The sequence below is a fragment of the Eutrema salsugineum genome, unplaced genomic scaffold (genome assembly GCF_000478725.1).
Source record: "Eutrema salsugineum unplaced genomic scaffold, Eutsalg1_0 scaffold_3, whole genome shotgun sequence".
NCBI lineage: Eukaryota > Viridiplantae > Streptophyta > Magnoliopsida > Brassicales > Brassicaceae > Eutrema > Eutrema salsugineum.
In genome coordinates, this window is record NW_006256756.1 from 2311640 (window position 1) to 2434663 (window position 123024).

Here is a 123024-nt window from a genome sequence, read left to right on the forward strand (position 1 = left end):
TATGAAGATGAGATAAGCGCCGAAAAATACCAGAAGAATAGGAAGTCAGTGATAACGAAGAAGACGATGACCATGAAAAAGGAAAAGAAAAAAAGAAGAAGAAATAAAATATTAAAACATTGAAGAAGAAGAAGAAAGGGAATAAAACCTGGAAGAGAAGAAAATCAAAAGATGTATAAGAGGAAAAAAGAAAAGATGTAGAGAAGAACAAGAAGACGTGAAAAAGAAAAACCAGCACAATAAAAGTAAAAAAAAAAAGACCTACAAGATAAAGAAGAAAAAAAACAAAAAAACCAAAAAAGAAATAAAGAAGAAAATGATAGAGAAAAAAAAAATTAAGAGATAAAAATAGAAAAAGATGAATAATTTATATTAATCTTATTTTAATTTGTGTTTATTGATTTTATATACTTATTAATATTGATTTTAAAGTTTTTAATGTTAGATAATGATTACTTTCATAGGTCAGCTTTCTTTTAATTTTGTATGTATCAAATTCTTGATCTAATTATTTTTGATTTATGACATAAATTTTTATTTTAATTTTTAATGAAACTTTTCGGTCCGCGCAAGTCACGGACTAAATATAAACATAAAGTTAAATACAAATTTTAAAGAATATTTAAAATATAATCAATACTCGATAGACATAATAAACAACCGTCTTAAAAGTCTTAAAAGTCCACTTATAATAAACAAAGACCCAGTTTTATTTTTTCCGGCAAAAGAATAAGACGACCAAAGAGATGGCCATCAAAAGTCAAAACCCAGCTCCTAAAACTTACATTTTGATGATCCTCGAAGATCATCTTCCTCCTTAAAAACCATCAAAATCTCTGAGAAACCCAACTCAGATTAATGGGTTGTTGCGGCAGTAAAAACCTACCACAATCGGATCTCGTCACTAATCGAGAGCCAGTGACCGTTCTGGGGAAGCCATTGGAAGACATTGAAAAGCATTACAGCCTCGGGAAGGAACTGGGCAAAGGAGGTTTTGGTGTAACCTACGTGTGCGAGGAGATCTCCACCGGAAAATGCTTCGCCTGCAAATCAATACCAAAGAGGACACTAAGCAGCGAGGAACAGAGAGAGGCTGTGAAGAGAGAGATCGAGATAATGAAAGACCTCTCAGGAGTTTCAAACATCGTACAGATCAAGGATTCTTACGAGGATCGAGACTTCGTACACATCGTAATGGAACTGTGTGGTGGTGGTGAGCTGTTCGACAGGATCGATGCTCTGGTCAAGTCCCATAGCTGCTACTCGGAGAAAGATGCTGCTGGGATCTTCACGTCGATTGCGAGTGCTGTGCAGATTTGCCATTCGGTGAATGTGGTTCATCGGGATCTCAAGCCAGAGAACTTCTTGTTCTCGAGTGAGGATGATGAGAATGCTAATAAGCTCAAAGCAATCGATTTTGGCTGTTCTGTTTACATCAAAGAAGGTAAGAGAGAGCCAAAGATTGATCCTTTGAATGAACCCATCATCATAAAGCCTTTGAATGTTTCAAGAATGCTTTAAATTTCTCATTTTGATCACATTGTGAAGTATGACGTCTTTAGTTAGTTTGATTCTTGGATTGGTGTTTTCAACAAATACAGGAACAGAATTGAGGGATAGAGTCGGCAGTATTTACTACATTGCTCCTGAGGTATTACGAGGGGAAAGCTACGGGAAAGAAATCGATATTTGGAGTGCAGGTGTTATATTGTACATCCTACTCAGTGGGAACCCACCATTTGAAACTGGTAATAGCTTAAGCTAACTAAAGTGGTAGAGTTTTTTCTTCTTCTTGGGTGGGGTTTAAGTTTTGTCTGTAATGTGTGTGTTTTCTGATATTGTAGAAGATGAGATTAGGGAAGGCAAGCTTGATTTTGAGAGCCAACCATGGCCTTCTATATCTTTGAGTGCAAAAGACCTTATCAAGAAGATGCTCAACAAAAACCAAAAGAAACGAATCTCTGCTGGAGAGGTTCTTGGTAAGCCTTTTTGTTTGTGATGCTAAAGAAATCAAATTGAAGTTTTTTATTAGAAGGCATGATAGGTAGTGGTTGGATGGTGGTGTGAACTTCTTACAAGAATCCAGATGAGCTTATAGTCCGCTGCTTAGGCCTTAGAATGACACTGTGTGAATCATGAAGTCTTTATCTTGTTGTCTGAAATGCTAGTGTGAGTTTATGGTTGTCTCTAACTTGCAATCGTTGTGGTCTACAGAACATCCTTGGATCAAGACCGAAGCTTCCGATAAGCCTATTGATGGTGTTGTTTTAACCCGTTTGAAGCAATTCCGAGCTATGAACAAGCTTAAGAAGCTAGCTCTTAAGGTAAATGTTATGCCGATCTCTTAACAATAAAAGAAGTACCTAAAAAATAAATAAGAAGTCTATCTTTCTTTATTACCAATTGTGCATCTTCCTTGTTTTCTCTTGCCATGTGTTTGTGTTCTTTAATCAACGGAAACATACATCTCATATTGCCTGAAATTCAGATTGTGATCTCTGTGTTTGGTTTGCAGGTTATCGCAGAGGGTCTATCGGAAGAGGAAATCAAAGATCTTAAAACGACGTTTGAGAAGATGGATACCGACAAAAACGGGTCAATCACTTATGAAGAACTCAAAACTGGTCTGCACAGACTTGGTTCGAAACTCTCTGAAGCTGAAGTGAAGGAACTCATGGAAGCCGTGAGTTATATCATAAACCATCTCTTTTATGTGATGATCTCAAAAAAGAGAGAATCTGAAACACGTAATGATACAATTTTTTTCAGGCTGATGTGGATCGTAATGGAACAATAGACTACATCGAGTTTATCTCAGCGACGATGCATAGACACAGATTGGAGCGAGATGAACATTTGCACAAAGCATTCCTTTACTTTGATAAAGATGGAAGTGGGTAAGTTAATGAAGCAAATCTCTATCAAACATCATTTCTTGTGTCAAAGGAGGAATTGTGAAATAGAATGTAGTAAAAACATCAATGTGAATGTCTTGTTTATATGATAGGCACATAACGAAGGAGGAATTGGAGATAGCCATGAAGGAGCATGGTATGGGAGATGAAGCTTGTGCCAAAGAAATTATATCAGAAGTCGATAAAGATAATGTAAATCGACCTCTCTAATTTCCCGGTTCCTTTATTTCTTCCCCGGTTTAATTATTTAACCGGTTCTGAATCTTGTAATGAATTCTGCGCAGGATGGAAGAATAGACTACGCGGAATTTTGTTCGATGATGAGAAATGGCAACTTGCAGCCACAAGGGAAAAAACTTATACTTTGATTATATAAGCTCTTGTTTTTGTTTCGGTTGAAAGTGGTTTTGTTAAACCCGGGGAAAAATAGCTAAACCGTGTAAACCGAGGTGAGAGTTGTTGATATTGAAAAACTTCTTCTTGTAACCAAACCCATTTATTTGTAATTTTTCTTGAAAAACTCCTTAACCCTTGTGAAGACTTTAAATAGTTTCAAACATTTGATAAAAAGGAAAAATACTTCATTTTTTTTGGTGAGCTTATAGACGCAATAAAGAAAATCAAAAGAAGAACACCACACATGATGACAACAGAACTCATAGCAAGATTATGCTCCCTAAAATGTATGCAATCTTTATGAATTGAGCTGTACCATTCGACTCCACAGTTGTAACAAAAAACATATCCACACCTAAAAAGGTTACATAAGAAGAAGAAATATGAAAACATGCAGAAACATAATCAAATGAATGGATTGTTTGCTTCAAAGAAGAGAGATTACATGCATACCTGCATTTTACGCGGGCACATCCGCTTGAATGTTCAATCATATGTTGGCACTTGGCACATTGACGCCACCCATTAAACTTTGCCAGAGACTTTATAAACTCTGCATCATCATTGCGAGGACGATGCCATTTCTTGAACGCGGTGCACGATAGCTTACTATGCCATGGAACTTTGCAGTGGACACAGAAGGAGCCACTGCATTTAAAGCATGTCCTAAGTCCAGCGTCAGAACATGTAGATAGCTCGGTTTTGGACATTAGATACGAGCATCTTGGGTATGGACAGTAAACCTTTTCTGTAAAAGGAGTTGAGTCCTCTTTAATCCTCTGTTTCCACGCAAGACTCTGCTTTAGAGTCAAAAGCTTGCTACAACTATCAATAGATAGCTGAGACTTGCAGCGATGCTGAGGACAATTCGGTATCGTTCCCTCAAGCAGCTTCACCTCTATATGATGTTTCATACATTCAAAGCAAAATCGATGACTGCATTTGTCAACAGAAAACATGACATCAGAATCAATGTCGTCAAAACATATAACACAAGTCTCTTTCTTAGCTTCCTTGGCTTGATGAGGATACAAACTTCTTCTTGGCTTAATCTCAGCCTCCATGGAGGTCATCTTGTCGTCTAACCCTACTTTTGTTTTGCTAAAACATCTGTTATATACTTAATAAAAATAATGTTATATACTTAATAAAAATAATGAATAAAGAAAATCTGCATTAAGAGAAGATCCTAATCATAATCTATAAAACTCTATAAATTAATATTCGATAAATTAATAAACTCCATTAATTAATAAATTTCTTTGATCCCAAATTTAAATTTTGGTCAAATTAATCTTTTATAAATTAATAATTCGCTAAATTAATAAAATTTGAAAATCCCAACATTATTAATTTATAGAGTTTTTACTGTAATTTTAGCAATAATTGTAATTATTTATTATTATTATTATTATTTTACTAGCGTGAATATTGATCATAATCTATAGGTGGATATCTTTGATAGATTTTCTATTTGCTTTTAGGTGTTTTATTTTCTCATGTTGTTTTGATACTTCGAAATATACAATTTAACATGAGTTAATATCTTTTTGTTATTTGTCTGAAAGTACAACACTTTAATGTTACGTTCGTCTTTAATCGTCAGCATGAGCATTATAAGATGATCTATTCACTTGTCAAAATTGGAGTTGGTTTTAATGGGGAACAGAGGTCCAAAGTGAGTAATTTAAAAAGCTTAAAAATATGACTAAATGTCAAAATTTGCTAAAGTCCCACGTTGGAAAATTTAAGGTGAAATATTTTGAATATAAAAAAGTGGAGAAGTGGAGAGATTGGCTTACCATGAACGTTTGAGTTTGGCAAGATGGGTCTTCGGTCCAGTAACCTAACACTTTGTCTCAAAGTTTTGTTTGTGTAATTACTCACTACATGAATATAAACTTGGGCAAAAAGTAAAGTTGCACTCTTCATTACGACAATTAATTCAGAGATTGTGTCTGTGTCTATAACCATTATGTTAATCCTTTGTATAGGTAGGCATTGAACTTGAAAAAAAAAAAACTTTTTCACACACGTTTATCACCAGTCATCTCCTAAAACTTAATCACTATACCAAAGTCTATCATAGTCTTCGAAGACTAAAGTCCAACTATATATGATTAATGGTGGGAAAAAGTATAATAAATTAAAAGACCAATATTACTTTGAATATCTAAAGACCCACTTTTGGCAAACAAAGAAAGAAGAAGACCAAGTTACTACTATATAGCCACAGAGATAGTCATCAAATTTCAAATCCCAACTCCTATATCTTACATTTTGACGATCTGGATTCTCTTGTCTCGTTAATTCTGTCCAAGTTCCCATAAAACTTCAATAGGATAGAGAATCAATACATATGGTGATGGAACTGTGTGGTGGTAGAAAGCTATCCAATATGATTCATCTTAATGAGTTAATGTTAAGCCCGAGAACTTTCTCTTCTGGAGTGAGGATGGTGATGATCTTGCGCTCAAAGCTATCGATTTCGGGTCCTCGGTTTACGTCAAAGAAGGTGAGCTTAACGTATTAGAGAGCTTATCTGATATCCCGACTTGCCCTCCCTTTAGGAACCAGGCGCAGACCGGCTATATCAATCCTAACTCTCTCCAACCGCTCCTTCAAATGAGTCCAATGCCCTCTCTAGGCACGTGGGTCCAACGTCCTTTCTCTAGGCCCGTTGGCCCAACGCCCTCTCTAGGCCCGTTGACCCACCATTATCCGACGGTCGGGAGTCGTTAGTCCGGAAGGCTCGTAAGAATTGTCTACTGTCCCTGCAATCACCACATGATCTTTCTCCGTGCTTTGTTCTCACTCGCACGGTACCGCAGAGTACTTTCCGGTAGGTCACCCATCCTGAGACTACTCCAGCATCAGCACGCTTAATTTTGGAGTTCTCTCAGCACACTTGACCGGAAAAGATAAGTGCACTTTGTTGACATAGATAGCCAAATCAATTCTTATAAGCCTTTCCGACTACCCGGAAATCGAGATGTTTCAATTCTCCCCGACTTCCAAGGATTTCGTCCCCGAATTCTCCCTTTATCCCCACAGTGCTTGTACCAGGATCGTTCACCCTGTTACGGTGTGAGGCCACATGACGACTCCACACACGAGGTTGGGTGTCATCTCTGATACCACTTGTGATATCCCGACCCGCCCTCCCTTTAGGAATCAGGCGCAGACCGGCGATATCAATCCTAACTCCCCCCAACCGCCCCTCCCAGTGAGCCCCACGTCCTCTCTAGGCACGTGGACCCAACGTCCTCTCTCTAGGCCCGTTGGCCCAACGCCCTCTCTAGGCCCGTTGGCCCACCACTGTCCGACGGTCGGGAGTCGTTAGTCCGGAAGGCTCGTAAGACTTGTCTACTGTCCCTGCAATCACCACATGATCTTTTCCCGTGCTTTGTCCTCACTCGCACGGTACCGCAGAGTACTTCCCGGTAGGTCACCCATCCTGAGACTACTTCAGCATCAGCACGCTTAATTTTGGAGTTCTCTCAGCACACTTGACCGGAAAAGATAAGTGCACTTTATTGACATAGATAGCCAAATCAATTCTTATAAGCCTTTCCGACTACCCGGAAATCGGGATGTTACATTATCAAACTTAACTTGATCTAACCAATGAACTTTATATACAAAGCCGCATAAGTTTAAAACAGAGCAACAAGCTTTCTAACTAACTCTCAACTAACTCTGTCTCTGTTACAGACTCTGTTTTAGTCATTTTTTCTTTAGCTTCAGATTAATTTCTCATATTGCAAAGTATGCCATTTTTTTTAAAGATTTAGTCGTATTTCCAACAATTACAGTAACAGAATTAAAAGGGTAAATTATATTATACCTCATACTCTGTGGAAAACACCCATTTGAGAGTGGTAAAGGCTTAAGCTAACTACAAGCCTTGAATTGTTATTCTTCTTCTTGAGGGGTAGTTTAATATGTAATATTCTATGTTTTCTGATATTGTAGAAAATGAGATTAGGCAAAGAAGATTTGATTTGGAGAGCCAACCATGGCCTTGTATATCTGTGAGTGCCAAAGACCTTTATAAGAAGATGCTCAAAAAAGACCTAAAGAAACGAATCTCTGCTTCAGATGTTCTTGGTCAAGCTTTTAGTATCATCTACACACAATATGTGAATCTTGAAGTCTCAATCATCTTCTCTGTCTGAAATTTTTGTGTGAGTTTTTGGTTGTATCTAACTAGCAAATCCTTTTGTCGTTTTTATAGAACATCCTTGGATCAAATTAGAAGCTCCAATTAAGCCTATTGATGATGTGTTCGTATTGCGTATGAAGCGCTTTGCCGGCTTTGGAGCTATGAACAAGCTTAAGAATGTTTATGTTATTAACATATTGGTGTGTGCTCTGTTCAGGCTGATCTTGATGGTGATGGAAGACGCAATGTAGACGAATTTATCTCAGCGACGATGAAGAGACACATATCGATTAGGGATGAGAATTTGTAAAAAGCATTTCAATACTTTGACAAAAAGGTTGTGGGTAAGTTAAATGAATCAAATCATTTCTTGTATCAAGAAGAATCATACATTTGAAAAAAATGTAGAGGTGAATTGGCTTGTTTATATAACAAGGTACATAACAAACTATGAACAAGAGAGGGCCATGAGGGAGCATGGTATAACCAATGTTTTTAAACCCCATCTGGATCTGCGGTTGGACCAGTATATCTGGTGACCCGCTGGAGAATCCAGTTCGGGATTAATGCTAATATCGCTATATAAAATCCTGTTAAAAACCGGCAAAAATCCGATAAACCCACGACTCGGTTAGTGGTTGAACTGGTGGATGGTGGTTTAAAATAAATTTTGAACAAGTTTAAAAAATGATTTAAAATTTTTTTATATGATGGTATTTTTTTACATACTAATTAATATTCTTTTTTTTTAGTTATATATAATATTGACTAAATTATGTAAGTTTTTTTAAAAAGAATAAGTTGATGAAAATGCCACCGAAAAAAACCGAAGAGAATAGTAATAGAGATAACAAATATTGGTTGAGATGATTTGTTTAGTACTTCACTTTCGTCATTAATAATTTATTTTGTTGTTTACTTTAGATTAACTTTATGATTATCATCGTTTATGTTAAATATCTACATTCCTATTAAATTATTAATCTTCATATTTATTTTTGTTTTTATTTTTAATGTTAATTTGCCACCAATGTTTTGTGAAATTGTGCTAATAATTATCATTTTATTACTTTTTAACTATATTCTCAATATATATATATATATATATATTGTTGTGAAAACTTAGAAACTTTATTAATCACTGGAATGTATATATAGAGTACATAGGGAATCTAGGTTAAGTACAATGCCCTGATGGGCCCAGTGGGCCGGTATAAGAGTCCATATATGATATGTGTTATAACACTCCCCCTTGGACGAGTGAACCGGGCCAGCTACTCAATCGGGATCTCGATAATGCGCTGGGGAATGTTGCCTCATTAAAACCTTACCAGGAAAAACCCAGTGGGACAAAACCATGGTGAAGGAAAAAGAGTACAACACGCATTACTCCCCCTGATTGTAGCATCACTGCAGATCTCTAAGTCTATACATTCCTATCTGTTTGACGAGCTTCCGGTGTGTTGAAGTAGGCAATGATTTGGTGAAGAGGTCAGCTGAATTCTCACTGGATCGGACCTGCTGAACGCTGAGAGTGCCGTCCTTATGCCAGTCTGAGGTTGAGAAGAACTTCGGTAGAATGTGCTTCGTCCGATCTCCTTTGATATATCCTTCCTTGAGCTGAGCTATGCATGCCGCGTTGTCTTCATACATCACCGTGGGCTGTGTGTCTTCATCCATACCACAATCTCTGCGGATGTGCTGAGTCATGGAGCGCAGCCAGACGCATTCCCTACTAGCCTCATGAATGGCTAGGATTTCAGCATGGTTTGATGAAGTGGCAGTGAGTGTCTGCTTCATTGATCTCCAAGAGATGGCTGTTCCTCCATGCGTAAAAACGTAGCCAGTTTGAGACTTGGCAGTGTGCAGATCTGATAGATATCCTGCATCGGTGAAGCCGACTAACCCATCTTTATTTTGGTTAGTATAGAAGAGTCCTAAGTCTTGAGTACCTCGAAGGTATCTTAGGAGATGTTTTATACCGTTCCAGTGCCTCTGAGTTGGAGATGAACTATATCGAGCGAGGAGGTTCACGGCGAAACATATGTCTGGTCTAGTGTGACTAGCCAGGTACATTAACGCTCCTACAGCACTGAGGTATGGCTTTTCAGGACCAAGGATTTCTTCATCATCCTTTTTGGGACCAAGAGGGTCATCACTTAAGCTTCTAACTACCATTGGGCTGGTCAATGGGTGAGCTTGGTCCATATTAAATCGCTTGAGTACCTTTTCGATATAAGCCGATTGATGCACAAGGATTCCTCCTTTGATGTACTCAAGTTGTAATCCCAAACAGTACTTTGTTTTGCCTAGGTCTTTCATTTCGAATTCTGCTTTTAAGCAGTCGACTGTTTGGGAGATCTCACCAGATGTTCCGAGGATGGGGTCATTTTTGTAGCCTTCTTTGATGAGGTAATCGCTGAGGCGGTTGTACCACATACGCCCACTTTGTTTCAGTCCATACAAGGATTTGTTCAGCCTGATGCAGTATTGATCTCGAGATGCATTTTTGTCTTTTAGTTCAATGCCATCTGGGAGTCTCATATATATTTCGTTGTCCAGGGGCCCATAGAGATATGCGGTTACAACATCCATTAACCGCAGATCAAGATTTTCTCTTATGGCCAGACTTATGAGGAATCGGAATGTTGTTGCATCCACCACTGGAGAATAAGTCTCCTCATAATCGATTCCGGGTCTCTGTGAGAATCCTTGTGCTACAAGCCGTGCTTTGTATCGAACGACTTCACCGAGTTCGTTCCTTTTGCGCACAAAGACCCATTTGTGGCCCACTGGCTTGATGTGTGATGGGGTCCGGATGATCGGACCGAACACGTTTCTGAGTTTGAGACTCTTTAACTCCACGTTTATGGCTTCTTTCCATTTTAGCCAATCTGTTCGATGTGTACACTGTGTTATTGACGTGGGTTCTAGATCCTCTTGCGTGAGCGCAACATCAAGTGCTACTTTGTATGCAAAGAGTGCATTTAAGTCGACTTCTTTTCGATTTCATTGTATTCCGGACATATTGTAATTGATGGAGATCTCATTGTTATCTTCTGAACCTGGAGATTCGGCGTCCCGAACTTCCATTGAGGGTTCATTAGATTGAGTCTCAGCCGCGGCTATGTCTGATATTGCAGGAATCCCGGTTTCGGTTATTGCACCTTTCTTTGATTTCCGGGGATTCTTATCTTTGGAACCGAGAGGTCTGCCCCGTTTGAGACGTGGTGCAGACTCTGTAGCAACTTGGGTCTGTCCCGTTGGGACAGCTATTCGTACTGGTGCATTACAAGCTGGGATGTACGATTTGGTTACTTTGGTCGGGTCAGCAAAGGAATCTGGCAATTGATTAGCTAGCTTTTGATAATGAATAATCTTTTGGATCTCTGAATCACATTCTAGAGTCCGAGGATCTTGCCAATTTAATGATGTTTGATTCCATGAAAGATCTTTGACCAGCTTGTTTGTCTCACCACCTAAAGAGGGATATACCGATTCATCGAATTGGCAATCCGCATATCTGGCCTTGAAGAGATCTCCAGTGGTTGGCTCGAGATATCTTATGATGGTGGGAGAGTCAAAACCAACATATATTCCCATCCTTCTTTGAGGTCCCATTTTGGTTCGATGTGGTGGAGCAATGGGTACATATACTGAACACCCAAATGTTTTGAGATGGGAGATGTCTGGCTCATGATCCGAGAGTAGTTGGGATGGGGAATATTTGTGTTCACTAGATGGCCGGATGCGTATGAGTTCAGCAGCATGTAATACTGCATGTCCCCATGCTGAGGCCGGGAGCTTTGATCTCATGAGTAATGGTCGGGCTATCCATTGAATGCGTTTAATGAATGATTCAGCCAATCCATTTTGAGTATGGACATGTGCTACAGGATGTTCCACGGTTACCCCCATGGCCATACAGTAGTCATTAAACGCTTGTGAGGTAAATTCACCAGCATTGTCAAGGCGGATAGTCTTTAGTGGGAAGTCAGGGAAATGGGCCCGCAATTTGATGATTTGGGCCAAGAACCTAGCAAAGTCTTGGTTCCGAGAGGACAAGAGACAAACATATGACCAACGGGTCGATGCGTCTATAAGGACCATGAAGTACCGGAATGGTCCGGAAGATGGATGTATAGGTCCACAGATATCGCCCTGGATTCTTTCTAGGAAATGAAGTGTTTGTTTAGAGATTTTAACTGGTGAAGGCCGAGTGATCAATTTGCCTTGAGAACAAGCTGTGCACATGAGGTGTTGAGGATAAGCTCGGTTTTCTTTGAGGGTATGCCCTTGAGAGTTTTGAATTAGTTTACGCATCATATTTGCACCGGGATGACCGAGCCGGTCGTGCCAAATAGTATAATCAGTAAACCGGGCTTTGAGAGTGGTATTAGCTTCAATCATACTGACTTTAGCATGGTAAAGTCCAGTAGAGAGCGCGGGTATGGTTTCGAGGATTTGTTTATGGCCGTCTACGGTTTTAGTGACTAGGAGGGATTCTTTGTTCCCTTGACCTTGGGTTTCTATGTGGAAACCATTCTGTCTTATATCCTTGAAGCTCAGAAGATTTCTCTTCGAACTAGGAGAATATAGAGCATCTGGTATTTCAAGTTGTGTGCCATTTGATAGCAACACATAGGCATGGCCATATCCTTCGATAAGGTTTGAGGGACCCGCGATGGTGCTAATATTTGCGGTTCGATAGGTTAGGTTTATGAAATAACTTTTGTTTCTTAAGATAGTGTGGCTGGATCCACTATCTACGACTATGGTTTCCATTTGCTGGTGTGCTTTATTATGAATAGAAGATAGAATTCAGTATTGAGGAATTCAGAAAATGTGATAAATCATAAAGTAAAGCAGTGTCTGAGAATAAAGGCAAATGGAAAAAAATGAAACAAATCCCAAAATGAAAAAAAATAAAGAACAAAATCAAATTGTATCAGAGTTTCAGATGATTGAATTAATCGAGGAGATCAGCTGTTTCATAGTCCATGGGGTCGGTCTGCTCGTTTGTGGTGTTCTCATCATCAAGGAGGTCGTCACCTTCCAGGTTAGCAGCATCGACTGGCTGAGTCATGTTGGCTTCAGCAGGAGCTTTTCCGTACTTCTGGTATAGATCGCAGTGGATCTTGGGGGTGCGACATTGCTTTGTTGGGTGGTTGAACATCCCACATCTGGTACAAGCAGAGTGATCGGGGTTGGTGTGGCGGGTCGGCTTGGTGATGCCTCGACCACGACCAGGACCATAACTGAGGTTAGGTCGGTTGCCACGACCATGTCCGCGTCCACGTCTTCCACGTCCATGTCCACGGCCATTACCACGTCCATTACCACGTCCACGGCGGTGATCTGAGGATCTATCGGGTTGAACATGGTAGGACTCTTGACGAGAAGCTGGGACAGGAGCCGATCCCGGGGGCCTCATAGCGCTGTTCCTCATAAGCAGCTGGTTATTCTTCTCAGCGAGGAGAAGACAGGACAACAAGTCTTCGTACAATGTGTGTTTCATTGCACGGTATTGTTGTTGGAGCACAACATTCTCTGTGCTGAATGTGGATAATGTTTTCTCGAGGAGATCATTATCTGTCACATCCTCGCCACAGAGTTTCCGGATGGCAACAATACGAAAGAGTTCGTTGTTGTAATCATCTACGGATTTGTAGTCCTGGAACCGAAGGTTCTTCCAGTCGAAATCTGCCTGAGGCAACTGGACCATTTTCTGATGGTCATATCGCTTTTTCAGCGCTTGCCACAATTCAAGTGGATTCTCAAGAGTGAGATATTGCTGCTTAAGGCTCGGGGCCAGATGATGGCGTATGTGACATATCGCCTGAGACTGTCCCTTACGGGATGCAGTGTTACCGTCGGTAATACACGCATCGAGTTCTTTCGATGCAAGGAACAAGCGCATGTCTAGGGCCCACTCGAGGTAGTTATCCTCGGAGACGTGAAGGGCCTCGAATTCACATTTCTGAATGTTTGACATCTGAAACATGAGATTGATTTTGTTAGGGATTGTTTTGAGAAAATTTTGAATGCTGATGATGAAACTTTCTATTTTGAGAATATTTCTATTTTAGGAAAGTTTCTAAATTTGGAAAGTTTCTAATTTGGGTAATTTTCTAAATGAGGAAAGTTTTTTATATGAGGAAACTTTCTATTAGAGGGAACTTTCTCGGAAATAGTAAATTTTAAAGGGTATGGTTTTAGTTACCCCGAACATAATGTCGGTTTAATAGCTGTGATTTAATCGGTTAAAGCCGAATATAATTTCGGTTAATGAGAACCAGGTTTAGCCGGTTTTAGGCGGTTTAGGAGGAACCCTAGGGGAGCCGAATATGATTAGGGTTTTATCTAGGGTTTTAACGGTTTGGAAAACATATTTTGGATGTGATTTCGAGATCTATAGGATCTGTGGTCGATGGTTTTAATAATTTCACAAGGACAACAAAGAAATCACGTGAAAAGGACTAGGGTTTAAGCATTATGACTTACGATTTTGAAGATTACAAAATCGTGAATCAAGTTTAGGATTTAGGGTTGATTTTCTTAGTTTATTCAATCAAGTGTTTCAAGCAAGAGAATCAACAATCAAATAAGCTGCAACAAGCTTATTAAACATGAAGAAAATCGAATAGGTTTATGCCATAAACATGGCCAAAAACGGTTGTTAAGTTTTTGTAGATTAGGGTTTTATAAAACGAGTTTAAAACCTTTGAACATGCATAAACTTGTAATTTAAACAATCAATCAACAAGTTATCAATCAATCATCAGAGTATCAAACACTTTCAATCAATTAGAGATCGATTTTTTTTTTTTTTTTTTTTTTTTATAGGGTTTTGAAGTGTTTAAACAACAGGTTCTATGGCTTTCAGTTTTAGAAGATACCTTTTCCACCTTTGGATTTCTGACAGGCTAATGAAACTGGGAGCTAATAGACCTCAGTTAGCCGCTACAAATTCCAAGGATTGATCACCAAAACTGGAGAAGCTGCTGGTTGAAGAAGGAAAAACTCGGATCTGGTTTTTTTTTTTTTTTTCGGTTGATCGTCGTGTACTGTAAGTGTGCGTGAGGGCGCGTCCGACGTTGGATCGACAAACGGTTTTCACCAGTAGATTCGTCTCGTCGAGGGCTTCGATTTGATATGTAGATCGTCTTCTGGTTCCTCACGGTTTGGAAGATATGCGTCTTTTAAGTTTCGACTTGCTTTTAGGGTTTTGGTGGTGGCCGGATTTATTAGGGTTTTTCGCTCAGAGAGTCTTATCGTGCTGATAATGTGTTGTGAAAACTTAGAAACTTTATTAATTACTGAAATGTATATATAGAGTACATAGGGAATCTAGGTTAAGTACAATGCCCTGATGGGCCCAGTAGGCCGGTATAAGAGTCCATATATGATATGTGTTATAACATATATATATATATATATATATTACTACTAATTTATTCATCCGCGGTTGAATCGCGGTTTGATTCGGTGACCCGCTGACCTGGAATGCATTCCGATTCACAGTCTAAGTTGGGTTTAAATGCATTGGTATAACAGTTGAAGCTTATGCCAAGATAATTATATTATAAGTCCATATAGATAATGTAAATCGCCCCCTATAATTTCCCGGTTCCTTATTTTTTCCAGTTAAACATTAACCGGTTCTGAATCTTGTAATGGATTCGGCTCAGGATGGAAGAATAAACTATGAGGAATTTTGTGCGATGATGGGAAATAACAAATTGCAGCACAAGGGAAACTGGTTAGAATCCATTGATGTGCTCTTAAGCTCTTGTTTTTGTTTCTTGTCCATATAGTTACTCTTTCTTGTAACTTGTGATTCTTTTGGACCAAAAGTTTTGGTATTTGTTTTTCCTCTAAATCCTGTATGATTTAAGATTGGTTTTAAACATTTGAGAATCTACTAACTTATATCAGTTAGATTTCTTTTTGTTTACTTATTCAAACAGAATATGAATTAATAAAAGAAACACAAAAGACAAAATATGAATTTGGATATTTCAAGACCGTTGATGACACGACAAAAAAAAAAAAAAAAACAGTTTTTTAAAGACCAAATCAACCAAATTTATGATCCAAAGTCAAACAAAAAAAGAAAACTTGACATAAAGAAAAAAACAGAACAAAATATCTATCTCCCAAAAATCTTACACGTTGACGATCTTCTTCTTATTCATCTTCTTCATCTTCTTCATCCCAACGAAAAAAAACCTCTGAAAACTCCCACTCAGATCAATGGGTTCCTCCAGCAGTAAGAACCTAAAACCATCAAAGAAAATGAACATACTTGAAGACCAATCCGAGGACTTCAAGAAGCTTTACACCATCGAAGAGAAAGAGAAACTCGGTGTCGGTGGTGAAGCTAAATTCAGTATAACCCGAAAATGCGTGGAGAAATCTACAGGCAAGATTTACGCTTGCAAATCGATACTCAAGGCGAAGCTAAAGAGCGAAGAAGATGAAAACTCTGTGAAGAGACAGATTCGGATTATGGAGAGTTTATCTGGACAACCCAACATCGTCGAGTTCAAGAATGCTTACGAGGACGACGAAGCCGTACACTTGGTGATGGAGTTTTGTGGCGGAGAGTTATTCGACAAGATCAAAGCTTTGGTCGAAACTCGGAAGTTTTACTCTGAGAAAGATGCTGTCGGAATCATCAAGCCGATTGTGAATGCTGTGCAGATTTGTCATTCCAAGGGTGTGATGCATCGTAATCTCAAGCCTGAGAATTTCTTGCTCTCTAGTAACGATACGCTCAAAGCAATCGATTTTGGGTCTGCCGTGTTCATCAAAGAAGGTGAACTCGAGATGCTATCATATTATTTTTTTTTTTTAAATGGGTTTTGATAGGTTTTGGATCTGAGTATTATGGAAAAATCTTCTTTTGTTTGCTTAGGTCATGAGCAAAATTTGTTGACTTTTGTTCCAATGCAAAAGACTCGTTGTTAGTACCGAGAATCTAGTTTATAATATCTTGGTTTCTGAGTGAGTTTTGATATGTTTTGGATCTGAGTATGATATTTGCACAAATATGAAAAAAAATCTGCCTTTGTTTGCTTCAATCTTGAGCAAATTTTGGTGACTTTTGTTCCAATGCACAAGACTCGCTGTTTGTATCAAAAATCGGGTTTATATTGTCTTCGGTTTTGAGTGAGTTTTGATAGATTTTGGATCTGAGTATGCCTAATTATGAATGTTTGAATGTTTCTCTTTTTATGTTTGGATGGATTCTATAAGTTGTTCTCTGCACAATATGAATGTTTGAATGTTTTGGATGTTTTGAATCTATAAGATTTTCTTGTACAAGTCTCATTAGTATCCAAATTCTGATGGGACTCGGAACTAAGTTTATGTTGTGTTTTTTTGGTCAGATTGTCCACATTGGTTAATTTGATTCCTACATTCATATGACTGATGCATTGTTTGTGTAACCAAACAAATACAGGAGATGTATGCCTGGAGAGAGTCGGGAGTGGTTGTTACGTAGCTCCTGAAGTATTACAAGGGAATTATGGGAAAGAAGCTGACGTTTGGAGTGTAGGGATTATTTTGTACATCCTACTCTGCGGCAAACCTCCCTTTGAGACCAGTAATAACTTAAAAGCTTACTTTGATTTTTTTTCTTGTTTGTGATTTGAAAATGTAATTCATATGCTACTTATGTATATTGTTAGAGACTGAGGAACAGATGGTCAATGAGATTCAGAATAAGGAAATTGATTTTGAAAGCGAACCATGGCCTTCTATAAGTTTACGGGCGAGAGATCTTGTCAAGAAAATGCTTAACAGAAATCCAAAGATGCGAATCTCTGCTGAACAAGTTCTTGGTAAGCCCCTTTTATTTATCTTCTCTAGATTGTTCTAGAGCCAGCACAAAATGTTCTCTCTATCAGTTTGTGTTTCTTCAAAGAAATCAAGTTGAAAATCCCATATTGGAAGAAACTGGAAAATGATAGTTAGTGTTTGTTAGAATTATCCTCAAAAGAGGTTAAAACGGTCAGGCGTTAGAATGACACTGTGAATCTTGAACTCTTGTTCTTGTTCTTGTTCTTGTTCTTGTCTTTAAATGCTTTACTACTATCCATCCATGTTGTTTATAGAAAATGCTTGGATCAAAGACGGAGAAGCTTCGGATAACCCTATTGATGGAGTTGTTTTAACCCGTTTGAAGCAATTTGGAGCTATTAACAAGATCAAGAAGGTAGCTCTAAAGGTAAAGAATATTGATCCCCACAATGCTTTCCTCTTTAAACAGCTTACTAATTTGTGTGCTCTAATCAATGGAAAAACATTTCATATCCTGGCAAATGATCTCTTCTTCCTATATATGCATCGGTTGTGGTTTGCAGGTTATGGCAAAGAATCTATCAGAAGAGGAAATCAACAGTCTTAAAACAATGTTCACTGACATGGATACCGACGAAAGTGGCACAATTAGTCATGAAGAACTCAAAACCGGGCTACAAAGACTTGGCTCTAAACTCTCTGAAACCGAAGTGAATCAACTCATGGAAGCCGTAAGTTTTTAACCACCGTTCTTTGAAACCCGCCATTTCTTGACTAATTACTTTTTGTAACACATGGTGCATAACTTCTCATTCAGGCTGATGTGGATGGTAATGGAACAATAGACATAGACGAGTTTATCTCTGCGATGATGCATAGACCCAAATTGGATCAAGAGGAGCATGTTAAAGAAGCATTCCAATACATTGATACAGACAAGAACGGGTAAGTTTCTTCCATTTTTTTTTCAGAATTCAGACAAATCAATCATCGGTCTATCATACATTGGTGTCAAGAGAGTCAATATTAGAAAATATGTATATATAAACATCAAATCATTGCATGTTCTTCTGAGGAACAATGAGAAAGAATCGTAACAATAGGCACATAACGAGGGAGGAGTTGGAGATAGCAATGAAGGAGCATGGTGTGGGAGATGAAGATAGCATCAACCAAATTCTATCAGAAGTCGATACCGATAATGTAAGTTAGTCCCGGTACATGATCCAACATCAAAGATTAAACCGGTTTTGAAATCTTGTAATGAACCTCTTTTGCAGGATGGAATGATAAATTATGAGGAATTTCGCACAATGATGAATAGTGGCCGCATAAAGCCACTCGAGGAAATTCTTCCGGTCAATTGAATAAATGCTGCTATTGTTCTTGTGTATCACCCAAGTATATCACCCAATATAACGGTTTAAGAAAGAAGTGCTAAACCGAAGTGAACCGTTGTGAGAATACATTTATCTATATGTTGACATTTTATCCTGTTATGTCTTAGCTTTTGGAAAGTATATCCACTTATATCCACTTGTAATTTTCCTTTGACGTGTGCAAGTGTTTATTATGGTTCCAATTTTCACATATTTGATAGTATCTTAATTATTCGCCATAAATAGAAAAAAACTACAAAAATTCATTCAAACCCGAAAATGAAAATGAAAATGAATCAGATTCTTTTCACTCCTTCCTTTTTTCACTCCTTCCTAAAACAAAATAAATGATATCGGTACAAATAACTGGTTAAGTTGGTGAAATCAGTTTCTCATAAAGTGAAAAAAAACCAGATATCAAAATGTGATCTTACAAGTTGCACAATACAATAGGGAGTCTCTTAGCTGATCGTTATTTTTCCCAGAGGCATGTTTAAGTAAATAGTAGCAGAAGACAATGAAAATAAAATAGTTATTTTAAAAATTTTAAATTTTATCTATTCTATTCTAGAAATTTAATGATGAAAATTTGTTAGATTGTACAAATTTTGCATAATATTAAAAAACACATTAATAAAAATAAAATGTTCAATTTATATAATGTAAGTATAAGTGTATACAATAATAAATACAAAAAACAAAAATGTGTCTATAAAAATTAATATTATTATTTAACAAAACAAATAAAGAAGTACAAACAAAAACTTAGCTCTACAACCTAATATTTTATAGTTTTTGTGTTATTCGGTGGCATCATTTAAACATAATTTCACAATATTTGCAGTTGGGATTTGAGACAAAACCCCAATAAAATGATTAAAAATGAAATAAGAGCAAAAAAAAAAGAAAAGAAATACAAAAATCAAACTTAATTACTTTGATAAACGTTAAAAAGATGAACTATAGTGAGATGGGCTATGGTGAGTGTTACAAATCTCAACTATCATAATGTCATCATCGAATCCGATTCAAAGATGGTAGTTAATGCATAATTGGATGAAGAACTTAAAAGAATTATCACACATTCTGAAAATCTCAAAGTGATGTTCGATCCAAGAAAGTAAATCGAGTGGCAGATAGAATTGCAAAGGAAGCTTTTTCTTTTGAGAATCATGTTTCCAAATTGTAATCTAAAGTGCCAAATTGGATAAGTTTTTTTATGTAAAGGAAGAAAAACATGCTTTGTAAGAATCTTTGAATTAACTACAAGGAAACTGTTTATCCTAAATTCCTAATATTGTAATGCTTTAATTCATTTTATTTAATTTTTCTTTTAATCTTCTATGTTATTTAATTTATTCTTATTTTCAATATTTGAGTTGAAGATATTTAATTTATTAAAATTTTCAATATTTGAGTTGAAGATATTTAATTTATTAAAATTTTCAATTTTGAGACGAATATATTTAATTTATTCTAATTTTCCCAAGAGTCGGTAACCAATATTTTTGAGCCTACTAAAAACAAATTAAAAAAAAAAACTAAAGACAAAAATGTATGTATAAATCTTGCAAAGAGAGGTTCCATGTTTTTCTCAAAAATTTGAGGCCTAGGCCACATGTTTCTTATATTACAATGTGAACACGGCTATGTCTGCATCTAACATCGGCGACAAGATGGCGAATCCGAGGAGCGTACCATTTCACCTTCTCTATATGTTCTACTGTAACTTCCCAGCTACGACCTGAACCATGAAAACCCCAACATATAAGCCCGAGTTGTTTCTGTTATTTACCCAATCAAGACACCCAGTTCTTGTTCTTGTCGGGTAAGCTGGTTTACGAATACCAAACAGAACTTCTAAAATCCATTTCACCTTCTCTATATGTTCTATTGTAACTTCTCAGTTATCCTCTGGAATTACCCAAATCAAGAAACCATGACATTCCTTTCAATTTGAAAAGCTGTTGACAAACAAAAAGACATGCAAATAATTGAATTACCTTCGGCTCTGGCGATATCACTTAAAGATTTGGAGACATGCTCGGCCCAACTGCTCACATCTGAGTCCTTGACGTTTCCATGCACATGGAGTATTCCTCCCTCGGGCCTGCAAGTTCCAATACCAAGAACCGAGACATTAGTGAAATCATATCGATCGGCTTCTCTATCTGATGGTATTCAGAAATTTCAAGAAGAGTGGAGCATAAGAAACAGACATCCCCAAATTAGAGGGGGCGGGGCAGCCACAATAGATTTAGGGAATGAAGTTTCAAGAAATCCACAATAATGTCAAAGAAAGAAAACAAGAATTGCTTCTATTGAGTTAGTTCAAGCTTTAATGTTGCAGGTTCTTGTAAATTATGTTAGGGAAAGTAATCCACCTTAATGCCTGAATAGCTGTGACCCAGCTTCCTTCACTACTCGGGATTAGACCAAGACAGACTCTGTCAGCTACTCCCTGAGAATCAAAATATTTGAAACCCAAAATCTATTACTCTAGCGATTTTTTTTTCAGTCCAACACTTTGCATAAGATTGAATAGATAACGATTTGTTCTGGAATATCATCAACCGTACTTTGGGTGCAGTGGTCCGGTTATCCCCTTCAAAAATGATACAACGGTCAGAAACAGAATTTGCTTCAACGTTATGTCGAAGTGCTTCAATAGCATGGGGATTCCATTCACAAGCATATACCAGCTTTGCCTTTGCCCTGCAAACGTATAATAGGAATGAATTGAAGATGCAAGAAATCTAGACTGTATTGGTTTTGTGGTTGTAAAAGTTTATTTTCTCCGCTTTCATTTGTTTGATGGCCTACCTCACAAGGAATGGGAGGACAAAATATCCAATTCCAGCGAACAGGTCTACCACAACTTCATTTTCGCAGGCCATGTTACCCATACGGAGCTTTTCTGAGAGATTACCCCATGAGAACATGCACTTTGTAGCATTAAAAGAGTACAATATCCCATTTTCACGATGATCGACCCATCCATCGTCTCCCACAAGAATTTCCAATGTACTATCCCTTGTACCGTTGGGTTCCACTCGTCCCTGGTAAGCAAAGGTTATTGAGGTGAGACAAAGTGCTTACTACAATTGGGGTGAGACAGAACGCTTACAACAAGTCTACCACTTTAAATATGAATTCATTAGGTGCATCAAACATAAATAGATAAGAAAAGGTTTCCACGAGCCGATGAAGTTGTAAACAAAAGGTTTCCACTTAAATAACTCAGTGTGATGTTCTAAAAGGGCCATACTTGGCGTGCAAGACGGTTGGCACTAAGCGATATAGCAACAGCAGACCAAACTTCCTCACTTATAGAGCTCCAAGCTGGATCTTTAAAAGATGTTACAGGAAGCACAACAATATCTCCAAGCCGTTCCCATCTACCAATAGAGGAAACACACAATTGTTATCATATACAAGTGAAAACAACTATTTAGTCCCCGAACATTACAAAATCAGCATTCTGGAACACTTACCTTTGCGGAAGCTCATCCAGAAGCTCCTCCGATAGGCCTTTCTGTTGAAGTATAGACGTGATAGCTTCTTTCATTTTCGGTAACGGGGACTTTGCAACTTTTTTGGCTTCAACAGCTACATTAGTGAACTTTTTAGCACCAAGTTCCTCCAATAGATTCAAAGCCACCGAACTGGATATTTCCTTTAAAGATAGACCTTTTGTGAGCTGGCCGGTAAGGTAATTATCTTTTGACCCTTCGAAGTCCTTGCCCAAAAGCTGCTTTTCATGGAAAAGTTCAGAGAATTTTTCAGTCACGGGGAAGCAGATATAAAGACCTTTTTCGTGTGAATAAACCTTCCTCTCAAGGTCTAACCATCCGAAATTTTTAAGTATGTCCTTGCCAAACTTTGCATACTTTCTTTCTAACTGTATCACCCAGGGTTGAGACAGAGAAGTTTTAGTCTTGAAATGTGCGTCGTTTTTATCCACTTCTATAGAGGCATCTTCAGATTGGGGAGGAACATGATTTTCAAACATAGTCACTGATTGAAGCAAGTTGATTTTCACTGGTTCGCTAAACTTAGTCCCAAAGGCATAGCAAGCAGCCCCGCCCCCAATTACGATAAGATCATCGCCAAGAACACTGGCTGTACTTCGGACAAATAATTCTTTGTTCATAAATTCCAATCTGACACTCCTCCACAATCGGTGCTTCAGATCTAGCAGAGTCAAATCTTGGCAATTTTGTGAAACAGGACAACCTCCAATTATGCCAATGATATGCTTATACACAAACATCGAGTGGGAAAACCTGGCATGAGGCCATTTTCCAGAAACAACCTCAAGTTTCCAAGAACTGCTTTGGACATCAAAGCTGTATAGGTCATCGAGTACCTTTTCCCCATTGTACCCTCCAAACATGAATAACTGCGACCCATACGCAACCATAGCATGAGAGTGGCGTGCACAAGGCCATTGACCTCGTTGTTCAATTTCTTTCCACTGAAGGTCCATTGTATCCAAAACGTGCAAAGAGGATAATATCTTATCACTGTTAAGCCCACCGAATATGTATACTTTTGAGCCAACAGTGGCTGCTGCATGCCGATGCCTGCTCAATTCAAAGAATTTGCATTTAGAAGGAAAATTGGAGATGACAATAAAGGGATATCAATGCAACAAGCAACATAAACATGTAATAAATCAAAGAAATGAAGCAACATAGGCATTAAACCAAGTGCAAAACAAAAATAGAACTCATAGTTTACAAAATATCACGTTGAGGGCATCTCAGAGAATTTTTGTTAAAATGATACAAAATACACAGTTCGTGAAAGCAATCTTTAAAGACAGTAAAGTTCGTGATTGGCAATAGGTCAAAGACATGTTGAAAAAATAGACATATAAAATTACATTATACCTTGGAGGAAATTCACTTCCACTGCACCTCTGTGAGCTCCATTCACACTTAGATATATCAAGCATCCACACATCATTCAAAATATTCAAGGGATCAGCCCTGCCTCCGATTACAAACATGAGATCGCCAACCATTGAAGCCGTGTGGCCAAGTCGTGGTGATGGAGATCCATTGACTGCGATCAAACTTAAGGTGCCACAAGAAGGGTCAAGCAACATAGACTCGTTTCTTCGAGCATGTCTACCAAAACCGCCAAAACCACCAAACACGATAACTTCTTTTCGGTCTGTTTTACCTATCGTACAAGCTGAATGTCCCCAAAGGTGGAGCTTTTCAACAGGTTCGCCGATAATGGATAATGCTGATAGCGGCATAAGTTCTTGCTGAAGCCCTGCCAATGATTTAAAATTTGGAAAGTTATCCTGCGCAAACCATGTAGGCATAACTCAAATTCTCGACCAAGGTTACACTAAAGCTAGTTAAACGCAACATTTGAGATTGTAACATGTCCAATTCTACTGCAATATTCAAGCTATCACTTAGAGATACACGCAAACTCTATTATAGAAGATAAAACCATGGCTCAAGGAATTACCAGGATGCAAGTCTCCGTTGTTGATACTTGAATCATGATTTCCAACTAGATTCTCGTAATTATCATCGTCTTCCACATCATTCGCATCTGGATTTTTGAAACCATTACTTGTCAGAGCTAGACTAAACCCATCGGTTCGCTTCCTATTAGCATCCATCTTCTCATTGGCAATGTCAACAAGGAACTTCACATACTCTGGTGAAACCATCAGCTTCTCCGTATCACCGAGAGGCACCTCCATCCGAATCGAGCACCGTATGGCTATAATTACCCTTTTGCCATCGCCGCAAGACGTGATTCCCGACTCTCTGAACCCGGCGGAGATAGCAGTCGCGACGAGAAACTGAGCCGAACCCAAATCCTTGCATTCCACTGCAATGATCAGCGGCTCGAATCGGAAGACTAATTCGCTGGGCTGGTCAAGTGGGTCAATCCGAGTTGACTGTGAAGGGAAGAGGAGAGAAATGACCAAGTCCGGATCTGCTGGATCGTGCGTGATGTAGAGCCACGAGCCGCCGCGAGCTTTCTTCTTCGTCGAAGCATTTGATTCCGGTTTGGGCTGTGAAAGGATAGAGATTCGACCTGAGCAGGAACTGGTGGTGAAGTAGGATGGGTGATGATTGATGGTTTCGAGGAGAGGGACGATGGGTTCATCGAGATAGCCTTTTGGGGATTTGTCAGTCACCGATGAACGAATTGATGCTAGCGTCGCAGCTTTCCTCTTCTCGAACTCCATCTCTCTCTCTCTTCCGGTGGAAAAACCCTAGCTAAGGTTTCATAAACCCCTTTAGATCCGGTGACGAAAGTGAGTCGTACGAAACGGTCATAGCCGTCGTCGTTTAGATAGATTTTTTTTTTTTTAGTCGTCGTCGTTTAGATAGATTAATACGACATTACGTAATAAGCTTAATATTGAACACCCTAAAGTCCACTGAAGAATTAAGTACACTGAAGAAGAATTACGTACGCTCAAGACTTTAAAGTTCTCATCCATCAAAGATTTCTTTTGTCGGATATTACCATGCGGTTTAATACCAATCACTTTCTCACAAAAAAAAAAAGATAATAATAGAACGCACAGTCAAGAGTATTCCCTTATGTTTCTAGCTTTTCCCTTATGTTTCTCGCAAAGCTCAAAACATTCCTTATCCACCTCTTGACTAGAGTTTTCAACTTTTCATTGATCTTACTTGCACCATTTAGTTATACTTGCTCAAAGCTCGTTTTTGTCTATTTTAATTGTTTGATTTTCAAATACATAACAATCGGTTAATTTTTACTTGACAACATAATCATTTCTCTTAAGTGAACTATGTGAGATCGAAGCTAGTTCTCTTGATTAGATTTCTCTGAAAAGGCGGAAAAACTTCTTTACAGCTCCCTCTCAAACCACTAAAACAAGTAGAGTAAGTGAACACTAGCACTATCAATAGCGTTTTCAGTACAACAAATCTTCTTCTCCACAACCACTCTTAGTTGTTTTCATTTGTGCTTTCCTTAAAAATTTTAGTGATGAAAGTTTTTAAAATCTCTCGAATCCGGTTTTGGGTTCGAATATTATGATTTAACCCGGTTTGGTTTAAGAATTTAATCTACTCCTTATGACCTATTCAACTCATGGTTTGGGTAGATGGTGCAATTGTCGTGAGTCGTGACCTAACTAGTAACACCAAATGTGTAGTCTGATGAAGGTCTATTGACTTGGTCCAAACCCTTGAGAAATTGATCGTAGTGATAAAACAGTGTTTGGTGACCAATTACAAGATAAAAAATCAAAGCAAACGAATATTTGTCCATGTGTATATTTCAACAAACGGCTCAAAAGCTATGTAACGTACTACTAACTTGTAACGTATTCAATTGCATAAAAGTACAAATATATCTGACTAAACCAAATTAAACCGAAACACACTAATTTCTATCACTTGTTATCAGATATTTCCTCTCATTGGGAGAGACTCAAAACTCCTAAGCATTGGTTGGCTGATAAACAAACTAAGTAGATATGTGCCCACTAAAAAAAAATCAAAGATCTCGGATTATCCACTTATATAACGCCACGTAAACCAAATGGGTCCTACATAGAAGACTTCAAAAACACAAAGGTAAATAACCTTATCTCCAAACCTCATCCATTACCTTCTCTTCCCTCCACTCAATTTCTCTTCATTCCTTTCTTCTTTCTACAATCAAAGAACAGAGATAAGGTTAAAGCCAAAAACTCTGTCTGAACAAACAACAAAAACAAACAAAAAAAAAAAGGAAGAAAAAAGCTTCTCTTCTCTCTCGCCAAGATCAAGAACAATGGCTTGCACTAATCTAACAACAATGTGGGTTTCGTCAAAACCATCTCTTTCTGATTCCTCTTCCTTATCCTTCCGATCTGTTCTCAACCCACTTCCTCTCCCAAATCACAACTCATCTCCATCAAGATCTTCCTCTGTTTCTCCAATCCAATCGTCTCTTCGTGAGCTCAGAGACAGAATCGATTCAGTCAAAAACACTCAGAAGATCACCGAAGCAATGAAGCTCGTCGCTGCAGCAAAAGTCAGGAGAGCACAAGAAGCTGTCGTCAATGGCCGACCATTCTCAGAAACCCTAGTTGAGGTTCTCTACAACATCAACGAACAGCTTCAAACCGATGACATCGATGTGCCCTTAACCAAAGTCAGACCGGTTAAGAAAGTGGCCCTCGTTGTCGTAACCGGAGATCGAGGATTATGCGGGGGATTCAACAATTTCATCATCAAGAAAGCAGAGGCAAGGATCAAAGAGCTTAAAGGCCTTGGTCTTGATTACACAGTGATTAGCGTGGGGAAGAAGGGAAACTCGTATTTCCTCCGTCGTCCGTACATCCCCGTCGACAAATACCTCGAAGCCGGGACTTTACCGACGGCGAAAGAAGCTCAAGCCGTGGCTGATGATGTCTTCTCTCTGTTCATAAGCGAAGAAGTCGATAAAGTCGAGCTCTTGTACACAAAGTTTGTGTCTTTGGTCAAATCAGAACCCGTGATCCACACGTTATTGCCCCTGTCTCCTAAAGGAGAGATCTGTGACATCAACGGCAACTGTGTGGATGCTGCGGAAGACGAATTGTTCAGGTTAACGACGAAAGAAGGGAAACTGACCGTTGAAAGAGAGACTTTCCGGACAGCAACTGCTGATTTCTCTCCGATCTTGCAGTTCGAGCAAGATCCTGTTCAGATTCTTGATGCTTTGTTGCCTCTGTATCTTAACAGTCAGATTCTTAGGGCTTTACAGGAGTCGTTGGCTAGTGAGCTCGCTGCTAGAATGAGTGCAATGAGTAGTGCTTCGGATAATGCTTCGGATCTTAAGAAATCGCTTTCGATGGTGTACAATAGAAAGCGTCAAGCTAAGATTACTGGTGAGATTCTTGAGATTGTTGCTGGAGCTAATGCACAGGCTTGATTTGTTTGGAACCTCTTTGATCATCTTTGATATATGGCAGACTCTCTTTTTTTATTTCGTTTTCGTTCGTATAATGTATAATGATCTAGAACTCGTTATGATCCTTTCTTTATTATCATGGAATTACAAAACATAATGCGGTGCGGATATGTATTTATTTTGGCCTGTCATTGGATAAAGTATAAGAAATCTTCGTTGAAGATTTTAAGATTTCTGGTTGTGAATGAGGAGCTTTTGGAGGATCCTTTGAAGGAATAAGATTTGTTTTTGTACTCAATTAGTTGCATAATCCTATCATATTCATCAATCACATAAGTTCATAAATTTATGGGTGACAAGATTCTAGTTTTTTTTGGGTGTCATGTCATCTATTGTCAAATGATTTTATATGTCATTTTATATTTAATTAGATCAAATAAAGAAAAGGAAACTCAAAAAGAAAATAGATGAGTTCAACAACAAACAATCATCCTAAGATTATATTCCAAAGAAAATGAATAATCTTTATATAACATAAATGGTTAGAATTCATAGCTAACTCTAACTGTAAATTTTTCCTGGCAAAGGTCAACTCCAACTGTTGTACAATTTGTGTTTCCTTTGCGAATGAATCGACTAGCATAATTCATAAATGCATAATGTCCCATGAAGTCATTTAATGTTTTGTAGGTCACCCTCAAAATCTGTATGTGCACCAAACATTACTTGAAAATAATCTTTCAGGTTTATGGATATATATTAAGACAACATTCTTCTTCAGTTCTGTGAAAAGAAAGAGCATGAGCTGAGACACATAGAACTTTTCCAAGGTTTGGCAAATTAACATGCCTTCTCATCGACCTTAATGGAAAACAAAAATTAAACATTAGTATTGTACTATTGTTAGTGTCTATGATACCTGATCTTAAGATTTGTTTTCTTAGTTCAAATCCAACTTTATCTTCTATACACTGTGAGATTCCTAAAATCAACACCATTAGCTCGGATTCACTAGCTCCAATAGCGTTACCATCTTTGCAATTTTTTTAAGGACAAGAGTTCGGCTCCACCTCCTGCAAAGGTTGAGAAAAAGGCAATGAATTTATTGAAAAAATAAAAAAAATATCAACAATATTGATCTACAATCATACTTATGAACATTAATAAAGGTGTTCCCTCCCGGCTTATCCGTCCTGCTAACGCAGACTATCAAGACTCCAACCTGCTAAAAACTCATCGTACTCAATTTCGCAAATTTATCATGCAGAATTTTTTCCAAGGTAAACAACTAAGCTGTTTTTGGATTAGGGCCTAGGGCTGAAGTTATTTGAAACTTCGATCCAATTTTTTTTAGTTTATGAAAAACACTCTTGAATTAAAATAACATCATTTAAGAAGTTCTTTACATCCGAGTAGATTGGAACCATATACATTATGTGAATAGCATAAATCGAGAAGTAGTCTAACATTTTTGAAAAAAATGTTTACACATAAAAAACATCATTCTAGGAGATAAAACAAAAATTAAATAAATGAAAAACATATACATAGGCCTCTCGGATTACATGTGTTTATGAGAATATTATTCTAAGTAAACCCTTTCTACAAAAAAAAAGGCAATATTTTCCTAAGTACAAAGTTCAGGAATATAGTGCCAACCTACAAAATCAGGAGCATGCAGGGTAAGTTCTAGCATGTATATCAGGGGATCAAAAGGGGTTCATGACACAGTTTTTGAGACAAAAGAGTTTAATCTTAAAGAAACAATATCATCCCGACGAACCTAAAGAGACGATATCATCCGAAATGGAGCATTCTGATTAGTCAAAAATTATAATTTTCAAATTAAATAAAAAAAAAATTAAAACCAAAAAAAAAATTATTATATTCTGGTGTACATGCTCTTATTAACTCTCTTTTACCCGGCGTGCCGGGTAAGCCCTTATTAACTCTCTTTTTTCCAATCCAAAGGCTCTCTTTTACTCTGAAAAAAGAACCACGTCTAGCTAAGTTTTTTCTCTCACATTTTGAGACTTAACCATAAGACACATAAACTTATACAAATTCGGCACTTTTTCTTTTTACAAAACTCACAATTTATTTACAAAGTGATTTTTTTTGTTTTTTACAGTTTGGGACCGTTTTGGTAGTGGTATAAACTTTTGAAGGATTTCCAGCAAATTAAAAGACCTAAAAAAATTTTCATTCCCCAAAAAATAAAGGACCTAAAATTTTTGGGGCAGCGAAAATACCACCGTGCATTGAAAGAAAGAAAAGATACTTCGCGAAACCCACGAAGCATTAAGACAGCTAACAAATCGATTGTCTAAATAAAAATTAGTTTTTACCCCACAAAGGCACAAACTACAGGCTTACAGCTAATATTTAGTTACATCAAAGCCCTAGAACTAGAAGTCGGTAGATACTGATACTAATCAAAAAACAGGTTTAAGATAATACTCTTCGATCAACAGTGATTAAATAAAAAAAAGAAATTATCGGATTAGACAAACTACATTAGTCAATAGGATTTACTTTAATGTCTTGTTATTACTTCTTTTTGTGTAAACCGAGTCGTAGTAATATACAACCAAGTTTATAAGCAAATACAGCAACGACACTTGTCATCGAATGCTGATGAATAATGCGTAAATACATGTATTCTACAAAAATTTGATGTCGAATTTTTGCTTAAAAAGTATGCATTTTTAAGTTTATTGTTACAATAATTTTATGCAGAATTTTTGGCAACTAAAAAATGGGCTTATAACAAATCAGTTTGAATTTAATAGGCACTATCACTTTTTAAGTCATGATTTGACAATTTTTTTTGTTGTATTTGCTTATTTGTTCCATTTGCTTCCTATTAATCTATTTATTTCGTCAATTCTATATGTTTTATCCACTCTAAGATGCTTATTACACTTCGTTGTGTGTTTTTTTTTTCAAACTTACCAATAAAAACTGATTATCCCATCATTTAATATTCAAATTATAAAATTGTTGTTTCTTATATTTGCTTTAAATTTTGTAAAGAAATTTGAACAATTATTCTTTTTTTTTTACTAACTCTCTTAACTCCGAGTATTTATGTTTTCAAAAAAATATACTAAAAACAGTTGGTTACCGGCTGTTTCAAGAATTGAACATTACTCTCGCATTATCAATACTTCTCCTATGTTAGTAGTATTTTATCATTGTTTTGTTAGATATGCTTACCTCGCTTCGTCTGCTTATTTTTTTGTGATGTCTGCTCTTTATTAGTCCTATCATATTTGATTTCTCGGTTCTATGATTCTATCTAATATTTATCTCTTCCACATTGTACAACGTTTCTCACACTTCCTTTTTTCTTACAAACCAATTCAAAACTGTTATTCCAACATTCAAAACTTTATACTTAGAATGAGTAGGTCTAAACAGGGTCTTGTTTCCTATATAATAATTGACTAATAGTTGATTGCAAAAATAGATACATGAATATGTGTGACTAATCTTTTTGCTCGTTTACTCGAGTAATTTAAAGTGAAGCTTGTGTTGGTGAGAAGGAGTTCAAACTTTAAAAGAAAGGGATAAGGCCACAAGGGTTGCTGAAACTAATAAGTGTTGTGTACTGTGTGCTTGTGTAAAGTGATCTGTCCACACCAATCACCATTCTACACTCGTAACACTACTCGTTTCTAGTTATATCTCGACTTCAAAATAATTCTAAAGATAGCCATCTATATATGCACACACTGTTTTTGTTATAGCATTTGAAGGTTAATTTGAATATCTAAGATGTTACAAAAAAAAATTGAATATATAAACTGGTTTTTTATGTTATATATAAAATCAAATTTTGGCTGGTAAAATGATGTTTCCGTAGAATAATCTCTACCTATTCTGTCTGATTTACATAAAAAAAACTTAGATAAACTATATCACAATAGTTTATAGTAGTATCGTCGTTATGTTTAAACTTGGTATAATATATGTTGTCGACAATCTTTTTTTTTAATGATTATTGCGATCAAATGCACGAATTGCAGTTGTAACCATATTATGGAAGGAAAAAAACCACATTATGGGTACAACTAAAATGATAATAATTAGAGTTTATGGTTATTATTTATTCCTTTATAATAAGTTATTTACAATTTTTCATTTTGTTTGTTTGTTGTATATGTGTGGTTGGTTTATATACATATATATTTATCATTGTAAACTGTTTCATTATATGTATATACAAAAACATATATCTTTATTTTATCATTTATTTTACTGATCAATAATTTAACACTGCATAAACTCCGTAATTATAATTTTTTTTTCAATAATTGTAATTATAATTATATAGCACTGATTAGACCAAATTAAATTGTTTCAACTATTGTAACTATTCAAAACTAAGGTTAAGAAAAAAACAATTGAAAACTTAAATGATTAATCTGAAATAATATCTTCATTTCTAAACCTTGTTAAGTTGAAAGGAAATTTATATATTATATGTGTATGTATATATATTTTGTCGTTACCTCTGTTTTTATTATAAATAGTATTTTTTTTGGCTCTTAATTTTTTACATGAATTTTTCTTAATTAGTTGACAAAAGAAAAAACAGAGACTTTTTGTCGTGACATTTTTGTACCAGTTTAATGTACCTATGTGTGTATTTCACTATTTCGTTCTGAGGACAAGACATAACTTAGATTCTTGATGCAATGATGCTGTATTGTGAGAGGAAACGTCCAATATGGCTCTAGATTTAGCTATAAAATTAATTTTTAATTTTTATATCCTTCAAACGAATTTTGCTTAAAGCTTTGTAAATATTTTTTATTAATAAATTTAACATTTCGAAAACAAAAAAAAATAATATGTTTTTTTTGATAAAGTAAAATTATCCTTAAGTCGATAGTTAAAGAAACTCATATATATAGTAATATATATACTATATACGACAAAAAAAAAATATATACTATATATGGACGGTACGAGCCGGGTTTGGTCTACTATCAAACCACTGGCGGAGTAATTCTTTAAAATCGTAACGGAGATACAATTCTTGCAAACTGGTAAGAATCGTAGGCAAGAAGAAGCTCGTTCGGTGTATAAGCACATCACATTTCTTTCTTTCCACACATAATACGTCGTTGTTTGAAGACATAACCGAGTTAAAACAATGTCCATCTTACCACATAATATGATATGTATATCAATTGTATGTTATTTCTTGTTTGTTAAATCAATTGTATGTTATTTCCCTAAATTCATAATTCTAATTTGAATTTGTAAATTATGTAAGTACAAACGCAAATGAAAAGAAAAACTTATGCTCATGAAATTTTTGAATACCTATATTCATTAGATAATCGTTGAAGAATATATGTTAAATTACTATAGAAGACCATTAACAATTAATTTAGCTATTTACATGATCATCAACTCGATTACTCGAAGTCAAGCCATAGGGTTGACCCAAAGAAAAATTTCGTGACCTCTCTTATTGTCCGGATAAGTGATTTTTTATTGGGCAGGTCCGCATGTTGTTATTTGACGGTATGTTCGCATATTATTCAAAACACGAATGTCAATAAGAGAACCGGAATTAATAAGTGTAACCAAAAGCAAACCAATAATAGGATAACTAGTGAGAAATTAACCAAAAAAACTAGTGTTCGCAAATCAAGTGGTTAAGTGGTGAACTTTGAAGTCTCTTTGATTCTTAGTATTCCGAGAAATTTTTTACCTTCTCCTTGTGGAAAAATGAAAAATCTGTTACGATTTCTCTCTTCCTGGTCATTCTCGGAAGTTCGTCCTCAGTATTACAACATGAGTTTTCTAAAATCTTTTACGTTAGTGTTTGGACATTGTATTTTCTGGAGTACAAATTCTTAATCTTTCCTAATCTTAAACTTAAGTGAACGAAAAAAATGTTCACCATTATTGAGTGGTCAGTAAATTGTACTTTCTCTGTTCAGAATTATTTGATGTTTTAGAAGGTTTTTTTTGTTCAGAATTATTTGATGTTCTCACTTTTTAAGGCAAAATTTAATGAATTTTTATAGTTTTTGACCTTTTATATTCTGCAGACTATCTTCTTATTGGCTGAATGATATTTAAAGGAATTATAAATAATATTTTTAGTATAAGAAAAATAAAAATTAAATGAATCCTTAAACTTTGTGCAAAAACCTTAAACATCAAATAATTAAATAATTCTGAACAGAGAAAATATTTTTTTTTTGTGTACACTTTTCCAATAGTTTTCATACAGTAAAATAAATCGAAGAATCTAATTATCAAATAGTACTATAGTAGTACGTAAATTTGAATGCAAGAAGTGATCTCTCTCTTTTCTTTTGGATAAGATGGTAAGTAAAACTCTAATCAGGTAACATCATTAAAGGCGCTTTTGAGTTAAATTTAATTTCGTCTTCTTATTTTTGGGATGTATAACATTTATTTTGTCACAACTCTTTTAAAGTTTACCAGAAAAAAGAATTTTTAAAAGTAAATAATTTGACATAAAAGCAAAGTCCTTTCATATAGTACATTTTTTTTGTCTTATTGTATGAATCAGACTCTGTCAATGATTTGGCAGGTCTCAGTAGAAAATAGTACCAAAGGCTACTACTCTTGTAAAGTTGTAATGCAAACTGTTTATTATTATTTTTTAAGAAGCATTTAGAGACTTTTTATTTTCCAAAGAAGTATATAGAGATTAGAGACTAGTAAATATTATTGCAAAAAAAAAAATCAAAATTATTAGACTTTTGGAGTTTTGTGAAACCTCTCTCTCTTTGAGAGGCTCTTGTAATCTTTGAAGCTTCTACATATTACATATACATGACTTATCTTTCTCTTTCATTAGCCAGCAAAGAGAGATGGCTTAATGTTGTTTGTGATTCTCTTCTTTCACATTCTTACATATATTATTACCTGACTCAAAAACTTTAAAAAGCAAGAAAATTTGCGTTAGTAGTAGAAGAATTTCTTTCTTGGCTCTACTTATTATCAAGTGACTTGATCTATATATCTCTTTCTCTTTGTCTCTCCCTCTATATATCTATGGATTCTGGAGCAAGAAGAAGCCAAAATAGTAACAGAAGAGTTCCTTCAATGAGAATAGAAGGGGACGAAGAGTTTCAAGAAGAAGATGTGTGGTCAGTTTTAAGAGAAGGAGAAACTTCAGGTCCTGATATGAGAATACCCAAAAGTTATTTCTCTTCCTCATCTTCTTCTACTTCCTCTTCATCTTCACCATGGAACATTCATAGAAGCAAGGAGGTCTCAGGGGAAAAACAGTCATCTGCACCTATGAATGTTCCTGATTGGTCCAAGGTTTATGGTAACACAAAGAGCAACAGAAGGAGCAGCCATATGCATTCTAATGATGATGGCGACGATGATGATGATGGTTGCATGGTTCCTCCACATGAATGGGTTGCAAGAAAGCTAGCAAGAAGACAGATCTCATCCTTCTCTATGTGTGAAGGAGTTGGAAGAACGCTTAAAGGAAGAGATCTAAGCAAAATGAGAAATGCTGTTTTGACAAAAACTGGATTCTTGGAGTAAGTAGAATAAAATATCTCATCATCATTATCATTACCATCATCCATGTGCATGGAGCATGAATCCCATAACTCTTGTTAAACATTATCATCATGAAAAACTCAACTTTATGGTATCCACATCATCATCATTATCAATGTCATTGTCGTCATCATCATGTGGGGATCACTATACCAAGAGTCTTTTGTTAAGCTTTTTTATTATTATTGTTATTATTTTCAATGTGTTTATTAGAGTAGATAAGTATCATAGTGATGATGATGACTTGTCAGCCCCATGCATTGGGGCCCATTTTATTTTCTTCTGTTGTTATTTTTTGGTTTCTCTATGAAGTTTTTGTGATCTTAAATTAGAGCGTAGCTAGAGAGGGCATATCCATTAGGACCTTTAATTGGAGCCTCTTTGAGTTCTTCACCATTTTTGGTGCAAGTTGTTTGTCTTTTCCTACGAATGTTTTCTATTAAATATGTCTTTTTAGCTAACATTAAGTTGTTTGAGGTATGTGTGTGTGTTTAAGCCAAAAAAAAAAAAAAAAGGTATGTGTGTGTATCTTCTGATAAAATCGTAACATTAAGTGTGTAACTTTTGATAATTTATGTTTCTGACAAATTTACTATCGAATAAATCATTCATTAGGTCCAAATTGAGGACTACACCGTTTTCATGGAATCCTAATATCATGCAAACAGAACCACACTCTAAGAAAATGCTGAGTTTATGATACCCTGGAGACGTTTTCAACCACAACAATCTATCTAAAATTCAAAATGGTTATATACAATAATACAAATAATCAGTTTTATTCTTTCATCAAACTTATACTTTTTAAGGATTGAATGCATGATTTTCTTGTGACGTCTTTGATGAATAATTTGGAATACTCTTTTTTTCATTATATTTTAATAGCGGTGAATGATTTGTAGAACGAAAGCGGTGGACACGTATGGTCGATGAATAGTGAGATGAATAATAATCTAACTAGAAAACATCACGAGATTAGAATAAAAAAAAGACATTTTTATTATAAAATGTTGAAAGTACTAAAGATTTTGTTTAATAGTCGAAACTATTTTTTTTTTAACGTCAGTAGAACCTATATTTGTTTTATAGAAATCTAAAATTCTAAAAACATACGACGGCAAATCACAAATTAACATCAAATACGTAAGAATCAACTAATGTTTGTATATAAAATTTGTGAGAGTAGCACAGATTTTGTCTTACTAGTTGAAACTAATTTTGTTTTAATGTATAGAAGAAACCAACAACCACGCCAAATAACAATTCAAATCATGATTATATTGAAAAAAAAAAAAATCGTGATTATATAAAAGATCCAGAAAGTGCAACAACGTTCCAAACCCATTTAAAGGCCCACAAAAGCCCACGAAACTCATTAAACTTTCAATCCGACGTCGTATGATCTTGCTGACGTAAGATAAGCGACGTAATTTCCTTGTAAGTCAATTAATAAATTTAAGTAAATATAAAAATCCAAGTAAACACCAAAGACAAGTTTCGGTGCCGTGCAGGTAACAATCACTAAACCCTAAATCCATCGTCGATTCCTTTAAATATTCGCTTCCTTCTTTACTTTTTTTGATCCACTTTTTCTTCTTTTTCAATCAAATCCGATTTTGTTTTCTTTTTCGCTCTGATCATCAAACCCTAGTTTCCCACTGATCATAATTGGGTATGTTTAATTTCGCCTCTTGTCTTCTCAATTCGAGTTATCGAATCCTGGGTTTTACCCCGATTTGGTCAAAGTTTTAACTTTTAATTTTCTCTTAATTATCGCAGATATCGATCGAATCACCATGGCGAAGAACTCCTTCAAGCTTTCTAATCCTCTCGGTCAGTTCCTGCAATTTTTGTTTTGGTCGATTTCTTTTAGGTTTTGTTTGATCGATGTCACTCGATAAGCGTATAAAGAACCATTGATCGGATATTGTTGCTTTAGATTGTGTTATGATTCTGATCGTTGTTAATGGAACTCGGTTTTTGATTAGCGTGATGAAGAGTTTGTTGGTTCTGGTTTAACTTCTGCATATGGTTCTGATTCGATCTTTGATATTGGTTTTCTCTGCTTGTGTTTGATCTTCACTCTCATGATGATGACATCAAATCAATTGTCGAATCTTGAAAGATAGATTTAGTTACTTGTTCCTTCCAAATTTCATTGGAGGTTAATTGAATCCAGTGAACCATAAGGATGTTTCTTTGCTTGTCTAATCCATTAACTGTGATTGAATCTTTATGGGTTTTGTTTTGTTTTTTTGTTTTGTATCTCAGAGATGAGACTGGCTGAATCTACTCGTATCAGAGAGAAATACCCAGACAGAGTTCCCGTATGTTTTCTTAATTTTTCCGGATACCTTACAAAATTAATCTGCTTACTGTATTGTTCTAATTAGAAACTGAAATACAGGTGATTGTGGAAAAAGCTGGACAGAGTGATGTCCCTGACATTGACAAGAAGAAGTGAGTAACATGATTCATATCTCTCTTGTTGGAATCCAAATTAGCTTCTTCAGTCTATTTGATGCCTTATGCAATTGTGGTTTTGTTTGGTAATTCTGTTATTGTCTTTGATGACCAAGCACACGTTTAGTCACTAGCTGATTAGTTAGACATTGCAAGGGGATTTTTTTTTGTTTTGTCTTTGTTTTGTTTTGGTATTATAGAGCTTTGAGTTTCGTTTATACTCTAAACTTGTGTGACAAACTCTTGCTTCCGTCGGTCTAAGCTAAACCATTATGGGTTATTAAGCTCGTTTGTAGTTGAGATGAGTTCTAAGTGCAGATAGCATCACATTAGCTTTCTTTTTTTGCTTGTTGGTTTTAATGTTAGAAGTTACATCTAATTATCATGTTTCTCTGATCTTGTTTCTTCTCTTAGGTATCTTGTACCGGCTGATCTTACCGTTGGACAGTTTGTATACGTTGTGCGGAAAAGGATCAAGCTTGCAGCCGAAAAAGCCATCTTTGTATTTGTCAAGAACACATTGCCCCCAACCGGTAAAGGATTTATAAAGTTTTTATAAACTTTTTGAATCGTTAACTTCTATGATTCCTGTTTTGATTTGAATCTTTCTGAATCTATCTTTCTCTCTTTTCTTGTTCTTACAAATAGCGGCATTGATGTCTGCAATCTATGAAGAACACAAAGACGAAGATGGGTTTCTCTACATGACATACAGTGGAGAGAACACATTTGGGTCTGCCTGTTAATTAGCTCTGCTTGGACAGTTCGACCTTCTTGATGATTGTACATTCGTTTTTTTTTTTTTTTCTAGCTTACGCTCTGATTCGTCGACCTTAATAATGTCTTTTTCTGGGTTTCATCTTCTGAGCTCTCTTTTCTCACTAGATTTGAACAAAGGTTCTATCTTCTATTTGATTTGATTTGACTCTGTTTACATTGTTTTGTTTCCTCTCATCTATTTGCCATAAACAAAACTGTATCATATTTTTAAAATTGTATATGAAAAATTAGGCGAAATTGTCTGTCAGTTTTTTATTCCCTATTAAATTTGAGAAACTGTGTTCATACCAGATAACCGATAAAATTACGATCCGCATTTTTTATCTGTAACAGCTTTGTAAACCAAATCCAAAAGAATTTAATTCCGTTTAGGCGTTTACTAATTTTCTTTCAAATGGAATACCTTTTAAAATACTCTTTCTGTTTGAGATGAGCTAATGGGCCCATTTAAAATTAGACTGCTAAAGCCCTAGTTTACTCTTTCTCTTTCTTGTCGATTAAGTATAGATTAACGAGCTAAACCGGTTCAAAGTTAAACCAGAAGAGTAGTAATTGAATGTGAATGTTCGGTTAAGTTAGTTCGTAGTCTTCTTGTAAATGTGTAATTATCACAGTATAAAAGACAAAACACGGTTCCAATTTGTAATAGGTTGAGAGAGGGAAAGAGCTTGAAAAAGCTTGCATCGATTCTCTTTGAACTCGTAGAAATCTGTTTTCTCAATCGATTGCAACTGAGAGACCAGCTTGATGAAGAACTTCTATCGATTCCCTTCAGAATCGTAGAAATCTCTGTATCTCGCTTTGGTTTCTTCAATCGGATTCCAACTTATAGAGAGGCCTTAACACCTGTTTATTTTTATTGATTCATTCTTGGTTTTTAGATTTAAATTGAATTTTATAATTAAAACAACCATACTAAAAGATTTATATTTTATTGTTAAGATACCAAATGGAGTTCTAAACCAATGGAGATGTTTTTAGGTATATCAATTTAGAATACTCTGAAGCCCTAATTATTGGAAATCTCTTTTAGCGGAGTGTAGCTACATTTTCTCTGGATCAAAATTCATGAGTTATATTGGTTGACTTTGATTTATACCTTTCAATTATATTTGCTTTATGAATGTTTAGACATTGGTGCATCTGTTTACTTTCTCACGAGTTCAATATTATGGTTGATTGAGTAAGCCTCTTCGTATCTCTGTTTCGTGATCAATCAGAATTAAGTGATGTGGATCAGCATCTAACACAAGTTGTGAAGCATTTTGAGAGTTTCAAAGTGGCGTTTTCAAAGAAAGGATTATGATGCATGTACTGATTGAAAAAAGCATCTGAATAAGGAACAACGTTGTCTAAAACTCTTACTGTCATTAAGCTTGAAAATCCTGATCAATTTAAGGAAATGTCTATGGACATGGTGTATCTTAGAGCTAACCCTTATGGGCATGTGACACCACCGAAAAATGTGAGTAGAAAAATACAAAGTGATGAGAATACAAAGAATTTCACTGAAGACATAGACACTCTAAAGAAAACAAGTTTGAGCAGAAGCACTTGCTGGAGAGCTTGTGTAGCCTGTCCATCAATCAAAGCCATAATATTAGGGTAAGTAGTCACATGCATGTGTATCCATGTTTTTTATTTATTTTATCTTCATGTCTAATCATGAACTTTTTTTCTGTGTTTTTAAAACTCTGTAGTTTGGATCAAACTTGATGCTAAAGAAGAAACTCAAGAAAGTGAAAAAAATTCAAGTAAAATGAAACATGTTTTATAGATAAAGAAAGACAAATCGGTTTGATATCTTTGAGTAGTCATAATGAATATCTGGACTGGAAGCATGTTGTAAGTAAGGAACTAATGCCCTGGAACAACTTATGTGGTTGTACGTTGTATGTAGTGGTTCACTTGTCCAATAGATTTTCTTATATTTTTTAGTATTAATATTCATCTGTGCAAAGTTTGAGCTAATATTTTGGACATAGTATTATTTCAAAGTCAATTTTAAGTATGTAATTTATACTTTTACATTTTCTAATGCAAGTTAAAAACTCCAAAACTTTAGTTTTCACTTACCTATGATGAGTTTATCTCATGTTGTGTGAGGTCATAAGACCCTACTAGCCAAAAAAAATGGGCCAAACAAGGTTCTTATTATGGATCACACATTTTGTGAAGACTAACTTCGGCATGATGAATAGGTGTTGTGATACTAACTTTTAAGTATATTAGGGATTGACCCCGCGTAGGTTGTATCTATTGTTTATTTTTGTTTATATTAATTTGGTTTGACAAATTTAATAATTTTAAACTGAAAACCTGAAATAGTTATATATTTTTTGTTCAAATAATTTTATGGATCAATGAGATGAAAATAAGAGTTCACTTATTTTTTCAAGTAGCTAAGTCACATATTGTATACTAAATGTAATTATGCATTTTATGCCTCTTTGTTAGCTGCTTATTTTGTAGTTCTTTACATTACAGTTTGTTTTTTTTTTTTTTTTTGTTACCATGTTTTCACACTAAACGACTATGGGTGTTTCTCTCTTCCTCTGTTATTGTAGTTTGCACTCTTTCTTCAAATTGTAGGTTTATCAAATTGTTGTGCCTCTACTAAAAAGAGCAGAACGAATAATACTTGCAGAACAATACATACCATTTCATAATTTATATGCATTGTCATGGGAAATAAAATAATCAATGTTGAATTGTTTCTGAGGACTAAAGATGTATGAGTTTCCAATGTAGACTTTGCACATTACTCACATGAAGAGATGAATCCATCGCCCTGATTTGAGAGCGTCTTACCCCAAGTCTGGTAGGGTCATAGATGCTTAATTTGATGGTCCTTATATTATCGATCATATAAGAAAACAGTCAAGGAGAGTGAAGAAATGAAAAAATCGAAGCAAGTTATGTCAATAGTCATCCAATCAGTTTATGTTTAATTATTATAACCAATGATTAAGATCAATAGGTCGGAATTGGAAGCATCATCAAAATTCCAAGAATTTGAGACAACGGCCATTGTCAACATATTATATATATATATATATATATATATATATTTTTTTTTTTTAGTTAACCTTACTTTTATTATTCATTAAAAGAAACCATTACAAGCCATGACTCTAAATGAGTCATACAGTTTTCAAAAGAAATTACAAGTAGTGAAAAGTTTAGAGTATAACATGTGAACCATATACAATCGAAACCATTGTCAACATATTATATCCATGTGTAAAATCCAAAATCAGAAACTACAGAAGCTTACAAAAAATTAATATGGAATAAAACTCTAAGGATAAGAGAACCATACATTGCTCTAATGGAGTTCATCTTGTATGATATAAAAATCCACTCTTAACTGTAGAGCGAGGTCTATTCAACTATTATCCCGCATGTTTTGATTGATACGACCACTGTCTTAATACGCTCTGTTAAAACAATAAATGACCATACCTTTAATACTCATTTTACCTAGCATATATTGTTCCTTGAAAATATTTTACACTCTTCCCCATGGATCCAGCAAAAACCAATTCATACAATAAATTTGTATCAACCATCTTTCAAATTTGTTGTTTTTCCAAAATTAACTATTATAGTCTGTTTAAAACCCTAAATACCCAAACATTATAGAGAAAAAAGATTTGAAAAGATCTTTATAATTTATTTAATAACCAAGCATGAAATAAAATTTCATCAGAAAATGAAATCTCACAAAATAGCTCCTTATATGGTACATACTTTCCACTCTAGCCTTTGTGTTTGTCCCCTGAGGTGAGACTATAAATACAATCTTCTGAGTGAAATTAGTTACAGTGTGAATACGTAAACGATAATGAGATGAACCATTACTCTTACATTTCATGTTCACAAAACTGTGAAATTAAATATTTGCAAAGATGCAACTAAATTAGCAAGATTTGAAAACACATATTTTGGAGAAGCCTTGAATCTCCACAAATCATCTAAATACTACTGGGAAATGGAAACAGATTGTTAGAATATGAAAAACAAATCAGCGAAATACGCCAGATTTTTGTTGTATATAGAATGATACCAAATATATATATATATATATATATATATACCTCAACTTGTTCTTGGTGGCTTTTCGTAAACAAGGATCCTCTTTCACTAAACCATTTACTATGACAATACTACTGGAGCTTCTTTGGTTCCTTGCTGAAAGTTGAAAACAGATATGAAAGTTTTCTTAGATAGAAACGTCGAAGACTATAATTCTGATTTCCTGTTCGCTCTAATTTTTTTGCTTGATGCTTAAGGAGTTGTCTTTTGTGCAGAAACAGCGAATCTTTGGTTTTTGTTAAAGATAAGCCGAGATTGTGCGGAATGAAAGATTACACACAGAGGGTGGAGTGCTGGTTGCGATTTGAAATGGCTAAAGCGTTATAGTTTGAACTTGGTTGTCGTCGGTGAATTTGGAAATGTGAGGAAGCATAATCGATTCGGTGGAACCATCAACCATTGATGTGGTGATATGTTATGATATGTGGGGCGTAAGGTGAGATTTGGATTCCGCCGCAGACTGGAATCTCCTTTATATAGTGGACATAAGGTGAGAGGATAAAGGGATGATCTGCTCTTTGAAATTCCACATAGTGGGCATTTACTCTAGGAGAATATGGACGGATATGAAGTTTGTTGGAAATGGATTTAAGTTTGAAACTGATTCGTAACGGCTGTAGGTTTTTGATTGAGCTTGAAGTTTGCGTTTGCGGTAAATAATGAAGTAGAAACGATTCAGTTTTTTTTTTTTCTGGGTTTTCCTAAGAATTTTGGTTATGGCGAACGTGAATTGATTTTGTAGGAAGTGGTCGGATGTGTGGGTTGATTTTGTAGTGATCACTAAGAAAGATGGCGAGCAAAAAGCACAGTGTAAGCATTGTAAGGAGTATAAGCATGATTCTCACAAAAATGGTACTAATACTCTAAGAAGGCATAGTAAAAGACGCAGCCTTACACCCAAAAACCCGTTGGTGACATGTTGATAACTGTAAATGCTAAATTATAAGTATGGAAGATTGATCACTTTGTTTTCCGTGAGATAGTAGCTAAGACAATTATTCAACATGATTTGCCGTATGCTTATGTTGAGTACGAAAGAGTAAGAGAAGTTTGGAGATATTTGAATGCTGATTCGTAACAGCTAAGTTAAAGAGGGAAAAGATGTGTATCGGTTTTATGAGAATGAGATGTGCATCGGTTAAGTTTAAAAGTCGCAACACAGCTGTAAAAGATATATATCGGTTTTATGAGAATGAGACAGCTAATTTAAAGAGGGAACTAGCTAGTCTTCATGGACGGATTAGTTTTACAACTGACTTGTGGTCTGCAATCACGCATGAAGGCTACATGTGTATCACGGCACATTACACTGCCGAAACTAGAAACTGAACAACAAAATCCTTGTGCTCTCCCAGCACCACATACATGTATCAATTTAGCAATGAAGCTTCTTGAGTTTTGGCAAGAATGGGAAATTCAGAAAAAGGTTTTTCTCGATCACAGTAGACAACATTATTAGCAAAGATTCAATGCAAGACATTTTGAAATCTCAGCTTGTTCTACGAGATGGTTTGCTGTGTGGGAGAGAATTTTTCCATGTTAGATGTGCAGCTCAACTTAACCTTGTTGTTCAAGATGGGCTGAAAGTTATTGGTGATTCCTTGCATAAAATCAGAGAGAGTATCAAATATGTAACTGCATCCAACTCTTGTGAGATACTATTTGGAAAATGCGTCGAGACTGTGCGCTTAGACAAGAATAAAGGTTTGCTTTTGGATGTGCAAACGAGATGGAATTTGACTTACCAAATACTTGATATGGCTATCGAGTACCAAGCTGCTTTTTCTAACTTTGCAAGGATTGACGGGAAAAATTACAAGTTCTTTCCTTCAGATGAAGAATGGAATCGAACTAAAGAGATTTCTGTTTTTCTGAAGTCGTTTTTTGAGATCACTCGGCTTATGTCAGGTTCGACATATCCAACTTCTAACTTGTACTTTATGCAAGTTTGGACGATTCAAAACTGGTTGACAGTGAATGAATCAAAGCTTAGATGAGATTATCAAAAAAATGATTATACCAATGATGATGATGATAGGAGGCGGATTTTACAAGGTAAGGTAATTTTGTTTGTTTTTTTTAAAATTTTTTTTATCAATTAATATGTAATTTGATTATATTAAATTTTTTTAAAAATTGAGAGAAAATAAAGTAGAAGAGATTAAATAATTAGTAGAAATATTAAGGAGATAATTTTTATCATATAAATAGTAAGAGTATAATAGTTATGTTTTTTTGTCTTATATTTATAATTATATTTTATCTAAAAAAACATATTCATAGAAAAAATATGAATAAAGTGTAGAAATAAATTAACAGTATTTCATTTTCACAATTTTAGTTTATAAAAATCTAATTTATATAATAAAATTAATAAAATTTATTAACAATTAAATTTTTTTAAAAAGTTTATAGTTGTTTAAATCATATTTTCAGTCTACAAAAATATAATATACTAATTATGCAACGTTTATTATAAAAAAGTTATTTAAAATAAAATAATTGTCTGGACTGGTTAATTCCTAGTTCTCTTCATTTACGGATTTTGACACTGTTATGGCTTTTGAATCAGTGTTTTGATCCTGTTGTGGCCGTCTCCGTCTCCGTCGCCGCCGCTCGAACGGCTGTCATCGTTGAATAGCAAGGTAACTTCAAACTATAATCGTTTTAGGAAGCCGATGGTATGACCTAATTTGATTTGCCATCTTTCATGGACCTCCGATTCATTTTAGGGTTTAAAGCTCCTTTTTTCTTCCTTTTTACTGGGTTTTTCAATTAGATCACAAAAGTTCGATGCTTGATTCGTATATAATAATTGTGACCAAATATCCTCATCTCGAACCCCAGAGGAATGTGTATAGGCACAATCTAAATTCACAGGCTTTTGACTAATTGTGAATCCTCGTCAGAAATGAAGAAAGCTCGTTACTTTCTCTCTTAAAATTTGAGTCTTTTTTGTTGTTGCTGTTGGCTTGTTTGGTAAATTGGACTAATGGAGATTCGATTCGTTGTCAGATTTATAACATTTCTTACCATGAAGAAAGGTATGATGCGATGGGGTGATGATGATGATGAAGACTCATCTGAGGAATCATCATCGTCCTCTGCTTCTGACTCAAATGCGGATAATACAGAGATTGGGAAGAAGAAGAAGAGAAAGAGCAAGAAAACAATAGGTAGAAGAAAACTTCATTGTTCTTAGGAGTTTTAACATTGTGAGATATCTCTCATGTAACTTTGTCTTGTTTTGTATCTTCTACGGTTGCAGCGAGGTTTGCTAAGAAAGATAAGAAAGCTTTTGACTATGAGTCTCTGCAAGAGCATGGTTACAAAGCTGTTGGTCTTCCAGATATTACTTTACCTGAGGAGAAAGCGGATTGGTCATGGGCTACGGGAAAGGATAAACAAAGAGTAGAGGAAGTGAAAGAGAGTTATGGAGATCGAGAAGCTACAAGAGCTGCGGTTTCAGGTGGCGAGACGATTGCGAATGCGCAGCTGCGTAGTGATAAGAAGAATCTTTCTTTTTCACAGAAGGAGAAGAAGAAGAGAGATTTGGGTCAAGCGAGTAGAGGGAAGAATTACGTTGAAGAAGAGAAGAGGCAGTTGAGAGAGAGTGGTGTTTACTCTGGTTTTGATTCCTGAAAAGTCTCAACTTTGAGGTAACATCTTTGTACTTGATATGTATGTGAAAAAACAAGAGCTTGTTTTTTACTTATAGCCACTAGTTTAAATGGAGAATCATCAATACTCAGCTTAAATTACTCTGGTTTTGATTCCTTAAAGTCTGATATTTGAGGTAATTCTTTGTATTTGCTGATAAAGAGCTTGTCTTCAGTAATAGCCACAAATTTTATATGGAAAGGCATCAATTGTTAACTCTGCTTCTGATTCCTGAAAATCTCAGCTTTGAGGTAATTCTTAGCATCTGATGATAATATGATATTAAAGCGAAGACACATGATCTTAATTTTGATTATTAACCTACAATCTCAATTTCGAAATATGTTTGATATGAATGCTAAGGAGAAACAGGTGCTTGATTTTACCAATCACCAAAAATAAATTTACATGAAAAAAATGAACACTTTTGAGCATATCTCTATAACTCTGTGACTTAATGCTGTAAAAATCAAAACTTCATCTGTTTTGATAAGATTGCAAAGAAGAAACAGGAGCTTTCTTTCACTAATAACCATAAAGTTACATGAACTTTTTTTTTTTTTTGCAACTTTAAGAATATTACAATACTGCAAATACTCAAGCTTTGTTGCAGAGCTTATCTCCAACTCTATGACCTAAAGCTGTGAAATGATTCTCCAATACCAACTTCACCAATTTCTATCTGTTCTAGCAATCTGGAACGAGATGAAATGGTTCTTATTTGATCTCTCTTTCTCATGAGGAAATGTCGACAGGTTTCGCGGTTTATTTACCGGACAAGATTCAAGAACGAAGCCAAAGAATCAACGTCTCTCTTCTCAGACGGATACTTGATCGGTCTTGAAGAGTTCTTGGGGAAGACGAGTATGGTCGGGAAGCTACCGAGCTGCAATTCCTGCTTAGCAAACTCCTTCTGGTCACCATCTGCTCTGAATTTCGCAACCTTAACCCCACTTCCCGCCAATTTATCCGCCAATTCATCGTACGATGCTTCCATGGCTTGACAAAAGGGACACCACGGAGCATAAAGCACAACGATCCAAGGCTCTTTTCTGTTCTCCAACTTCATCAGATTCTCAATCCCTTGCCTGCTCAAAGTCACAAGACTCTCACTCTTGAAAATATCCTCAACAACAGCAGATTTCGATTCTCCATTTACAACATTCCCTTTAGCTTCATCCTTGATATTCCCTTTGTGAAGTCCACACTCCTTAGCCTTTGCATCTTCCCACCACCATCTCCCTTCTCTCTCGTGCTGTCCCGGTAAAACCGCTCTCGTGCACGGCTCACAACCGATCGAAACATACCCTGCCGCGTGCAATGTGTTGACCGGAACATCCATGGTCATCAAGAAGTTCCAAACATCATTGCCTTCAACATTAGCAACCGGATTCCACTTCACTAAACTACCAGCTCCACCATCCAAGCCTTCGAAAACCGGATCAACCTGAACAATTGGAATCTCAGACCTTGTTCCAGGAGATTGATCTTTCCTCTGACCAGTGATCCAAGCTCTTAAACCCTTGAGCGCACGCCTCAAAGGTCTCACCTTTCGTACACGGCAACACTCTTGGTGACCATCCTCGTAGAAAGAGAACAATCCCTTGTTCCTAACTAAGCCTTGAACCTCAACAGAATCAGGAAACATATACTCAATTCTAATCCCATAGTGTTTCTCTACCGCATCGAAAAACCTATATGTCTCAGGGTTTAATCTCCCTGTATCCAAGCTAAATACTCTGAATGGTCTCCCAGTTAAATGCGCATACTCAATCAGAGCAACATCTTCTGCACCACTGTAAACATAAGAAACAAAAGATCAGTCTATGAACAAAACTTGTCATGTTTTGTCTTATGAATCAATCTTAGATGTATATGATACCTAAATGCGATGGCGATATCGTTCCCGAATTTCTCAAGGGCTTTATCCATAATCTCAAGAGGTGAAGCATTCTCTAGCTTCTTTGCAAGTTCTTCGAAATCCTCAATCTCTACTACTTCTACTTCCTCTGCAGTTTCTGCTACCATTGTTGCTGCAAGAGGAATCATAGAGTCTTTTGTCTTTGGCTCTGCGTTTAAAGGTTTCACAGAAGATCGCTTCCCAGATAGATTCAGAGACATCGGAGTGACATTAACACGATCCAATAACCTCAATGAACCGATTTGCGACACTGTAAGAAGAAAACACGAATTACATCTGATTATAATCGAATCTGATACGCAATACTGAAAACTCGCATTGACCCATCAAACAATTTCTCAGATTTCGGACGAGAAATTGAAGAATCCATAAAAGTGAGACTTAATTTTACCTTTGGGCTCTGAAGAAATTCGTGAGAAGCTCGTGATCCCAGAAGAAGATGAAGAAGAAACTGTTGCTGCCATTGCCATCTTTAACAGAAAGATTTCAAATTGAAAACAGTTTTTGCTCTCTAGGATTTGATCTGTTCGATCGTTTTTTTTTTCTTTTTCTTTTCAAATGCTTTCTGAGAAGCTTTGGCATTAAATAACAAAATCGAAGAGCCAGGTGAATCCAGATTCATTGAACCTGGACACATAGTTTTTTTGTTTTTGGCAGCGCGATGATTATGGTCAAAGTGGATGATGTGGCAGGTTTTAAGTGGATAAATTTTATTTTGTTATCGTCGCTTATTTGCTCCTCACTTGGGCGTGCGGGGTCCAGAGAAATCGTAGTCAATTTTGGCAGAACCAATGAAATTTTTTAACAGAAATAATTTGTTTCTTTTTTTTGTTCACATGTTGAATTAAAAATTAATATAGAAAATAATATTGAGGCGAAACTATTACTAAAACACTAAAAAATTATCTAACAATATTGAAATAAGACTATGACACATGTATAATTTTTACAAATACTTCCATATTACATTACCAATAAAACATCTATATATACAATATTGTCAATTTTTGGTTAAAGATTTTTAAACGATGTATATATTTTTTTTTCTTCTAGTGGCATCGTCACGATATGTACATATTCTTTATGCAAGTATTTTTAAAATTTAGAAACTTTATTACTTTTCTGATCCCATTTCTTAAACTTTTTTTTTATATAGGTATAGACAATGATATGCAAAGACAAAACGTACATGTAGTCGATCGGGGTCACATGTCCTCTATTATTTTTTGTTTATTGAATAAATTTTAAATAAATTATATTTAATATGTTATTTTAATGAATTTATAGAAAAAATGCATCTTATTATTAAAAAATATGTCTTCCACTGAAAATGCTTCCGATAAAAAAAAAGTTTTAGATCCAATGTTCTGAAGTCCCATTTCTTAATTTAAAGTACGTATACTTATCAGCCAAAATTAATTTTATGCATAAGCTCACCAAGTTATAAAATTAGGTGCATCACCTACCTAAACGATATAATGCATGTGGCAAAATTGAGACTAACACATGTCTTTTTACTTGTAATAGCTAATGTCCAATGTATTGTCTAGAAGCTTTAAGAGAGATGTATGGATTGGTTTAACGGTGATAGAATATATATAGTTATGCTAAAATTAGTGGAAGATTATAAAGTTAAGCAATATCTATTAATGATCACACACCATTATCATCTATAAGTAGATAATGGTTCTTCTTTAGGATCATCATTACAAATTTAATTGATAGCCATTTCTATTCTTTCGGCGTCGATTGCTCTTTCTATTTGTAGATCTTTGTAATAGAATGCATATATGATTGGGTTTTTATATTTTTCAAAAGCATTGATCCAAACTAATTTTGCTCGTTAATGGGCCACATGACTCTTTAAGCATTAAGTTGTCAAAATAGTAGTTGAACTCGGTCCATATACAAGTTTAACATCCTTTAATTTTTAATTGAGAAAGTTCGGGTCAAAAGAATCTATATACACCCTTGTACATTTCCAAAACAGTATTAAAGTCATTCCTGTTTCTTTGGTCAATAATCTGACAAGGAAATTAGGAATACATGCGTTACGAAGAATTAAAAATGCAACGATGTTGGAAAAAACGTTATGATGTAAGATGTGTAATAAATTGTGAAAATCATTCCAGCCAAGTGGCAAGGCGTCACCAAAGAGTTCCAGATTCTTTTTTGTCTTCTCGTTTTATAAATGAGAAGCTAAATTCTCTTGGTAAGTCAAAATAATAAAACTATAAAATCTCTGCATTAAAATAAAATATCTTATAAATATTAAACGTTTGAAAGAGCGGATATTTATTGTGTTTCAAATATATGTAAATGTACACTCAGACATATACAATACTGTACTGTTATTAGTTACAATAAATAAAATTTAAGTATTTATCAAATCAATTACAAAAAGCAATTAAGAACTAAAAATTAATACATAATTTTTGCTTTTCTTAACTATTTTTACTGATATATATATATATATGTTTTCTGAATTTATATATATATATATATATATAATTTTGTTTTCTGAATTTAATGAACAAATTGAATATCAGCTAGCACTCTGTATCCAGCTTGCGAGTTGCCAGTAGCATATATCTGTATCATCAATTGCTCGGTATCATTAGAAATAAGTCCGATGATTATGAAATTAAAAATTATTCATAGTAGAAACTGAAAATTATTCAAAGTGCATCGATGTACTGCTAAAACCATATTCCCATCTTATTTATATCAAAACTGAATCATGATTTCTCGTAATCCATTTTAAGGAACATCGTTTTCATCTTACTGATTAAATCAACATCAATTTCTACATTAATTATAAAAAAATACTAAAAGATAGGAATATGGGAGTAGGGATACACGAGAACTAAAAGATAGGAATATGGGAGTAGGGATACACGAGAAAGTGGAGGTATATTGTGTTGAATAAATGAGAACTAAATATGTAATCGAAAGTCGGTATGTATACGAATTACGTGGACAAAGAGGACTTATTTTGTGTTAAATAAATGAGAACTAAATATGTAATCGAAAGTCGGTATGTATACGATAATACGAATTATGATGAAAATAAAGAAAAACAACGGATATAAGATGAAAAAGTCGATATTATTAGATATATCAGTATAACGTCAGCGAACGATACACAATTAATATTAATTGTTTGTTTGCATATTTATAATTCCGAAAACGGAGACTTTTTGTTATGAACGTTTTACGTGTCATCGTAAGAGGATTCAGATACATGCAATATGGTCGCACGTGGTCCACTGAGTTAATATTTCCTAAAAATCACGTAAAATTCTAAAGACCAAGGAATTCACTATTTTGATTAGAATATGTATTTTTTTTTTGGTTAAAAGGTATTCTAATTATAATATGTTACTATTAAACAGAGAAACACAAACAGAGAAACACAAACAGAGAAACACAAACATACACATTTAATTTATCTTCTTTTTCTCTTTGCCAGACGACGTAAGTAGCATTCATCTAAAAGAGACAATATCTATTTACGACGACATTTGTTTATGGACAGAAGAAGAAAGTAAATGACAAAGGGGAATGGAATAAGAATTTTAGTTGACTACAATAAAATATTGGAAATAATTTGAGTCTGTTCGCTAACAAACAGCAACGCTTCTCTCACTAGCGTAAGTTACGCTCGTGCATGGAGACAAAAGAAATAAATGTTTTCTATTTTCTATTTGCCCAGCTTCGTTACCTTCCTTTAATTGAGTTTAATAAAACATGCATAATTTAATATCAATCATTTTGAACGCCTTCCTTACGATTATGTTCGTATGTTTTACAATTAATCAATAAAAAACGTTAGAAAGAATTACCGTACTTAATTTTACCAACAATAAAAAGAATTACTACCTATAACAAAAACTCATAAAAGAAAGATTTACTATTGGTTTGGTGATATTTTTTTGGTTAAGAAGTACTACTGACGCTACAAGAAAACATAGATTTAGCGACTGCACATAACGACTAAAACTGCAGTCGCAAAATGTACCGACTGATTCGCAACTGAATTGCAACCACGATACTACTAAACGCACGATATCGTTTAACAGTCGCTTATTTGTGACCAATATATATAGTCGCTATTTGATCGCTATTTAACGACTACTTTGCGACTGTTTTTACTGGTCGGAGAAAACGAAAACACGTGTCCTACGTAAACAGGTTGGTTTACTTTTTTTGCGACTAATAAAGTGCCGTCGCATGTTAGTCGTATGTTAGTCGCTATGTAGTCGCATATATATATATATCTATATTCAGCACTTGCAACTTTTTCCATTCATTCACATACATTATCAATTGAACATAAGATATTTTTGGAAGTGTTTTTAAGTTAAGAAACTAACATATGTCCATTTTTTAAAAATATGAAATATGTTATGTGCATTCACATAGATATGTGCATTTTTAAAAATAACAAATGTACATTTTAAGTAAGTTACATAAAATCATTTAAAATAACTAAGTTACATACTAAGTTATTTACATAAACTTTTTAAAAATAGTAAGTTACATAGAGTTTATCCAAATAATTTCTAAATAAATAAGTTATGATGTATGAGAAAAAGTATACTTATGCTGGTTTTTAAAAAAAAATTAAGTGACTAATGTTGTGACTGAATTGCGACTGAATATCTTCTATTAGTCCAAAAATTAAGCCGCCAATTAACCCCGCCATAAACCCAAAATCAGGCCCAAAATTTTCACAAGCCCGCTTAACAAAGACAGAAATTTTGCTAAGTGTTCTATGTTTCCCTAATTCCCAAATTTTAGAAACCCTAACTACTCGATTTCTCTCTTCGATTCTCACCCAAAATTCCAATTTCTCTCTTCGATTCTCACCCATATCCTAACTCAAACCTCTGTTCAAACCTCTAAATCGTAAGTCAAGTTTGTGTAACCTCCGATGGCAGGCGGTGGAAGGAAGAAAGGACGAGGGGGAGCTTCGACGTCGAAGAATAGGGCAGCCAAGGGTTCAGCTTCTGAGGTCAGAACTCCATCGCCACTACCGAGCCGGTATGATTTTATTCCGGCATCATCTCCACCACCGATTGTCCCCAATTTCTCACCCTCTTTGGACGTACGTGATTATCCACCTCCGATGGAGCTTTTCCAGGAGTCTCAACCACCACCTCAACAACGAAGGTCAGAGCAGTCTCAACTTCGTTTCTCTGCTTCTCCTCGTCACTCTGCATCACCTCAACCACACTCTCAACCAGGGGCCTCTCCACGATCTCAGCAAGGAGCCTCTCCACACTCTCACCGAGGAGCCTCTCCACAGTCTCAGCAACGAGCCTCTCCACACTCTCAGCAAGGATTCTCGCCACTCTCTTAGCAAGGATTCTCGCCACTCTCTCACGAAGCTCGCAGTGATGGCGAAGAAGCTCCATCGGAGGATGATTCAGAAGGTGAAGACGGTTTTCCCAGTCTCGCAGAAGACCAGCTGCAAATTCTTAATGCTTTGCTCACAAAGCCTGTGAGGGAAGCTTACACCACAGTACTCTCCCCCATAGAGAAGCCGGGTACAACATGGTAAGATTTCTTAATGCTTTGCTTAAGATTTCCTAATGGTACATGTTTGTGCCTTAATGCTTAATGTCTGTTTCTTAATGCTTTGCTTAATGTTAGTGCTTTGCTTGATGTTTGTGTCTTAATGCTTTGTTTGTCTCCATTTTGTTTAATGTTTGTAGGTTTGGTCGTGACAAGTCTGCACTGACCCGGAAGATTACCAAAGTCTTCACCAACAAATTTGATGGTCCCTTTTATAGCTGGAGACGAGTGCCTCATGAAAGACAAGAGAGATTCTTTGTTGAATTCGCGGTAATGTTATAGTGTTTCATTTACTACATTTTTGTTAAGACTAATATCTTATTTTCTCTACGTATAGTGTTTTACTTACTAACATCATCTCCTTCTCTATTGTTATTGTAGAAAACTCACACCTGGGATCCATTAATTACCGGTGTGGTTCAGGCAAAATTTGAGAGCATATGTAAAAGCAGGATGAAAGATATGGTCAGCAGAGCAAGAACTTCACGCGAGCAACCGCACTGGATTGGAGATACCCTGTGGAGAAAGATGACTGCGTTTTGGGACTTAGAGAAATCAAAAGAGAAGAGTTCAACGACATCAGCAGCTCGGATGTCTGAACGTGGCGGACTAGGTCCTCATGTTCACTATTCAGGTCAAAAGTCCTATGTACAAATCCAACAGGAAATGGTATGTGTATCTTTTTCTCCTAGCATATAATTGTTTAAGTCTTGGGAAGAAGATTCTTGCTTATACATTAACCTTTTTCTTATCATTTCAGGAAGATGAATTGGGAAGACCTGTGAGTCTTGGTGAAGTTTTCACCAAGACTCATACAAAAAAAGATGGTACTTATGTTGATGGAAAGGCGCAGATAGTTGTTGAAACATATAAGAAGAACCTGCAAGAGAAGTTGTCTGCACTCGGGTCTTCAGAGCTATCCGTAGAAGAGGAGAATGACCTATTTCTTCAGGTATATTCTGGTTTTTTTCTCTCCAATAAGTGTTTGAATGATCTGTTTGAATGATGTTTGAATGAGTTTTGGTAAAGTTTGAATGATGTGTTTCAATGATCTGTTTCTTTGCAGTCCACTATCATGAGTGAAAGAGGAGTTCCATATGGAGTTGGAAGCCTCTCACAATCACATGTTAATGGAAAGCGGAAGTCTCCGGGAAGCTCCTCAGCATACAACAGCCTTCACGAACAGCTACAACAATCTCAGCGAGAGATAGAAGTACAAGCGGCTGAAAATGCAAGACGTGAAGCAGAGTTTTTGGCTACACAAGCTGCACAACAAGCGAAGATCGATCAGCTCACACTGGTTGAAAGGTATTTAACTCAAACTGATCCTAAGTTTGCAGACTTTTTGGCTACACAATCTGCATCGACTGCAGAAACTACTACTGATTCTCCAAACTCAAACTGATCTTAGGTTCCTCTTTTATCTCTTTTTTGAATGTCGACTGATGTTGGTTGTAGAATGTTATCTTTTGTAGCCCTTTTTTTGAACTTATCTCCAATGGTTGTATATGGTACCATTGGAGATTGTATGGGTTTAGGCTTTTGTTTGAATGACAATGTATGGTTTATGTAATGTAATTTAATTTGGTTTCATATGCTTTTACAATTTTTGAATATTGTTTTTACATGTTTTAGAATTCAGATCAGTATTGTTTTAGGATAAGTCGTATAACCAATACCAAATTGTAATTCTGATGTTAAAAATTGTCACAAAACAGTCGGTATTCAGTCGTTATTTAGTCGCAATGTAGTCACAATTAAGTCGTAAAATGGTAACAATTCACGACTGATTTACTACTACTCGGTGACAGACCATTACGACTAATATAAAGTCGCAAAACAGTAGTAAATTCAGTCATTAATCAGTCGTAAAATTTACCGACTATTTTGCGACTGTTTCCCATCGACGAAAAATTAGTCGATCATCAGTCGCAAAATTGCGACGAAAGTACGACTGCAGCAATTTGCGACGAAGAATTACCTACACACAAATTCAGTCGCAAATTAGTCGGATATATAGGATTAACGACTGTTATGCGATTGTATTTGCTGTCACTAAATCTCTGTTTTCTTGTAGTGTGATTTAAAATAATTTTTTTTTGGTTAACAAAGAAATTGAGGTCTCAGCCTACAATTTCTCTTCACCTAAGACCAATCGTACGTGAAAAACTATTTGCTAAAACGTACATAATTTTTCTCACCAAGACATTAACTTACGAGCAATGACTCAGCTTTTCCCTCGAAGGAAGCAAGTGCTAACTAGCTATCACACAGGGGATATATACTGAAACAAATTTCTATACTAGTCTATACTTGTTTTTTTTTAGTTCGGATGGATTTGTTTGGTCAGTTAAAAAAAAACGAAACAGATTTGGATAGTGATCATTGCACTATAACATGCTTGCCGAAGTAATCAGAGCCTAGAACGAATGGGCAATTGAAAGTACTACAGTAAAAACTCTGTAAACTCTATATATTACGAGTTACAATGTTCTTTTGTCTTGTTGATTGTCAAAGAAAAGAAGTTCTTTTGTCTTGTTGGAGAGAATTAGAAGGATCAAGTAAGTCGCGTCAGTTACAAAATTCAGTGAGGATTAATAAATACAATTTCTATTTGTTGTGCATTAACTTTTTTTTTCGTCTGCATAGCATTTTAAATTTATGTTTATTATTAGTATATTCTAATTATTTACCTGGCGAATCTATATCTCTAGTACATTATTTCTATATATTCTCTGTTTTAATATAAAGAATGTTTTCATTTAATGCACATAAATGAGAACATTATTAAAAAGAAAATTATTAAAAAAATAACTTTATTTCTATTAATTATTGATAAAAAACATCAATAAAATAACTAATCACTTACTCCCTCTGTTCCAGAATAGTTGATGTTTTAGAAATTTTACACTTATTAAAAAACAATAAATATATATCTTTTAGTTATTTTTTTTTTTTTACTTTTCAAAATTTGTTTCACCCACTTCTTAAATGCTCTATAATCATTATGAATGAACTTTTGCTCCATTAGTAGATACTATTAGTTTGTTTACACATAAAAATTTATTACTTCAAAATAATTAAATGAAATATGCTATTAAATCATTCTTGTAAAATGTAATAACATTAAATACTTCCAAAATATCATCTATGATTTTGGAACAAAGAAAAATCATAAAATATCAACTATTTTGAAAATAGGGAGTATTGTTTAAAGACAGTTAAAAAACTGAATAATTACTACATTTATTGACAGTAAATTTGCTACAATTTTTTCTTAAGAAAATCCTAATAGAAACTGAATAATTACTACATTTATTGACAGTAAATTTACTCTTTTATATAAATTGAGAAGATAAATTGACGGAAGTTGGATCGTTAGAGCAAAAGATATCAGGATCGTTTTCACAAACCATGGCTTAAGAAGTGATTAGAGTGAGTTGTTTATGCCACATAGCAACCTTTAGAAGATAGTTAAAAAAACTGATGTGGCTACGTTAAGGAATCCAACCCTAAACAGCTGCTTTTATATAGTGTAGATTATATATAGTAGTTCTCCAAATATTTTGAAAACTAATTTTGAAGGTATATGTTTCTAACTATTACATAATAGTTAGATATTACTTTTAATACTATATTTTGCTTTTATAAAATAATATTTATGCATATATATAATTCTGTTTTTATCACAGTTGAAGTATTTAGTATTACATTTTCAAATTGAACAACTTAAGTAGTGGTTTGTATAGTTGTATTAGTTAGATCAAGTAGATTGCTTACTTGACGAGAAAAATGAACTGTTTTAATAAGTATGATTTTGAGTCTTTTGACCAATATTTTGTCCCGGCGTCAAAATAGTTCAAAAATTAATAGTCAAAGAATTTTGGACATGCAAACACCTGAAATTCCGTCATTCCTTATTTCTTATAAAAAGATTTATAGTTCAAATTTCAAGACAGTATTTTATCCGACAATACCCGAACACAGAAAAGGTATCCTAAACTAAAATACGAGACGATTTACTACTATTGATAATGAATCAGTCTCAAATACGTAGCACATCTGTAATATTAGAGAACAGAAGAATTTATTTAAGGAAGTAATTTACTTCTTTAAGAGGGAAGTTTTTACTCTAAGCCAATTTATAAATTTGTGACTAGCATATATATTACACGTATATCTTTTGAGCAGTTTTTGTTTTTTTTTGTGCAATTATCTAAATCATTTGGCTCAGATTGATTATATGCTGCATGAGGTTTAAGGTGATATTAGATTTAAACTCGTGCGTCCGCACGAGAATGTTTTATTTTTTATTTCTAATATAAGTTACATTTATCTTTTTTGTTTAGATATAATTTGTTTTTGTTATTTATTTTTTTAAATCAAAAAATTATTATCATATTTTAGTTTTAAACAGTAAAATTTGTATATTAGTAGAATAAGAGTATGCGTTAATTAAGTATACATTGATCTAATAGTAATTATAAATTTTGTTATTATGTGAATTTAGATTTATACATAAAAAAACTATATATCTATGAATTTGCTAATCCATCCGTTTAGTTGTCTTAAATCATTTTTAATATCTTATATGTTTTGACAAACTAACCCGTATTAGACTATAATTATAATTATATAACTCTATAAATATTTACTAATATGAAATATTTGGACCAATTGATTATGAAAAAATATAATAAGATATTTATTTATTATTTTTGCTATTAAAAAATGTATATATATATATATATAATGGATTGTTAGTTTAATTGTCTCAAAATATCTTACATGTTTTAATAAATTAACTCATGGACCTTAAATATATTTATATATATATATAACTCTAATCAGCTCGATCATATTATTGTATAATATAAATATTTATTAATCTCAAATATTTGATATTTTAGACTAATTGATTATGATAAAATACGATAAAATATTTATTTATTATGTATTTTTATAAAAATATTATTTAAATTTAAAATTTAAAATTTTAAATTAAATCTGTCCTGTATTTAAGAAATTTTAAAGTATTAAAATTATTACTTAAATTTTCGTAATAAAATTTAATTAATTTTTTTTGGAATTTTTTGAATTTAAATTAAATTGAATGCAAATTTTTGTAACTAAATTTAATTAAATTTCTAATAATTTGAAATTTAAATTAAAGATGACCTAGATTTTAAAAAATTTAAAAATATCTATATTAATAACTAATTTTCGGAAATTAAATATAAAAATAAAATAAAATATTATAAAAAAACTTTCAGAGTGTTTGGATGCAAGTACTAAATGTGCTTCTGTTTTAATATAATAGATAATTAGTCTGACGTACTTTTTGGCTTTTTTCGTAAGCGAAAATTTTCAGTATACAGTTTTTTTTTAATAACTTTTTAATTGTTTGAAATAGTTTCTTTTTGGTTTCCATAACACTATTTTACAAAGGACGAAACTTGTTGATAGTTTTAATTACTGTTCAGATGTTGTCATGCGTATATTATCACAAATTAAGAAACAAGAGTGGAGGTGTTAATTACTATACTAATTGATGAGTTTAATTGCTAACTGGTTATTTATTTCGTCTTTTAAATATACAAATGAATTCATAGAAAAGAAACTATTATATGAACAAAAATATAAAGAACGAAAAAGTAGCACAACATGACAAAGCACAACAACAATTATAATAGCATATGTTTCAAAAAAAAACAATTATAATAGCATTTTATCTCCTTTCTTTAATGTAAATATTTCTATTATTTTTCCTCTCTCTAGGAAAAAACGAAAGAGCAGCAGATAAGACAAAAGTTACGAAGACACAATTAGTCCAAGAAAACTTGCCTATTTGAAAATAGAGCATTCTCTATTAGTTTCCTTCACCCCTTTGATTTAGCTGCAGCCATTTTAAATCGGCCGAACAAATAATATCATTCTGAAATTTTTTTCGGAAATATCAAGTGGTAAGCTTAAGAAAAAAACTAATGAAAAATCCAACTGTTAGATCATATGTTAGGTCAAAAGTGCCGCGGCTGCGATGGAGTTCTGATCTTCACAACTCTTTTGTTCAAGCCGTCGAACAACTTGGTGGAGAAAATAGTAAGCGCAGATTCTTTTCTATTTATATAAATTTACAGATATAAACTCTTTAATTAATTATGAAAATTCACAATTTCTTGTCATCTGAACATCTTTTAGATTAAATCATTGATTATGGAAATTATGTTCTTGTGAATTTATCGATTATAACTTCTTCTGGTCAAGATTCTGTTTGCTTTAGTTTAATTCAATTTTCAGGATAAAAAATATATTATTATCTTTACAATTGCAGGAGCAACTCCTAAAATGGTTTTGCAGTTAATGGATGTGAAAGGGCTCACAATATCACATGTGAAGAGTCATCTCCAGGTCCTATATACATCTAACTACTAATGTTTATATAATGTGTACTTATGAACCAAATTATATTTTATAAAATTTGGTTTGGATACGGAACCAGTAATTCTTAATTACCTTATATTCAACAGATGTATAGGAGCATGAAGCTGGAAGAATCCATGCAAGGTAAACAAATATAATTTATAATTCAATTTTAAATTGTATAAATATGAATGTATATATTTGCGTAAGATCATATATGCATATACATTAAGATGCAACATAGTGCACATATATTGATATCTATATATATATATATGTATATAATATATAACACATGCAATCTATGGCAGACGAGATTTTAGCAAAGAGAAGTGTTAGAGTGACAGGACAAGTGACTTGGTGGCAATTTCAACAGTACCTTCATAACTATCAACGCCTTCGAGGCAATGCCAACTTTTTCCAAAATCAACAAAGGTTCGTGTAGTTAATACTTGATCAGTAAAATTAGTTTGCTTTACTATATATTTTTGGTTTATATGAGAAACAGAACTATATATGTATACCTTTTTTGTTTTTATAAAATTCTTGTAGGAGAGAAGAGGAAATGTTTGAAAAAATAATAACATTCGGAGAATCAAGTAATGAAACTAAGGAAATGTTCGAAGTACCAAGTGACTATTTTACTTGCAAGTCTCTCTATGAATCTTCAAGGGTAATACATTATTCTATGCTTTTTTGTCTTTCACAATACTACTGATATATATATATATATATATCATTATATATATATTGTACTGTCAATCATCAAGAGTAAAACTTGTCTTCGTATGCATTTCTTTACTGTCAATCATCAAGAGTATATATATGAACTTGAATAATATATATATATATACAAGATCGAGATGCCACATAATAATATATATCTATAGTTTCCAAGGGTGGCACATATATACAGACCGCCATATATTATTTAGAGTTCTCTATTATTTACAAGTCTCTTATTTCATCAAGGTTTATTAAAAATCATATTTGGTAATAAAAGTTTTGTATATGTCATCTGCATGTATTGGTCAAAAGTGTCTGTTAAATATTTTCTGAGATTTGTTTTTGGTATAGAATGAAATTATGCTTATGCACCTACAAGTTAAGCATAGATATGAAAGTTAATTTCAGCGAATGAAATTATTTATAACAATGAAAACATGAGAAAGATTTTGATGTTATATTGTCATGCATGTGTCCATCTCAGCTTACGAAAATGGACATGTAATTAATTTTAGAATAATTATATACTTTTGTTTAATTTTACAGGTCCGACATTATAGAACTAGAGCTGATAATGACAGTGGTGAATTTGTTGGTGCTGATGATGATGACGGTAATGTAGTTACTTTGTCACTTAACTCGATAGAAGTTTCTAAAGGTGACGAAGAATTGTCCCTTGAGCTCACTCTTAGTCTCAAAGCCTAATAAGAACTCGATTTTTGTACAAACCGTTGGAAAGTATTACTGTAGATGCATGTATTAAAAACATAATTTGTTTGATAAAAAATTTCTTGTATATTGGTGAACATCGTTGCAACTTGGTGCGTTTTTAATGAGATTTTAAACCGACGTGGACTAATGGTATTTTGTTTCTTTCGCTAAATCCGTTAGCACTCAATGGTAAAGTACCGATACATATATTTTTAATGTTTATTATGATATACAATATTTGAACCTATATATATAACTTTATGTAATTTTATGGAAATTAATCTCCGATTCATGAATGCCTATGAGTTTTGTCAATTTAATATGATAACTGTGTTTTTTTATTTTTCAAGAGTTGTCTTGGCTAAATATGGTTTAATATTTTTGATAGTTAAAAAATTCTTGCAAAATCATCTCAAGGTTAAACGTGACCGGTCCATAAAAAATGGAGAAAAAAAAAGAATAATATTCCTCATGTCACGTAGTATGAGAAATATACATAAAATACGGATATTGAGTTTGCTTTTATTTAATTTCTCTTTTAAACATAAACTAGATTCTCACCTGCTCTAGAACAAATTTTTTTTAAAAAAAAGTTTAATATATTAAAATAGTTTGTTTGTTAACAAAAATATTTAAGATTATGTCTACATAGTTAATATATATTTATATTAAAATAATTTAACCTAATTCGCTCTAGAATATGAGTTTAATATAAAAAGTAATAGAAATTAATTATGTAAATCCACCCTAGAAAAAATGGTTTTATTAATTAAAATTAAAAAATATATTGAATACATTATTACCATGAGAAAAAATTGGTGTTAAATAATAATTTTCTATAAAAGTGTACTTTTTAATTTCCTTTTTAGAGGAATAGCAAAACAGCAAAATCACAAGTCACAACAAAAATATTTACCAGCATTATATATTTTTTCTTTTGTTATTTTTAGAAATTATAATTCATGATTTCGTATTTTTATTATTTATAAATTATTAAAACTTTCTGAAATATAATACAGCTACTATTGCCATGTTTTTTGAGTAGTACAAAATTAAAATTGTTAGGAAGGAAGTAGTAAATTTTATTTGTTTTGTTGGACAATTTTTAGTTTATTTATATAATTTGGTTCAAAATGATGATAATAAGCTATAATTTGAGGCTTTAAGTTATAATTTTTGTTCTTGTTGTCAATAAAATTTAATACATATGTTTAAATATGGATGATGACACAGTAAAGACACTAGTGAAAAACATTATGTTGTTCATATTCATATCCTAGTTGGGCTTAAATTAATTTTTGGTTAATTTTGACCTATTCATAAATTAGTTTGCCAGCATATAGGTTTAGTTTATACCAAAAAATCTGGTAGTATTAACTAAAACTTAAATTTTACAGTATACAATATATTATTACCATGAGAAAAAAATTGGTGTTAATAATACTTTTTCTATATGTAAGTGTAATTTTTAATTTATTTTTAGGGGAATAGTAAAACAGCAAGATCACAAGTCACAACAAAAATATTTACCAGCATTAAATATTTATTTCTTAGGTTGTTTTTGATAATTATATCTTACAAAAAATTATATATAATTTTTAAACTAAAATTTCAATTGATACATTTCTGAAACAAATCAAATTATCGAAAAAACAGAAGCGATGAAAAAAGCGATTGCTAGATCTTCTAGTAAATCAAAGATGCAAATGCAATGGACTACCGATCTTCATAAAATTCAATGAGTGTGAAAACAGTCACAATATCGTATGTGAAAGCCATCTCCTGGTATTTATATATATACACACATTATCAACTATATATATATATCACTATATAATATATAAAAAGATTAATAGTGTGATAATCTAGATTCTTATCCTGATGTATATTTAGTCTTATGTATATGTTTATTACTTTATTTTTATATTTCTTTTACCAATTGTGTTATTTTTTTCATCTTTCAGATTTTTCAACTATCATATCTTATACATAGTAGAATTATTCTATATATCATTTAAGAATTTTTTTTTTGTATAAAAGTCTATCTTATGAAATTATTCTTAATATTGAAGGAGCAACTCCTAAAAAGATTTTGAACTCAATGGGTGTGAAAACACTCACAATATCACATGTGAAAAGCCATCTCCAGGTACTTATATATATATATACACATATTTTATTAACTAGATATATATCACTAACTATCCAAAGATTCATAGTGTGATAATTTAGATTCTTATCCTGGTGTATATGTAATCAAATGTATATGTTTATTTCAATAGGTGTATAGGAACATAAAGCATGAAGAGTCTATACAAGGTAAATAAATATGATTTACACTTTACTTTATTGTTGTATAAATATCTCTGCACTGAAAATATTTGGCATAGTCCTAAATTATATGTATCTATCAAATAGATATATGCACATGTAATTTTACAGCAAAAAAGAGAATGATACGGCAAATTAGGTGGCGGCAAACTCAACAATACCTTCGGATCTATGAACGTCTTTGAGACGCAACCGAGTTTATGCAAAGCCAACAAAGGTTCATGCAATAATTAATTAATGTTAGCTCATGAATTCATTTAATTGTTTGCTTTGGAATCAAAATGATTAACTTTTTTCAAAATTTTTTGTAGGCTACAATGCAATTTTAATGAAAATATGGATGTGTCTTGCAAGTCTCTCTTTCAATTTTCCAGAGTAAATTTTGTTTTCTTTTGCATATATTACAATCATGCATGATTGTCAACATAAGTTTTGATGCATATGATATGACTTTGATAGATGTATATATATCGTATATACAAGATTATTATACCTTACATATGCCTATAATATTGCCAAAATGGTTACATTTATCAGTTTTTACCGATAAATTATGATATCAAACGATCTTCAATATTATTTTTGATTGTTATTTTTTCTTCATTTCTTGGTTATTGTTCATTGTAGTGACATATTTTGACTTAAAATAGTGGATAAAGAGAATCTATGTGACACTAGAAACATGCAAATGATTTTGATTGTTAAGAACTATTTAATTATCTATATGATTATATTATGGCAGGTTGGACTAATTGAAATCAGAGACGATGATAAAGATAATAACAACAATATCATTGTTAATGCGGATGATGATGTCGCAATTGCTGGTGATGGTACAAATGATCCTTTCAACTCAGAAGTTTTGAAGGATGAAGAAAAGTTATCCCTTGAACTTACTCTTGGTCTCAAGTACTAAGAAGACTTGGGTTTTTATCCTTTTTAAGCTTGTTTTCCTTTTATATATTGTTATTGTCCCATATAATGAGATAAAAAAAACAAACTGTATATATTAAGATGGTAGTTGTTTTTATAAGATGTTACTTGGTGATCTTTCATGTATTATTTGGATGAAATATTATTTTATAAATATATATATATATATCTATTTCCAATAAATATGTTATTTATTTTCCTTTTATAATGTTTTTTTTATGTTTATAATTTATAAACTACAACTTTAAATAATGGAAGGTTCTTAGTCCAGTGGTCGATTAATGGTTAATTAATGTTTCTACATCAGGAGGTCTGAGGTTTGATTCCCAAAAGATGTGATTTATGCAGGTTATTGTGAAGGCAAACTTATAAGGAAATTTTCAGCGTGGTGCAAGGAGAATCGTTCGTTGTGATCCCGGTCTGCGTGGATTCTTGTGGAACGGAGAGATTATCAGTTGTAAAACTGTCATTATAGTAATGATAACATATTATGAAAAATTAATATTAGCTATTCTTTTTTTAAAAACAAAATCACCAAAAAATCAAAATGGTATGAATAAAGTATATATTTAACACATATAAAAATTTAGGTTTTGTATTTTTGTTATTTAGAAATGATTAAATTTATGAAATATGGTATTTCTAATTTTGCAATTTTTTATTATTAGTATAAAATTAAATTGGTTTCGAAGGAAATAGTATATTATATAGTGTAGATATATTAATGGTATTTGTTTCCTTTAAAGACTTCTAAGTTATTTATATAATTTGGTTCAAAATGATGATAATAAGCTAAAATTTTAGGCTTTAAGTTATAATTTTGTTCTTGTTGTCAATAAATAACATGTAATGCATATGTTTAAATTGGATGATGATACAATAACCAAAATAGTTCAAACCATTAAGTCACACATATCCTAGTTAGGCCATATATTAATTTTGGGTTAATTTTGACTTTTTATAAAATAGTTTGCCAGGATATATAGTTTTATTTTCTAAAAAAAAAATCTGGTGATATTAATTAAAATTTTAAGTTTTATGGTATATATTATCACCATTAGAAAAAAATGGTGTTAAATAATATTTTTCTTTTAAAGTGTAATTTTTTAAATCCTCAATAAAATAACAAAATCACAAGTCACAAAAAAATATTTACTAGCATTAAATATTTTGTTTTTAAGAAAAAATATAAATATTTTAGAACCAAAAAAATAATCGGTACATCTCTGAAAAAAAGAAATCATCGCATAACAAAAACGATGAAAAGGGAGATTGTTAGACCGTACAGTAAGTCAAAAATACCGCGACTGCGATGGACCACCGATCTTCATCGCTATTTTGTCCATGCTGTTGAAGATCTTGGTGGCGAAAAGAGTAAGCAATTTTTTTTCCTTTTTTTCAGAACAACAAATTCAATTTCGCACTTTTTACCATCAAAATCGATAAAAAAACTCTTTTATATTTCTTTTACCAATTGTGTTATTTGTTTCATCTTTCAAAATTGTCAACCATCATATCTTATACATAGTAGAATTATTCTTTATATCATTTAAGAAAAAAATTTATTGTATAAAAGTCTATCTTATGAAATTATTCTTAATATTGAAGGAGCAACTCCTAAAAAGATTTTGAACTCAATGGGTGTGAAAACACTCACAATATCACATGTGAAAAGCCATCTCCAGGTACTTATATATATATATATACGTATATTTTATTAACTAGATATATATCACTATCTATCCAAAGATTTATATTGTGATAATATAGATTCTTATCCTGGTGTATATGTAATCAAATGTATATGTTTATTTCAATAGGTGTATAGGAACATGAAGCATGAAGAGTCCATACAAGGTAAACAAATATGATTTACACTTTACTTTATTGTTGTATAAATATCTTGCACTGAAAATATTTTGCATAGTCCTAAATTATATGTATCTATCAAATAGATATATGCACATGTAATTTTACAGCAAAAATGAGAATGATACGGCAAATGAGGTGGCGGCAAACTCAACAATACCTTCGGATCTATGAACGTCTTCGAGACGCAACCAAGTTTATGCAAAGCCAACAAAGGTTCATGCCATAATTAATTAATGTTAGGTCATGAATTCATTTAATTGCTTGCTTTGGAATCAAAATGATTAACTTTGTTTTAATTTTTTTTTGTAGGCTACAGTGCAATAGTAATGAAAATATGGATGTGTCTTTCAAGTCTCTCTTTCAATCTTCCAGAGTATATTTTCTTTTCTTTTGCATATATTACAATCATGCATGCTTGTCAACATGAGTTTTGATGCATATGATATGACCTAGATAGATGTATATATATATCGTATAAACAAGGTCATTATACCTTAAATATGCCTATAATATTGCCAAAATAGTTACATTTATCAGTTTTCACCGATAAATTATGATATCAAACGATCTTCACTATTATTTTTTATTATTATTTTTTCTTCATTTCTTGGTTATTCTTGATTGTGGTGAGATATTTTGACTTCATATAGTGGATAAAGAAGATCTATGTGGCAGTAAAAACATGCAAATGATTTTGATTGTTAAAACTATTTAATTATCTATATGATTATATTATGGTAGGTTGGACTAATTGAAATCAGAGACGATGATAAAGATAATAATAACAATATCATTGTTAATGCTGATGATGATGTCGCAACTGCTGGTGATGGTGAAAATGATCCTTTAAACTCAGAAGTTTTGAAGGATGAAGAAAAATTGTCCCTTGAACTAACTCTTGGTCTCAAGTACTAAGAAGATTTGGGTTTCTATCCTTTTTAAGCTTGTTTTCCTTTTATATAATGTTATTATCTCATATAATGAGATAAAAAATGAAATATATTTATATAAAGATGGTAGTTGTTTTTATAAGATGTTACTTGGTGATCTTTCATCTATTCTTTGGATGGAAGATTATTTTATAAATATATATATATATCTATTTCCAATAAATTATGTTATTTATTTTCCTTTTATAATGTTTTTTTTATGTTTATAAGTTATAAACTACAACTTTAAATAATGGAAGATCCTTAGTCTAGTGGTCGACTAATGGTTAATTAATATTTCTACATTAGGAGATCTGAGGTTCGATGCCCAAAAGATGTGATTTATGCAGGTTATTATGAAGGCAAACTTATAAGAAAATTTTCAAGGAGAATTGCTAGTTGTGATCCCTGTTTGTGTTGGATTCTTGTAGAGCGGATAGATTGTCAGTTGGAAAACTGTCATTATAAAAGTGATAACATATTATGAAAAAGTTCAATATTTGCTAATATTGGATCCAATATTAGCCATTATTATTTTAAAAAATCGCCAAAAAATCAAAATGGTATGAATAAATTATATATTTAACACATATGAAAATTTAGGGTTTTGTATTTTTGTTATTTAGAAATTATTAAATTTATGAAATATGGTATCTCTACTTTTGCAATTTTTTGTCATTAGTATAAAAACAAATTGATTTGGAAGGAAATAGTATATTATATAGTGTAGATATATTCATGGTATTTGTTTCTTTTAAAGACTTTTAAGTTATTTATATAATTTGGTTCAAAATAATGATAATAAGCTAAAATTTTAGGTTTTAAGTTATAATTTTGTTCTTGTTGTCAATAGATAACATGTAATGCATATGTTTAAATTGGATGATGATACAATAACCACACTAGTGCAAACCATTAAGTTATACATATCCTAGTTATGCCATATATTAATTTTGGGTTAATTTTGACTTTTACTAAAACAGTTTGCCAGCATATATAGTTTTATTTTATAAAAAAATCTAGTAATGTTAATTAGAATTTTAAGGTTTATGGTATATATTATCACCATTAGAAAAAATGGTGTTAAATATATTTTTTTTAAAGTGTATTTTTTAATTTTCTTAATAAAAAAACAAAATCACAAGTCACAAGAAAAATATTTACTAGCATTAAATATTTTGTTTTTAAGTTATTTTTGATAATTTTATATTCTAGAAAAAATTCTATAAATATTTTTGAACCGAAAAAATAATCGGTACATTTCTGAAAAAAAGAATTCATCGCATAACAAAAGGGAGATTGTAAGACCTTACAGTTAGTAAAAAATACCGCGACTGCGATGGACCACCGATCTTCATCGTTATTTTGTCCATGCTGTTTAAGATCTCGGTGGCAAAGAGAGTAAGCAATTTATTTTTCTTTTTTTTCAGAACAAGAAATTCAATTTCGCACTTTTTACGATCAAAATCGATAATTTTTTTTTTATATTTCTTTTACCAATTGTGTTATTTTTTTCATCTTTCATATTTTTCAACTATCATATCTTATACATAGTAGACTTGTTCTTTATATCATTTAAGAATTTTATTTTTTGTATAAAAGTCTATCTTATGATATTATTCTTAATATTGAAGGAGCAACTCCTAAAAAGATTTTGAACTCAACAGGTGTTGAAACACTCACAATATCACATGTGAAAAGCCATCTCCAGGTACTTATATATATACACACATATTTTAGTAACTAGATATATATAACTATCTATCCAAAGATTTATAGTATGATAATTTAGATTCTTATCTTGGTGTATATGTAATCAAAAATGTATATGTTTAATTCAATAGGTGTATAGGAACATGAAGCATGAAGAATGTATACAAGGTAAATAAATATAATTTACACTTTACTTTATTGTTGTATAAATATCTTGCACTGAAAATATTTTGCATAGTCCTAAATTATATGTATCTATCAAATAGATATATGCACATGTAATTTTACAGCAAAAAAGAGAATGATACGGCAAATGAGGTGGCGGCAAACTCAACAATACCTTCGGATCTATGAACGTCTTCGAGACGCAACCAAGTTTATGCAAAGCCAACAAAGGTTCATGCCATAATTAATTAATGTTAGGTCATGAATTCATTTAATTGCTTGCTTTGGAATCAAAATGATTAACTTTGTTTTAATTTTTTTTTGTAGGCTACAGTGCAATAGTAATGAAAATATGGATGTGTCTTTCAAGTCTCTCTTTCAATCTTCCAGAGTATATTTTCTTTTCTTTTGCATATATTACAATCATGCATGCTTGTCAACATGAGTTTTGATGCATATGATATGACCTAGATAGATGTATATATATATCGTATAAACAAGGTCATTATACCTTAAATATGCCTATAATATTGCCAAAATAGTTACATTTATCAGTTTTCACCGATAAATTATGATATCAAACGATCTTCACTATTATTTTTTATTATTATTTTTTCTTCATTTCTTGGTTATTCTTGATTGTGGTGAGATATTTTGACTTCATATAGTGGATAAAGAAGATCTATGTGGCAGTAAAAACATGCAAATGATTTTGATTGTTAAAACTATTTAATTATCTATATGATTATATTATGGTAGGTTGGACTAATTGAAATCAGAGACGATGATAAAAATAATAATAACAATATCATTGTTAATGCTGATGATGATGTCGCAACTGCTGGTGATGGTGAAAATGATCCTTTAAACTCAGAAGTTTTGAAGGATGAAGAAAAATTGTCCCTTGAACTAACTCTTGGTCTCAAGTACTAAGAAGATTTGGGTTTCTATCCTTTTTAAGCTTGTTTTCCTTTTATATAATGTTATTATCCCATATAATGAGATAAAATAAAAATAAAAATGAACTATATATATTAAGATGGTAGTTGTTTTTATAAGATGTTACTTTGTGATCTTCCATCTATTATTTGGATGGAAGATTATTTTATAAATATATATCTATTTCCAATAAAATATGTTATTTATTTTTCTTTTATAATGTTTTTTATGTTTATAACTTATAAACTACAACTCTAAATAATATAAGGTTCTTAGTCCAGTGATCGACTAATGGTAAATTAATGTTTCTACATCAGGAGGTTTGAGGTTTGATTTCCAAAAGATGTGATTTATGCATGTTAATATGGAGATAAAATTATAAGGCAATTTTCAGCGTGGTGCAAGGAGAATCGTTCATTGTTGTCCTGGTCTACATGGATTCTTGTGGAGCAGATAGATTGTCAGTTGTAAAACTATCATTATAATAGTGATAAGATATTATGAAAAAAATCTAATATTAGCTATTCTTATTTAAAAAAAAAATCACCAAGAAAGAAAAAATAGTATGAATAAAGTATATATTTAACACATATGGAAATTTTAGGATTTTGTATTTCTGTCATTTATAAATGATTAAATTTATGAAATATGGTATCTCTACTTTTGCATGTATAAAATTAAACTGGTTTGGAAGGAAATAATATATTGATAGTGTAGATACATTCATGGTATTTGTTTCTTTTAAAGACTTTTAAGTTATTTATATAATTCGGTTAAAAATGATGATAATAAGCTAAAATTTTAGGCTTTAAGTTATAATTTTGTTCTTGTTGTCAATAAAAAACATATAATGCATATGTTTAAATTGGATGATGATACAATAACCATACTAGTGTAAACCATTAAGTTATACATATCCTAGTTAGGCCCATATATTAATTTTGGGTTAATTTTGACTTTTTATAAAACAGTTTGCCAGCATATATAATTTTATTTTCTAGAAAAAAAATCTGATAGTATTAATTCAAATCTTAAGTTTTATGGTACATATGTTATATAATATTTTTCTTTTAAAGTGTAATTTTAAATTTTCCTGATAAAACAACAAAGTCACAAGTCACAAGAAAAATATTTACTAGCATTTAATATTTTGTTTTAGGCTATTTTTGGTAATTATAACTTCTATAAAAATTTTTATGATATTTTAGAACAAAAAAATAATCAGTACATATCTGAAAAAAAAATCATGGCATAACAAAAGCAATGAAAATAAAGATTGTTAGACCTTACACTAAGTCAAAAATACCGCGACTGCCATGGACCACCGATTATCATCGCTATTTTGTCCATGCTGTTGAACAATTCGGTGGCGAAAACTGTAAGCAATATTTTTTCTTTTTTTTTTCAGAACAACAAATCCAATTTCTCACTTTTTATCATCACATCGATAAACAATTTTTTATATTTGTTTTTCCAATTGTGTTATGTTTCTCATCTTTCAAAATTTTCAACTATTATTTCTTATACATAGTAACACTATTGTTTATATCATTAAGAAATTTTTTTTTTGTATAAAAGTCTATCTTATGATTATTCTTAATATTAAAAGAGCAACTCCTAAAAATATTTTGAACTCAATGGGTGTAAAAACACTTACAATTTCGCATGTGAAAAGCAATCTCCAGGTACTTATATGTATACACACATTTTATAACTAGATATATATAACTATCTATTCAAAGATTGATAGTGTGGTAATTTAGATTCTTATCCTGGTGTATATGTAATTAAATTATATGTTTATTTCAATAGGTGTATAGGAACATGAAGCATGAAGAGTCTATACAAGGTAAATATATATAATTTACACTTCCATTTATTGTTGTATAAATATCTTTGCATTGAATATTTGGCATAGTCCTAATATATATGTATCCATTAAATTTATATATGCACATGTAATTCTACATAAAAAAAGAGAATGACACGGCAAATGAGGTGGCGGCAAACTCAATGTTGGGGTCGGTTTCACCCCAAGCGGATAAACCATCTCAAAAGTGACTAAATACTCGAAAACAACGAGCCATAGCAGAGGAACAATCGAATTGGGCCGAACCCATAAAGGAGATGAGCAATTGGACCGAGCCCTGCGAAGTGATAACACCGGATTTTAACCATTTTTATGGATCATTTTAATATCTTATGCAGGTGTTTTAACTCTGTTTTCAATGGTTTATAATTGATTTCTATGTTTTAGAGTTTTAAAAGACTTTTCAGGAAACTTGGACTAAAGATGTGCAATTTGGAACAAATGAGCAATTTTGGATAAATGCAGACCATCAGAAGTATGATACTCAATGGAGACCTTTTCAGCGTCTGATCATCCCTAAAATTTGAGACAACATAGAAGAGACAACCAGCTTTCTAATGCAATTGGTTTGGAGACAATCCAACAGTTAGATCTTCAGATATTCCCGATGCGCTAAAGACAGAAAATGCAGTCTCGAAGGAGAGCATAGGCCGCGACCGCGGCCAGACCATGATTCCCCGCGGTCAGGACCACCGCGAACGCGGCCAGACAATGTTGACATCCGAAAGTGACCTAATTCAAGCCCAAGTCCAGCCCAATACTCATTCTTCAAACCCTAGACGTTTCCAACGAATTCTAATGACCAAGTCGTGGAGAGAGAGCAGAGAAGAGAGCCGCACACCTCAGAGTTGCCATCTTCGGGAGAAGAAGGAGTCGCCAAAGGATCCATCATCGATCTCCATATTCATCCTCGTTATTCGTTCTTTATCTTTCTCTTATTTAATTTCCAGCAAACTACAATACTTCTGTGATGTTTTTATACACTATGATTGAGTAATTCCCTTGTTGGGTTTTAAGGGATTTTTCAAAGGGATTCATGGATTGATTTCTGGTTTGTTAGATTAGGGTTTATCTTTAGAGTTCTTCATCTAAATTTGCGTTTCATTTATGTAGCTTGGATCGATCATCTAGCTACTGCGATTAGGTTGATTTACTCATCAAAAGTGTTGTTGAATCGATTAACCCTATTTAGATGAACAAATTCTCTTAGACGGTGTGAGTCGATCTAAAGAATTTTGTGAAATTATCAAACTAATTTGTCTATAAACTTAGAGAACTGAATGGGAGTTTAGTAAATCTGAGTGAATTGATTTGTGATTAATACTACGTGAGTAGGTTAGTCTGGGTTTAATTTCAAGAACAATCTATTGAAAACTCTATGTTTAATTCTCTTGTTAGCTAGTCTATGATTCCCGGCGAATTCCCTAACGCCCAACACCTTCTCGTATTGATTTGATCTTATTGTTTACTATGTTTTAAATTTATTATTTTCTATTTTCGTCACTGTTCACAACCCCCAACCAAAAACCCATATTTTCATCTTAGCTCAGTCCTCATCTCAAGTAAACTCGTATTGCAGTTACTTGGTCTTCAGTGGATCGACCCCTAAGTACTACAACGTACATCTGTGCGCTTGCAGAAAACTAGGGTTAAAACCTGAGCACATCAAGTTTTTGGCGCCGTTGCCGGGGACCTTTAACGTTGCCTACGAGTTTCAGGTCAGAATCGAGTCTAAATAACGTTCTCTTGTTCATTTTTGAAAAAAAAAATTAATTATTATTTTATATAAAAAATATATATACATATATAGAAATTAATATAAAAAAACGGAAAAATATAAACTTAAATATATATAACGAAAAAAAATTTATTATTATATATATATATAAATCTATATATTAACATTAAAAAAAAATATATATATATATATAAACTAAAAATAAAAATAAATATTTATATATTTACATAAATTAAATAATTAATTAATTTAAAAAAATTATAAAAAAAAACACACACACAAAAAAAATTAGAGATGGACGATAACAATAGACACTTGCAAGGTTTAGATAGGTTTAGAGATAACTACCACGTCCATCAAAACGTTGAAGAGCACGATAGGTTTCAAAACGCACCTTGCTTAACTCTAAGAGATTATAACAATCTGTATGCTTTCTATGAGAACCGTTCTCCCATTAGTCTACAACCCATCAACGTAGACTATGAGATAAGTCCGAAGCTCATAAAATTGGTCAAGCAGAACCGGTTCCATGGCAATGCATCGGAGAACCCTATGGATCATCTTGAAGATTTTGAAGAAATCTGCAGCACCAAGCAATCGATCGGAGTTCCTGCAGATTTCATAAAGTGCAAGTTGTTTCCATTTTCTCTTTGTGATAAGACATGTGCATGGTTTAAGTCTTTGTCTCCTGGTTCACTCGGATCATGGGACGAATGCAAGGCCGCCTTCCTTAACCATTTCTACACCACCTCTAGATCAAACTTCTTAAGAGACAAGATTTTTAGGTTCCAACAAAACAAAAAGGAGGCGAATCTTTTCATGAAGCTTGGGATCGTTATAAAAGCTACATTAGAGAATGTCCTCACCACGGTTTTACAGAGACATGCATCTTGAACACTTTCTACGATGGTCTTGAATGCACATCTAAGGCACCTCTAAATGTAGCAAGCGATGGAAACTTCATGACAAGGACTGTGGAAGAAGCTTACATCTTGATTAATAATCTTGCTGCAAGCAGCAGAAACAATTGTCCTGATCAAGGAAGAACATCATGTTCTACTTCCCATGATCATAAGGAGATTGAAGAACTTAAAGCCATGGTGAAATTGTTTCTCCAAAATCAGCAGCATTCTGTTAATGTCTGCGAAGCAGTTAATGCAGCTGACATTAATCATCAACTTGGAGCACAAGACCACACCCATATGAATCTCCAATCTGCTCCAAAATCATCTCCAACCTCTCAAGACAACAAGATCGAGCTTATGGTGCAACCACTTCTTATGAAGGTGCAAAGATTAGCAGACGATGTGGATATAAGAGTGGACTGCCTATACACTGACCTTAATGGTAAATTTGAAGCTCTTTCCACTCAGGTTGACAGCATGGACGTGCAGCTATCACAAACCATAGATAGTTCAAAAAGCACCGAAGTTATCGACAGACGAATCGCTGAGGTACATGAAAAAATCACACAAGACATCCGCAACCTTGAGCTTAAGTTAGAACATGAATGATCTTGGGTACAAGTTAGACATCATGAATGATCACCTCAACAAGAACAATGAGGAGTCATTTCAGAAGTTCACTAACCTCTCAACTCATGTCAAGATGCTCGAGAAACAAATCGGACAAATTGGAGAAAGTGTGAAGAGACAAGATGGTCACCTTCCAGGAAAAATCGTAGACAATCCAATGTGGCGTTGAAATGTCATAAACACTGATGGTGAGAGAGAAGTCACGTCTATTCCTAGCAATCAAGACACTGAAGTTGAATCTCCAGCATGTCCTGAAGAGTATGATGCATAGGCAAAGTTCCACACCAAAGGAAGCTTCATAAGATAAACGATTCGGTGAAGTTTGTCTTCCCCTGCATAATTGAAGGTATGGAATTTTCTGACTCTCTATGTGACACAGGAGAAAATGTGAATGTCATGTCCAAAGCAGTTGCTAACGAGCTGGGGATGTGTGATATTAAACCTCCTCATGGTTCTGTTAAGTTTGGAGACAATTCAAGCACGATTCCATACGGTTTCGTAATGGATTTGATGGTGCAAGTAGGAGGGTGTCTAGTTCCTGTTGATTTTCACATTCTTGAGATAGAAAATGACTCTCCCAGGACATTGATATTTGGAAATTCATTCCTTGCAACAGTGGGGGCAGTTGTTGATTATCCCAACCGAAGAGTTTGTTTTCTAAAGTCAAAAAGAGAATCTTCTATCCTGCAGTCTGTAGTGGTGGAAGCTCGTACTGTATAACCATCTACAAGGAAGAGAAATTGATTCTAGACTCTGGAGATAACAAGGGAAGGTGCCAACACGTTTCTATACAAGCCTCGTTAGTCGAGCCTAAGGGAGTTGTCGAGTCGAGAAAATCAAAGCACAAAGCAAGGAAGTCTAAGCGCAAATCAAAGAAATCTAAGGGCAAAGCTACCTCACCTGGTGCAAGCTCGACATTCGACCTCTCAAGACCCTATTGGAGACGTGGAGATAGATGGTAATGCTAAAGTAATCACCCCAGAGACACGTCTAGCCCCGCTCCAAAAGCAAAACCTTCCAAGCTTTCTTGGTTTATGCATATCGCGAATTACCTAGCAGCAGAGGTCGAACCGCCACGATTCTTTGGCAACAACAAAAAGAAGTTCTTGCGAGATATAAGAAGGTACTTTTGGGATGAACCATATCTTTATAAGCAGTGTGCAGATAACTTGTTTCGCAGGTGCATCTCTGAAGAAGAAGTTCCAGAAATCCTTTTTCATTGTCACGGATCTAACTATGCTGAACACTTTGCTACTGATAAGACTGTAGAGAAGGTTTTACAAGCTGGTTATTGGTGGCTTACCATGTTCAAGGATGCCCATAAATTCATATCTAAATGTTATGCTTGCCAAAGACAAGGGAACATCAGCAAGCGACATGAGATGCCACAAAACTTCATTCAAGAAGTCGAACTTTTTGATGTTTGGGGAATCGACTTTATGGGTCCTTTTCCTTCGTCTTTTGGAAACAAATACATCCTTGTTGCTGTTGACTACGTATCTAAGTGGGTAGAAGCCATAGCCAGCCCAACAAATGACTTAAAAGTAGTAATGAAGATGTTCAAGTCGATCATATTTCCAAGATTTGGTGTTCTGCTACTCGTCATCAGTGATGGTGGTTCTCACTTCATCAACAAAGTGTTTGAGAATCTCTTGAAGAAAAATGGAGTGAAACATAAGGTAACTACACCTTATCACCCACAGACGAGTGGCCAAGTGGAGGTATCAAACAGAGAACTCAAAAGAATTTTGGAAAAGGCAATAGGACCAACAAGAAAAGATTGGTCAGCAAAGCTTGATGATGCTCTTTGGGCATATAGAACTGCGTTCAAAACCCCATTGGGTACTACACCTTTTCAACTTGTTTATGGTAAGGCTTGTCATCTTCCATGGGAGTTAGAGCTCAGGGCAAAATGGGCCATAAGAAAGCTGAACTACGACATCCAGACAGCAGGTACAAAACGTTTGATTCAGCCAAATGAGGTAGACGAGATTCGCCATAACGCCTATGAGAATTCTAAGATCTATAAGGAGAAGACGAAGGAGTTTTATGACAGGAAAAAAGTTCATTAGAAGTTCTCACCTAATGACCAGGTTCTACTTTATAACTCACGTCTAAAATTGTTTCCCGGAAAGCTTAAATCACGATGGTCTGGACCTTTCAAGATCAAAGAAATTTTACCATATGGTGCTGTGGTTCTATGGAACCGCCAAGGAGGTGATTTCACTGTCAATGGAAAACGTCTTAAGCCATATCTTGCAGACATTCAAGAAGAAAAGGAAGATCCGATCTCATTAGCAGATGCGCCCAATGCCTAAAAGACGATCAAGTCAAGCTAACAACTTAAAACAAGCGCTTAGTGGGAGGCAACCCACTCGGTATTTTACTTAGTTCCCTTTGATCTTTATTTTCTATGTTGTTGCTTTGTTTTTGTTTCATTAAATTTCAGATTTTTACAAAGAAGAACGAATAAAAGATGAGCAGAAATCATAAACCAGAAAACGGCAATCACTCCGGCCCTGTTGAAACTTCGACCTGCACTGCCATCATTCCAACCGCGACTTATTCCTTCGGCAAGGTAAGTACATCTAAACACTTCAAATTTCTACTTCCTTATCTATCCTTTCTTAGATTTTATCACACTGAGGACAGTGTGAAAAAAGTCTGGGGGAGGATGTTCATCCGTTACTAACGAAATTTGATTTTTTTTTAGTTTGTTTTGGACATAAAAAATTATTCAAAAACTTTTCAAAAATTTTTCAAAACGTTTTCAAACCAGGAACATAAATAAACAATACTATGATGATTTAGACCAGTGTGCTTCTACGTTATTTCCTCCTTTTTTGCTCTTTCTGTGATTTAGGCCTAGATTAGGCGGTAGCTAGAGTACTTACACTACGAACTCCCACTAGAGGATTTCTATTCATGGAGATTCTTTCTGACAGGATATACTAGCTCATTTTATTTGGACTTAATCTTGACTTAACTTTCTCATTAAAGCATTAGATCAGGGAAACGAATCATACATTCAGGACTCCTTTACCCCTTTACCACTCTTTGTTGATCCTAAATGGCTAGTTCACCTTTAACTAGTTCCCCACCGTAACCCAGCCTCTTTCAAACCACATGCACTCTTGTTTTTCACTATCCTATATGCAGATATGTGCAAAAACGTCGGAGAGAAAGAGGATCAACGCAGTTTTCAGTCATTAAAGACAGAGACTCGCGATTTCATTGGAATGATTCAACAAAAAGAGAAAACTCAGTTTGCCTTGGAAAAACTTCAAAATCTTGGTACAATTTTGTCCCTTAGGCGCTCTCTCTATAAAAGGTTGTTTCCCCTTCCTAAAAAAAAAAAAAATAAATAATAATAATAATAATAATAATAATAATAATAATTAAAAAAAAATAATATATCCGAAAAAACAAGAGAAAGAAAAAAAAAAAAAGAAGGGAAAGGAAATTTAAAACTTTAGAGAGTCTAGGATGATCGAGTTTTATACTTGAGACAAGCTAGAGTTTGATTATATGGAGTTTTGGAGATCTTTTTTTTGATTCCCGGAAAAGATTTAAGTCTGGGGGAACAGCTGTTTACAACCAAGGAGGAAAGACTATGCAACAACAATTGGCAAGGAGAAGTGACTAAAAATTGCGGACATCAACAGGTCCACTCTCTCTTGCGGTTTTGTATAATATCTTGCATCCTCCAGATTTTCAGGTAACCCGAAACACCTAAACTCCACCACTTAAACAGCCCTTAATACCAAACGCCGTCTACCCTGAATAATGTCTTTGATGAGAACTCAAAATATACTTAATGAATGTAGAGAGCTAGTTTACTGGAAGTTAGATCTAAGTGTGTAGATTTTCGCATGACGGATCAACAGACTAGTTATGTTTGTATTTTTGTGAGAATTTTCTAGACTAGACCCAGATAGATGTTTTACGATAGGTTATGGATTAGAAGGACGGTCACTGAGATATTTTTTAGTTCCTGCGGATTTTTAAGGATTCTTTCCTGGCTTGATCTATGTTTTGTTTGAGGACAAACAAAGGTTTAAGTCTGGGGGAGTTGATAACACCGGATTTTGACCATTTTTATGGATCGTTTTATTATCTTATGCAGGTGTTTTAACTCTGTTTTCAATGGTTTTTAATTGATTTCTATGTTTTAGAGTTTTAAAAGACTTTTCAGGAAACTTGGACTAAAGATGTGCAATTTGGAACAAATAAGCAATTTTGGATAAATGCAAACCATCAGAAGTATGGTACTCGATGGAGACCTTTTCACCGTCTGATCATCTCCAAAATGTGAGACAACATAGAAGAGACAACCAGCTTTCTAATGCAATTGGTTTGAAGACAATCCAGCGGTTAGATCTTCAGATATTACCGATGCACTAAAGACAGAAAATGCAGTCTCGAAGGAGAGCATAGGCCGCGACCGCGGCCAGACCATGATTCCCCGCGGTCAGGACCACCGCGACCGCGGCCAGACAACGTTGACGTCCGAAAATGACCTAATTCAAGCCCAATTCCAGCCCAATACTCATTCTTCAAACCCTAGACGTTTCCAACGAATTAGAAGGCTATATATACTCGTTTTAGGTCATTCTAATGACCAAGTCGTGGAGAGAGAGCAGAGAAGAGAGCCGCATACCTCGGAGTTGCCATCTTCGGGAGAAGAACGAGTCGCCGAAGGATCCATCATCGATCTCCATCTTCACCTCGTTCTTCGTTCTTTATCTTTCTCTTATTTAATTTCCAGCAAACTACAATACTTCTGTGATGTTTTTATACACTATGATTGAGTAATTCCCTTGTTGGGTTTTAAGGGATTTTTCAAAGGGATTCATGGATTGATTTCTGGTTTGTTAGATTAGGGTTTATCTTTAAAGCTCTTCATCTAAATTTGCGTTTCGTTTATGTGGCTTGGATCGATCATCTAGCTACTGCGATTAGGTTGATTTACTCATCGAAAGTGTTGTTGAATCGATTAACCCTATTTAGATGAACAAATTCTCTTAGACGGTGTGAGTCGATCTAAAGCATTTTGTGAAATTATCAAACTAATTTGTCTAGAAACTTAGAGAACTGAATGGGAGTTTAGTAAATCTGAGTGAATTGATTTGTGATTAATACTACGTGAGTAGGTTAGTCTGGGCTTGATTTCAGGAACAATCTATTGAAAACTCTATGTTTAATTTTCTTGTTAGCTAGTCTATGATTCCCGACAAATTCCCTAACACCCAACACCTTCTCGTATTGATTTGATCTTATTGTTTACTATGTTTTAAATTTATTATTTTCTATTTTCGTCACTGTTCACAACCCCCAACCAAAAACCCATATTTTCATCTTAGCTCAGTTCTCATTTCAATTTTCAATGAGGCTAAAATTGAAAACAATATATTTTTTTTAAAAAATAACAAACAACAGAAGAATAACAAATAAGAACAATAAAAGTATAACACAAAAAATCAATAAAAATTGAGAAAGTATCAAGATATCAAAAATAAAGAGAAAATAAAAAGAAGAAAAAAATAAAATAATATATATTGGGATCATTTTGAAGGTATTGTTTTGAAATATGGATTGAATGGAATATATGTAATAAGAAAACATGAAAATGATAAACTGAGAAATTTAAAATTGTTGTTAGTCAATATTTTGATGAAAAAAACTCAAAAACATAACAAATAAAAAAGGTTACTAAAATCATTATAAAATGTATATTGAAAAAGTTAACAATTATCTCTAAATCAAAATTTAGATCAAGAAACTTGAAATTTGGATAAATGAACTAATATATATAGAGTGAAGAGGGCTCTCCAGCGTCGATACATCGGCTTCCATTTATTGATCAATTTTGTTTTTTTAACAAGTCAGCATTTACTAAATTTTTAAAAAAAAAAAAAATAAATCCATTAAACAAGATAAATATAAATAAACTAATTAATTTATATTTACTATATTAAATAAAAAATTTAAATCATAAAATTATAATTAAAAATTTTTAAATCTATTGAAGTATTGTGATTGTCTACTTATTTTTTTGTGATTTAATTATCATATTTCAGCAAACAAATATAATTTAATAAAAAAAGGTCAAAAAAATTCAGACCAAAAATAAATAAAAAAGAGCTAAAAAGATTTTCAATCATCAGAAGAACAAAATATAAGAACTATAAAACTACAACACACAAAAACTTATAATAGTCGAGAAAATAATAGAATATCAAAATTAGAGAGAAAATAATAAAATAAAAAGAATATGACAACAAAACAATATACTGATTTTTAAAGTATTGGCTGGAAACATGGATTCAATGAAATATATGTAATAAAAATATGAAAATGATAAATTTAGAAAGTTCAAAATTATCGTTATGTGAGGATTTAAATTAAAAACTCAGGAAAAAATGGATGCAAAAGGTTACTAAGATCATAAAAAATATGAAATAGTTAAAAACTAGTTATGAGCCTAAAACTGAAAACAGTATGTTTTTTTTTTTAAAAAACTGAAGAATAAAAAATAAGAACAATAAAACTAAAGAAAATCTATTAAAGAACATATATATATATATATATTATCTAATTTACATTTAACTATGCCAAATTAAAAATATTAAAGCATAAACTTAGAATAAATGAAACTAAAATTTACTAAGTATAGTGATTGTCTTCTTATTTTATTTTTCATGTGATTTGGTCCTCATGTTTGAGCTAATAAGAAAAACCAATCAATAAAAAAATAAAGGAAAAAAAATAAATTTGGAGACCAAAAATATTTTCAAACAACTAAAGAGCAAAAAAAAACTATAAAACTAAAACATACAAAACAAATCAAGAAGTAATAGAGAAGATAAGAGAATATCAAAATTAGAGAGAAAAATGATATTAAAAAAATAGAAAAGAATATGACAACAAATAAATATACAAAATTTAAAAAGAACTGGTTGGAAAGATGGTTTCAATGAAATATATGTACTAACAAAATATGAAAATCAAAAATCAAAATTTTTTAAAATAATTGTTCTGTGAGGATTTAAATGAAAAAAAACTTGAAAATGGATAAAAGAGATTACTAAGATCATAAAAAAATGTTAAATGGTAAAAAATAAGTTATAAGGCTAAAACTTAAAACAAAATATTTTTTTTTAAAATAAAAACTGAATAATAATAAATAAGAACAACAAAACTATAACACAAAAAATCAAGAAATATCAAGATATCAAAAATAGAGAGAAATATATATATAAGAACAATTTTGAAGGTAATAAGAAAACATGAAAATGATAAATTTAAAAAGTTAAAATTGTTGTTGGTCAATATTTTGATGACAAATTCAAAAATGTAATAGATGAAAAAGGTTACTAAAATCTTTTAAAAAATGTATATTAAAAACCTCAAAAATGATCTCTAGATCAAAATATAGATCAAGGAACTTAAAATTTAGATGAAGGAACTAGATAGTTAAACTAAAAATCTAAAACATATCCACTTCTAAAACTAAACAATACAAGATCCGTGCATAGCACAGATTCTATCCTAGTACTAATAAATGTTTTTCAGGGTATCCACATAGAATTCAAAAGGGTAATTCTATTGGTCCACATCAACATTCAAAATTAAAACAATTTTCAAATTTTTTATTGCTGAATAAAGAAATTAAGAATGTTTACAAATTCTAATAATATTGCTGAATAAAGTAATTCTGTATCAAATTTTTATTGGTCCACCTCAATATTGAATGTCAAATTCTATTATTGTTTTAAAAATTATTAAAAAAAGAAATTACATATAAAATGTATATTAATAATAATAACCAAAAAATAATATTAAAATAGAAGAATTTTAAATTTAAATTAGATATTTCAATTATATAAATAACTAAGAAAAAATAAAATATTAGAATTTATTTATATATCTATACACACATATTTTGAGACTCTTACATTAGCATCCAAATTTTTGTTATATAACTATAATAAATTTGAAGTTACTTTTTTGTGTGTGCAACCATTTCAATTCAAAAAAGAAAAAAAAAAGATGAGTTATGTTTCATTAAAGAATGAGTCATTACAATGTAAAAGAGTCAACTTGACTAAATTATATGTTTAACTATAAGCTAAATTACAAAGAATATGATGAAAAGAGACCATAAAATCTCCAAAACTTGACCACCGGATTTGAGAAGAATGTTAAATTCTAAGCAATCTGATAAACATGTCAAGTGATTAATACTCGAAACTTAAAAAAAACATTGAAAAAAGAGAAATAGGTTCCATCATTAAGACGAAGGAGACTGAGGTATCTGAGAAAGATTTTTGAAATAACATGGCATCTGATGGGGTTTTAACAACCCAACCTGAACCACAAAGGTAACATTAGCTGCACAAACAGCATCAGAAGACATTCGGTAAGCCTCAAAATAAAGAGGAGAGACCAAAATCACTTGTTGCAACGGGCCTCGTGCGATCTTCCAGCTTTGATTTCTAAATCTATGATTAATAAATTTAAAGTTATATGCTTCTAAGAATATCTACATATGATTTATAAGTTCAATTCTATTGGTCCATACATATATATATATATTTAAAACTAAGAAAATTTCCATATTTTAAAATAATAAAAAAAAATGTTGAAGCTATAAGCCTCAAACTCTCTAATGACATCCACATAGGATTTAAAATTTCAATTTTATTAGTACATATCAATAACTAAAATTTTATTGAAAGTAAATTTATTGGAATAAGAAAATTTCCAAATTTTGAAATTGTGTTGTTAACAAAAAAAATATATTTATCTATTACTAATAAAAGTTGAAGCTATATGCTTCTTAAGGTGTCCACATATGATTTAAAAATGCAATTTTATTGATCCACATCAACATTAAAAATTAAAAAGTTTAAAAATTCTAATATTAATGCTAATAAAACAAAAATAAAAGAATAAGAAAATTATGTATCAAATTTTCATTGGTCCACCACAATATTGAAATTTAAGAAAGTTTCCAAATTATTTTTTTTTAAAATTAACAAAGATAAGAAAATAAAAGTAGGAAAATTATATAAATAATAAAGAAAAAAATAAAATAATAATTTTTTTTCCATATACACACATATTTAGAGATTCCTACATTAGTATCCAAATTTTTGTCACATAACTATAAAACTCTTAAGTTAATTTTATGTGTGTGCGCAACCACTTCAATTCAAAAAACAAATGAATAGAGTTATGATTTACTAAAAAATGAGTTATTACTATGTAAAAGAGCCAATTTGGTTAAGCTGTCCATTAAACTACTTGTTAAAAAATGATTATGATGAAAAGAGATATAGACAAAGCCACTACAAGTCGTTTTAATGTCGAGAAAGAGACTGTAATTCTTCAAGCAATCCGAGAAACATGTCAAGTCATTGATACCCGACATTTTTGATAAACAAAGCGCTGAGAATAGAGAAAGAAGTTCCACCATAGAGGCAGAGGAGACCGAAGTATTCGAGGAAGATCATTGGAATAGCATGAAATCTGACAGGGTTTTAAAAACCAATATGAACCATAATAGTAAAAATTAGCTGATCAGCTGATCAAATAGCATCTGGTTACAGTCAGTAAGCCTCATCACAAGGAGGAGTGACCACAACCACTTGCCACAAAGGGCCTCGTGCATGATCTTCCAAGTTTGTTTTCTACAACATACGGGCCTCAAAATTATATAAAAGTTAAAATTAAGGTTAGTTTAGGGTGATTTTAGTGAATATCAATGGTTGACCAAAAAATTGGGTAAATAACAAAGTTGATTTAAAAATTAGGTGATTATGAGAGAAAAATAAAATTTATCCCATAATTATCCTTCTATTTGATGTTAAATACAAAAATGACATTCATCACAAATAATTATTTACTGATGTTGGATAGATGACAACACTATTCATCCGAGCTAGCACTATTCATCCGAGCTAACACTATTCATCCGAACTAACATTATTCATCCGAGCTAACAGATACTATGCATCATCGTTAACAAAAATCTGAAAATTAATACAGATTGTGTTAACCCAGTTATCATATCATGATGTAACCTGATAACATAGTAATGTTATCAAACTAACAATAATATCTGATTTTTGTTAACGTGCTAATAATAATATTTAATATTCGTTAACATGATATATAATACTTGTTAACATGCTATCTGATATTTATTAGTAGTTAACAATATTATCCGTTACATATAAAGTGTTAACATAATATGTTAACTTGCTAACAATAATATCTGAAACTTATTAACATGCTAACAAAAATATCTTGTATTCGTTACATATTTTGTATATTATATTTAGTACGTTAACAAATTATGTTAGTTGGTTACAAATTTTTTATAATATGTTAACGTGTTAACAATAATATCAGATACGTATAACATGCTGAATAATATATAATATCTTTATTTTTACGTATACCATTCGAAGAAATAGTAAAGAAATATTAGAAAGCAAAGAGATAAGGAGAGATTAAAGAAAAAAAAAATTTAGTCGGAAGCTTACGTTGCTCGAAAAAAAAGAGAAGATAAATAAATAAAGACAAGGGGTAAAAGTTAAATTCTACTGTCCAATCACTGTTGAAAAAGTGTCACTTAATTTTATTATTATTTATGGGTATTTATTGCTATTACTCTAATTTAAAATTAATTAGTTAAAGTTACATAAGATCATGAGTGCATTTAATATATGTCACTAGACAAAATTATGATTTCTATATATTCCAGGTAAACGACAAACATATTTATTTTGTCGATTTTTTAATTATTAATTTCTTTCATTGTACATTTTCCAAATTCAAGACTGACAAAAAAAGAAAACTTATTTCTTTGAGACAAAAGAAGAAACATGGATGAGTGAGAGAAAATGTAGTGAGAAAAAATGTGCTGAGAGAAAATGCTCTCGGGCTCTCTTCCCCACTCTCCTTTTCCGTCTTTCTTTTTTCAAAATTGAATCAATCTCCTCCATTCCTTTCCAATACTAAACAAATCTCTACCACTAGATTTTCCAATCTTATCAATTCTTCCAGCGTTTTTCTTAAGAGTTACAAAAATATCCAAAACTCTGTTACTTTGTTTCTCAGAAACATGGAGAGATTGAAGACCAAGGAGAAAGCCCCCATCTTTTAAGGCTTTTAACAACCTGAGAAGCTTTTCTCCCTGTTTGGGAAGTCCAGATCTAAAAACGAAAATCTGCTTGGATCTATTCACTTTTCATCTGGTCATTTTACTTGTTTCTACCAAAAGCTCAGATCTGATTTGGAGTTTTGAAAAAAAAGAACAGATGATGGAGTCCACTTCAAAGAAGCCGAGAATCTTTGCTCCTCTAATCGCTAGAGTTCTGACTCGGGGATTTCTCAAACATAACAAAGCCTCGGCTCCATGAATTTCCGTGAAACTCCACAGATCCCTCCCATCTCTTGCTAAAGAACATATCTCAAATTGGAAATCTTCATCAATCTCTCAAAAACTCTCCGTCAACCCTCCGTCAAGATCACTCGACCATCTTCGTCAACTTTAAACTCTTCTAGCCTTGTGCTAAGTCTCTCCTAAAGAATTGTGTTTCGAGATCTATACAACCCTGCCATAGCGGCAGCTATCTTGCTAACTCAAGTCTTCAAACAACACAAGCTCGTTTTCATAAGCCTTCTAGCCTAGTGCTAAGATTATCCCACCAAATCTCTCTCTCTGCGTCCTCCAATACGAATATCCATCGCCGGAAGCCATCATCACGTTTTTTCTCAAGCTGCTTCTCTTATAATCAAGTCTGAAGCTTTCTCCCTTCTTGGGAAGATTTGGTTAATCTATCAAACAAAAGAAGAAGAAGAAGTAGAGTGCTTTGTATTCCTCCCATCTCAGAAAAAAAAAGGAGAAGAAATCTGATCGTGTAATTCCAAGCTTTTGCTAAGATTGTATTTATATGAATTAATTCGAAGATCTATCTTGCCTTTAGAAAGATTGATCACAGAAGGGTTTAAGCAAACTGAGCTCCAGACAAATAAAATATAAAATCCCAATTAAGAGGAAATAAAAAAAAAAACTTGATCGCAGAAAACGCCGGAGGGCGGTGGATCAGATCAGTTTCGGTGGTGGCAAAGTGTCTTTTCTCCATATTAACCATTCATCGTTATTCAACGGCAAAAAGGAAGAGAAGCGTACAGGATCTGGCCCAAGACCAAGAAAGAAGTAAAGTGATAAGCCCAAACGAAAAATTTCCAAGGCCCAAAACCATCAGATGTCCAGAAACTAACTCCAGAAACTATTGTCTGTAATGAACGTCATCGGGTGGAATTGTCAAGGAGCTGGTTCGGATTTGACAAAAGATCATTTGGAAGAACTTTATAAATGTTTTCAACCGAGATTTCTATTTTTGTCGGAGACCAAAAATAAACGTTACTTTCTGCAAGACATGCAAGTTCATTTTGGATATGATCATGTTTTCACTATTGAACCGAGAGGTCGAAGTGGCGGTCTAGCCCTTTTTTATATGGATGAATCTTCAGTTACTATCTCCTATTCGGATGAACATCTTATTGATGTAGAAACTAGTCTAGACGGACATAAAATATTTTTGACGTTCGTTTATGGAGATCCGGTCATTAAAAACCGAGAATATGTATGGGAACGTCTCACTAGAATGAGCCTCTCTAGAAAAGAAGCCTGGTTTATGATTGGAGATTTCAATGAAATCTACGGAAACCATGAGAAACGGGGAGGACGCAGGAGACAAGAATACTCTTTTATCCCTTTCCGAACCATGTTAGATAATTGTGGGATGCTCGAATTTCCGTATAAAGGAAATTCTTTCTCATGGGTCGGAAGAAGACGTAACGGAAAAGTCAAATGTCGTCTCGATAGAGCCGTGGGGAATGAAGAATGGCAATCTATCTTCCCCCACACCTCGGTGGAATATCTTAAATTATGGGGTTCAGACCATTGTCCCGTTATGGCCAGAATTCAAGTGGATAATCGACGGAGGAAGAAATCATTTAGATTTGATAAAAGATGGTTGGGAAAACCAGGTTTCAAAGAGGCGGTAATCTCCGGCTGGAGCTCTTTGGATGGAATCACTCGTCGGGATTTCCATCGCAAAGTAGCTAATTGTCGTACGAGTATCTCTAAGTGGAAAAAGTCCCAATCATCAAATTCAGAGAAGATGATTGAGGAACTGAAAAACCAATTGGATGCGGCCCAAGACGACGAAAACTCAACATTAGAAGAAGTAGAAGATATTAGAAGGAACCTTTGTGCTGCTTTACGCGAGGAAGAAACCTTCTGGAAACAGAAAAGTCGTGAACAATGGCACAAAGCCGGGGACAGAAACACGAAATTCTTTCATGCGCTCACAAAACAAAGGAGAAGCCGGAATCGAATTGTCGCCCTGAGGGACAGGAATGGGAATTGGGTGGAAAATGCACGAGGTATTGAACGGGTAGCTTCCCACTACTTCCAAGACTTGTTCACCTCGTCACAACCCCCAGACCCAGATAATGCACTCCGGTTCATCACCGAGAAAGTGACAGAATCTTCTAACCAGATCCTCCTCAAAGACCCCATAGAAGCAGAAATTAAAGAAGCTCTCTTCGATATTAATCCAGATAAAGCCCCGGGACCGGATGGAATGACAAGCAAGTTTTACCAAAGGTTCTGGCAGGATTTCCGCCATGATATTGTGAAATTAGTTAAAGATTTCTTCACATCAGGATCTTTTGATCCTAGACTCAATCAGACCAACATATGTCTTATCCCTAAGAAAGAAAAGCCTAGAGCTATGACGGAGTTCCGTCCGATTAGCCTTTGCAACGTGAGCTATAAGATAATCTCAAAGCTCATTTGTAAACGACTTAAAAAGACATTACCTAATCTAATCTCAGAGACTCAATCGGCTTTCATGGCTAGGAGGCTGATCACCGACAATATTCTGTTGGCACAAGAAAATTTTCATGCACTTCGTACTAACTCGGTGTGCAGAGAAAACTTTATGGCCATCAAGACAGATATGAGCAAAGCATACGACAGAGTGGAATGGAGCTTCATTAAAGCCCTAATGATCAAGTTGGGCTTCTCTGAGAGATGGGTCAAGCTTCTGATGTTCTGTATTTCTTCGGTATCCTACCAAGTGTTGATAAACGGAGAACTAAAAGGACATATCACTCCATCACGAGGATTGAGACAAGGAGACCCCCTCTCTCCGTTTTTGTTTATCCTATGCACCGAGGCTCTTATCTCACTCCTAAATGGAGCAGAAAGGGAAAACCAAATTTTTGGGCTAAAAATTGCCCAAGCAAGCCCACCAGTTTCCCATCTATTATTCGCGGATGATAGCTTGTTCTTCTGTCGAGCGGACATCCAACAAGGAACCGAGATCTTTAGGATCATCAACACATATGGCTCAGCCTCGGGACAACAACTTAATCTGGGCAAATCATCCATCATGTTTGGGAATCGAGTTCACCCGACATTGAAGCAAGGTATCAAGGACGCCATCGGAATCTCGGCAGAGGGTGGCATGGGCATGTACCTGGGCCTCCCAAAACAAATTTGTGGATCAAAAAAGAAAGTTTTCTCCTACGTCCATGATCGACTGAGTAACCGAGTAAATTCCTGGTCTGCAAGACTTCTTTCCAAAGGTGGAAAAGAAATTCAGATAAAATCGGTCGCCCAAGCTGTCCCTACTTACGTCATGTCATGCTTTCTATTACCCCAAGGAGTGACTGACAAGTTACGGAGTGCCATTGCTAATTTCTGGTGGAGTTCGAAACAGAATAATAGAGGGATTCACTGGATTGCTTGGGACAAGATTTGTATCCCCCAAGATATGGGAGGCCTAGGATTTCGGGATCTACAGGATTTCAATTTAGCTCTTCTAGCTAAACAGCTATGGCGTCTTATCCAGTACCCTTTATCTCTGCTGGCTAGGGTCTTACGAGGACGATACTATAGACAATCTGACCCGTTGGAAGATCGTAGAGTCTACTCCCTGTCCTATGGGTGGAGGAGTATTTTAGCTGCAAAACCATACCTAATGATGGGATTGCGGAAGACGATAGGGTCGGGTCTAAATACAAGGGTCTGGTGCGAACCATGGATCCCGGACACTAGAGCTCGGCCGGCGAGAGCCACCCCACAGATCGGCTACCAGGACCTGGGATTACTCGTTTACCCCTTTATTCGACAAGATACAAAGCAGTGGGATGTTCCCCTTCTGAGAAATTTCTTCCAACCCGAAGATGTCTCTCTCATCCTAGGGTTGAGACCTAGCCGGAACCGTACCTTACCGAGTGAAAATGTCCTGGCGGACAGTCTTGCAAAAGGATCCCGAGTAAGAGGACAAATATTCACCCACATTGATCATACCGAGTCGGTTGAGGATGGCCCCCAAAACTGCTCTCAGCCCGGCCAACATTGATGTAATAGTTGGGTAGTCGACAAAAAAAAAAAAAAAATATTAATTTCTTTCAATGTTCATTCCATAATTATTTTTGTTTTGGTTTAAAAAACTAATTTTCCTTAGATACGAGAATAAGATTTGTGCTTATTAGTTTTATTTTTCACTTGTAAATTAAACTGAAAATTTGTATTGATAAAAGTAGCTAAAATTTTAACTATCTTTTTTTTTTCTGTATTCCATAGAAAACATATATAACGAGAATGAAATTAAATAAAATGAAAAAAACTTATTCACTTTGATTGGAAGAAGTGAGGTATAATCATTAAAAATTATTTAAAAGTTAACATAAATAATATGATACAAGACAAAAGTTATCATGAATCCGAAAGCAAGAATTGCAATTATTAGTTTCTTTTTCAATGTAGTATATTAAATTAGAAATTTGTATTGGTTAAATTAGCTAAGAAAGTAAAATAATTTTATATTTATTATGTTTTGTTATTTTATAGAAAATGTATATAAAGAGGATGAAACTAAAATGATGAAAAACAATGATTTTTTAATTATTTAGAGAACTGATATAGAATTTATAATCTTGTATCAATATTATGATTAATAAATAGCATTTGATCACTTTGTCACACTTTTAGTTAGCTTTTAGTATATTATTTATAAATATTATATCAAATTATAAGTTTTCCAAACATAACATAGTATATATATATTCAAAATCAGATCATGAAACCTCACAAATTAGATATTATTTTTAAGATTAAAACTATAATTTTCTTTATACATACTATTATATTAAAATATATATAAAATAATATTTTATTAAATATAATTAATTGCATATAGTTTTTTTATCAAAATATTATTTAAAAAGAAGAGATTGACAAACTTTAAAAAATTCTTGTGGCCGCGCAAGGCGCAGACTTAATACCTAGTTTTACATAAAGAGAAATTGACAAACTTTGTTACTAAATAATTTAATGTAATAAACCATAACTAATTTTCTCATTATGTTAAAGTGATAACATACTATGAAAAAGTCCAATATTAGCTATTTTTTTTTTTTTTAAAATCTCCAAAAAAATGCTATAAACAAAGTATATATTTAACACATATAGAAATTTAGGGTTTTGTATTTTTGTCATTTAGAAATGATAAAATTTATGAAATATGGTATCTCTACTATTGCAATTTTTTTGTTATTAGAATAAAATTAAATTGGTTTGGAAGGAAATAGTATATTCTATAGTATAGATATATTCATGGTATTTGTTTCCTTTAAAAATTTTGAAGTTATTTATATATTTTGGTTCAATAATATGATAATAAGCTAAAATTTTAGGCTTTAAGTTATAATTTTTTTTCTTGTTGGCAATAAATATTATGTAATGCATATGTTTAAATTGGATGATGATACAATAACCACATTAGTGCAAACCATTTAGTTATACATATCCTAGTTAAGCTATATATTAATTTTTGGTTAATTTTGACTTTTTATAAAACAGTTTGCCAGCATATATAGTTTTATTTTCTAGATAACAAATCTGGTAGAATTAATAGAAATTTTAAGTTTTATGGTACACATTATCACCATTAGAAAAATGCTATTAAATAGTATTTTTTAAAAAGTGTAATTTTAATTTCCTTACTAAAAATAAACAAAATCATAAATCACGAGAAAAATATTTACTAGCATTAAATATGGGTTATTTTTTGGTAATTATATCTTCTAGAAAAATTTCTATAAATATTTTGAAACCGCAAAAACAATTGGTACATCTCTGAAAAAAAATCATCGCATAACAAAAACAATGCAAAGAGAGATTGTTAGACCTTACAGTAAGTCAAAAATACCGCGACTGCGATGGACCACCGATCTTCATCAATATTTTGTCCATGCTGTTGAACAACTCGGTGGCGAAAAGAGTAACCAATTTTTTTTCCATTATTCTTCAGAACAACAAATACAATTTCTCACTTTTTACCATATAATCAATAAGCTCTTTTTTATTTTTGTTTTACCAATTGTGTTATTTTTCTCAGCTTTCAAAATTTCAACTATTATATCTTACACATAGTATATTCTTTATATCCTTTAAGAAAAATATTAATTTTTATAAAAGTCTATCTTATGATTATTCTTAAATTTGAAGGAGCGACTCCTAAAAAGATTTTGAAGTCAATGGGTGTGAAAACAATCACAATATCGCATGTGAAAAGCCATCTTCAGGTACTTATATATATACACACATTTTATGAACTACATATATATATCACTATCTATATATGTAAAAATTTATAGTGTGATAATATTGATTCTGATCCTGGTGTATATGTAATCAAATGTATACGTTTATTTCAATAGGTGTATAGGAACATGAAGCATGAAGAGTCTATACAAGGTAAATAAATATGATTTACACTTTACTTTATCATTTACACTTCACTATATTAATGTATAAATATCTTTGTACTTAAACTGTTTCGCATAATCCTAATATGTATGGATCCATGAAATATATATATGTACATGCAAATCTAAAGCAAAAAATAGAATGATACGGCAACTGAGATGGCGGCAAACTCAACAATACCTTCGAATCTATGAACGTCTTCGAGACGCAACCAAGTTTATGCATAGCCAACAAAGGTTCATGCCATAATTAATTAATGTTAGCTCATGAATCATTTAATTATTTGTTGTGGAATCAAAATGATTAACTTTATTTTTATTTTTTTTGTAGGCTACAATGCAATATTAATGAAAAGATAATCGCATTTCTGAAATTAAGTAACAAAATTATGGATGTGCCTTGCAAATCTCGCTTTCAATCTTCCAGAGTAAATTTTATTTTCTTTTGCATATATTATAATCATGCATGATTGTCAAAATAAGTTTCGATGAATATGATATGACCTAGATAGACGTATGTATATTGCATATACAAGATCATTATACCTTACATATGCCTATAATATTGCCAAAACGTTTATATTTATCAGTATTTACCGATAAATTATGATATCAAACGATTTTCAATATTATTTTTTAATGGCATTTTTTCTTCATTTCTTGGTTATTGTTAACTTTGGTGAGATAATTTGACTTAAAATAGTGGATAAAGAGGATCTATGTGACAGTTTAACATGCGAATTATTTTGATTGTTAAGAAGTATTTAATTATCTGTTTAATTATATTATGGTAGGTTGGACTAATTGAAATCAGAGATGATGATAAAGATAATAACAACAATATTGTTGTGAATGCTGATGATGATGTGGCTATTGCTGTTGATGGTGCAAATGATCCTTTAAACTCAAAAGTTTTGAAGGATGAAAAAAAATTGTCCCTTGAACTTACTCTTGGTCTCAAGTACTAAAAGGACTTGGATTTCTATCCTTTTTTAAGCTTGCTTCCCTTTTATGTAATGATATTGTCCCATATAATGGGATAAAAAATAAAAATAAACAATATATATTAAGATGGGGACCCTATTAAGATGATAGTTGTTTTTATAAAATGTTACTTGGTGATCTCATTTATTATTTGGGTGGAAGATTATTATATATATATATATATATATATTTCCAATAAAATATGTTATTTTTTTAAAAAAAAATGTTTTTTATGTTTATATATTTTAAGCTACAACTTTAAATAATGGAAACTCCTTAATCCAATGGTTGACTAAAAGTTAATTAATCAAGAGGTCTAAGGTTCGATTCCCAAAAGATGTGATTTCTGAAGATTATTATGGAGTCAAACTCATAAGAAAATTTCAATCATCGTTCAAGAGAAATTGCCCATTTCTTTTTTTTGTTTAACTTCTGATTTCAATTGAACTCATTACGAAATCTTCAAAAAAGTCTTTAAACATAACAAAATTTTTTTTTAACAAAAGACATTCTCTGCAAGTTTAGGGTTACAAGAATGGGAAGAATCATTCATTCCATTACTGTTTGATTTTTTTTTAGATGACATACAATATTTCTAATTCTAATTTAATTAACTGATTTATATAATTCAACGACAACTCAATTCTGTGAAGACATTATTGCTTATTGACATAGAGTACCATTTTCAGAATGGGATTGACTTCCAGTAAAAGCTGGAGCCTTAGTTAAAGGAATAGTGATAGTCTCATTAACAGACCAAACTATTACAGAGCTCATGGCTGGTCTCTTTGCTGCATTCTCTTGAACACACAACGATCCAATCTGAATCAACTTTATGATCTTTTCTCTCGGATTTCTATCAGGAAAGGATCGACAACAATCTCTGGTTTTCCTTCAACTAATCCACTGGACAACTGCATGTATGCAACCAACAACATTAATTGATGGTTGTTTCCAAGCATTTCAATATTTTGACAAGTTTACTAGTTTTTAAATGTTCTTACATTTGTTAGACTCACTAGACAAAGCGTCAGGAGTGCATTGCATCATCATGCATGTAAACATCTGAAAATGTTGTAAACTCTGCTCTTATTATGACACTATAGAACCTGAGCACAACCGAAGTATTTACCCGTTTCTGGAGTACTCTTCTTTTCTATTAGGTCTAGTACATATCCAAGTACTAACTCCCTTGAGCTCGAGACAAAGAGAGAAGCTTGTCAAATCTAAAAGAGATCTCGCAAGGGAGTCAAAACTCTGTTTCACGTTGCTGAATTTTCAATTGAAATGTTTTTTTTTTCTACAAGTTCATGGTTACAGAATTAAAGTAACCACTCGCGCATTCATTCTTTGATTTATTTTTAAATGGCACATACATTATTTCAACCTTTTTCTTGTCATGCATTATACAAGTTTGAACCTCGGCAATCAAACATTGACAATCCTATTATAGAGCTCATCAAAGATAAAATGATCAAAACTTGAATTAGGGACAAGCTCGTAGACAAGAATCTCACATCTTCTTCATTACAGAACCCAAGAGGCTTAACCAGATCTTATGTTGGAGTCTTGTCAATAGTGAGACCTCGTTCTTGAACTCGGTATCTCCTTTCTCTGACCCACTTGCTAATCTCTTCACCGCTATCTCTTGCCCATTCGGTAATATCCCCTGAAACCGGTTATCTCACTATATAATCATTGATCGCTCTTAAGATCTTATAAATTTATAATGTTCGTACCTTGTAGACTGTTCCAAATCCACCTTGGCCTAGCTTCTTTTCAGGTAAAAGTTCATCGGTTACAGTTAATATCATACCAAGACCGAACCACAACATAGATTGTCAATCAGAATCAGAGCACTCTGTAACATACTAACATAAAAGAATCAAACCTCTACTCTACAACAAACATGTTTCAGTGAAGCAAACAAACAACTTATCAATGATGGTTTTCTTGTAAAATTTTCTTCTCCGATCAAAGAAGATGATGAGACCAACAAATAAAAAGAGGTTAGTAACGTTTGGTACCACAAGTATCGCGATAAAGACCCATACCGAATCTTTCTTCCTGCCAAAAAAAAAAAAAAAAAAAAAAAGTCGCATCAATCGTTTACAACTAACAAAAGAATCTACTTAACTAACAAGATAATTAATTTAACAAATAATTCACCTGTCTTGTCACTTCCAGGGCTTCACTCAGCTCTCGTTGAGTAAGACTCGAAGCACGACTAATCATAGAAACTCTTTTCGTATTCTCAGAAGTCCCAAAAATAAGATAAAGATCCCACCGGAAATAACAGCTCGGAAGTCGACCCGAACCGCCTTGGCTTCCCCAATTATTGTTTTGAAACTTCAACACAGACTGTCTAAGACATTTGTTACACTCACTAGACAAAATGTCAGGAGTGCATTGCTGCATCATCATGTAAACGAGAACTGGGTGAACTCTACTCTTATGACACTGTAGAACTTGAGCATATGAACCGTGGAGTTGGCAGGAGCTGAAGTAGCAGACTACATTGTTAGGTTAACCATCGCTTCCCATTCTCGTCGAAAAAGCGTAATGCTCTTAGGTGGATCTTTGTTCAAATGAAAACAGAGTGATTAGCGTAACGTACAAGGTAAGAAGCATTGTCATTATCTCTAGTGGTCCACCTGAAAGATTTTTCGATTTGGATATTTTTGTTGTGATTCTTGAATTGCTAGCCACACGCAACTCACACAAGCTTGCTTCTCGTAGCCTCGTCCACAAAGGGCAAGATCGTATATTTTGTTGGAGTCTTCTCCAGTTGATGTGTTGTAGAAACCGTCGTTACCGACGACGTTACTTTGCAAGAGAAGAGAAAAGAGAGTTGAAATTTTCGCTGTAAGTGTTGTTAACGGCGAATAAGCTGCCTTCACAAGCGGCGTGAACGTCGTTAATAGTTTCAGGGAGAGAAAGCAAGAGAAGAGAATAAGAGCATGCATCCAAAGGAAGCAGCCTGATACTTTCATGGAAGATCAATACCTAATTTCACTGATGTAGCGGACTAATCTTTTTCTTTTGCTTTAAATTATTAAAGAGTTTGACTCTTTGTAATAACAAAATGTTTGGCTGAGCCTTCTAAAAAGAATTGTATATTTAGGCATTGAGTGGAAGTTGGATCTAGGTTCTGGTCATGGTCCTGCATATAATAATATAATTACTGACAAAAAAAATTATTGCATACTTTCTCCTACCCTTATCTTCTTCAGTAGACATAGACAACTGTTGCCCCATTTCATCTTATTTTTGGTTTTGATCATTCAAATAGATTAATTCAATCTCGCGATTGTATGATTTTTATGTAGAAGTTTAGACGTTAAAAAACTGATAATACGAGCCTCCCTTATTACAAGCTTAAAAAAAAAAACATGACGTTTGTTTGCACTACACGGCATCTCATTAATTGTACAAAGAGGGCCAAAGAAGTATACAAACATGCTTGATTCAGTGGTGCAGTAATGGTGATGGCGATGGTGATGGTGATTGTGATGGTGATGGTGATGATGGCTCTGTAAGAAAAGCAACATTTGTGGGAAAAGGCATGGTGGTAGCAGCGTGACTTTCAAGCCATACGAGGATTGAATTAATGGTAGGCCTTTTGGAAAAATCCTCTTGAACACACAATAAACCTATGTGAATAAGCTTCATTACTTGGTTTATTGAGATGTTGTTACTCAGCGCAGCCAAAGGATCAATGATCTCTGCTGATTTTCCTTCAATCCACTTCTTCCACACCTAAAAAGAATGTTCAGCAGTTCAATATCTCGAAGAAAAAGAAGAAAAACCGAAATGTCTGAAAATCTTACAAAAGCTGGAAGCCCTTCCTCTTCCCCTTCTTCTTCTTCTTGTTTCAAGTCTTTGTTTCTTTTGCCACAAATCATCTCCAGAAGCATAACACCAAAGCTATAAACATCAGATTTGGCTGAGAACTGTCCGTATGTCGCGTATTCTGGAGCCATATATCCACTGCATTAACCAAATCACATTAATTGCGATACTGATCGAAGAATCTTAAGAAAGAAAAACAAAGCATCCATCTAAAACAGAGCATACTTACTAGGTTCCAACTACTCTGCTTGTCTGTCCACGAGTCTGGTCCATGTTGAATAGCCTCGCCATCCCAAAATCTGCAACTTTAGGGTTCATCTCCGCATCTAAAAGAATATTGCTTGCCTTCAAATCCCGGTGAATAATCCTCAACTGTGAGTCTTCATGTAGATAAAGAAGCCCTCTTGCTACTCCTTGTATGATTCTGTACCTCACATCCCATGTAAGAAGCCAGCGTTTATCTTCATCTGCAGATCTCGAAGAAAAAGTGTATTTTTTTTATGTTGTTGTTCAGTATTGTAACAAAAATGATGCCGTCTACCAATGGCTCACCAAATATGAAGTGGTCAAGGCTTAGATTGGGGACAAATTCATAGACAAGAATCTCTTCATCTCCTTCATTACAGAACCCAAGAAGCTTAACCAGATTCCTATGTTGGAGTCTTGTCAAGAGTAAGACCTCATTCTTGAACTCCATATCTCCTTGCCCTGAACCTCTTGTTAATCTCTTTACCGCTATTTCTTGCCCGCTCGGTAATAATCCCTGAAAACCCATAATTCTCATGCCATAAGATCACTGACCCATTTTGATAAGACTCTTACAAGTTTCTTTACCTTATAGACAGATCCAAATCCACCTTGGCCAAGCTTCTTTTCAGGAGAGAAGTCATGGGTTGCAGTAAGAATCATTCCAAGATCAAACCGTAACATAGATTGACCATCATTTGAAGTAGAAGACTCTGCACATCACCATGAACATGTAAAAAACTTCACTTTTGTTTTTACCCGGAGAATAGAATTAAGAAGATATATAATAATAAACGGAGAAGAAGACTTTTCTTAGTGTCTGAATTTCTCTTTTTTCTGTTCCTTTTTCGATCAGAAAGCCTTGTAAATCAAACGGATGTAACCAATTCAAACAAAAAATGCAGAATTTAGTTCAAAAGGAAAAACAAAACAAAGTCATCTTATATACTATATAGGTCTCTTCTAACATTCCATGTGGGATCCTAACAGGCTTCCTCAATTCAATATAATAACTCTTATAAGTCCATCTCGACTCAATATCATTCTACGTTTACTTGGACCACCTTACTTGGGTAAACAAACTAGATTTGATATTATGTTGAATTTTGTGAGTTTCTAACTCAAAACCAATTAGTAATGAGTAGACTGACACATATCTTTAATATATTACTATATGTCTCTTCTAACTTCCGATGTAAAATCTAACAAAACTTAATATAAAAAGTCGTTCAAACAATTTTACCTTTGATTCCGGTGTGTGGCGACTTTCTCTTCCAAGAACAGATTAAACAAACAAATATGAAGAAATTAACGATTGCAGGGACCACAATGACTGCAATGTTTCTTCCTTTAAGACCTTTATCGTCTGTCTCGCAGTGCAGAGTAGCCGAGGAAGCTTGAGTAGGAGGAAAAGCAAGAACTCTTGTAACATTATCAAAAGCTTTATAAAAAGGATAAAGATCCCACCGGAAATAACAGCTAGGCCGACCAACTCCACCTCCTTGTCTTCCCCAATACTTCCTTTGAAACTCAATCACACACTCTCTAAGACATCTCTTGCAGTCACTTGGCGATAGATCAGGCGTGCATTGCATAAGCGCGTAAACATCTGAAATCTCTGTGAACTTTGTTCTTGTGGCGTTATAGTATTTGAGGACTGATGAAGTCTCAGCGGTAGAAGCAGCCTCGAGTGTCCGGTTAGCCATTGCAGTCCATTCTTGGCTTAAAAGGGTCATGTTCTTGACTTTAAATGAATCTGGATTCGGGTTGATAGTAAATGGTGAGAGCTCTAGCTTGCCGAAAGTCGAGTGATTGGTGTAACGTAGATTGCAAGAAACGTCGTCGGGTTCATGAGTGACCCACGAGAACGACTCCTTTTGGTGAGGACACTTGGCTTTGGTGTCTTCAATGGCGTGCTCGAGACATGTCTTACAAGCTTGGTTCTCGTAGCCTCGTCTGCATAAAGCGACAACATGGACTCTGTTGTTTCCGGAATCTCTGCCGAGTGAAGCGTTGTAGAAACCGCCGTTAGTGACGACGTTAGAAGGAAGAGAAGAGAAGAGAGTGTTTCGATTGACGCCGTACTTAACGGTGGAAAATTCGCCATAGCAGATGAAACCGGCGTGAACATATTTTAGGCTTTGAAGGAAGAGAAGGAGAAGCGAGAGGGAAGTAGTCATAACCCATCTATTTCCCATTTAATCATATTCTCTAACCGTTAGGATTGCAAAAATTGGGTCTTTATTTCATGTTATTTCATCTATGGAATCATCGCTAATTTATAACACATTCATTGCAACTTGAATTTTTTTTTATTGTAAGACATTACAACTACATACTTGTGGAATGGGTTTAATATATTACCGTGAGAAATGGGTAAAATATTCGACGTGAGAAATGGGTACCAGTTGACCTACAGGATAGGATTTTGACTTGTCTTTTAGTTAACATCCGAGATATCCGACTATCCGAGGTTGGACTTTGGAGGACACCAGACTAGTCTCTTGGTGGGTCGTGAAGCTCCCTAGTTAAATAGATTATTTTTTCAATAGTTGTATTTAGTGTAACTTCCGTTGCACGACATTTAATAAAACAAGTTAACTGTAATCTATTTGTATGCGTAATGGACATGATCATTGGCTATATCTCATATATTTATCATTGAGTGTTTTTTTTATTAATCGAGCCCGTTAACCATTTTCTTAATCCTTTGCAAGACAGTGGATTTTTAACAACTTGACTAAAAGACATTAACTTTATAATTATTTAGTGTATTTATTGAATATTATTATAGTAATGATGTTGTTTATATTGTCATTTATTATTGATTTTAAAATTTATATCATTACGAAAGTATGCGTCAGGAAGATTTTTTTAAGGACAACGTATAATGTAATTTCAGTCATTGAATTTTAGTTTCAACTTGATGTTCTGTTTATGATGTTGACATTTTACAAAAAAAAATGTAAAGAAAAATCTCTAATTATATGTATAAGATTTTCTTGGATCAATTGTCGCAAATAATGGATCCAAGTGATTTTACCAAAAAGAAAAATGGACCAAAGTGAATATTAATATTTTAATTGAATTATTAAAGAAACCTTATATTGTGTAAGAAAACTTTATGATATTATAATTTGATCTCAATACCATATTGGAAGTTGACTTGATCATGAGCAGTGAGTTTTAGAGAAAAAGAAGAACGTTCTTGTGCAATAAGAAATAGGTAAAGATCGAATGATTTAAGAATTAAAAGCACTTAGAAGTATTAGTTTAATCACAGAGAGATCTCGGATTCAACGAGGACTTAACTCGGTGATAGATAACTCGTTCAATGAAAGAGCACCAGCTTCGCCTTTGGCTTGATTCGTTGCATCGGTTCTATGCAATTCTACGGGAAGATGTGTGGTGGTGAAACCAGCAGCTGTAGGTAAAGGAATCGAGATAGTGTCACTACCAAGCCATTGAATAACCAAACTCATGGTCGGTCTCTTTGCAACATTCTCTTGAACACACAACAAACCAATGTGGATGAATCTCATGATCTCGTTTGTCGAGTTCCTACTCAAGACAGGATCGATGATACTCGCCGCCTCTCCCGCAACCCAACACTTCCATGCCTATACATTATAACTTTATAATGAGTACATTTTTAAGATTCATTTGCGTGTTCGAGTAAGTAAAATAAGTGTTAACTATATGCTTACATGTGCAGGGAGCCCCAAGGCTTCGAAGTAGTTCTGATTACTTTGACCGGCTATCATCTCCAAAAGCACAACCCCGAAACTGTAAACGTCTGTTTTCACTGAAAATCTTCCATTCCTAACGTATTCAGGAGCCATATAGCCACTGCAACCATGCAATTGTAACACGACATGTGATCTTAATCCAACAGTATCTGAATCAAAATGACATTAATTATGAACCTAACATCAAGAAATCTCTAAAATCTCTACTTTAGAATACCATATCATCTATGTCTTGCATGCAATATTCTGTTTGAAAACAGAGCATCCATGTCTAATACAGAACATACTTACAGGGTTCCAACGCGTCTCCTTGTCACTCCTCGAGACTGATCTATGCTAAATAACCTCGCCATGCCAAAGTCTGAAACTTTAGGGTTCATCCCAGCATCTAAAAGAATATTGCTGGCCTTCAAGTCTCGGTGAATAATCCTCAGCTGAGAATCTTCGTGTAGATAAAGAAGACCTCGCGCTACGCCTTCAATAATTCTGTACCTCACATTCCACGTTAGTAGCAAACGCTTCTCATCATCTGAAAATTTCAGAAGAGGCATCAATACTAAAACATTATAAACCTAAATATGTAGCATTTCAGCAAAAGGCTCACCGAATATGAAGTGATCAAGACTTGAATTAGGGACATGCTCATAGACAAGAATCTCTTCATCTCCTTCATTACAAAACCCAAGAAGCTTAACCAGATTCCTGTGTTGGAGTCTTGTCAAGAGTAAGACCTCATTCCTAAACTCCATATCTCCTTGTCCTGAACCTCTTGTTAATCTCTTTACGGCTATTTCTTGCCCGCTCGGTAATAATCCCTGAAAACCCATAATTCTCATGCCACAAGATCACTGACCAATCTAACGATTTTGAGAGCTTACAAATTTATATACCTTGTAGACAGATCCAAATCCACCTTGTCCAAGCTTGTTTTCAAGAGAGAAGTTATTGGTTGCAGTTAGAATCATTCCAAGATCAAACCGTAGCATAACTTGACCATCAGAAATACAGTGCTCCTCTTCACATTCTAACCCAAGAAAAGAAAACTATGACCAAGAATGCACCAAAAATTTTATTGTAAAGCATGAGAACATACCACTGATGATTTCGTTTTTCGATTTTCTCATCTGACCATAAGCTCTGATCAAACCAATAAGCACGAAAAGATTAATGACGGTAGGAACCACAACTATCGCGATAATTCTTCCTGCAAAATAAACAAAAGAATGAGAAACAGGTTCATTTCGATCAGAATTCTTGGAGACACCAGAGATGAAGATGGAATGCAGTTGTGGCTTGCTGCTCAAGCAACACCATAAGGAGAAAGGAAACAGAGCACTGGCGATTTTTATTTTGGAGAGTGGATTTTTGATCTTTAAAGCAATGTAGACTCTAGAAAACAACCCGCATCATTAATGTAGAAACACCTATTTTTTTTGGGTTTGAATATAATTTAACATTCATTCAAAAAAAATTGCTCTTTTTTATGTATGCAAACTTCAGATATATTGTATAGGTGACAATAAACATATATCAAACTCATTTGTTATCAAACCTATAAAGCTAGTCACAGAGATTGCTTGTGCTTGAGGAATCAAAGCTCGAGGAGGCGCCGGAACTCTTGTTATATTGGCGAAAGCCCCGGAAAAAGCATACATATCCCATCGGAAAACACAGCTCGGTCGACAAACGCTGCCTCCTTGTTTTCCCCAAGACATATCTCTAAAATACTTGACGCATTCTTCCAAACATGTCCTGCACTCGCCTGAAGTTATGTCCGGTGTGCATTGCATCATCATATAAACATTTGGAAACTCCACAAACTCTGCTTTTACAACTCCATAATACTTGAGAACCGATGTGGAAGTGTCAACGGTTGCAGCCTCAAGGGTTCGGTTAACCATTGCTTCCCATTCTTGGCGGAAAAGGGTCATGTTGTTGAAGGATGAGTCGATACTAACGGGACTCGGGTCATTCGTAGCTGGTCCAAGTTCGAGTTTTCGAAAAGTTGAATGATTTGCGGTACGTACAAGACAAGAAACTTGCTCTGCATCGTCACTGTCCCAATCGAACGATTCAACGCGATCAGGACAACTATTTTTAATCTGTCGAATGGCTTTTTCGACACAGTTGATACAAGCTTGCCGCTCGTAGTCTCTTCTACAGAGTGCAAGAGCGTGAACTCTATCGAGTGAAGCGTTGTAGAATCCACCGTTTGTGATGACTTTAGAAGCAAGAGAGGAGAAGAGAGAGTCACGGTTTTCGCGGTAGCTACTGTTAGCGGGGAAGGTGCTTCCGACGCAGAGGAAGCCGGCTTTAACTCCGTTGAAAGTTTGAAGAAGGAGAAGTGGAAAAGAAAGGAAAATCATAGCAGAGTTTTTCATGATACTGTAATTGTTAAGAAATGGAGATTAGGGTTTTGTCAAAAGAATAAAATAAAAAGTAGGTGAATGAGAGAATGGGTTTTGGTTAAGGATACATCTACTTAGCGATCCTGCTCTCTTCCTCTACAAAATGAATCTATGGACATATCTCAATGACCATCAACGTCATCCTCATGTTCACATCAGTAGTCTTCGTCAATGTACCAATGCAGGGTTGAAACTTGAAATAATTTTAATTAATTATTACCCTTACAATACGGCTGTGTCAATTTTCTTTTCGACTTTACGTAATCTAAAAGTTGGAACAATTAGAACTCGTGGGCCACTCTTACTTCTCTAACTCTCATCTCATGCAAGTGTGAGTACATTAGCCGTTACTGACGAAAAATCTTATGTAGGTCTAGTGGCAATTTCCCCGAACGTTGCTATATCTGTCTAAACTCTAAACTATCCAAAAATCAATTGGTCTAGATTAGTTTATTTTTTTTCGCATTTCTAATACACAAAATTTAGCTCATTTTATATTAAAAACTGAAAAGACCGCTTATTAATTTGAGAAAAAATACTTAAAACATCATTTATTTCAAAACACTTATTTTAGATCAGAGGGTATAAAGTGATGCTATTTGGTAGGAATAGAACTGGTATGAAATGATAAACCATATCCAATGGGGGGTTTAAGAGCATGTACATTAGTAAACCCTACCAGAATATTATATTATTTTTTTTGGTTTTGTGTTTATGGAAAAACTTGTATCAATTTCCTGGTTCCAAATGGAGTTCATCAAAAATAAAAATAAAAATAATTTTTTTTAAATTCGAAATATTTAATTTTGCTAATAAATTTAAACACAAAAATTACAATTCATTACATGAAACTTAGGAAGAGGTATTCAATTAAAAAAATTAATTGAATTAGAATGAATTATACTTTCTATAAAAATCTAGTGTTATTCAATGTTGTAGCTAAAGAACCATTGGTAGTACCAGTTGTCTCTGAACGCAGCGTTATGTAGAGATTACTCAATGCCTTCCTTTCAGTGGAAACTACAGCCGAGACTTCTTCATTGTCGATATACTCCACTTGAGGGCTCTTGTAGGAATCACATGTAGACATTGTCTCGTCCATAGAAATTAATAAAATGTGGCGTGAGATACTACTATATACAAGTGAACATCCAAAGAGTTATGTAGATTTTCTAAGCAAACGCCAAAACCCCTTGTTTTTGGTAGTACATTTGATAATCCCGGAAGACCAGCTTCCTTTGCAAACTGTTGGCTTCTCTTGCATTTCTCTTCACTGCATATCAAAATAAAGAACTATGAAAGAAGATAGACTTAGGATTCAAGTCCCCACAAACTTCCATCTTTTCCAGATTAACCTCAAGAGTCAAAGACAAACTGCATCAATGACATTCAAGAAATTACACAGTGCCACCTAAAGCTCCCCACAAATATTGATTTGCATATAATAAACTCTCCTTTGATTCCAGTTAGCGGTAAGAAAAGGAAGGCACAACAAAGCTTCAAGGACGAAGAATTCTATATCAGCTCTATACCAGTAAATCATGTATGTTTCTTCGTGAAGTAAACATTTTTCTTTGTTATACGCATTAGCTGTCAAAGCTACAATGCTATTGATCATTTTGTTTATTCTACTGATATTGAGATGATGCAGAGTTTGACTATTTCTTACTTTTATGCACGCAGCATTCAGAGGCAGGGCTATCTGTGAGGGGTAATGAAGGGTTTGGATCAAATAGGTAAAAAATATTTTCATGGGACTTTTTGCGGTTGAAATCTTGTAATTCTTTGTCGGGTTGATATTGACATGCCTAATGCAAGAGCCTATATAAGCAATTTGAGTACAGCCACTATGTTATTCTAAGCCGCTGAAATCCTACAACATCACAAGAATCTCCACTTTAAACGATCATATGCAGAATTTAGACCGAAACAATACATCTACAACGACCCAGAAGATATAGAGATGCTGATCAAAATACATCAACCCAGAGTTTCTAACTTTATATGTAAAACACGTTTGAATCGAACATAAAAGCAGTCGACAAAGCTCTAAGGATCTCTAACAAATACCATCTACTTGAATCGTCTTCCCGGGTATTAAGCTCACGAATCACAATCTCTAAACCACCTAATTTAGCCAAGCCAAATCGAATCGAAGATCCAAAAGTAAGTTGATAATGGTTACCTTAATGATGGGAAGGGATACTCGATGCTTTAAGAAGGTTACCTTGATGATGGGAAGGGATACTTGATGCTTGGATTACTCAACCACCAGTGAATTTTACAGATGTTTCAATTGATCAAAAATCATCGGGGAAGACGACAAGAGCAGAAGAAATAAGGGATGAAAAAAAAATTATTTCTGCTAGAGGAAAAAAAATTTCTTCCACAAAATTACACATTTTTCGCCCAATCATTTTCTGCCATGTCTCAAAGAAACGGTATCATCAAGTTCATTGGACCGATTCATCGAATTTGGGATTTTTTTTTAATTTATTTTGGGGTTAAAAATAAATCAAAACGGTGGTCAATGTTAAGAACCGATCTTTTCAGTTTTAAAACCATCTCTTAGAGACACATGTCAGAGCATTAGTGGATTCGGATTTTTTACGGACAAAGTCATCGATTTGGTCAAATTCGCTGTTCATCATCGTGGAGTTTGGGTTTGAGAGTCAGATAGTTTTTTTCACCTAATCGGAGAGTTTGACGACAAAATCGGGGAGTAAATTTGAAAGATTCTCCAATCTCTTTGTCAAGGTACGAATCTATCTGATATTCTTTGTAGATGTTATAAATTTTTGGTTACTGAGATCGAAATTAGGGTTCTGTGATTTGGGGAAAATCACAGATATTTGGTGTAAGCGAAATTAGGGTACTTTGAATTGTCAGTATGTAAGTTATTAGCCATGATTGAAGAAGATTTTAGGCATATATTGTTTGATTCCGTTAGTATGGTCCATAGTTTTGATGCATACATTGTGGCATCTTAAGTTTTTGATCGCATTTGCTAAGTGTTTGGTTCTTTTTGCATGATTCAAAAATTTAATTTATATGTCTGCTTGAATATGCTTTGTTTTTGCTTCTTTGTTGAAGAATTTGATCACATTTCTCTGGTTTCTGTGAGGTTAAATGAAGAAAGAACGACAAATGCTCATACAAGCTCCGACTGATTCCTTTTCAGCAATGAAGCAAGGTTATTCATCTTCCTCACTTTTTGTTAGCATACATAGTTAGCTGAACAGTTAATACTAATAATCGGTTAGATAGGCTTTGTGATATATGCTTGTTAACAATTGTATCGATTGCCAAAACACTTCTTTGTGATAAATGCTTGTTAGCTATTTGTTAGGTAAAGTCTTTAAGCTCTTTGTGATCAATGGTTGGTAGTAGTAGATTAGGTTAAAGAGTGGAAGCTCTCTGTGATCAATGCTTGTCATTGATTGCTAAAAACACTCAAACCATAACCGCTTATATATTGGTGCTTGCAATTGTTTTTCAAACTGAACACTTAAGCCATAACCCTTCTTTTCTTATCCTTCTAAATTTTTCTTATCCTTCTAAAAATTCTTTGTAAAATAGGATATGGATAATACGAATCCATATAGTAACTCTCCAGGCTTTGTAAACCTCTTAACTAACCAACAAGAAAACCACATTCTTCACCCCAATCATTATGAGAGTTATTCGCCTAGTATAGAACTTGGATCATCAAAAAAGTCCCTCTGTTTAGTAGCCAATGTTCTGATGATCCAATCCTAGGTGTTGAGAAACGTAAAGAAAGAAGGAAGTGGACACCCAACGAAGATGTTGTGCTCATCAGTGCGTGCTTGAACACCAGCAAGGATCCAGTTGTTGGGAATGAGCAAAAAGCTGTAGCGTTTTGGAAACGCATTCAAGCTTATTTTAACTCAAGTCCACAACTTGTTGGTCTGCAAAATAAAGAGGCCAGTCACTGTAAGCAAAGGTGGGGAAGGTTAAATGACCAAGTATGCAAGTTCGTTGAATGCTATGAGGCTGCAATGAAAGAGCAATCAAGCGGCCAGAATGAGAATGATGTTATGAAAGTGGCTCATGAAATCTTCTTCAACGATTACCAGGTCAAGTTCACCCTTGAACATGCATGGAGGGAGCTTCACCATGACCATAAATGGTGTTTGACTTCTTCTGTTAAAGATGGTAAGGTCAAAAAAAAAAAGCTTGAGGAGGGTTGTGCATAGTCTTCAAGCTCCCAACCAGAAAGCCATGGAGAGGATGTATCAATGGCTCATCTGCCTGGTGTTAAGGCATCAAAGGCTAAAGCTAAAATGACTGGGAACAAGATAACCAGTGCTAAAGAAGAAAGCAAGGAACTGTTGGAGTTACAGAACGTGTGGGAGATAAAGCAAAAAGACTTGGAAATAAAAGAGAAGCTTTCTAAGAATAAATTGCTTGGCAGTCTCCTTTCAAAAACAGAACCACTTTCTGATATAGAAATAGCGCTAAAGAACAAGCTAATTAGTGAGATGTTGTCATAAGTACTATCTCCTTATAATCTCTCATGCTTTCCAACGATTGGTAAAGTTTTAAGACTTTCTTGTGGGTTTTGACTTTTGTGTCCTTATTTATGTGATTTGGTTCTTCTTCTTTGTTGTAGATGAAGTTGAAGAGATTGATTCCATGGATGATATTGAAGAATATGAGATAGCCTTGACGAGGCGTAAGAGAAGTTTTTAAAACCTTTTCAGTATGCGGTTAATAGCTAGTTAAACAGGCTTACAAGCTTGATTATAGTAAGAACATGAGACCTTTTGTATAATGTATTTGTGCTTGCCATGTATAAATCTTGAATCTTGCAAGAGCTAGCTTTATTGTAGTAAGTAAGAAACTTGGCTTTTTTGTATAAATACTTGCCATGTCTGAAATCTCCCCTTTAAGAGAAGAAATGATTTCATTATATCTTAAATCCCACAAGTTAAGAACTTATCCAAACCAATTCAAAAACAAGAACCCCTCAAGGGTTCAACCATTGGAGAGGAAAATATTTCAAAAGATTCTTAATTTAATTTACTATAGTAAAAAATTGTTAAGAACCTCTTAAGGGTTTCAACCATTGGAGATGGTATTATAATCTAAATATAAATGCTGTTCACCCAAAACATCTCATGACACAAGGGAGGGAATATATGTTTTAAAACAACAATTTGATTCACTGATTTATAAATCAACGAGAACTCAACTCCGTGAAAATATTGCTCACTGACATTGAATCATTTTCAGATTGGAAATGACTTCCAGTGAAAGCAGGAGCGTTAGGTAAAGGAATGGTGATAGTCTCACTACCAAACCAAACTATTACCAAGCTCATGGTTGGCCTCTTTGCTGCATTCTCTTGAACACACAATAAACCAATCTGAATCAACTTAATGATCTCGTTTATCGGATCCTCTACCAGTAAAGGATCAATTATAACCTCAGGCTTTCCTTCAACCCATCTCTTCCATGCCTGCACCAAGAAAATATGTTCTTACTCTCTCCACATATATTACAAAATGAAAAGAATGAAGCAAAGACTAATATAATGTGAAAGAAGCTTACATAAGCTGCAAGTCCTTCCCCTTCAAAACTATTGTTTCTTTCACCACTTATCATCTCTAAAAGCATAACACCGAAGCTATATACATCAGATTTAGCTGAGATTTGCCCGTGGTTCAGGTATTCAGGAGCCATATATCCACTATATATATGGAAATTAATTCATGATTAGTTGATCCAATATCAAAGATTCTTTAAAAACATCATATGTATGTGTCTGTAAGGTTGATTGATATATTCTTACCGGGTTCCAGCTATTCGTCTTGTTTCAGCTCGAGTCTCATCAGTATCGAACAACCTTGCGGTCCCAAAGTCTGCAACTTTAGGGTTCATCTCTGCATCTAAAAGAATGTTGCTCGCCTTCAAGTCTCGGTGAATAATCTTCAGCTGAGAATCTTCATGAAGATAAAGAAGACCTCGAGCAATGCCTTCTATAATTCTGAATCTCACGTCCCATGTAAGAAGCGAACGCTTGTCCTCATCTAAAGAGTTCAAAGAAACATTGTTTTGATAAAAATTTCTAAACACAATTCAAAATGAAAGCATTTTTTTTGTAGGCTCACCGAAGATAAAGTGATCAAGACTTGAGTTGGGGACAAGCTCGTAGACAAGAATCTCTTCATCTGCTTCACTACAGAACCCAAGAAGCTTAACCAAATTCCTATGTTGGAGTCTTGTCAAGAGTGAGACCTCATTCTTAAACTCCGTATCTCCTTGTCCTGAACCTTTTGTTAATCTCTTCACCGCTATCTCTTGTCCATTTGGTAATGTCCCCTGAAACATGTTTTCAAGATCTGTTACTCATCCAAAACCAAGATCATTAGGAAATATATTGTTACTACCTTATGAACCGTGCCAAATCCACCTTGGCCAAGCTTATTTTCAGTCGAGAAGTCATCAGTTGCCATAGAGATCATACCAAGATCAAACCGTAACATAAATTGACCATCAGAATCAGAGTACTCTGCACTTCCAACTATAGTAAAGAAAAAGTAAATAAGTCTTACTCTCTACATCATAAGGTAGATTGACGCAAGAAACAAATTACACTTACGATGGGTTCTGTAGTTTGATCTTCTCCTACGAGCATAGAGTTTTATGAAACCAATAAACACCAGAAGATTAATGAAAGTAAGAACCGCAATTATGACGATAATTCCCCTATACCCTATGCTTCTTCCTGCAAATTATTACAACTTTTTTTAGTCTGAGAACCTCTTTATCATATACTTACAATTTGTGGCAATGTCATAACTAATTTGTTTTACCTTTCTTGACTGTTGTTATTGGGCTCCCATTTTCCGGAATCGGAGGTCGAGGAGGCGCAGGAACTCTTGTTACATTATCAAAAGCACCATGGAAGGCATATGGATCCCACCTGAAAAAACAGCTCGGACGATTAACCTCGCCTCCTTGTCTTCCCCAAAACTGTGTTTTCCAAAGCGCCACGCACTCTCTCAAACAACTCTTGCAATCTTGGGAAGTAATGTCGGGTGTGCATTGCATCAGCATGTAAACATTTGGAAACTCGGTGAACTCAGCTCTTTCGGCACCATAGTACTTAAGTACCACGGAGGAATTTTGAGCTTCCGTGGCAGTCTCGACGGTCCGATTAACCATTGCATCCCACTCTTGTTCGAAAAGGGTCATGTTCTTAGATGACTCGATGCTAAGTGGACTTGGGTAGATAATAGCAGGTCTAAGCTCGAGGTTCCCCAAAGTTGAGTGGTTTGAGGAACGTACAAGACAAGAAACATGGTCTTCAACGTCTTTGTCCCATGTGAACGAATCCATGCGGTTTAGACAATTCGATTGTATACCCTTAGTCGCGCTTTCCACACAATTCATACAAGCTTGTTGATCATAGCCCCTTGCGCAGAGGACAAGAACATGAACTCTGTTGGGGCTTTTGCCAAGTGAAGCATTGTAGAATCCACTATTGGCGATGACTTTATCAGCAAGAGTAGAGAAGAGACTGTCACGATTCTGAACGTAGCTGCTGTTAGCGTTGAAGAAGCTTCCGGCACACCCGACGGCGTTAACAACTTCGAGGGTTTGAAGAACAAGAAGAAGAGAAGAAGCGAGGAAGATCATCAAAGCAGGGCATTTCCTCATTTTTTATTTTTATTTTTATGTTTTTCTTTTCTTGTACTACTTTGTTAATTTAGATTCTTGTCATCTTTATATAGATGAAGATGAGATAAGAAACGAGTATTGGTTGGCTTCATTTATTGGCCTTTTATTTTTGTCTGGTCAAAGAAATATGATCGTTCGTCGTTGGCTGCTTGGTTATGGATTTTAGAAAGTTTTGCAAGGGGTAGCTGCAACTCGTAGAGAATATTACCAGTGTACTTTTGAAAAATGTAATTGCCAAAAAAAGGCATAGATGGTGTATTTATCTTACTTTGCTCCCATTTTTAGACTTTTTTGCCTTTTTTTTTTTCTTTTATCTTCTATTTACTTACTGAAAAATATTAAAACATACGAGACTCATTTAAATTCACTCATCAGCTTTTACACACTAAATTGTATAGGATCCACTTTAATTCATCAGTTTCTATACACTAAATCACACGAGACCTACCCATATATATACAACTATATGGATACTCATGTAAATATGCATATATATTTATATAGTTACATCCATCTATAATATATGCATGTGAATATGTATGTAAATATATATGTGTTTCTATATAGTTACATCTATTTATACTCTATGTACGTGGATATGCATATATATATATATATATATTTTAATATTTGTGTTTATGTTTACGCTACTATATGGATACGTATGTGTATATATATATATATATATCTATATAATTGCATAGATATCCATATATTTATGTTCACGTGGACGCTACTATATGGATACCCATGTGTTTATCACTAACTGACAAAAAAATTAAAAGTTTAAAAATATAAAATGGGTATCAAAGTATTAAAAAATAAATTATAGAATTCATAGTGTCAAAATAATTATTCGATTATTTTTTAAATAATAGATAAATAACAACAAACAAATATGGGAGGTGTGATATTAATAAAATAATAAATAAATAAATAATATAGATAAGTAGGCAAAAAGGTTAAAACAATTATTTGTGTTCTCTAAACAGAAAAAGTGTGTATTTTGGTAATTAAAACACAAAAGTCCATTTTTTAAACATTAGATAACTCAAAAATACACCTAATGGTAACACACTCTATTGGTAAATGATATATAAATATGAATTGCAGTATTAGAAAATTGTTAAAAACATATTAGTTAATGTAGAAAAACTTTCGTCATTAGAAGGAAAAGTTTATAACATGTTCAGTTATGTTCCCTTTCATAATTAGACATTTAAACCAAAGCTTAACAAAAGTCTAGTACTCTTTGTCTTTGACCCGCGTTGGAATAAATTCCAGGGAAGAAAAAAAATATAAAGAATGATGAAGATGGTGTCTATACAGAAAGAATGGTCAACTTTTGATTTGCATCTAAAATAAGTAAGGAGGTTTTTCACTTTTTTTTTTTGTATCTCATTTATCTCAGCGAAGAATACAAAATCAGATTGTGTTCAGGTCTATTTTCATGATTAACGTAAACTTGGTACTACCAGTTTAAATTATCAAACCGTTTTTGAGGTATTAATGTTGTTGACCAAAAAAAAATCCTTACACTATTCATAATCATAATTCATCATATTTATTACGAAAACAGACATATCTGTTAGTGTACGCATTATTTTATTAATTTGGAAGTCTATTGCTAATTGTATTGTTATTTTTTGTTGTGCAATCATGCAGCTCAGCTAGATGATTTTAATTTGGAGTATAGTGGGAAGAAGCTCTTCGGTTATCCTAATCCCCAATATATATATTTTTTTGGAAGACATGTCAATTTAATTTATTTTTCTTACAACTAGCTAGACAAAGATATTAATTTAGTATATGACGTGAGAAATGGGTTCAAAAATAGAACTTTAATTTGTCATTTAGTTATTTTTTTAACACAATAGTTTTTCACTTAGTTAAATTACACGTTTTTCATAAGTATGTAATTATATTTACTATCATGTACATGTGGATAATATAATTATTTATAATGTTGAATACATACTGATACGTCATTTACGAAAAATTTATAATGAGTATTCTTTAAAAGGTACGTTTGATAAAAGGATAACATGTTAAAAAATTTCAAAATGTTTTACCGTTCTCTTTGCTATTTTCTAATACGAACTTCTGGAACTTCCATTTATGTAAAAAAAATAGAACTTTAATTTGTCATTTAGTTATTTTTTGAACAAAATAATTTGTCATTTAGTGAAATTACACGTTTTTCGTAAGTATATGTGATTATATATACTATCATGGGATAATAATATTATTTCTTATGTTAATTACATACTGATATGTCATTTACGGAAAAAATTATAATGAGTATTCTTTTAAAGGTACATTTGAAAAAAAAAACATTTTGCATAATTTTTTATTGTTTTTTTTTTGGGTTAAATTATTTTTTTTTTTATTGTTCTCTTTGCTATTTTCTAATATGAACTTCTGGAACTTCCATTTCCGTTAAAATGTTTTCATATATTACCATCTACCTAATTTAGTATTTATTTGACATCTCACTTCTTTCATATTGTCTGTTGAAATATGAAATGACACACTAGATTTGTAAACTAAATTTTTTATTGATAACACTATTCTTGTCAACAGTTTATAAGTAAACTTGTGAAATATTTTTTTTTAATAGCTCACCTACAATTTCTCATGATTAATAGCCCACCTACTAATGATTTTAAAATTTCTTTGTTTTTGTCATTTATCATCAAATGTAAATATAAATAAATTTACTATTGCCAATTGAAATATAAGCATCCTTTGTTCTGTACAATTACATTCTCTAATTTAGTTGGTACATCGGAGTTAGTTGATTTGAATACGATGGATTTTGATAGTTTTTTTTTTGTCAGCACGGAGGATTTTGATAATGTAAGGTCGTTAATATAATGTTATTTTTTTCTCCATCAACATGCAATATATTAAGATTGAAGTTGACGTGTTGTATACGTCCAAAAGTAATGCATTTCAGAGGAAGCACCGTGATACTTTCATGGAAAACCAAGACCTTTCAGTTGACCAAAAAAGTTATCAAAGTGTTTAATTTGGCTCATTGGGACAACAAAAAATTTTGGTTGAGGCTTTGAATGGTTGTAAATATTTAAGACCTTTCAGGACAACGAAGTGTTTGCCATGTCGTTTACGTCAAGCGAAAAAGAGGGGGAAAAGGTCTTTTCCTTGCTCCTTACGTCACCATAAAATGTTAGGGCTTTTCACTGATAAACGATGTGATAATAGTAAAGCCTCTTCTTTTCTATATTCTTGTTTGATTGCCAAATAATTATAGTTACTGCTTTAAAACAATATGTTTTGATTAACACAAATTTATAACTCAACGAGAACTCAACTCCGTGAAGACAGTGCTCATTGACATTGTACCATCCTCAGATTGGGATTGATTCCCTGTGAAAGCTGGAGCCTTGGGTGAAGGAATGGTGATAGTCTCACTGCCAAGCCAAACTATTACAGAGCTCATGGTTGGTCTGTTTGTTGGATTCTCTTGAACACACAACAAACCAATCTGGATCAGCTTAATGATCTCGTTACTCGAATTATCTACCAAGAAAGGATCAATTATAATCGCAGGCCTTCCTTCTTTCCATCTCTTCCATGCCTGAACCAAAAAAAAAAAAAAGATCCAATCACTTACTAGAGAGGTGTGAAAATACAAAATGAAATACCATGAACAAAGACGGATTTGTGAAGAAACTTACGAAAGCTGCAAGTCCTTCTCCTTCGAAGCTATTGTTTCTTTCCCCACTTATCATCTCAAGAAGCATAACACCGAAGCTATATACATCAGATTTAGCTGAGATTTGCCCGTGGTTAAGGTATTCAGGAGCCATATATCCACTACATATATGGAAATTAATTCATGATTAGTTGATCCATATATCCACTATACATGCAACTAATAGTGTTAATTGATGGTGAGCATATTTACGTATCTTCAAAGTTGATTGCTATGTTCTTACCGGGTTCCAGCTATTCGTTTTGTTTCAGCTCGAGTCTCATCAGTATCGAACAACCTAGCGGTCCCAAAGTCTGCGACTTTAGGATTCATCTCTGCATCTAGTAGAATGTTGCTCGGCTTCAAGTCTCGGTGAATAATCTTCAGCTGAGAATCGTCATGGAGATAAACAAGACCTCGAGCAACGCCTTCTATAATTTTGAACCTCACCTCCCATGTAAGAAGCGAACGCTTCTCGTCATCTGCAGATTTTAAAGAAACATTTTCTTGCTAAGAGGTTCCAAAACTATCGAAAATGTAGTCATGTTTCCAAGGCTCACCGAAGATAAAGTGATCAAGACTTGAATTGAGGACAAATTCGTAGACAAGAATCTCTTCGTCTCCTTCATTACAGAACCCAAGAAGCTTAACCAGATTCCGATGTTGGAGTCTTGTCAATAGTGAAACCTCATTCTTAAACTCTGCATCTCCTTGTCCTGAACCTTTTGTCAATCTCTTCACCGCTATCTCTTGGCCATTTGGTAATGTCCCCTGAAAGCGGTTCTCAATATATATTATTTTATTTAAGACCAAGGTTGATTAAGAACTCATAATTAGGAAGAAAAGAAAGGTTATTACCTTATAGACCATACCGAATCCACCTTGGCCAAGCTTATTTTCAGGCGAGAAGTCATCGGTTGCCATTAAGATCATACCAAGATCAAATCTTAACATATATTGACCATCCGAATCATGGTATTCTGCATTACCGACTCAAAAATAAAAGAAATAAGTCTTACTCTCTACATCATAAATGTTGTTGAAGCAAAAAAGAAGCTAACACTTACCATTGATTCTTTTGTTTAATTTTCTCCTCCGAGCATTGATTTTGAAGAAACCAATAAACACCAAAAGATTAATCAAAGTAAGAACCACAAATATCGCTATAATTCCCCTATACCCTATGCTTCTTCCTGCAAATTATTGACCTTTTTTTAAGTCTGGGACCATCTTTATCATATACTTACAAATTGTGGCAATGCCATAACTCATTTGTTTTACCTTTCTTGACTGTTATTGGGCTCCCATTTTCCGGATTCGGAGGCCGAGGAGGGGCAGGAACTCTTGTTACATTATCAAAAGCACCATGGAAGGTATAAAAATCCCACCTGAAAAAACAGCTCGGACGATTAACCTCGCCTCCTTGTCTTTTCCAAAACTGTGTTTTCCAAAGCGCCACGCAATCTCTCAAACAACTCTTGCAATCTTGGGAAGTAATGTCGGGTGTGCATTGCATCAGCATGTAAACATTTGGAAACTCGGTGAACTCAGCTCTTTCGGCACCATAGTACTTAAGTACCACGGAGGAATTTTGAGCTTCCGTGGCAGTCTCGACGGTCCGATTAACCATTGCATCCCACTCTTGTTCGAAAAGGGTCATGTTCTTAGATGACTCGATGCTAAGTGGACTTGGGTAGATAATAGCAGGTCTAAGCTCGAGGTTCCCCAAAGTTGAGTGGTTTGAGGAACGTACAAGACAAGAAACATGGTCTTCAACGTCTTTGTCCCACGTGAACGAATCCATGCGGTTTAGACAATTCGATTGTATACCCTTAGTCGCGCTTTCCACACAATTCATACAAGCTTGTTGATCATAGCCCCTTGCGCAGAGGACAAGAACATGAACACTGTTGGGGCTTTTGCCAAGTGAAGCATTGTAGAATCCACTATTGGCGATGACTTTATCAGCAAGAGTAGAGAAGAGACTGTCACGATTCTGAACGTAGCTGCTGTTAGCGTTGAAGAAGCTTCCGGCACACCCGACGGCATTAACAACTTCGAGGTTTTGAAGGACAAGAAGAAGAGAACAAGCGAGGAAGACCATCAAAGCAGGGCATTTCCCCATCCCTTTTTTCTGTTAACTATGATAAAACTTTTTTCTTTTCTTTTCTTGTACTACGTACGTTATTGTTATGGAGTAATCGATTTAAGAGCAATGTTATACTTATAAAGGTGAGACGAGAAAACGAGTATTATTGACTTCTAAAGACTGAGAAAATGTGTATTGGCATTATTTCTAGATGACCTTAAAACCAAGTTATAGGCTAGATATTTATTCCATGGTAGGACTAATTAAGGGACTTAGAAACAGTCCTAAATTTACTAGAAAAGTCCAAATATTCTAGCAAATTGTGAAACGACAAACTAGCGCTTCAAATCTCGAGAGAAAAAATGACTAGAAGAAAAATCTGGTCTAAAAGAAACTAGAAAGGAATACTAGCCACCGTGTGAATTCAATTCTACATAATCTATACTATTAAAAAAGATTATATTTCGAAACACTTTAATTTTCCTAAATAAATTGAATCTGTTTCCAAACAAGTATTAAACATGTTGTCAAAAATTATTTAATCTATCATAAACTTGAAAATTATAAACTAAATATATTTGAATCAAAAATACTTAAAATAATTATCATTCCTCATTTTACGTCTTATAATCCGCATAATGCATGTTGTTGGCAGATTCATTAAGTCACGCTGTCGACACTAACACAATTACCAGTTCCATCATGTTCGATCTAACTAGTTGCACTTGATTAAACCGATTTGATTTTGGAATTTTTGAAACGAGTCTATAATTCTTTTGATGAAACGCTTACATCTCTTGGGCAGACCCGTGCCTATGTGGTAAGATTTGAAACATTGACCTACAGGCCATTATTTTGAAAAAGAATTGAAAGGTTCAATTAATGTTAATTATTAATATTATCTATTATATTAAAACAGAAACACATTTAGTGATTGCTTCCGAACACTCCCAAATTTTTTTTTAAATATTTTATTTTATATTTATATTTAATTCCGAAAATAAGGTATTAATTTAGATATTTTTAGATTCTCCTTAAATATAGGTGATAATTAATTTAAAACATTTAGTTTATATTGATATTTAATTTCAAAAATTAGTTATTCATTGAAATATTTTAAATTTCCTTAAATATTGTCATATTTAAATAAAATTTCAAATTATTAAAGATTTTAATAATTATATTTAATTGCCAAAATTTAGATTTAATTTAATTTAAAATTCAAAAATTTTAAAAATTATAATTAAATTTTATTACAAAAATTTAGGTAATAATTTTAATTACTTTAAAATTTTTTAAATATAGGCTAAATTTAATTTAAAATTATAAATTTAAATTATACTTTCATAATAGCATAAATGGTAAACGAATATTTTATTGTATTTTATCATAATCAAACGGTCTAAAATATCAAATATTTAAGATAAATAAATATGTATATTATACAATAATATGATGGAGCTAATTAAGGTTATGTATTATTATATTTCACGTCCTATACAGGTTAGTCTGTTAAAACATGTAAGATATTAATATGATTTGAGGTAAATAAATGAACAAGTTTGCCAATTTATAGATATATCTATTTTTATAATAATATAAATGGTACTTGAATATCTTATATATTTTAACGTAATCAAATCGGCCTAAAATATTTAATATTAGTGAATATTTTTATAATTTTTATATTATAATAATATAATAGAGCAGGTTAGGATTATGCATTTATAATTACATTCTTATACAAGTTAGTTTTTCAAAACATGTAAGATATTAAAAAAAAAATTTAAAACAACTAAACGGATAGATTAGCCAATTCATAGATATATAGATTATTTATATGTAAATTCACATAACTAAAATCACATAATTAAATTTACATAATTAAAATCATATAATAACAAATTTTATAATTAACATTAAATCAAAATATACTTAATTAACTCATATTCTTATTCTATTAATATATAAATTTATACTATTTAAAGTTATAACATGATAAAAAATTGTCCTGCAAAAAAAATAGCTCGACACCAGGATGATGAAAAGCTTAACACATCTCATTTTTATTATTTTTTCATATTTTAAAAATTGAAAAATAAATATTCTTGATTTAAGAAAATAAATAAATGATAAAAACAACTTATATATCTAAACAAAAAAAAATACAAATTATATTAGAAAACAACAAAAAAAATTTTGTGCGGATGCACAAGGTTAAAATCTAGTTTTAAAATTGAAAGATTTAGATTTAGTTTAAAAACAAAAAAAAATCTTTAATAAAATTAGCAACTAAATGAATAACATAATACAATATTAGAACAACATACAAAGTCATCTAAACAATTAGATAAAATAATTTCTTATATATAAAATTACATTTTCAACTCTCTATTTTTTTGTTAAATTTTTGAAAACTTATTGCTTTCTTTTTCTTCTTTCTGAACAACCACATAATCAAAAACTATTTGCCAATTGTTAATTTTTTTAATTATAATTTTATTTTATCTAATATCATGATTAGTTTGATTTATGATTTGTTAATCTGATTTTTCTTTATTTTATTTAAGATAATGATTATTAATAATAGTTTTATATGAATATGAATTGATGATATTATTATTTATTTATATGTTTTAAATTTGTTTTATATGAATATGAGATGAAGATGGTTAATTAAAGTTTTCAACACATACAACAGATTAATTATAATCTTTTTTAAAAAAAATATTGTTTATAGGCTTTGTATCTCTGGGCACGGTTCTGTTCTCGGGTCCAGTTCTTTTCTATTCTTGGACGGCTTTCAGCGTTGGGATAGGAGTGAAAGAAGCAACCTGCTCACGAACACTGCAGACTTGTTGCTCATACAACATTAAAAGCTATAGTTTGAAAGGAACAGCCGATTTCACAGCAACGCATCAACCTCAGTTTATCAAAAAGAAAGAAAGATATCAACCTCTCCGCAAAACCATTTTCAAGGCATTAATTGATCAACTAATCCAAGATGCAACCTTTGCATAGAAGAAACGTAAGAATTGATATATCTGATGCAAACTCAAAAGTTACATAGGCTTCCAATTTAAAACCAATTGACGATAAGTGGATTGGTCCATGTCCCTTATATAATACTTAAGATTTTTTTTTAACTACCGATGTGGGATATATTCTCTAATACGCCCTTTTGAGATGATGGCTCTCAACCTATCAATCTTGGTATGTTTGGGCTTGGATCGACGGCATTCGGGCCTGGTCGATGACTGGACCAACTTTGGGTCAGATCAGGTTGGTTTGTGTAGATCGGATTCTGATACCATGTTAAGTTACACGGGCTTTCAATTTAAAACCAATTGGCGATAAGTAGATTGGTCCATGTTCCTTATATATTACTTAAGATCTCTTCCAACTACTGATATGAGATATATTCCCTAATACAAACTTGGCTTACTCATGAGTAAATAGAGTAATTTGACTTTCTTCCAAAATGTATAGGTTCTCATCTTTTTTAGCACGGAATAGCCTCTTAGTCCCATCCTTTTGTAATATTATCAAACAATCTCACTATGAATGAAATTAAAATACTTATTAAAAAAAAAAAACACTACAACTCCAAAAGTGTTTTGTGGATGTTGGCTCAGGTTCAATAATGAAATATCGAAAAGTGAAACTCAAATATGATGCCAAATACAAAGTGAAACACAGTTGGTTTAATTAAATATTGAACAGTTGTGTTTTATCCAGTATTTAATGTCTAAAATCTGAAAGGTTATGTGTGTCGTTTGATATGTTAAAAGTTTTTAAAAAGTTAGTTTTATTCAAATATTTTTATGCCAAACTGCTGGATTTTGTATGCCAGACTACGTAGTCTTCCCCTTTGATTGATGAATGTTCAAAAAAAAAAGTATGCATGGTGGGTGTATCTAACAAATCAAAAGACCAGGCACAATATCAAAATTTAGTGAGTGCACACTTAAATTTAGTTAAAACACTGGTGCACATGCACCCCCTCTCCCTTCACTACATTTGCCCATGCATACATTAAAATTATTTAACTTAATTTTAATATTGTCTGTTAAAATATAAAATGACACACTAGATTTGAAAACTATATTGTTTTATTGATAACACTATTTTTCAGCAATTTATAAATAAACTTGTGAAATAATTTTTTAACAGCTCACTTACAATTTCTAATGATTTTAAAATTTCTCTTTTTTGTCATTTATCATGAAATGTATCTATAAATAAATTTATTATAGAATTGGATATCAAACCAACTTGATTGTATTGAATGATATTTACAAGGTATTTATACATCACATTTTTCACACAAATTTTTCTCAATTACCGATGTGGGACAAAATCTTTATTTACAAAATATAAAATATTCCTAAAATTAAGGAATTCAGATATATCCCAATACGCCCCCTCACCTTAAAGCGTGAAGATCCTGAACGCCCAACTTGGACAGTATAGTATCAAACTGAGATCGTCCTAATGCTTTGGTTAAGATGACGGCGAGCTGATTAATGGTACGAACATGTTGGGTAGCAATAACACCTTCCTGAACATTTTGGATAGCAATAACACCTTCCTGAGCAGTGTCTCTCACATCATGGCAACGTTTTCTATGTCCTTTGTACGTTCATGGAAAACAAGATTTTTTGCACTGTTAATAGCAGTCTCACTGTAAAAAAAAAAAGAGTAGGTGCAACCTGTTTGATGCCCAATTATTTCAACAATTTTTGAAGCCACTTAACCTCACGAAGACCTGCTGCCTTTGCCTGATACTCAGTTTTGGTAGAGGAATGAGAGACTGTATCCTGCTTCTTAGTTCGCCAAGAAATCGGAGATCCACCAAGTAAAACAATAAACACACTAAGA

The 123024-nt window shown here is 33.5% G+C and overlaps 17 protein-coding genes and 2 pseudogenes across 23 annotated transcripts; 11 read left to right on the top strand and 8 right to left on the bottom strand.

The window, feature by feature from the left end:
* The first annotated feature begins 780 nt into the window (after window positions 1-780).
* On the top strand, window positions 781-3470 carry LOC18014625 (calcium-dependent protein kinase 22). Its single transcript, XM_006396610.2, has 8 exons — window positions 781-1444; window positions 1602-1748; window positions 1845-1979; window positions 2215-2324; window positions 2516-2683; window positions 2770-2897; window positions 3008-3107; window positions 3200-3470. Exons 1-8 carry the CDS (start codon window positions 859-861, stop codon window positions 3281-3283), a joined length of 1458 nt encoding a protein of 485 aa, XP_006396673.1. The 5' UTR covers window positions 781-858; the 3' UTR covers window positions 3284-3470.
* A 101-nt stretch (window positions 3471-3571) lies between these two features.
* On the bottom strand, window positions 3572-11618 carry LOC18014626 (E3 ubiquitin-protein ligase dbl4; the record flags this gene model as incomplete). Its single annotated transcript, XM_024154183.1, has 3 exons — window positions 3572-3666; window positions 3757-4311; window positions 11594-11618. Coding segments are annotated over 3 exons (675 nt in total), but the record flags the coding sequence as incomplete, so codon positions are not given.
* A 4114-nt stretch (window positions 11619-15732) lies between these two features.
* Window positions 15733-18653, top strand: LOC18014622 (calcium-dependent protein kinase 31). The gene is made up of 8 exons (XM_006396612.2): window positions 15733-16297; window positions 16946-17089; window positions 17175-17327; window positions 17601-17713; window positions 17850-18017; window positions 18104-18231; window positions 18390-18489; window positions 18567-18653. The coding sequence occupies exons 1-8, from the start codon at window positions 15733-15735 to the stop codon at window positions 18651-18653; spliced, it is 1458 nt and encodes a 485-aa protein (XP_006396675.1).
* A 1481-nt stretch (window positions 18654-20134) lies between these two features.
* On the bottom strand, window positions 20135-24964 carry LOC18014623 (tRNA wybutosine-synthesizing protein 2/3/4). Its single transcript, XM_006396613.2, has 9 exons — window positions 24156-24964; window positions 23561-23951; window positions 22160-23251; window positions 21934-22063; window positions 21489-21724; window positions 21245-21380; window positions 21050-21126; window positions 20669-20775; window positions 20135-20409 (listed from the first exon to the last, which is right to left on the bottom strand). Exons 1-9 carry the CDS (start codon window positions 24889-24891, stop codon window positions 20291-20293), a joined length of 3024 nt encoding a protein of 1007 aa, XP_006396676.1. The 5' UTR covers window positions 24892-24964; the 3' UTR covers window positions 20135-20290.
* A 1357-nt stretch (window positions 24965-26321) lies between these two features.
* LOC18014640 (ATP synthase gamma chain 1, chloroplastic) lies at window positions 26322-27861 on the top strand. Its single transcript, XM_024154065.1, has one exon. The coding sequence runs from the start codon at window positions 26460-26462 to the stop codon at window positions 27582-27584; it is 1125 nt and encodes a 374-aa protein (XP_024009833.1). The 5' UTR covers window positions 26322-26459; the 3' UTR covers window positions 27585-27861.
* A 6565-nt stretch (window positions 27862-34426) lies between these two features.
* On the top strand, window positions 34427-35795 carry LOC18014641. Its single transcript, XM_006396615.2, has one exon. It carries the CDS (start codon window positions 34617-34619, stop codon window positions 35121-35123), a length of 507 nt encoding a protein of 168 aa, XP_006396678.1. The 5' UTR covers window positions 34427-34616; the 3' UTR covers window positions 35124-35795.
* An 839-nt stretch (window positions 35796-36634) lies between these two features.
* On the top strand, window positions 36635-38640 carry LOC18014642 (autophagy-related protein 8b). 2 transcript variants are annotated; one of them, XM_024154151.1, is made up of 7 exons: window positions 36635-36652; window positions 36793-36813; window positions 36921-36974; window positions 37413-37468; window positions 37549-37601; window positions 38019-38137; window positions 38253-38640. In XM_024154151.1, exons 3-7 carry the CDS (start codon window positions 36938-36940, stop codon window positions 38348-38350), a joined length of 363 nt encoding a protein of 120 aa, XP_024009919.1. In that variant the 5' UTR covers window positions 36635-36652; window positions 36793-36813; window positions 36921-36937; the 3' UTR covers window positions 38351-38640. The 2 variants fall into 2 exon arrangements, with proteins under 2 accessions (XP_024009919.1, XP_006396679.1); XM_006396616.2 differs by having other exon boundaries at window positions 36641-36813.
* A 6352-nt stretch (window positions 38641-44992) lies between these two features.
* Window positions 44993-46302, top strand: LOC18014688 (UPF0690 protein C1orf52 homolog). The gene is made up of 3 exons (XM_006396617.2): window positions 44993-45127; window positions 45498-45658; window positions 45751-46302. Exons 2-3 carry the CDS (start codon window positions 45517-45519, stop codon window positions 46122-46124), a joined length of 516 nt encoding a protein of 171 aa, XP_006396680.1. The 5' UTR covers window positions 44993-45127; window positions 45498-45516; the 3' UTR covers window positions 46125-46302.
* Window positions 46303-46603: 301 nt separating this feature from the next.
* Window positions 46604-48628, bottom strand: LOC18014689 (5'-adenylylsulfate reductase 1, chloroplastic). The gene is made up of 3 exons (XM_006396618.2): window positions 48455-48628; window positions 48025-48313; window positions 46604-47938 (listed from the first exon to the last, which is right to left on the bottom strand). Exons 1-3 carry the CDS (start codon window positions 48531-48533, stop codon window positions 46912-46914), a joined length of 1395 nt encoding a protein of 464 aa, XP_006396681.1. The 5' UTR covers window positions 48534-48628; the 3' UTR covers window positions 46604-46911.
* A 5032-nt stretch (window positions 48629-53660) lies between these two features.
* Window positions 53661-55048, top strand: LOC112085154. Its single transcript, XM_024154184.1, has 5 exons — window positions 53661-53716; window positions 53784-53913; window positions 54025-54312; window positions 54404-54595; window positions 54710-55048. Exons 1-5 carry the CDS (start codon window positions 53661-53663, stop codon window positions 55046-55048), a joined length of 1005 nt encoding a protein of 334 aa, XP_024009952.1.
* Window positions 55049-59571: 4523 nt separating this feature from the next.
* LOC112085241 (myb family transcription factor PHL11-like) lies at window positions 59572-61505 on the top strand. Its single transcript, XM_024154425.1, has 6 exons — window positions 59572-59742; window positions 59975-60051; window positions 60171-60207; window positions 60375-60498; window positions 60616-60736; window positions 61336-61505. Exons 1-6 carry the CDS (start codon window positions 59628-59630, stop codon window positions 61492-61494), a joined length of 633 nt encoding a protein of 210 aa, XP_024010193.1. The 5' UTR covers window positions 59572-59627; the 3' UTR covers window positions 61495-61505.
* A 4518-nt stretch (window positions 61506-66023) lies between these two features.
* LOC112085155 (putative Myb family transcription factor At1g14600) lies at window positions 66024-67551 on the top strand. The gene is made up of 6 exons (XM_024154185.1): window positions 66024-66138; window positions 66373-66449; window positions 66585-66621; window positions 66744-66849; window positions 66946-67009; window positions 67378-67551. The coding sequence occupies exons 1-6, from the start codon at window positions 66024-66026 to the stop codon at window positions 67549-67551; spliced, it is 573 nt and encodes a 190-aa protein (XP_024009953.1).
* A 7197-nt stretch (window positions 67552-74748) lies between these two features.
* LOC112085825 lies at window positions 74749-74864 on the bottom strand (annotated as a pseudogene).
* Window positions 74865-92788: 17924 nt separating this feature from the next.
* Window positions 92789-94358, top strand: LOC112085510 (myb family transcription factor PHL7-like). The gene is made up of 6 exons (XM_024154757.1): window positions 92789-92903; window positions 93131-93207; window positions 93343-93379; window positions 93522-93627; window positions 93722-93792; window positions 94243-94358. Exons 1-6 carry the CDS (start codon window positions 92789-92791, stop codon window positions 94356-94358), a joined length of 522 nt encoding a protein of 173 aa, XP_024010525.1.
* A 644-nt stretch (window positions 94359-95002) lies between these two features.
* On the bottom strand, window positions 95003-97632 carry LOC112085156 (annotated as a pseudogene).
* An 82-nt stretch (window positions 97633-97714) lies between these two features.
* Window positions 97715-104638, bottom strand: LOC18014392. Its single transcript, XM_006396620.2, has 13 exons — window positions 103774-104638; window positions 103315-103425; window positions 103112-103245; window positions 102826-103036; window positions 102513-102750; window positions 102180-102321; window positions 101772-102092; window positions 99716-100670; window positions 99061-99185; window positions 98779-98989; window positions 98456-98693; window positions 98205-98364; window positions 97715-98133 (listed from the first exon to the last, which is right to left on the bottom strand). The coding sequence occupies exons 1-13, from the start codon at window positions 104600-104602 to the stop codon at window positions 97843-97845; spliced, it is 3966 nt and encodes a 1321-aa protein (XP_006396683.2). The 5' UTR covers window positions 104603-104638; the 3' UTR covers window positions 97715-97842.
* A 2642-nt stretch (window positions 104639-107280) lies between these two features.
* Window positions 107281-109456, top strand: LOC112085242 (glutathione S-transferase T3-like). Of its 6 annotated transcripts, none has more exons than XR_002898796.1 (3): window positions 107281-107386; window positions 107765-107822; window positions 109263-109456. XR_002898796.1 is itself a non-coding variant. In XM_024154429.1 (3 exons), the coding sequence occupies exons 2-3, from the start codon at window positions 107777-107779 to the stop codon at window positions 108844-108846; spliced, it is 504 nt and encodes a 167-aa protein (XP_024010197.1). In that variant the 5' UTR covers window positions 107281-107386; window positions 107765-107776; the 3' UTR covers window positions 108847-109243. The 6 variants fall into 6 exon arrangements, 3 of the variants coding, with proteins under 3 accessions (XP_024010197.1, XP_024010196.1, XP_024010198.1); XM_024154429.1 differs by lacking the exon at window positions 109263-109456 and adding an exon at window positions 108389-109243; XR_002898797.1 differs by having other exon boundaries at window positions 107287-107386; window positions 107754-107822.
* Window positions 109457-109733: 277 nt separating this feature from the next.
* LOC18014393 (putative cysteine-rich receptor-like protein kinase 39) lies at window positions 109734-112347 on the bottom strand. The gene is made up of 7 exons (XM_006396621.2): window positions 111469-112347; window positions 111255-111380; window positions 111043-111176; window positions 110764-110974; window positions 110445-110682; window positions 110204-110342; window positions 109734-110111 (listed from the first exon to the last, which is right to left on the bottom strand). Exons 1-7 carry the CDS (start codon window positions 112313-112315, stop codon window positions 109830-109832), a joined length of 1977 nt encoding a protein of 658 aa, XP_006396684.1. The 5' UTR covers window positions 112316-112347; the 3' UTR covers window positions 109734-109829.
* Window positions 112348-115558: 3211 nt separating this feature from the next.
* On the bottom strand, window positions 115559-118227 carry LOC18014394 (putative cysteine-rich receptor-like protein kinase 39). Its single transcript, XM_024154426.1, has 7 exons — window positions 117336-118227; window positions 117122-117247; window positions 116913-117034; window positions 116615-116825; window positions 116299-116536; window positions 116038-116176; window positions 115559-115937 (listed from the first exon to the last, which is right to left on the bottom strand). The coding sequence occupies exons 1-7, from the start codon at window positions 118177-118179 to the stop codon at window positions 115656-115658; spliced, it is 1962 nt and encodes a 653-aa protein (XP_024010194.1). The 5' UTR covers window positions 118180-118227; the 3' UTR covers window positions 115559-115655.
* Window positions 118228-123024: the final 4797 nt, after the last annotated feature.

Excerpts from the sequence above, each read along its gene's own strand:
- LOC112085241 (XM_024154425.1), top strand. The coding sequence starts at position 59,628 with ATGAAAAATCCAACTGTTAGATCATATGTTAGGTCAAAAGTGCCGCGG. Across the intron at positions 59,743-59,974 it reads ACAACTTGGTGGAGAAAATA|GAGCAACTCCTAAAATGGTT; the intron begins GTAAGCGCAGAT and ends TTACAATTGCAG. Across the intron at positions 60,208-60,374 it reads GCTGGAAGAATCCATGCAAG|ACGAGATTTTAGCAAAGAGA; the intron begins GTAAACAAATAT and ends AATCTATGGCAG.
- LOC18014623 (XM_006396613.2), bottom strand. The coding sequence starts at position 24,891 with ATGGAGTTCGAGAAGAGGAAAGCTGCGACGCTAGCATCAATTCGTTCA. Across the intron at positions 21,381-21,488 it reads GTCCTCCCATTCCTTGTGAG|GGCAAAGGCAAAGCTGGTAT; the intron begins GTAGGCCATCAA and ends ATACGTTTGCAG. Across the intron at positions 20,410-20,668 it reads TGATATCGCCAGAGCCGAAG|GTCGTAGCTGGGAAGTTACA; the intron begins GTAATTCAATTA and ends TTCATGGTTCAG.
- LOC112085510 (XM_024154757.1), top strand. The coding sequence starts at position 92,789 with ATGCAAAGAGAGATTGTTAGACCTTACAGTAAGTCAAAAATACCGCGA. Across the intron at positions 93,380-93,521 it reads GCATGAAGAGTCTATACAAG|CAAAAAATAGAATGATACGG; the intron begins GTAAATAAATAT and ends GCAAATCTAAAG. Across the intron at positions 93,628-93,721 it reads TTTATGCATAGCCAACAAAG|GCTACAATGCAATATTAATG; the intron begins GTTCATGCCATA and ends TTTTTTTTGTAG.
- LOC18014689 (XM_006396618.2), bottom strand. The coding sequence starts at position 48,533 with ATGGCAATGGCAGCAACAGTTTCTTCTTCATCTTCTTCTGGGATCACG. Across the intron at positions 48,314-48,454 it reads AATTTCTTCAGAGCCCAAAG|TGTCGCAAATCGGTTCATTG; the intron begins GTAAAATTAAGT and ends TTCTTCTTACAG. Across the intron at positions 47,939-48,024 it reads GATATCGCCATCGCATTTAG|TGGTGCAGAAGATGTTGCTC; the intron begins GTATCATATACA and ends TTATGTTTACAG.
- LOC18014394 (XM_024154426.1), bottom strand. The coding sequence starts at position 118,179 with ATGGGGAAATGCCCTGCTTTGATGGTCTTCCTCGCTTGTTCTCTTCTT. Across the intron at positions 116,537-116,614 it reads TCTTGATCACTTTATCTTCG|ATGACGAGAAGCGTTCGCTT; the intron begins GTGAGCCTTGGA and ends TAAAATCTGCAG. Across the intron at positions 115,938-116,037 it reads GAGAAGGACTTGCAGCTTTC|GCATGGAAGAGATGGAAAGA; the intron begins GTAAGTTTCTTC and ends TTTTTGGTTCAG.
- LOC112085154 (XM_024154184.1), top strand. The coding sequence starts at position 53,661 with ATGGTACATGTTTGTGCCTTAATGCTTAATGTCTGTTTCTTAATGCTT. Across the intron at positions 54,313-54,403 it reads TACAAATCCAACAGGAAATG|GAAGATGAATTGGGAAGACC; the intron begins GTATGTGTATCT and ends TTATCATTTCAG. Across the intron at positions 54,596-54,709 it reads AGAATGACCTATTTCTTCAG|TCCACTATCATGAGTGAAAG; the intron begins GTATATTCTGGT and ends GTTTCTTTGCAG.
- LOC112085155 (XM_024154185.1), top strand. The coding sequence starts at position 66,024 with ATGAAAAGGGAGATTGTTAGACCGTACAGTAAGTCAAAAATACCGCGA. Across the intron at positions 66,139-66,372 it reads AGATCTTGGTGGCGAAAAGA|GAGCAACTCCTAAAAAGATT; the intron begins GTAAGCAATTTT and ends TTAATATTGAAG. Across the intron at positions 66,622-66,743 it reads GCATGAAGAGTCCATACAAG|CAAAAATGAGAATGATACGG; the intron begins GTAAACAAATAT and ends GTAATTTTACAG.
- LOC18014641 (XM_006396615.2), top strand. The coding sequence starts at position 34,617 with ATGGATTCTGGAGCAAGAAGAAGCCAAAATAGTAACAGAAGAGTTCCT.
- LOC18014625 (XM_006396610.2), top strand. The coding sequence starts at position 859 with ATGGGTTGTTGCGGCAGTAAAAACCTACCACAATCGGATCTCGTCACT. Across the intron at positions 2,325-2,515 it reads TTAAGAAGCTAGCTCTTAAG|GTTATCGCAGAGGGTCTATC; the intron begins GTAAATGTTATG and ends TTTGGTTTGCAG. Across the intron at positions 2,684-2,769 it reads TGAAGGAACTCATGGAAGCC|GCTGATGTGGATCGTAATGG; the intron begins GTGAGTTATATC and ends AATTTTTTTCAG.
- LOC18014640 (XM_024154065.1), top strand. The coding sequence starts at position 26,460 with ATGGCTTGCACTAATCTAACAACAATGTGGGTTTCGTCAAAACCATCT.
- LOC18014393 (XM_006396621.2), bottom strand. The coding sequence starts at position 112,315 with ATGAGGAAATGCCCTGCTTTGATGATCTTCCTCGCTTCTTCTCTTCTT. Across the intron at positions 111,381-111,468 it reads AATAACAACAGTCAAGAAAG|GAAGAAGCATAGGGTATAGG; the intron begins GTAAAACAAATT and ends AATAATTTGCAG. Across the intron at positions 110,683-110,763 it reads TCTTGATCACTTTATCTTCG|ATGAGGACAAGCGTTCGCTT; the intron begins GTGAGCCTACAA and ends TGAACTCTTTAG.
- LOC18014392 (XM_006396620.2), bottom strand. The coding sequence starts at position 104,602 with ATGAAAAACTCTGCTATGATTTTCCTTTCTTTTCCACTTCTCCTTCTT. Across the intron at positions 100,671-101,771 it reads TCACCGAGTTAAGTCCTCGT|ATGGGAAATAGATGGGTTAT; the intron begins TGAATCCGAGAT and ends GAATATGATTAA. Across the intron at positions 98,365-98,455 it reads AGCAGAGTAGTTGGAACCTA|TGGATATATGGCTCCAGAAT; the intron begins GTAAGTATGCTC and ends TGGTTAATGCAG.
- LOC18014688 (XM_006396617.2), top strand. The coding sequence starts at position 45,517 with ATGAAGAAAGGTATGATGCGATGGGGTGATGATGATGATGAAGACTCA. Across the intron at positions 45,659-45,750 it reads AAAGAGCAAGAAAACAATAG|CGAGGTTTGCTAAGAAAGAT; the intron begins GTAGAAGAAAAC and ends CTACGGTTGCAG.
- LOC18014622 (XM_006396612.2), top strand. The coding sequence starts at position 15,733 with ATGGGTTCCTCCAGCAGTAAGAACCTAAAACCATCAAAGAAAATGAAC. Across the intron at positions 18,018-18,103 it reads TGAATCAACTCATGGAAGCC|GCTGATGTGGATGGTAATGG; the intron begins GTAAGTTTTTAA and ends CTTCTCATTCAG. Across the intron at positions 18,232-18,389 it reads ATTGATACAGACAAGAACGG|GCACATAACGAGGGAGGAGT; the intron begins GTAAGTTTCTTC and ends TCGTAACAATAG.
- LOC112085242 (XM_024154428.1), top strand. The coding sequence starts at position 107,759 with ATGAAGAAAGAACGACAAATGCTCATACAAGCTCCGACTGATTCCTTT. Across the intron at positions 107,823-108,388 it reads CTTTTCAGCAATGAAGCAAG|GTGTTGAGAAACGTAAAGAA; the intron begins GTTATTCATCTT and ends ATCCAATCCTAG.
- LOC18014642 (XM_024154151.1), top strand. The coding sequence starts at position 36,938 with ATGGCGAAGAACTCCTTCAAGCTTTCTAATCCTCTCG. Across the intron at positions 37,469-37,548 it reads AATACCCAGACAGAGTTCCC|GTGATTGTGGAAAAAGCTGG; the intron begins GTATGTTTTCTT and ends ACTGAAATACAG. Across the intron at positions 37,602-38,018 it reads CCTGACATTGACAAGAAGAA|GTATCTTGTACCGGCTGATC; the intron begins GTGAGTAACATG and ends TTCTTCTCTTAG.